We start from the raw sequence: 121,896 nt of genomic DNA, 5'->3' as shown, positions 1-121,896 counted from the left end.
AACTGAAGAGAGTTGTGGTATAGACCTGGTAGAGCATCCACAGGGAAGAAACCCACTGGCTGGTGATGGTCATTTCCAGATATGAATTATTTTCACGTCGGTACGTTTGTTAAGATGCTTCTCAGCAAACCTTTGCTTGAAAGTCAGCGTACCTGAAGGCAAACAAAACTCTTCAGCACCCTGTGTAAGATTGAGATGGTGGAGATGACGGGTGCTAACATACAAGTTATCGAGAACCCTTGTTAGCATAGTCAAATCCTTTAACTAAAATGCAGGTGTGAATACATTTGAAACTGTAAAAAGGAAAATAAAAGGTTGAAACATGAAGGAAGTTATTTGTTCAAAATTTACTGCAGCCCCAAATGAATAAAAATTCAACTGAAGGAAAGTATTAAAGGTAAGAAGAATGGAAGAAGAAAAGGAAAGAGCATTTAAGCAGGCAAATAAACTGAGAAAATATTTGAATGAAACAAACAAATAATCGTTGCAATTGTTTGCATTTACTTCAACAAGAGGGAAAAAAAAAATCAAACAACAACAAACGTTGATTGGGGTTTTTTCCAGTCTTCAGAAGACAAACATCAAAATCCCCCCAAAAATAACTGAAGGTAAAACATTCAGCATTAGTAAAAATTAAGGGGAAAAAACAGCTGCTTTAAATCTATTGAACATCTGTAGTTATAAGCCAGTGATCAATTGGAACACACAAACAGTAAACCTGGAAGGTGATGCTGCTACACTGATAGAAAGAAAAAAATATTTCAAAATTCTCACGCAAACTTTTTTTTTTTTTTTTACATTCATTAGCCTCATGCTCAAAGCCTGGAGGATTAAGAGGGTGGGTAAAAAGTTTGTTGGTGAGGGGGGTGGAAACGCATAAAAACGGTTCTCCATGTTCTCCATGCGGCTCCGCTGGGGCCCTACAGGGGGCGCTCTGAGAACGCCGTGTAGCACTTCACTCGGGCGAAATACAACGGCGTGTACATTTTGTCGAGGTCGAACGCCGTGATGACCGTTTCTCCAGTTGATCTGGAACAAAGGGTTACAAAAAAACAAAAAACAAAACGTGTTTGTGTTGAACAGCTGAATGTTGTTCTATTTATCAGGGTCACGTCATTCAAACTAATATTTCTCTATAATATGATCTCTATTTCAGAGCTCACTATCACGTCGTTCCAGCTTTTATAAATGAGTAACAATGCATGTGTCTGAACTCAGCAGCAGGTTTTTGGGCATCAGATTCACACACCTGTAAGTGATGTGGCAGGAGTGATGGATCCACACGAGCTTGTTAAAACTCTGACGCCCCCCAGAGGATAGCTGCAGCCCCACATGGAAGGAGCGCTCAGACTCAGGGGCCGGGTACCGCCTGCAGAACCGACTCCTCTGGTACTCGGGCAACTTCTGCAATTACAAAAACGTTGTTAATCGATCGCCTGGATATCAGACACACGGTTCGAATTTGGTTGGAGACAGGTAGAGCGATCAGGACGATCGGAAACATGGAGTGGAGTTTATTGGGGCTGCGCACGCTCACCTCGTCTTTCCTTTTAGATACGACCACGTAAACTTTGGTTTGATTGTCCGTATCCTGGGACAGCCGGTAGTGACCGATCATGATGGAGTCCATCCTGAATATATAAATATAAATATATAAAACAACAACAGAGACACAGACAGTTACAGCAGTGTAGTCCAATAATCTCCATCTTCAACACAAGTGAGATCTTCTCAACCTGAATTTTCAGTTTATTGCAAAAATGTTTGACTTTGAAATGTAGTGAGGTTAAAGTTCAAACGGAAATACTTCAATAAAGTACACATACGAGAAGAACCTATCTAAGAACAGTGAATAATTACATTTGTGCACCGATGGCCATGGACGAGGCTGTTTCAGGTGTAGACGTGTATTTGGAGTCAAATCCAGTTTGAACGTTAGATTTAATTCCGATTTTCTTCTCTCCACATTTGCATCAATTCTGCACGCTTTGCATTAAACTGAGTGCAGATCAGGTGGGGACCCATGCAGCCAATCAGAGTTACAGATCCAAATAAACAGGATTAATAATAATAATAATAATAATAAAAACTCTTCGGCATTAAAGGAGTGAAATCCAATCAACAAGCCTTTTTAGAAATTAATGAGCGTGTGCACACTTGTTTTGTACACCGAGTCGTTTTGCACGATTGCGACTTGTGAGCTCACAGGACACGGAGCTCGGCAGGCCGTGATATTGTGTCTGACGATTACATTATCCCAGAGACATTTTGGCAGCTGGCTTGCTTACAGATGTTGCAATCAAGGTTGGTACACATCGATTGAAAATTTCTTCACTAATCGTTTTCTTGCGGTTTTCAGAAATGTGTCCAAAACCTTTGAACTTTGTACACACCTCGGTATTAGCAAAAAAAAAAAAAAAACACATTTATTGGTTTCTCTCATTTACACTACTGAACTTATTTGAACCTTTTTTGTACTGTCGTCTTTTATCGACACTTTTTACAGCAGCGAAAGCGTGTGGACTTTAACCAGTGAAGACGTCCTGCTTAATATTTACCTTCTGGATGCTGCATTAAAAAGGTTTATTTTTGGAAACTACAATAACAATAAAAAGAAAAAAAACGAAATGCAGTCGTGACCTTGCGTTCTTGCAGCGTAGACGTGGAACCGTGGCGAGAGGCTCCTCGGGCGTGGTCAACATCATGACGTAGCCTTCGGGGAAGAAGCGCATGTACCTTGGGGAGACACACACAAAAAGTTGGAACCAGACGTGGTGGTGTACAGCAGACGGAGGTGGAACACTCGGGTTCTCGTTACTCTACTACCTGTAATAGTCCACCTGGTGCCACGCTCTGTAGAAGCCGTCCAGAGATTCCTCTCCCTGCCGGATGTAGGACGTTTTACTGATATAAACGCCTACGAGTGAAGAAGACGAATAAAACGGATTAAAACAAAACAGAACGATGTACATGTGTCCATCTATGAAGGACAGAATACTGGGAAGCGTACAAGGAAAGAAAGATGGATAGATTTTACCGTCAAAGCGGACACGTGGCCGCTCTAAAAACATGTCCCTCCACGAGGTGAACGGCAGCAACTTTGTGCAGCTTCGACCCCAAACCCTCAAACAGGCCGAACGCCAAATCTCAGGGTCCCTTTACATGAAGGTGTAAAGATGAACAATATTACTGGAAGGCCAGATGTTTGTGGAGATTAATTATAAGCTATAAAATTACATGATGAACCTCGGACCTTCTCACCTCAACTTACTATACACATACATAGTGTACTAAAAGTATTGGGAGACCTGACATCCCTAGATAGATTCTTCAGATTCCAGATTCATCCCTTTTACTAAAAGTTGTGTAGGACATCTTTGGATGCTGTAGCATGAAAATTTCCCTTTGCTTAAGCTAGAAGATCCAAACCTTGTTCCAGCATGACAATGCCCCTGTGCATGAAGATATGGTCTCCACTGGTTGGAGTGGAAGATCTTAAATGGCCTGTTATAGAGCTCTGGCTGCGCCCCAGGCCTCCTCACCGTACCTACATCAGTACCTGACTTTACTAAGACCCATGTGGATGAAGAAGATCTCACACAAAATCTAGTGGAACATCTTCCTAGAAGAGTGGAGCTTATTATTAATAGCAAATGAGGACTAAATGTGGAATGAGATGTTCAAAAAGAAGCACCTACAAATTTTCAGATTTCCACAAACTTTTGTCCATAATGTAGAATGTGCTAACATGAACCCTTCAGAGTAAACACGGCCTTCACCTGGCGCAGATGTAGAAACCCCTGCAGACGAGGGAAAGCTGCTCTAACGCACGCATATCCAAATCCGAGCTCACCACCCAGCGGAAGATGTACATCAGCACCTCAAACGGCAAAGCTACACGAGAAAAAAACAGAGTCTCATAACCAGGTTTTCAGTCGACTGCAGCATGTCGGAGTACATTATTATTTTTTTTAACTATTACCTGAAATGTGCACCTGCGATGTCTCCACCTCAGGCTGGCATATCTTCTGGCAGGAATGCTCAACCATCAGCTGCTGTTGGAGGTACGCGAGGAGGTCGTCGATCTCGCCATCGTTTTCGTTCTCCTCCAGGCTGGATGGAAAGACGAGAAAAATTGTTTATGCGCAAGAGCTACTCGTGTCCTCGAATACGCTACACATGAGGACAAACGATGAACCCTTACAAGCTTCCACCCACTCGGTCTGGATCAGGAGATCTGCTGTAGTTGATCTTAAACTCGATGTCAGGCACAAGCTGCATTGCACGCTTGTAGTACTTGATGGCTGCAATGGAGAAAATATCAGTTCCAGGACAGAGAAGAAATTTAAGAAGGATAGTTAATAGATATTTTTGAACCAATCAGAGTCTAGAAATGAACAACGTGGAACATCAAACTGTACCTTCATAAACGGCTCCATTTTGTTCCTCCTCCACAGCCTTTAGGAAGAGCTCTCGAGCCTGACACACAGAAGATAAAATCATGAAATGATCCGATATATTTGAGCTTTAAAATGTGAAACATCCGAAAAATACACATTTTACCACCTACTTTTTCCTCTCTAGCCAACTCCTGTTTCTTCTTCAGATCAGCAGCTTTGAACAGTCCATTCTTCATGGAGCCGGGACGCAGTTCTGACATCCACTGAGCCCTGAAAGCGCTGAGCTCCATCTGAAACAAAAATAGCTGGAGGATTACATACCACTTTCATAAACATTAAATCTCCCCTAAATCAAGGAGGAAAAAACTAATCCACTCATCCCTCCATCCTCTACCATCGCGCCACTCATCCCTCCATCCTCTACCATCGCTCCACTCATCCCTCCATCCTCTACCACTGCTCCACTGATCCCTTCATCCTCCTCCACTGATCCCTTCATCCTCCACCACTGCTCCCTCCATCCTCCACCACTGCTCCACTGATCCCTTCATCCTCCACCACTGCTCCACTGATCCCTTCATCATCTACCACTGATCCCAGCATCTCAAATGGCAAAAATGTTAATCTCTGTAATATGCGCTCACTTACCTGGAGGTTACAGTCCTCAGAATTTTCATCTTCCGCCTCTTCGACGGAACCTGCATCTGCATTTTGGTTGCTTTCAGCCTGAAAAAAATATAAAAATATAATTTATGTTATGCACATCTACAGATCCCTGGAGCTTGGATTTCTCAAAGTCCTCAAAAGATATTATACACTGAAGCATTTACTGATTCTTAATTTATTAAATAAGGAATGAAAAAATCTGACACTGATGTTTGTTTATGGTGACTGTTTACACACTAACACTTTTATAAGTAGACGAATTGGGATGCAGCAACAACTTTCATGAACGCATCACAGCTGCTGGTTAAACAAGAACAAGAAGGTTCCATCAACTCAAAAAATAAATAAATAAAAAAATAAAAAAATTAAAATTAAAATCGCTGATCACTATTTCTTCCTATCAAACGATTATTGATCAATACAATTTCAGAATCACAATACTTGACTGATCCCACAAGAAAATTGTTCAAATTCATGTTTCCATCAATCCATGACAAATCATTATATTTTCCCCATCAACCAATCACAGATCGCTATAGTTTCCCCATCAACCAATCACAGATCGCTATTGTTTTTATTGAACCGATCAATGATCATTCTGAATAGAAATAATAATTTTTTAGGAACACGTCATTTTTTCACGCTGTACCTCTTCCTCATTTCTATACTAAGCGAGTTATTAACTCAAATTGTCTATATTCTAAATAAAAATCTTTCATATTTAGATAAATCTTCCTACCTCGTTTTTTAATTATTAATTCAAAAAATAAGGAGTTTCAACTAATACAAAATTACACAATGCATCTCCACATTATAACAATCAAATAATAAATATAACATAAAAAAGGTAAATAAAAGAATAAACGTTAAGCTACGTGCAATATGCAAATTAACCCGTGACGTCAAATGTTGACGTATTTTTGCGACACCTTTTTGCGCTTGTTTGTTTCTTTCTCTAAAAACACCTGGCGTTTACACTGCTAAATATACAAGCTCAAATTTTAGTTAAAATTTATTCGAATCTTCCTTTATTTCTGAAAAAGGAGCTGAGGATGAAACTTTACAGCAGTTTCGCGAGCAATGGCGCTGCGTGTAAACTAACTAGCCAGACTGACAGCAGTGTTGTTTTTCCCAATCGTTTTCCGGCAGAGCACGCTGATTGGTAAGCACTTGCCCCACCCGTGCGTTTGTAAACGCTGATTGGATGAGGGTGTGGGCGGGGTTTGCCGGAAAACAGGTGCAGAAAAGCGTTAGTCGCAGTAACTAGCATACAGTAGCAAGCTCGATTAGCTTTCTAGCAGGCCTGGTTCGGTTGTGCAGAACTATATTTACCATGCTGACGGAGTTCGGGCGTCTTGTTGTGGCGCGTGAGACCGTGCAATACCGCTGTCTATATATATATATATATATATATATATATATATATATATATATATATATATATATATATTATATATTTGTGTATAGAAATATATATTTACAGATCACGGTCAGAGAAACGGACGACGCAGCGAGAAAACCTCCGAGCGCGCGACACGGCCGCCATCACGTTCACCGTCTCGGAGACGCGGAGCGCGAGCAAGGACGCGTCCAGTTCCGCGTCTAAACCCAGGCACGTGAAGCCGCACGTGAAGGCTGCCATCAGCCATCTACCAACATATGGAGACCAACAACAAGCAAAAGCCTCATAATCAACATTATTTCCACCACCATAATAATAATAATAATAATAATAATAATAATAATAATAATAAAAATAGCATGTAATAATCCATCACTCCAAAACCAAACTTTACCAAAAACACCTTAATCACATGATCGAATTATTCTCTCCTCCAATCCACCTTCTGGTATGTTACACATATTTGGGAGGAAACTCACAAACACAGGGAGTTTATTTATTTATTTATTTATTTTTGTATCCCCCCCATTAAATTGTGTGTCTAATGAGCGACAGATGGCATTGTGTTCTGATGAAATTGATTTTGCACATTTACCTAGTGGAAAAAAAAAGAAAAGAAAAGCTTCATGAAGAGTGCCTGGTTGCAGTCACAGCTCCTGGATCCCCAGGTCATGCTCGGGTTATTGTTTCAGTGCTGTAGTCAAGTCAAGTTTATTTCTATTGCGCTTTTCACAAAAGACATTGTCCCAAAGCAGCTTTACAGAAATCAACAGTTAAGGGGAATGATGTGTGTTTATCCCTGATGAGCAGCCATGGCAACTGTGACCAGGAAAAACTATGAGGAAGAATAGTTTTGAGAGGAACCAGAGTCAAAAGGGGAACCTCATCCTCATTTGGGTGTGATTATAGCTGTACTGAAATTCCTCAAAATGTGCATGAGGGCTTCCTCTCCTCTGGGGTTTTTCCCTCTGGGTTCTTTCTTAACCTTTACTGAATGGCAAATTTAAAAGATAAATAAATGCAAATGTACTAAAGATGATGAAAATAATGAATAGAACATTGCATAATGTACTGAGGATAAAAGGAAGAAAACAAATACATTTGATATTAAATGTATAAATGAGTGCATATGTACTGACGATTACATAAATAATTGAAAGAATGGATAGATGGATGGATGGACAGATATGTGGATGTTGTGAAGATTAATGAATGTGTGTTTAGAAGACCAAGTGGAAAGGGAGTAAGAGCAGGAACATTGGAGGTGTTTAAACTGTTCTATTATGGTGTGGATGGAGAGAGAAATGGTGAAAGGGTGATTCTGAAGGAAGAGTACAGTAAGAGTGTAGTGGAGGTGAAGAGAGTGTCTGATAGGGTGATGAACGTGAAGCTGGAAGTTGAAGAGGTGATGATAAATGTCATTAGTGCTTATGCTCCACAAGTGGGTTGTGAGATGGAGGAGAAGGAAAAATTCTGGAGTGAGTTAGATGAAGTGGTTAGATGGTGTACCTAGGAAAAAACGATTGGTGATTTGGGCAGATTTTAATGGGCATGTTGGTGAAGGGAACAGAGGTGATGGGGAGGTGATGGTAGGTATGGTTTTAAGGAGAGGAATGTGGAAGGGCAAATGGTGGTAGATTTTGCTAAAAGAATGGAAATGGAAGTGGTGAACACGTATTTTAGGAAGAAGGAGGATCATAGGGTGACGTATAAGAGTCCCTAATTTTACAGCAGGAAAAGTAGCCGTGGTGGAATAATCAGGCAGAATTAAATAAACGAGAAAGAAAGTCTTTAATGAAATAGATCTAATTTGAATGGTCGGGTGGTGGCGCTATAAGCATGTGATTATTTTGTCCTAAAAACTGCTTCAACTGGAGCGTTAAATATATTACAAATAACATACAGTACAAACAAATCCATACAATAATGTGAGGTGATTTATGATTAATTAATGATATTTAACACAAATAATGGAAAACCAAACAAAGGCTATTTTACTTTTTGTTTTAAATACAAAGCTACCAAAGGGCCAAAGTTTGGATCTTCTACACCTGTTAACATAAAAAAAATAATAAAATAAAATAAAATACTCAGTATTTCACACAGTGCGTGCGTATGTGTGTGTGTGTGTGTGTGTGTGTGTGTTTGTGTGCGTGTGTGTGTCCACCTTCCACACCAGAAGAAATCCAAGGATGATGCAACACATATACATCACCAGGGGCATTTTTAAGATTATTTGTTTTTAATGCCCCTTTGGGGTAAATTAAACCATCACAATATGGTATGATACAAAATAAAAAAAACCACCTGGTTAGTTTATTTATTTCTCAAAATTATTCGTCAAAAAGGCAAACTATAATGCATTAGGAAATATTATATTAGTTGACTGGTGACTTGTTTTTGACTGCAGCAGTCATTTCTCTGGGTCATGAATGTGTGGTGTGGGCCTAGAAATACAGTTAGTTCACACTTCAGTCATAAAACATGAACCATTTATGTAGGTAAAGTTTTTTTTGGCCAACTGTCCTCACTTTAATTATAAATCCATATTCTTGTCTGGTCATAGTGGAATCCAGAGTTCTGGTGTTTGATGGGACTAATTATTTTGTATGTATGATTTTATTCCAGAGCTTCCAACTGTTTGGTAATTCAGATTTTCTTTAAATAGTATCCTATTAATAAAGTACCAGAGATAATCTTCTTATCACAATTGTGTTTCTTTTTGGGGATTTTTTGGGATTTGGGTAAAAGTGGGAGCAGATAAATGTAACGCTAGACTTTTTTATGGACTTGTATAACTCTAACCCTAAACATATCTTACCCTGAACTCTAGCCTCTTACCCTAACCCCCAACCTAACATCAAACCCTTAACATCAAACCCCAACACTACTCCAAACATCTAACTCAAACTCCTATCATATACCATAGAGCCCAAACTGTAACCCCTAAGCCAAACCCGTTACCCCTTACATCAAACCATAGCCACCAATCCTAATAACCCATACCCTACTCCACAACCCTAACCCCTTACATCCAACCCGAAACCACTAACACACAACCAGAACCCCTACCCCACAACACTAACCCCTCACATCCAACCAGAAACCACTAACACACAACCAGAACCCCTACCCCACAACCCTAACCCCTCACATCCAACCTGAGAACACTAACCACTACCCTTACCCTAAACTACAATTGTAATCCACAACCAGAACCCCTAACCTACAACATGTACCCTAACCCAAAACCCTAACCCCTTACTCAAACCCACAACCTTAACCCATACCTCTACCCTATAACCCACATGCCTACACCTACACCACAACCCTAATCCCTCTTTAAACCCACAACCCAAACCCAAACCCGTACCCCTAACGCACAACCCTACTCAAACCCACAACACTAATCCCACGTCTAACCAGAGCCCCCAGTCCAAATAGCCTAATAATCATAACCCTACCTACTAACCCTAAACCCACCCTAAACATTATATCTTGCCAAGGTCTAAACGTGTGTGTGTGTGTGTGTGTGTGTGTGTATTTGTGAACACTGGCTCTGAGCTTTAAATCCCTGGAGCGCATTAGGAGGAGGAGGAAGCAGCCGCACCTCCGAGCAGCGCACAGCTCATTATTTATATTATTTATTATTTATTATTAATATTTACTGCATTCTTTATTCACAAAATCTCGACTGGAACAGAATAACGCGCACATTTCTCCTGTAATTCGAGCCCCAAACAGCGGTCTCGTTCCGGGGTTAGTGGACTCCCTGCTCGGGCTAAGCGTGAATCATCTTTAGCCTAGCTTCACGGTTAGACCCGGGGATGGCTGGAGGCCTGAGAACCGGCCTGAATTCAGAGCTTTTCTCTTTAGACAGCCGTCATTAGGGTTTTAGGATGGAGGAGATTCTCCGAAAGCTTCAGAAAGACGCCTCCGGGAGCAGATATAGAGGTGTTCGTGATGGCTGCGTCGCTGCGTGTGGTGAGTGGAGCACCTGCTTTCATCCAAACATTTACACACATTCCTGTCTCCATCCAAACATCTACACACATTCCCGTCTCCATCCGGACATCTACACGCATTACTGTCTCCATCCGAACATCTACATACATTCCTGTCTTCATCCAAACATCTACACACATTACTGTCTCCATCCAAACATCTACACACACTCCCGTCTCCATCCAAACATCTACACGCATTCCCGTCTCCATCCGAACATCTACACGCATTCCCGTCTCCATCCGAACATCTACACACATTCCCGTCTCCATCCGAACATCTACACACATTCCCGTCTCCATCCGAACATCTACACACATTCCCGTCTCCATCCGAACATCTACACACATTCCCGTCTCCATCCGAACATCTACACACATTCCCGTCTCCATCCGAACATCTACACACATTCCCGTCTCCATCCGAACATCTACACACATTCCCGTCTCCATCCGAACATCTACACACATTCCCGTCTCCATCCGAACATCTACACACATTCCCGTCTCCATCCGAACATCTACACACATTCCCGTCTCCATCCGAACATCTACACACATTCCCGTCTCCATCCGAACATCTACACACATTCCCGTCTCCATCCGAACATCTACACACATTCCCGTCTCCATCCGAACATCTACACACATTCCCGTCTCCATCCGAACATCTACACACATTCCCGTCTCCATCCGAACATCTACACACATTCCCGTCTCCATCCGAACATCTACACACATTCCCGTCTCCATCCGAACATCTACACACATTCCCGTCTCCATCCGAACATCTACACGCATTCCCGTCTCCATCCGAACATCTACACGCATTCCCGTCTCCATCCGAACATCTACACGCATTACCGTCTCCATCCGAACATCTACACGCATTACCGTCTCCATCCGAACATCTACACGCATTACCGTCTCCATCCGAACATCTACACGCATTACCGTCTCCATCCGAACATCTACACGCATTACCGTCTCCATCCGAACATCTACACGCATTCCTGTCTCCATCCGAACATCTGCACGCATTCCTGTCTCCATCCGAACATCTGCACGCATTCCTGTCTCCATCCGAACATCTGCACGCATTCCTGTCTCCATCCGAACATCTGCACGAATTAATGCCTCCATCCGAACATCTGCACAAATTAATGCCTCCATCCAAACATCTACTACTAATAATAATGATAATAGTAATACTAATAATAATCATTTAAATTTGTTCTTTGGATCGATAAAAAAAACAAACAGAAAAAGTGATGCATGTGCTACAGTTTGATGACTGTATGTTTTCTCTGCTTGCAACAGAAACGCTGGAGGCTCAAAATGGATCTGTTAAGACGTCAGCTTCTAAGGTCAGGTGAGCGTTCAGGATTGGATTTCATTCCTGCTGACTTGCTCGGTCTGCTCTTGAGTGAAAGTCGTTCTTGATGATTATATTTCATGCTAAGCTCAATCCAGCATGCTTTGTGCAGACTAATCGAGCGGCGTCCTGGCGTTTCTGTAGACGAGTTGAGAATGGCAGATGAAGAAGATTTGTGTAGATTTTGGATTTGAATAGCGTTTTATATTTTAAATAAAATATTAATACATTTGTTTAGCGTTAAACTGGTTCTCAGACCTGGTGGATCTCAAGCTAATAGTTCCCAGGAATACTGGGAGCATTGGGGATCACCAGTCCATCACAAAGACACTATGAATATAATTTAGTGTAACCAAACCACTGATCAAGAAGTTGGAAAGGAGATTTAGGCAGACCTATCTGAAACACCTTTGAGGAACGTGGTCACATTGTACATAAATAATCATTATCAGCGTTCCTTAGTATTTAAAGTGGACCAGCTTGTGAACACCTGCTGTAAAGAAATAGTTTGTTGATCAGACATGATTGTATGTTTTTGTTTGGGAAATGCTTCATCAGTTGTGTGCTTTTAGGGAGAGATGCCTCTTCCCTCTTAAGCTTGCACTCGATTCTAAAAACCCGAAGCTGGCCCAGACAGCGCTCCTGGGAATGCAGGTACGGCCATTACTCAGATTTCTATTCATTTTTCTCCTTTCAGAAACATGAACATTTACTCAGTCAGTAAAATGCATGTGATTAGGTAGCAAATGCATTTCTGCCTTTTTTTAGCATATGGTATGTGTTATAACGTGAAGTGTGGTGAGATTTCGAGTTTTGCATAAAATTTGTCAGCTTTAATGTAAAAAAAAAAAAAAAAAAGCGTATCTATAGAGTGTAAATGTAAAAGGTTAGATTTTTTGCATAAACAATGTCCAGAGAACGTTCGATTTAAAAGACTTCTTCATCGCCCCGACATGATGACCTACTACGGCAGAAGATCCTGTGTGAGGATCGCTTTGTCGCTGTGGAACCTGAAGCACCAGAGAAGAAGCTGTTGTATCAGATGCTGGATGCCCTCAGCGTGACCCCCATGCTACATGAAGATCTACAAGTGGAAGTCATGAAGGTCTGCAAGTCATTTTCTTTCACCCTACGCCTTTTAGAGCATTTTTAGCATTGGTTCTGGTCCTGTAGGTCTTTAAAAGCACTTTGGAGGAGTCGCCTGGGGCAGAGAGAGAAATATAGAAACATTCACAGTTCAACAGAAAGGTTAATGTGAATTCACCTGATCAGTTAGTCAGATTGTGGTGTATATTATGGGGGTTCCTCCTTAGTTTCTAGCTAATTGATCCATCTCCTGTGCTACAGAGCATGTGGAGGTAAGCGCTGACTGCACTCTTCTGCATACACAACCTCACGCAGGCCCAGGATTGGCTGAAGCTCCTGTGATTGACAATGAAGTCTCTCCTACATAGCCATGTTTCTATATCAGTTCTCTCAGATCTCTTGTGCAACATATTTTAATGTTAGATGATCGAAAATTTGTTACTAAATCATTTCTATAATTCCAGAAGTTCTTCCAGAAGATTATTTCCTCCACTTTTCTGAGATGTTCCACTAGATTTCTGCTCGTCATTTTGTTCCTAAGGAGCAGATTCTCATCATTAATGGCTGCAGTGAGACAAAGAAACGTGCAAATGTGATTTCTAATTTAAACACCAGTGCAGATTTTTAAGCGAGGATTAATCTATGCAGCACCATGTGAGGTGTTAACATCAAAATGTGGCGTCTAAAATCTCTGCTGGTTTTCTCTTCTGTTTCTGGGTGTAGAGCCGAAAAACCTTCGATGCTGCACGACCTTTAAGATGATGAAAACGCTGTAATTTGTCTGTGTAACGAGAGCAGATTTATTTGATTTGTATCATCACAGGTCTTGCTCTGTATCACGTACTCCTCCAGCTTCGAGTTCAGCAGCAGTAACATCTTGAGGATTGCAGAGGTACGGTATGAAAGTTTTTATTTAATTTCAAACCGGTTGTTCCTCGCTGTTATTTTTTTAGTTGCATAGATGCCATGCCAAAGTACACAGCCTTCTGCCTGTCCTCCCACAACGCCACGTCTGTCGTTCGTCCTCCACCAGACACATCCATTCATATCTTTCTACTACAGCTGGAGGCAGGTTGTCATCAGCATCTCACTAACAGGCTCTGTCTCTCTCTCTCTCTCTCTCTCTCTCTCTCTCTCTCTCTCTCTCTCTCTCTCTCTCTCTCTCTCTCTCTCTCTCTCTCTCTCTCTCTCTCTCTATCTCTCTCAATAAGGATCAGTCACTCTGCCCCTCTTTCTCTTTTTTTCTATCTGTCATTCTCTGACGTCTTTATATGACTCACTGTCTAGCCAGACAAGAACCCATGAAGAACTCAGAATTGACTCATCTCAACCCCGTCCCTTTTTTTTAATTATATTTTCCATGACGGCGCAATGAATCTGAACATAATGCTTTTTTCCAGTCTTTAACATTTTCGCCATTCTGTCGCCACGGTGACCGAGCATCCTCCTCCTCCTCCTCCTCCTCCTCCGAGACGAGATTCATCTACTTCTAAACGGAGAACAGAGCACACAAGGAATATCTGTTTGCTAATCAGAGTCCTGTTCCTTTCAGCATTTATCTGTGTGTGTGTGTGTGTGTGTGTGTGTGTGTGTGTATAAAAAGAATCACAGAGAGGGTGTTAGAACTGTGCCCCATAAATAAATATTTACCCCTTTAACCCCCTTTAATTATGGCACACATTATTCACATTGATAATTGCTTGACATTGGTTGTGGTGGGCTAATTGTGTGTATGTGTGTGTGTGTGTGTGTGTGGCTTTTTCAGGTGTGTATCCAAACCTACATATCGAGTTGCCATCAGCGCAGCATCAACACTGCAGTACGGGCCACGCTCAGTCAGATCCTGGGAGACCTTACTCTTCAACTTCATCACAGACATGACAGCTCGGTGAGATATCTATCAACACACACACACACACACACACACACACACACACACACACACACACACACTCACACACACACTTAGCAAACAGTTTGTAGATAATAATAAGTGGTGAAGACCTTGTGTCCAGTCCAGTCTAGGGTGTCCTCCTGGTTGAGACCCCAGATTGCCTCCAGAAAGAAGCTCCCCCTCATCCTCATCCTCATCTTCTCTGATTTGGCCCTCAGGGAGCAGAAATGTTTCCCTGACCACAACAGTCTATTGTTAGGACGGCTGTGGTGCTTCATTATCTTCCTGCTTTGGTCCAGCACTGCTTGCTGTAGATCAGCACTGAGCAGGTCAGGGATCTCAGTGTGGATGGCACGCTCAGCTGATCTCCTCCCCCCTATAAGAACTCATCCATCCTGCTTGGTTCTGTTCCCAAACCAGGCTGTAAAATGATCTGTCAGGATAAGTTATTTGCGATTGTGTCCAGTCCAGAAAAAAGGAACTCGATATGTTTCTTCTCTTGCTGTTCTCTCCACCTGACTCGCTTCGACATTTTCCATGAGCTGGTTTAAAGTCGTCGCACTAATTATTCGTGTCATCGGGTTCGGTGCTCCTGTCGGTTCTCGGGTTGACGCTCATCATAGGACAAATCACACTGCAGGAAAGAGTCTGAAATTTTCTGCCAAAACTTCATCTGAGAAGAAAATTTTGCAACGAGTATTAATCTGCTGTCAGTGAACAAACCTGTGAATCGCACAGTGTCCACCTGGTTTCATGTGGAATTTGGATGCAGACCTTCTTCACCAGGTTGTTATGGTGGGTTTTGTTTAAGGTCAAAGTTCAAATTATTTCTTTAACGCTTTTCACAATATACATTGTCTCAAAGAATCTCAGAATTTAAGAATTACAGTCAGTGATGAAGACTGGGGTGACCATGGCAAGGAGAAACTCCCTCAGATGTTATGAGGAAGAAACCTTGAGAGGAATCGGATTTAAAAGTGGAATCCATTCTCATTTGGGTGACATCAAGTGTGTGATTAAAGTATTTAAAACAATACAAAATAAACAAAATTGGTGTTCATGATCTTAACAAGCACAAGATGATGATGTGCATGTGATCAGATGTTCTGGAGCACAAGGTTATGATGTGTGTTATGTGTAGGACTCGCATCAGTGAGATTTTTTTGATATTCTTTTTGACGTCTCTGTTTTGTGTCTGTAGGTCGCAGATGAACGTGAGCGTACGGTTCCTACAAGCAAACGCAAAGGTACGTTTTAAGTACGAGTGATCCAAAAGAGTCTCATACAGTCGAATGGAATTTTGCTCTAATTCATTTCTAATTTGAATCAGAATTAAGTATAAATGAATAAATAACTTAATAAATCAATACATAAAAATTTTATTGAACTATTGCATTTTACTATTGCAATAAATTATATATATACATACACATTCACACAAAGTGTGTTTTTGTGCGTTTAGATTTTTCTCCCACCACAGCGGCGCTGTATGAGGACGTGGTGACCGTCCTCACGGTATTCTGTGAAAAACTGGAGTCTGTTTCGAGGTGGGTGTCTGGATGTTAAGAGAAATGTCATTGCCGTTAACTGTGACAGGTGTTCACCTCGAGGCATGCTTTTCATTCATTCTGTCTGCACTTCTGTTTTTTTTTTCCCTATGAGACAGTGAGAACCAGCTGTTGCAGTTGCTGTATCTCGAGTGCATTTTAGCCATGCTCACTAGCTGCCCTCCCACAATGCACCTAAACCGCAACTTCACAGATCTCGTCTGGTAAAATTTCTTATTCGAGACGGTATTTGTGGTAACTTGTGTCATAATGTAAAATTTCCAGCAAATTCAATATCAAAGTGTATACCCTTATTTTATATATATATATAGTACAGACCAAAAGTTTGGACACCCCTTCTCATTCAAAGAGTTTTCTTTATTTTCATGACTATGAAAATTGTAGATTCACACTGAAGGCATCAAAACTGGTCTGTATGTATGTATATATATATATATATATGATATAAAAGTACTTACAGTATGAATAGGGTTGCAAAATTCCAGGAGTTTTCAAGGCTGAAAACTTTTCATGGGAATAAATGGGAATTTACAAACTCTTGCAGGATAATTTTGGTTAAAACAACCAGATTTATTGCAATTTCATTTGAATTTCTACCTGCACATTCATCAGTCACATGCACACACACACACTTACTGCAGGGTCGCGAAGGCCACGCCCCCTACATGCACTGCGCATTCCTCCAAAACATATAACACACATCATTTCTACAATCCTGCACACAAAATGTCAAATAATTTTAATTTTGGCAAATATTCCTGGCAAATGACAAAAATATTGCATCAATTTATGTTTAAACTTCTCACAAATTCCTGTACGTTCCCATAAATTTCCAACTTGGAATATTTCCAAAATTCCCCAGATTAAGTTCCCATGGAACTGCTCCAGAAACTTGCCAAAGTTTTCCGCCCCTTAGCAACCCTACTTATGAACAACATTGTTCCGTTGTGTGTTTCGGACATGCAAACAGGAAGCAGCTATGCCCAGTTCTGGTGGTGATCACGGGCAACCCTGTGAACGACAAAACCATCACCTCTGCTCATGGAGCTCCATCCCAGGAGTTGGTTGCTGCACTGGGGTCAGGTGTTAGCGATCAAGGCCGGGGTTCTGGCTGTTCCTCTTGTGCTCCTGCCATGATTGGACCCGTAATCCGTACCATCTGCTACATCGCAGCCGAGCTTGTGCGGCTAGTGAGCTGTGTAGAATCCATGAAGCCTGTGCTGCAGTCTCTGTACCACCGCATCCTGCTTTACCCGCCTCCACAGCACAGACTGGAGGCCATCAAGATCATGAAGGAGGTGGGGTTTCTTAACTCGGCTGATATGGGACTTTAGAAAAACTTAAAATGTATTAATAATTTGTTTTGTTAGCTGAGAAAGCTAGCTTATGAAAGTCGGTGCTCCTGGTGACTGTGCGTGCTGCCATCTGCTGGCGTGTTACACAACTTGTTTCGAAATTCTTTTGATACCACCTTGTAAAGACATCCAGTCTATTAAGCAAGCTAATTTCTGTGGTCTTCTGCTAGATCCTCGGAAGCCCGCAGCGATTGTTTGATCTGGCTGGCCCATGTGTGATCGAGCCTGAGACCAGGAAGAGATCCTTCTCGAAGAGGAAATCACATCTTGACCTGCTTAAGCTGTAAGTGTCAGGGAGTAGAAGAGCTTGAGCATTACATATTGCAATGTAAACACTTTTTTTATTTTGCTCCTGCAGGGTGATGGACGGCATGACGGAAGCCTGTGTGAAAGGTGGCATTGAGGCGTGCTATTCTTCTGTTTCCTGTGCTTGCACTCTATTGGCTTCCTTGGACGAGCTCAGGCAGGGGCGTGGCCTGCACCCGGATCAGGTACAACTTTTGTTGCGTCGATTGGACGACTTGAAAGAAGGCGCAGAGTTATCGAGGGAATCGGTGGAGCTCAACGAGGCTGATTTCCGATGGCAACGGCACATTCTGTCCTCCGAAAATGGCGCCTGGGAGACCGGCGTTGTTAAACGCAGCCCAGATATCAGCATCAGTGTCACCGCCGACACTGGTCAGGTGACGCTAGATGGAAATTTGGCGCGGACCACCCCGGGGGAGTGCGGAGACAACACGCGATTGCCTTCACCCTCCTCTTGTGGCGGTGCTGCAGGGGAAAGCGGCGCCCCTCCAGATGTAGTTCAGCGCAGCCATGCCCTGGCCTACCCAGACCTCACCAACTTCCTTTCAGTGGAGACTCGCATGGTCTCGCACGGCTCACGCTACAGCGAGAGCAATTTCAGCATGGACGAGCAAGAGCTCTCGCGCACCGAATTCGACTCGTGCGATCAGTTCTCCACAGCTGCCGAGAAGGACTCGGGACGCTCGGATGTTTCGGACGTTGGTTCTGACAATGGCTCGTTGGCAGACGATGAACAGACGCTGCGCCATGTTTCTGCTCAATGTTCACTGCGCACTGCTGCACTTTCTCTCAAGTTGCTGAAGAACCAGGAAGCGGACCAGCAGAGTGCCCGGCTCTTTGTTCAGTCTCTGGTGGCATTGCTGCCACACCTTCTATCCCAGCACAGCTCTACTGATGTGGACGTGGTCCTACAAAACTTTTCTTCAACCTTTTGCTCAGGCTTGCAAGTGGGTACGTAAGCAAATCATTTGTCATGGTTTTTTTCAACAACGGCCATGTTTTTATTATAAACAGTTTTTAAAGTAATAATAATAAAAAAAAATTCTTAATTCTAGGCTCATCCAAGTACCCTGATTTTCTATTCCCTTTCAGGTGGGATTCATTCTCCTGGCTTTAAAGGCAGTGAGAATCTGAGCTGTCAGGCTCTGATGAACGCTGATGGATTGTATTTGGTGTCGTACTATGCCTTGCTCCTCAACTTGAAGCTGAGCACCTGTGGCTACTACCAAAGGAAACCCGCTGCTCCTGTTGTCACTCTGGTAAGAAACTTGCTGCTTGGTATCTGTATATCTCAAAAAGTTTTTTCCCCAAAAACCTCTATGTAGAATTCTGAATCCAATTCTCATTGTTTTGTCTCAACAGAAAGAGTTTGTGCATCAGATCCAGAGCAGTGGTGTTCTCGTGGTGCTCTCTCAAGCCTGGATTGAGGAACTGTACCACCAAGTTCTGGAGAGGAACCTGCTTGGGGAGGCTGGATACTGGGAGTCCACTGAGGAGCACTCACTCCCTCTTATCACCATGCTCACAGGTACAAGAACCTGTTTAAGGGTGGAGATGGGACACGTCAGTATGGTCAGGTATATAAAATTGTGCCATAAATATAAAGCTGCCAGAAACATGGAGCATTTTGGTAGTGCATTTATTTGGCATTTATTGTACTGGATTTCATTTTATTTTTTTTATATAAACACCAGCATTGATCATCTAGAAGGCACCAGTGGTAGGACAGTATAAGATTATGTGAACCTCAGGTCAGGTACAAATATGTAGGGAGAATGTGTTGAACAGTGAGGTGGTAGCTCAGTGGTTAAGGCTCAGGATTACTGGTCAGAAGGTCTGGGGTTTGAGCCCTGGAATCACCAAGTTGCCAACCTTGGGGCCCCTAAACAAGGCCCTCAGCCCTATGTGCTCCAAGGGTGCTGTGACATGGCTGAACCTGCTCTCTGACCCCAGCTACAAAACATATGTGGGATATGCGAAGAAGGAATTTCACTGAGCTGTTTAGTACATGAGACAAGTAAAAAAAAAAAATAAAAAAATAAAAAACTTTTTTTTCCCCTTGTTCTTTCTTTGTTCTTTCATTTTTTCTTTTTATTCTTTGGTTTTCTTTTTCTTTCTTTTTCTGTTTCTTTCTTTGCTTCTTTCTTTCTTTCTTTCTTTCTTTCTTTCTTTCTTTCTTTCTTTCTTTTTTTCTTTCTTTCTTCACCTCAAACTCTCAACCAGTTGTATATTGAAAATAAATGATAGGTCTACATGTAGTTGTGTCTCAACAAATCTGTGGTAGGTAATAAAATCACTAACTATAACAGGAAAAAGACCTAATGAACTATTAGCTTTATACAATATGAGGATTATATTTAGTTTCACATTTGCAGTCTCACTATCGCATATTTCCTCTTTATCTTCTCAGTCTTTTTGTTTTCTCTCATTTCTTTGTAGATATTGATGGACTGGGCAGCAGTGCTATAGGAGGTCAGCTGATCAGAAGAGCGTCCTCACAGTCGTCTTTTACGGGTGATAAGAAAGACAATAGCGCCGTGTTGGCAGGTATGTGGAGTGTGTTTTCCAGCACTTCTGTGTGTTTGTGCATGCCGTTCGAGAGTGTGTACACACACAGGTGGGCGGGGGGGTACCAAGCTAGCTCTGTTACCATGACGCCATCTGTCAACTAAGATAACGTGCTAAGTGCTGGTCAAATAAAGAATGTTCCTGGTTTGGAGAGTGGGTGGGGGTGTTACATGGTGTGCTAGTGGAAGCTGAATAACAGCACTCCACTTGTGTCCTCAGATACACACCGACAAATAGTAATTCCCTGTGGGTGTGGTATTTACATGATCTTGTTTGTATTATGGTGATTAGTCTCATACTTGGGGGAAATTGGAGCTCATTGGTTAGGGCTCTGGGTTACTCATTAGAAGGTTTGGGGTTCAAGCCCATGTATCACCAAGCTGCCACTTTTCGGCCCTTGAGCAAGGCCCTTGATTCTCTCTGCTCAGCTGTGTCATGACTTACCAGCTTCCTAACAAGCTGCTAACACAGTTTCCTAGAGAGTTCAACTGATTCATGTTGATTACTGGAACTATCGGCTATTTGCAAAATAGGGATAGTTTTTCCGGGTTGCGTTATTCAGTACACAAGTGAAGCAAATCACTAATTTTGATCTTGGGGTAACTTGGGGTAACTTTTTCAAATCATTTTCAAGTGTTTCTTTTTTCTTCAGTTTGAATACATCTTTTATTTTCAACAATATTTATTAATAGAATAAATATATAAATTTTCATCTAATTCAGCAAATTTTCATGGTTTAGTTCAGATTTTTTATTTTTGTAATAAAGTCCAGTATGATTTTACATGGAGTGTTATGTTATTTATTCAGTGTCCATTTTAAAAACTATCTGTTGATTAATCGGTAAGTATGATCCAACCTAGCGATCGGTATCGGTAAAATCGGTTGACCTCTACTTTCCTGTTTCTGTAGGTATAGTGTTTGCACGGTATATCCTGATTGGCTGCTGGAAGAATTTGATCGACACCCTGTCTACTCCTCTAACGGGGCGCATGGCGGGCAGCTCGCGGGCTCTGGCCTTTATCCTGGGTGCAGAAGGGGTTAAAGTGCAGAACCAGATGGAGAGAGAAACCATCTGCCTCAGCCTTGATGGCCTACGCAAGGCTGCAGCACTCAGCTGTGTTCTGGGTAAAGAACATAAAACCTCACAGCTGTAGCTGGGTCTATATTTATATCGGAGATGTAGTGGATTTAAATGATCCCTACATCTTACAAAAGTTATTTTAGGATCTCCTATAAAAGTCTGCCAGATGTTTGACCTCTGGATTAATTCTGCCACCCCTAAATAAAATGTGTGAATGTGTGTGCACATAAACGTAGGCGTGGCTGCCAACTGTGCCTCGGCTGTAGCTCAGATGGCAGCAGCTTCCTGTGTTCCAGAGGAAAAAGTGGAGAAGGATCAGGCTGAAGCTGGAGATGCGATCACTCAAGGTATACACATCTTCACCCACACATGGTCTTAGAGCTGTCCAAGAAGATGTACACTGTAATATAGACCATGATTCTACACACCGGGCTTTATGATGGACCACCGCCTTGTTTATGGAAAAATTAGCATTAAAGCTGTAGTGTTTTTGTATGCTAATGTTAGTTAAGCACAGAATGGAGCAGAAACTGGAGCAGATGGGTCGGGGTCAGGGAGTGAAGCTGCACACTGCTCACATGCTCTGCATGGACGCCATCCTCAACGTGGGTCTGGAGATGGGCAGCCATAATCATGATTGTTGGCCGCACGTCTTCAGGTACATGCCGTTGTTCTTCTGGCTTCATATGTTTATAAGAATCTGGTACCTTTTGTTGTATAAGTACTAGTACGAGGAGTGTAACAGTACACAAAATTCACAGTTTGGTACGCAGCTCGTTTTTAGGTCACGGCTCGGTTGATTTTCGGGGCAGTTCGAGGGAAGAAATGCAAAAACATGAAAGTGCTTGACGTTTTTTTATTATTTTATTCAGTACTGATTATTTGTTATCGTTTCAGAGTGGTGGAGTACGTGAGCTCGCTGGAGCACAGTCACTTCAGCGATGGGAGTTCACAGCCTGCTATGACCATCACCCAGACTCCGCAGGCTTCGTCTGTGGTGGGAAATCCGGACCTGAGCGGGGAGTCTGTCTCTGAGCTGGAGCTGAGCCTCAGCCATCCTGTCATCCAGCCCACATCCATTCAGGAGCTGTTGCGTGAAAAGAGCAACACTAAAGGTTTCGACCTGCGTGGTGGAAGTCTCCTGTCAGGCCACAGTGCTGCTAAAGTGGTGTGCACGCTCTCCACGCAGGCGGACAGGTAGGGATCCACCCACCTCCCACCTGGAGGGATTCATCTCTTCTTTTGTCCACATTCACGATTTATGCCGTAGTGATTGAATGACACAAAAACCTTTCTCATGTGCAACTCTTGCTTACTTTCTGAAGACTGTTTGAAGATGCAGTGAGTAAACTCAACCTGGTGGGTCTGGTGGGTTTCCTGCACCAGCTGAGGAAAGCCTCACAATCGCAGCTTTTCAACTCGGTCACAGAAACCGGGGATTACTCCTTAGCCATGCCGGGTACGCCTTTCCAACGTCTACAGTGTTTCTCTCTCAAATCTCTCAAAATTCTTACAGTATTTGGATTGCACTTTGCTTTTCTTTCCAGGAGAGGCTAAGTCAACACAGGACAAGCGCAGTGCTCTCCACCTCTTCAGACTCGGTGAGGCCATGCTTCATATTGTACGGAGTAAGAGCCGGCCACTTCTGCACATGATGAGAGCCTGGAGTGTGGTGGCACCTCATCTGGTTGAGGTAAAAAAAAATGTAAAAAGAAAATGTTAGTGGACTCATTGGGGCTTAATTAATGTTCTATACTGGGGTCTCCAAATGTTTTATCGATACCAATATCTAGTTTGGGCTGATAACCGATTAATTATCCGATAGTTTTTAAAATAGATACTGGTTAAAAAACAAACACTCCACAGTACTATTACAAAAAAAAAAAACTGTACTGTAATATAGCGCTCTCCATGCAGCACGCAGCCTCACTTGTAAAACAAACAGCGTGTAGTGTCATTGATTCGCCTCTAGAGGCCACTCTTGTAATGACAGCGGACCGGAAGTCGGAAAAACTATCGGTATGGATTTTTGCCGATAGCCAAAAGTTCCATTATTCAAATACAGATACTAAATACTAAAACATTTATTTAAAATAATATTTTTTAAATATGTCTCTGGCATTGTTCAGAGGGTCGTTTCTAATGTGGGCGCGGGATGTATTTGGCCTGCGGGCCGTAGTTTGGGGACCCTGTTATAAACTGTATTTTTTGCCAAATGATTCATTCAAACCAGTTTCCCATGGAGACACTTTAGTTTCTCAATAATTGATTTACATATTTGTTCAATGTTAAAACATGTACGTTATTATAGAAGGACTGAACATGACTTTGAGTCACCTGGGTCTCTCCTGCCTCCTCATCATTATTTATCTCTAGGCTGCATGCCATAAAGAACGGCACGTATCCCAGAAGGCCGTGTCATTCATCCATGACGTGTTGTTGGAGGTGCTGAGCAGCTGGGCTGAACTTCCTCACTTCCACTTCAACGAGGCGCTTTTCCGGCCCTTTGAGCACATCATGCAGCTGGAGCTTTGTGACGAGGACGTACAGGACCAGGTAAACAGCATACTGTTGCTTCAGGATTTATTACATTGATCGATACTAATTAATATATAATATAATATAATATCTTATCTCTATTATGTAATATAATATCTATCTATCTATCTATCTATCTATCTATCTATCTATCTATCTATCTATCTATCTATCTATCTATCTATGTATGTATGTATGTATGTATGTGCAAAAATCCATACTGTATACAGACTTTCCGATTTGGCTTATACAGTATTAGAGCCCCCTCTAGAGGTGACACCACGTGTTGTTTATTCGACGCCTTTTTTTGATTCATTTTGTGAATGTTTTTAATTTATTTGGAGTGTTACTTTTTGTTTCAGTTTAAATGCATGCCTCATATTTTCCTCAATATTTGTTAATATAATAATTCTATTCATATTTATTTTATTTATAAACATTTTCATGATTTTTTTTTTTTTTGTAATAAAGTTTAGTACTATTTTACATTGAGTGTTATAGTTGATTGTATTTAATCCAGTAGCCGTTGATTAATCGGTTATCGGCAATTACGATTAAATCTATCTATCGGTACGGGTAGAATTCGCTATTGGCCAACCTCTAATATTTACAGTACAATTTCTAGGGCAGATTCACTTTGTTGACTTTTATTAGGGGTTTAATTGTACCGGAGTTCCTCTTTGTTTATACACTGTTTTTTCCATCATCATGAAGGTGATCACATCCATTGGGGAGCTGGTGGAGTTGTGTTCTCCTCAGATTCAGTCAGGCTGGAGGCCACTCTTCAGTGCTCTACGCACTGTGCATGGAAGCAAGAACGACATGAAGGACTATCTGATTGGAGAATACTCTATGGGTCAGTGAGAATACTGTATGATATACAATATCTGATTGTGTGGATTCTGTTTCTTTACTATAGAACTCGGACTTCTTTTCTAGGCAAATCCCACGCACCCGTCTTTGACGTCTTTGAGGCCTTTATCAACACGGACAACATTCAGGTTTTCGCCAATGCAGCAACTGACTACATCATGTGCCTTATGAAGTTTGTGAAGGGCCTGGGTGAGGTCTCTTTCGAGCTGATATCTGGTTTTATGTACATTTTGAATTTTTTCTGTATGAAAACCTGAAAGAATATTCTCCAGCGAGGTCTGATCAGATGTTGCAGTGTACATCTGATTACTAGTGTAGGTGAACTTAGACTTGTAGGGCTCCAGATGTTTTGGTTGATGTTGTGACCGATTTGATTTGCAGGAGAAGTGGATTATAAGGAGATTGGAGATTGTGTTCATGCGAACGGATACAGCTCTACAGACCTGTGTCTTCCTGCTCTGGATTATCTAAGGAAGTGCTCACAGGTACGGAATAATCCGGTTTAACAGCTACGCAAAACCGCCATCAGCAGAAGCTTTGTAGCTGGTATGATTTTTTTTTACTTGCAATATGGAGTCAGTAAAGACAACCTGATGTTCAGATTATTAAGTTTTTAAAAATGTTCATTTAGAGATACTATACGAGGTATTAAATTATTCTTAAAAACTGATGTTTATGTGAAACAGCTTCTTGCCAAAATCTACAAAATGCCTTCAAAGCCAGTGTTCCTGGGCGCACGGCTCGCCAGCCTGCCCATGAGAGCTCAGGAGCGCTCAGTGAGCAGCGAGGATGGTATGGATAGCGTTCTAGCTGAGTTCGATGATGACACAGGTGAATCCTCACACTCTCTGCTTATCACTTACACTCTATTTTATTTTAGTCAGGTTGTATATAGTCAGATCTGATCATGGAAAGGGTTTTCCCAAACCACTACACATAAAGACGTGGACAGATTTGTTGGAAAGAGTTAAAAACCTGAGACAGCTGGAGCGGTTTGCTCATGAAGAGCAGGTCAGATTACCTGTAGACCAGGTGCACAAGTCTTAATAAGAGCTACAGAAATTGTCTGTAGGTGCCAACAAATGTATCTGCATCTGAACCCAACGAGTAAAAGTGGTTTGATATTACATTTAAGAACGTAAGATGCAAAACATCTGTAAAATAAATGATGGTTTGATGAGAAATGATGTTTTATACAGGTCTGATCCAGGTGTGGATCCTGCTGTTGGAGCAGCTCACTGCAGCCGTATCTAACTGCCCTCGTCAGCACCAGCCACCCACACTGGAACTGCTGTTTGAACTCCTCCGAGAAGTCACGAAAACACCAGGTAATGGGTGAATATCCTGTATGTAAGGAAACAGCATCTAAATTCATCGTGTCTTCCTTGATGATCCATCCATATCCATGTTGTTCTTCATGCAGGTCCAGGGTTTGCCCTTTTCTCAGTCATCCAGCTTCTTCTTCCTGTCATGTCATTGTGGCTCCAGAGGAGTCATGGAGATTATTCGTACTGGGACATCGCAGCTGCAAACTTCAAGCACGCCATCGGGCTGTCGTGCGAGCTGGTGGTGGAGCACGTTCAAAGTTTTATTCATTCGGGTGAGTCAAAGATTTCAGTTATTATAGTTTTTTGGGGTTTTTTTGTTTTTGTTTCGGTGTTGATGCAGAAACGGTTCTGATTTTGTTTTTCGCTTTTGAAAAATTGTTATTTAAATAAATGTATTTAATCATTTATTTAATATATTTATTTAATATCTGTGCAGAATTGAGCTGTTTCTGAAATGTGTCACAGTAACAATTACTATTAAATAAGCCTCAGGTTATTACTTACATACTGCGATCAGGTTTAACATTATAATATTGACATTATGACTTTATGAGTGGTAAAGTGAAGAACACTAATGATCTTCATCATGGCTCCTGTTAGTGATTGGATTTATTTATTAGGCAGCAGGTGAACATTTTGTCCTCAAAGTTGATGTTAGAAGCAGGAAAAATGGGCGTAAGGATTTGAGTGAATTTGACATATTGGGACGTCTAGACGTCTGGATCAGAGCGTCTCCAAAACTGCAGCCCTTGTGGGATGGTTCTGGTCTGCAGTGGTCAGAATCTATCAAAAGTGCTCCAATGAAGGAACAGTGGTGAACCTGCGACATGGTTGTGGGGGACGAGGATCATTGATGCACGTGTGGAGCGAAGGCTGGTCCGTGTGGTTCCGATCCAACAGACGAGCTCCTGTAGCTCAAACTGCTGAAGAAGTTCATGTTGATGCTTGATGGGTCACGACTGTTTTAGCAGCAAAAGGGGGACAAACACAATATTAGGCAGGTGGTCATAATGTTATGGCTAATCAGTGTATGTAATTTGTAGAATCGTACAATTTCTCTGTTAAGTGGAAAAACGCATTCGCTTCACTCTAAACTTCTTAAATACAAATTGATTTCTGGATTCTTCCTCCACAAACGTTTTCTTCCCTGCTGATTACCAAAGATCTACTTTTATTATAAACAAAATCCAAAAACTAATATAGATATGGATGTTTCCTAATGATTTGCTTCTACATGTGAGATTTGAATGAAAGTGTATTAAACTGCGTCTTGTCCTGTAGATATGGGCTACGAGAATCTTATAAACCTGATGCTGAAGGACTTATTTAAGCTGTTGGTGGCTTGTGTGGCTGAACCTGCAGAAACCATCTCCAGAGTCGGCTGTTCCTGTATCAGGTCTGTCTGTCGGGTCTGAAGCGAAGAACGTGTGCTCCTGTGACTCGCAAAAGACGTGAGAATGTTGTGTGTTTTCAGGTATGTTCTGGTGACGGCAGGACCCGTGTTTTCCGAGGAGATGTGGAGGCTGGCATGCTGTGCACTGCAAGATGCTTTCACAGCTACACTTGAACCTGTCAAGGTGAGACAGGCTTTGGGATTTCTAAATACAGCTAAACACCAGATCTATAATGTTTTTACAAAATCCTGGAATTGGAGCCATTAACACATATTTCAGAAGGTCTGGGCAGCACCAAAAACATGAGCAGTATTTACACCTAGCAGAAGATCAGTTACTTTATTGAACACTGCATGCTCATTAAATGCCCTGATTTCTTTTAAAAATAATAAATGTATTATAATTAGGGCTGTCGATCAATTTAAATATTTAAATCATCAGGATACCAAACGGAACTTTTGCTTTGTTTCCACACGGACGGTTTTAATTGTCGGATGTGCGCATCATGGTGGATTTTGGTGCTTGATTTGAGACTTGGCGCATCAGCAAAACTAAATGTTTATTAAAAAATAAAGTAAATATCAGGACACCAATACCAAATCAATACTATGGCAAAAAACAAAACAACAAAAAAAAAAACCCCAGGAAAAATACAAAATAATTAATGGAATTTTGTTTTTATTTATGAATAAACACCCACTGTTTTCTGTCCGCTGACACTAAAACTAAACTAAAATAAATAAATACATTATTTTTCATTATTTTATTTACATTTTAGTTTCATGTCTTCTGTTTTATCACCATAAAAGTTGAGAAAATCTGAGGTAAAAAAAGGGCGCTGTTTACACACTGCCCCCTATTGTCCAAAACTTGCAACTACAGCTGTCACACTTAAAGTACCGGTACTAATAAAGAATCACGTAGTTTTAAAAAGCAGGGTATTGTGATGGCTTTCTATTACCAGTATATCGTGTAACACTATTAGTAAATACCCAGCATGTGAAAACCCCTGCTGTTATTTCTCTTTTATAAAAAAAGAATAAGGAGATTTATATGATGTAGGTCACTATTGTGCACTGTGTTAATTAGTATATTGGTATAAATTGATTATTACATATCTATAATGCCTCCTGATATCCTGTGCCCTCCACTGAACCTGTATATGACCTACATATGAAGTTTTGTTTTCAAAAACCAAAGTACAGTTACTACATACTACAGGCTGTAGATACAAACACTATTACTAATGATAACAATACAAATATATTCCCGTCTTTCTTTTTCTTTCCTTCCTGTAGAATCTGCTTGCTTGTTTCCGGAGTGGTTCCGATACGTTCACGGGGGACGCGTGTGAGGTGAAAGTAGCCGCCCCGACCCACTCAGCTTCTGCCGAGGCTGAGTACTGGAGGATCCGGGCCATGGCCCAGCAGGTGCTCTAGAAAACGCTCCATAATAATCTCATACATATTCAGTTTCCTTTTTATAACACAAATTGTTAATATATTTTGCCTTCATTTTGTCCCTGGATACTTAGACTTCTCTGTAACAGTGAGCTGGAGAAAGAAAAAAGAAAGAATTAAGAAGAAAACCGATACTGAGATACTGGGAGCTGAATATAAAGAAGTTTTTCTTTTGTGCGTTTCAGGTCTTTATGCTGGACACTCAGTGCTCTCCGAAGACTCCCAACAGTAAGGAAGGATTTGAGCATGCTCAGTCATGTGTGCTCATTATTGAACTTCCTGCAGACCAGCAGTCCAATGGGCATGTTCAGAAGAGGTTTGGATCTTGTGTAAAAGAAATACTGACCAATGCATGGTTATTTTTCTGTCAATTCATGTTTGATCATTGGTTAATTATCATCACAAAAAATATTCTAAAGATTGATATTTGTAACTCACCTTTTCCCAGACAGTTAGATGGAACCCAGGACTCAGGACACAGTCCCCGCCCCTTAGTTCACTCTAACCAATCAGGACACAGTTCCTCTCCCTAAACATACACTAACCAATCAGGACACAGTCCCCACCCCCAAGTTCAATCTAACTAATTAGGACACAGTCCTTTTCCCTAAACATACACTAACCAATCAGGACACAGTCCCCACCCCCAAGTTCAATCTAACCAATCAGGACACAGTCCTTCTCCCTAAACATACACTAACCAATCAGGACACAGTACCCGCCCCTAAGTTCACGCTAACCAATCAGGACACAGTCCTTCTCCCTAAACACACACTAACCAATCAGCACACAGTCCCCTCACTTAAACACACACACACACACACACACACACACACACACACACACACACACACACACACACACACACACTAACCAATCAGGCATGGTGATATCTCCTGTTATTTAGTCCTGAGTTCGGTTCCTGCCATGCTGAGTTCTGCGAGTTCTCCCTGTGTGCATGTGTTTCTTCCAGGTATTCTGGTTTTCTCCTATTGTCTAAAACATGCTTGTAGGTGGATCAGCTTTTCTAAATAAATGCCAGATTGTGCATAATATATCTCACATCCTGAGTATCCAAAAAAGATACATGATCAGCAAAAACCCTGACGAGGATAAAGCAGTTAATAGGGATGAATAAATGAGTAAATGGATGAAAGGGTGAAATAAATGCAACCTCTAGAGCTTTTACAAGGACAATCACAGGAGCATCCATCAGCATAATACAGTAAACTGGGTGTTAGTGAGTTCTCATAGAGACGAGAGTAATATTTAACTTTACAACATATTGTATCTTCTTCTTATTTGTTTTTCTTACATGCTGAACTTTGGTGCAGGAAAATTGGGTAAGAGCTGGTAAATTTTACATCATCTATAATCATCTGTGTTGATTTGTAACTAAAGCCCTCAAAGCATATTTATATGAGGTGGTATCAAAAAGTTTGGAGACGAGCTTTGCAAGAAAGTGCTTTATTTATCTACGTCTTCACACTAACACCTTCCAAATAGTCTTGCACAGCAACAGCGCCCCCCAGTGTTCTTCTGGAACGTGTCCTGGAAGTCTTCTTTATGAAGTGTGTCGAGCATCTTCTATCAAAAATGCAGACCTTCAAACTGCATCTTCATTTTCACGAAAAAGTCAAAGTCCATAGGAGCTAAATCTGGCGAATAGGGCATGTGCGTAAGTGAGATCATGTTGTTACCAGCGAGAACCTCACGTGTGAGGAGCTCAGTGACAGGGTGGCACGCGTGGGCAGAATAGCAGACGTGGTAACGCACGTGATCAAAACAGCACCAGTTGCACAGCTCATGATGTGCACAGGACGATGTCTTTTGGCACGTTGACTTATGAAGGTCGGCACTCCCTGTGACTTTGCGTGCAGCCTTGTGCCGCCATCTGCTGGCGTGTTACAGAACCAGCCGTTGAAACTTTTTGATACCACTTCGTTTTATTTGATTATTTATTCTGTTTTATATTGATAGCAAGTTCAGTTGGATTTCTCATTACAGTTTTTATAAGTGAGAGATGAGAAATTCTGAATTTTTTCTTAAAACAGTTTACTGTATATAAACAAACACCATGAAACCGGCCTCATTCGCTCTTCTTTAAAGGATTCCATTCAGGACGATTGTGGTGAGCTTGCTGTCCCACCAGGTTCTCCTGCAGAACCTCTATGATATACTGCTGGAGGAGTTTGTAAAGGGTTCCAGCAGCTCCGAGAGCCAGGATCGCTTAACGCCCGTGTTGGAGCCTAAAGCCTCCGGTTTTCTACGCTACATCTCCATGCAAAATCTGGCCATTATTTTGGACCTCCTGCTCGACTCGTACCGCACGGCGCGGGACTTCGACACACGTCCCGGTCTGAAATATCTACTCATGAAGGTGTCGGGTGTGTGCGGGGCCGCTAACCTGTACCGCCAATCTGCAATGAGCTTCAATATCTACTTCCAGGTACGATATGTTGTACAAAAAGTTGTAATTTCTGATTTTGGGTATGGACTGAATTCCAGAATCGAGAAACAAATCGAAAAAAAAAAAACCCCACTAACAATATTTAATCAGTATACTGGATCTGCTGGTGTTTCCAGGCTCTGTTGTGTGCCATGCTGACTAACCAGGAGCAGATCACCGTGGAACAGGTAAAGAAGATCCTCAGTGAGGAAGAAGACGAGGAGGAGGAAGGCAGCTCAGATTCGTCACAAGGCTGCTCGTCCGAGGACGAGGACATGTTCGAGGAGACGGCACGTGTGAGTCCACCACGCCGGTGGCGTACGCGCCTTCCTGCCCTGAGCATCCAACCTGCCGGTGGTGCGGACTGGGCGTGGCTGCTCAAACGCATGCACAAGCTCTGCATGGACCTCTGCACCAACTACATTCAGATGCACATCGACCTGGAAAGCAGTACCGAGGAACCGCTTCCCACCACCCGTCCTGACAGCATGTTCTTTCTGCCGCTCTTCCCGTCTGAGAACTCCACCCCATCCACAGGCGGCCATTCGGGACGCGGGACGCCCTTAGAGGACAACCCTCGCCTTCACGTACCCCGTACGCCCTCCTCCTCCTCGGAGGACGAGGAGAGGAGGAGGAAGAAGGAGTGGTGGGAGTGCGCCAGCAACAAGCTGTACACCATCGCTACGGACAAGACCATCGCCAAGCTTATGATGGAATACAAGAAGCGCAAGCAGCAGCAGCAGCAGCAGCAGCAGCAGCAGCAGAACCACGGCTCGATGACGAAGAAGGCTGGAGAGAGGATGACCCCAGAATCGCCTGGACCACAAAGACCTCAGCAACTCCTCGATCAGAGAACCATGAGGCACTCTTTTAGCGCCGGACCAGAACTACTACGTCAGGACAAGAGGCCACGCTCGGGTTCCACCGTCAGCTCTCAAAACATCAGCCTCCGAGATTCTGAGGCGCAGATACAAGTAGGATCGAGGGGGCAATTTTTAAACATATTTTTATTATTTTGTAGGTGTCCTAATACAGTTGTCTATAAAGTGTATCTGTTCATGGTGAACTAAATATCTTTTTCTTCTACACTCAGGCATGGACCAACATGGTCCTCACCATCCTGAACCAAATCCAGCTGTTGCCAGATGCCATCTTCGTGGCCTTGCAGCCGGCCATGTTCCCCTGCATTAGTCAGCTGACGTGTCACGTGACTGACCTGCGCGTTCGCCAAGCCGTGCGAGAGTGGCTGGGACGCGTAGGACGCGTTTACGACATTATCCTGTGAAGGAACATCTCGCTGCTTCGACATCTTCGTGAGCCGATCTCATTTATTTTCATTCTCGGGACTGGGATACGGAGGGGTGTTTTTTTTTTTTGTATGCAAACGTATTTATGGTTGTATTTTGTGCTCCCGGTGTTCTGTAAACATCTATAAATCTTCTGTGAACATCTATAAATCTTCTGTGAACATCTATAAATCTTCTGGGAACATCTTTAAATCTTCTGGGAACATCTATAAATCTTCTGGGAACATCTATAAATCTTCTGGGAACATCTTTAAATCTTCTGGGAACATCTATAAATGCTTTGCAAGACATTTCCATTCGTTTGAATCAGATAGTATTCATTACTCCAGTTTGTATTATTCACTGTCGTTGTTTATCGCGTGTCTTTCCATCAGCTTTAAAATGAAGTTCAGCGTGTAGGGAGCGTGTTTTTACTTTATGCACTTTATTTTATTATTACGCTTCATAAGTAACGTGAGTTTAGTGCCACAAAAAAAAACGTGTTTGGTTTTAATTCGTGCTCTGAGTCGCTTAGATTTGCTGAGTTTTCTCGCGACTTCTCGCATCGCTAGTGCTCCATAGCATTTCTTTTAGTTCCGCAACACGACTTTACAGACTCCTGTACCACGTATTTCCAAAACCGTACTGATCATCGACTCTCATTATAACACCACCCTCCATATACACTACATTTCACACACATGCTCAGTGTAGCATATTGAATCCGTCTAATATGCTCTTCTACAGTTTTTATATTCCGCTTTAATATGACTCCGGTGAAGCGTAAAAACACGACGCTTTAAAAAAAACGCTGCTTCGTATCGTCACGCGTTTCCCGAACCCTGCTTATGTGCTCTCAGTCGTGTAATCCGTGTATTTTCATGTTATGTGAATGAGCATCAAGGGAACGTTTTGTCGCTCCTCCGTAGTCCTTTTCTGACCCTTCATCTTCTTTTCGTTCCAAAAGTCAAACACACTGTACGGCCGAAAGTATTCGGACACCCGACCGTCACACCCACGTGTTGCCAAACCTTTTACGCAAAGTTCCACAGGACGTCCTCGTATGCTGTAGAGTTTCCACTTAGTGGAACCAAGAGGTCTGGACCTGTTCCAGCACGGCGGTGCAATCATGCACAAAGAGAGCTCCAAGAAGTCCACGCTCGGAACGGAAGACTTTCGAATGTTCCGAGGAAAAACGGGACCTTCAACAGGTACATGTGAGTAATGCGAAGTTGTAGATCAGTGTTGGACTTCGAATTAAAAAGTTCAAATCCCAGCACCAACAAATGGGAACTTAAGCAAAGCCCTTAACGCTCAAGTGCTCAATTTAATTAAGTGAATGATTGGGTGTCCATAAACTTTTGCCCAACCTGAAGAGAGGTGTTAGAAAGCAGAAGAAGTGGAACTATGCTGAATTTGAATGTAAAACCGTATATCCACATTTCTCCTTGTACTTATTGATGTTTCCTCCTGACCAAAGACCTGCACTGAGATGAGATGATCTGATGATAAGTGCAGAAGAAGCTTCATTTTAATTCTTTTCTTCATAACAATGGCTGCTCTGTACGGACAAAAGTATTAGGACACCTGACATTTCCAGCCATTTGTGGTTCTTCCCCAAACACAAAGTTGGAGGCAGAACAATTAGATATTAATCTTCAGATGCTGTAGCATGAGATCTTTCCTTACCTTGAACTAGGAGACCCAAACCTGTTCCAGCATGACAATGCCCCTGTGCACAATTCCAGCTCCATGAAGATCTGCTTCACATGGGTTGGAAGTGTCTAGAAGATCCTCCCAGGCCTCCTCACCTTCTCACCTACCTGACTTTACTAACACACTTGTGGCTGCATGAATCTTCACAAATCTCCATAGAATTCAGTGGAACATCTTCCCAGAAGAGTGGAGCTCATTATAACTGTGAATGGAGACTCAATGTGGAAAAAAGAGTCACATAACAATCAGGTGTCCCCAAACTTTTATCCGTAAAGTGTTTGAGTTTATTTCAGTTCATTTCACAGAAACCTGAACCTGAGAATTGTGTATATTTTGTGTATTTATTTTCGAAAACGTTTGCAGGAATCGGTTCGAAAATCCGATCTGCGTTCCAAGCCGAGATCTTCGCACGAAGCCTTTAAAATAAAGCAGGAAGTGACGAGAGGTGCGACTTCTCACGTCGTAATATTACACTAATAACCTGTGGCTCGGTGGCGCTCGTGTAACTGTTAATCGCTCCGCTGACGGCACTACGAGGGATTTTTTCTGTTTTTTTTAAAGTGCTTTATGTGACACAACAATCAGATTACTGGAGTAACATGTATGTGCTCGTGCTCAATATACATTTGCTGGATGATGGTTTATGTTGTATGTGTTGTGGAATAAAAAAAAAAAAAAAAAGCAAATGTAATGAATGTGGGTTTTTATTTAATCTGAATCTTATACACTTTATTTCTTTTTCTCATTCAGATCAATTGAAGGTTATAACATTGCTGCGTTTGGCTTTTATTTGGCGTTTTAGACGTAGGATGGAGGTGTAACAGTAAATAAACTGCATGGTTTGGTATGAGGGTTTTTTTTTTATTTATTTTTTTGGCACGGTTCAGTTCAATTCTGGCAAAAATGCAAAATATAAAATTGCTAATTTTTCAGTTTATTATTAATATTTGTGAACATCAGCAGTTGTCCTAAGTGTAAATAAAAAGCCTGCTTTGTTTTAAATCTATATATAAAAGAATGTTTCATTATTATTTTATACAAATATAATATATAAAAATAAACCAAATTAATGCAATATACTTTTTGTTATATTGATCAAACTGGTACAAATTATATTGATACAGATGTTTATAAAAGTGTGTGTTTTATATTTAATATTACATTTTCTAAAAATATGTTCTACTTTTAACTCTTCTATTTATTTCAGTAAACTTTAATAAATGTCGTCATTCCTTCCATCCTTTATTCATTCACTCCCTCGGTATGTGGAATTGTCAGAATTTTTTCCTTTTAAAAGAAATTCTTGAAGCTGGACATAAAAAGCAAAAACAATCCATATCTCGAGTCGTAAAATTCCAGAGTTTTCCAACGCACCACGAACCGTATTTCCAGTACCGAGAGAGGAGCCACAGTGACACTGCGCTAACTCAAGCCATATTCACGATAGTACTTGAAGCACAGAGCAGACTTCAGAAGAACAAGGTAGGTCCAAATTGTTTCTAAATGTCTGTCTGAAACGCTGTATAATTGCTTGACTTGCTACCAAAAGCCACTTAAAGAACTTTCAAGCAATGAGAAACAGGAAATCAGTGCTTTGTGCAGTCCAGACGTGGCTCAGCTATTTCTATTTTTTTTTTTTTTATTATATCATTTTTATCGTCCCAGAACTTCAGATTGGCACCTAGTCTTAGATTCCAACATGAAAATAAAGCTAAACATCTCAGGAAAGATCTGCACACATCCTTCGCACCAACCTGCCGGTGTATTCTGGATTGATGTTTATAGGTTCTCTGTTATTTTCCATCGTATGCAAATGCTGCATTTATCATACAGGTATTACCTACATTTCAAACTTGTCTGTCAAAATTGTTTTTTTTTATCTATTTATTTTTACATTCTTCAGTCGTTGAAATCATTTCACCGCGTCTGGAACTCTGTATGAACGTGTGTGAAACAAATCAAATTTGATATGATTTAAATGGCAGCATCTAAACAGATTCCGCTCTTAAAAACAAGACCAGAAAACATCAGCATGGTGCATTTTAGTTAAAAATACAGAACGATGTACTTCAGGTCAGTGTGTGTGCTTCTCAGGGTCACGGTGTACATCGTCATGGTACCAGAACCTGTCGAAGATCCTGAGAGTAGCAACATATCCGCTCTGGATGCTCTTCTAGAACAATCAACCTGGCAACAGTGCAGATGTCAGCAGATCATGGTGTCACCTTCACACTCCTGCCAGGGTACGAGCGTGCTGAGCACTGAAGGCTTTTTATAGCGAACTGACAACTTTCTTTTCTTCTTCTGCTTAATGAGGAAGAAGCTCTGGAAAGAAAAATTATTCCTAATATCATCAACTGTGGATGTTCATGGAGAGTTTATTATTATTATTATTATTATTATTATTATTATCATCAGTATTTCAGGAACTGCTGGTTTCTCCTGTGGATGAGACCCGAGGGCTTCAGAAACGAAAATAATCCCTCTGTACAACCGTGTTGAGCAGAAAGAGCAGAACACCACATCAGGTTTCTCTCCTTCTTCAACCACCCAGTGCTGTATACATAGTGTGTGTGTACACACACACACACACACACACAATATAGACCAGAATAATGCAGAGAGCCGTTCGTTGTGTTCGTATTAATATATTTCCAGATATATTTTACGCAAAAAGGAATATTACAGTTGTAGAAATCAATCCTGCGTTGTCACTGTTCTCTCTCTTTCCGTGTCGGATCACGATGCGTCCCTTCATAAAGCACTTTATTTTTCAGTCCCTCCTGAATCATCCTCTGCTGTACCCGCAGTCTAGCGTTAATATACCGACAGTAGAACCTAAAAAATATATACACAATAAATAAGATCTTCAGTTTAATGACCATGTTTGTGGAATTGCTTAGAAGTCATGATTTTCTTACTAAAAAATCAAAACAAGTCGGTTAGTTAGTCGGCGTTAGTCAGCGTTCCAATTCACAGTTCAGTAGGTTTGAGGGTCAGAGCTCTACAGCAGGAGATCTTCATAGAGCTGGATTTGTGGCATTGTCATGCATTGACAAGTTTCGGTCTCCTAATTCAAGTGAAGGGAAAATTTCTTACAGATCCAAAGACGTCGTATACAATTGTTTTCCTCCAACATTCCACATATGGGTGGAAAAGTCAGGTGTCCCAATACTTTTGGCCATAATATAAACGCATCATTAAACATGCTGCTGCTCTTTAAATAGGACTACGCACCATGAGGTCAGTGTAGTGAGCATGAACCCGGCCATGCCAACATGGAATGAGCGCTTCACTCGACCTGATAAGAGAAAAAATACAAAAACAAAAAGACGTCCAGTCAAGAACCAGCGCAAAGCCGAGAATCCATCGTTAACAAACTGTAGATCATATGAACACTAATGCAGGAGTATGAAGTCCTGAGTATGAGACTGGTGACACCGGATAATGAAATTATCCTGGAATGGTCTCAGTGAAGGATGTAAATGAAACTGTCAGACCTTGGAGCAGTGTTTTTTGGTGAGACTCACTAGTTGTTAAAAAGTGCAATAGTCCAGCAACAGCAGATCCTCCTGCTCCATGGAGAACAGCTTCTCTGGCACAAGGAGTTTTCCCAACGTCCAGAATCCCCAACAGCTTCACTTCCTGTAGAGAATTTTTTACAAATTTTATATTAATAGTTATTATACATATAGTTGTCTTTTATTATTATTATTAATATATGAAAACCTAATTGGTTCTAACAAGTCATAATCCCTAAGAACCCAAACCTTGAGGGTCTGCTATAAAATAATAATATATTCAGTATATTATTTTATAGATTCTATACATGTGAACATTTTTATTCGGTTCAATACCAGTTCACTTTTAAACACTACTCCATGCAGTTAAAAATGATTACTACACTATAATATTTACATCATTATAAACACCCCCCCCCAAAGAAAAACCCCATCACTCTACCTGATTGTCTCTGTCAGGCTCCTGTTCTGCCATTCTGACACTGATATAATTTTATAAGAAATAAACACGCATTTTTTTTTTTTTATAGTTTATTGTACAAAAGCGTGAATGACATTCGCACGACTGCAGTATTGTGGTCCGTCGATGAATCTTCCTGCCGGAAACGTAGACCAGAAATCGTTAGTTCCGCCTTTTAGCGCTAGTCTTGATTTAGCATGAGTGAAATTATTAAATTGAAAATACTGTGAAAATAATCACATTTTTAATCAAACCAAAAACTGTAATATTGGAGTTTTTTTTATAATTCTCTCTTTTTTTTCTTTCTTTTTTCTTTTTAAGAACTATAGGTACTGAACTGTACTTTCCCAAGTCTCTCAGGTGCTAGCATTAAAGTTTGTAATAATATTAATAATAATAATAATAATAATAATAATAATAATAATACAAATAATAATAATAATAATAATAATAATAATAATAATAATTATTATAATAATAATAATAATAATAATAATAAAATACTTAAATTATAACTATAATTGCTTTGGTAATGATTTCCACCTAACCCTTGAGACCCTTTACTCATAGTATCTAACCAATTTGACCACTTAATACAGAAAAAGAAAGAAAGAAAGAAAGAAAGAAAGAAAGAAAGAAAGAAAGAAAGAAAGAAAGAAAGAAAGAAAGAAAGAAATGTAATATTAAAAGAATGAGATAAAATAGAAGCTCACTAGTACACTGGTAAATAAACCTGCTGATATTCATGCCGAATGAACAAAGGAACTGACTTTATTTTAAAGTAGACTGGAGGATATTATAAGAGCAAAACTTAATTAATCTGAAATAAGATGTTTAACAAGTAGCTCATTAAACTCTTGGAAGGTCACAAGATTAAATCCCAGCACCATCAAGCTGCCACTGCTGGGCCCTCGAGTGAGGCCCTAAACCTGATGGTTAATGACCTGGCAAATGCTGTAAATGTAAATGAATAGGTGTGAAGGCTAACTATCCACAAACCTTTGACTTGATTGATACAGGGTACAGCAGATTACATCACAGCAGCAACTACAAAAAGTCCAGTTTGGTATCTTTAATACAGTGCAGAATGCAGAACGGGTATCTCATGTGTGTTCACTTGGATGACAGAAGGTCCACGTCTGCTTGACTATTTTACTGAACACAGCCATGAATAAAAGAATAAAATATCCAGATAGGAAGCTGATTAATCCTTATGTCTGTAGCAGAGGACGAGATGAACTGCAGGTTTCTAGTGTCATGGCGTACCCTTGAAACAGTAGATGTGATTATGTCAGAGTACTTAACTGTAATTTACTTGAGATTACCGCGATAAGGCCACGTTTGGATTGTGCACACTATATAAACGTGTTCAACTCTTTGCTGGAACAGACAACAGCCTGCTGAGCGATCACAGCACAGTCACGAAAGTAAGACTCCATTCAAATTCATAAATATCACATCCTACAGCACACAGTGGCCTAAGTGTTCTCTGTTGATTAGTTCAGGTATTCGTGATTAGCGTCGTGGATAATTGTGTCAAATTTTGATGTGTTTGTTTACAGGATGTCGCTGCCAGCTTCTTCTTTTCTTCTTCTTTGTTTCTTTGTCGACTTCTTTTCCCCTGCTCAGAGTTACCTTCTGACACACTGCGAGCCTGTTAATGAGACCGTTTCTGTCGAGAAAGATGGCTGCCCGAAATGCCTTGTGTTTCAGACCACGATCTGCAGCGGACACTGTTTCACCAAGGTGAATATATTATGTTTTTTTTTATTAGTTATTCCCAAATTACAGTATATGGATAAAAACACGTATCTGCTTCTATTGAACATCTCATTCCACATTTAGTCCTGATTTTGCTGTTATAATAATCTCCACTCTTCTGGGAAGATGTTCCACTAGATTCTTGTGGAGCTTCATTCATCCACAAGGGTGTTAGTAAAGTCAGCTAGTGATGAAGGTGAGAAGGCACAAGAGTCCTGGGGTGCAGTCAGCGTTCACAATAAATGAGGGTTGGAGCTCTATAGCAGGAGATCTTTCACGCACTTCTTACCCATTGTGGGAATTGTCATGCTGGAACAGGTTTGGATCTCCTAGTTCAAGTGAAGGGAAAATTTCATGCTGCATACAAAGACGTCCGATACAATTGTGTTCCTCCAAGTTTGTGTTAACAGTTTGAGGAAGGACTACATTTGGGTGGAAAAGTCAGATGTTCTCATACTTTTGTTCATAAAATGTATATTTACAAAGATATAAATCTCTCTGACTGATTTCAGAAATGTTTGACACATTTCCACAGGAACCTGTGTACAAGAGCCCGTTCTCCTCTATCTACCAGCACGTGTGCACCTACAGAGATGTTCGTTATGAGACCGTACGCCTGCCCGATTGTCACCCCGGCGTGGATCCCCACGTCACGTATCCTGTCGCCCTGAGCTGCGAGTGCAGCCTGTGCACCATGGACACGTCGGACTGCACCATCGAGAGCCTGAAACCCGACTTCTGTATGACACAGAAAGAGTTCATCCTGGATTACTGAACCTCTTCCAGTGTCCACATCCACATCTAACTACAACGTTTTCTTCACGAGTCTGACCTTGTTCTAAAATCTGCTTGCAAAAACCAATACACAAAACAATTTCAGAATATTTGGGCCATGAATTTCAGATGAACAGGTTAACATTTCCAGTCAATAAGATGCACACAGCACCTAATATTCAGATCATAATTACTGCACATTTCTATTCATCATCCCTCTTTTAAATCCACTGACACGCAGCAATTCACATCATTTTATTAAAACACATTACAGCCATTTTCCTGTCCTGGTTTTGCTGCAGTGATGGTGTATTATTTAGTTTCCTATAAAAGTGTGTGAAACAAAGTGACAGGAACGTCACAGATTTTAATGTGAAATCTGAAGCTGATGAGGAGACATTGCATTTATTTTGGGTGAATGAAGCCTCTCTATTCTAATGATTGTGTCTTCGATGGCCTGATTTGTTCCCCCTGATGCTGCTGAGAAATATCCTTAAAAGTCCCTGGAGTTTTTCTGTACTTGCTGATATTTTTCCGCTTAGATCTGTAGAAGAATTAAATATTTACTTCTGGATTAATGCTTCTGCTGATCTCTTTTGTTGCTGAGTATTCTGTAAACCACATGCAAGTCGCTTATCGTAAGGAGGAAGAAAACTGATGAATAAACAAACCAATAAATAAATATATGTGGTCAAAAAAAGGAAATTTTACTAACATTCTCCACATGTATTTATTTATTTATTTATTTATGCATTTATGCATTCATTCATTTCTACATTTATTTATTTTCTTAATTTTGCCTTTATTTATTACTACATTTATTTATTTATATATTTGCTTAATTCTGCATTTATTTGTGTACGATTTATGTATGTCGCACACCTCTGTAGTGAAAAAAAAAACAATTACTATTGATCAAAGCTTTGCCGCACATAGTCACGTGATTCAGTATCAACCAATCAGGGATAAACAGGAAGTATTACATTTATATAGCTGAGAAGCAGGGATTCATGATGTTATTAATAATAATAATAATAATAATAATAATAATAATAATAATAATAATAATAATAATAATATCACGTATCAATAATTATAATTATTATTATTGTTTTTTTATTATATATATATATATATATATATATATATATATATATATATATATATATATATATATATATATATATATATATATATATATATATATATATTTATATATATATTATATATCTAAACATGAACAAATTCTTAAAAAACTTGAAATATGAATGAATGAAATAAATAAAAATAAATCTGAATTAAATCCTAATGAGGATGAATGGATCCCCAAAGTTCATGTTTTTAATTTTACGTAACTGATGCTGCCTTCATACTGAGTTTAAATCCTGGGGTCAACAGTGCAGAGTAATGGAGAGTGTGTTAGAGAAGTGAAGAAAAGAGTGCAGGCAGGGTGGAGTGGGTGGAGAAGAGTGATAGCAGGAGTGATTTGTGATAGAAGAGTATCTGTGGGAGTGAAAGGGAAAGTTTATAGGACTGTGGTGAGACCTGAGATGATGTATGGATTAGAGACAGTGGCATTGAGTAAAAGACAGAAGGTGCAGCTGGAGGTAGCAGAGCTGAAGATGTTGAGATGGACAGGATTAGAAATGAGTTTATTAGAGGGACTGTGCATGTAGGAGGTTTGAAGAAAAAATGAGAGATTTAGATGGTTTGGCCATGTGCAGAGGATCATGGAGTATGAGAATCGGTAGAAGAATACTGATGATGGAGAAAAAGAGGAAGGCCAAAGAAGATGTTTAATGATGTGGTGAAGAAAGTCATTCAGGTGGAAGAAGAAGAAGATGCTGCCTTTAAACACTGTGATGTGAGTGGATTGAGCTTTACAGTCAATGGGGCTTTGAGATTGAATCTACTTGTGACTTCCTGATGGAATGTTTGTAAGCGATTAATGGTGGATTATATGGAGATTGAAAAAAGATCTGTTTTTAAACACTTGTTAGAACACAGCTGTATGAAAACTTCATCTATCATCCTTCTTCTAAACCTAGTCCACTCGATCTCCACTAAACCAGACACCTGACCTGCTATTACACACTTCAATGGCATTTATACATTATTCAGAGCAACCTTTAGAAGCTGCCTTGGTTCCACCACCACCATCACTACTGCTAAGTGGTGTAACTGTTCCTAACACATTGTTTGAGTCTCATCACCACTAGATGGCAGAAGAGTTCAACAAGCTGCAATACTGTCCCTGTTCAACCAAACCTCATCAATCACACGTTCTTACAGCAGAGAAAAGACCAAAGCCTGCAGTTCCTAGCGTGCTGAATACTACATCTCCTACATCTTCACTACAAGTGTGTGCTGTATACCTTCATAACAGTATGAATACCAATCCTACAGCTCCATCACATCTTTAATGTGCTGCTCTGAACACGTGATCACCATCACTTTTAGCCCTCACTTATTGAGTGTTTGTTTAAAAATGTAATTTCATCATGACCTCATGATTGTATTAATGTTATGATTGTATTAATGTTATGATTGTATTAATGTTAGGCCAGAAGGTTGTGGGTTCGATTTCCAGGGCTGCACAGAGCTGCTGTTTAGAGTTACGGTGAACGAAGATTTCTGATAAATGTTCTGTATAAAGCAAAAATGCAAAGAAACATATGATATTGTATTTAGTGATTGTAAATAAACTGATCTATTATATTAGAACTGGTTATTACTGATAACATTGATGAAATATTTCTCAAAATGAGACTCACTTGTTAATCATCACTAATAAAGTGAATAATACATTTTATGGCATCATATTTTCTCCTCTATGTTTGTGAAATACTTTTCATAGCTATTTGAAGCCATGTGACAAGACATACAGATCCAACCATCGGTGCATCGGCAGAAAAGTTATTTGTATTAATATGCAGCGTTTTTAATATATTTGCATCATTAAAAAACTATTTATTTATATATCATTATTAGTAGATTATTAGTATTATTTAGAAAGTAACCAATCATTTGAGGCCAATATTTGATATTTGTAGATCGATTTCTCGTCTCTAAACGGTTTCTCGAGCACGTTTTCTCATCCTGCTGCTACGTGAATATGCCGTATCACAACACGACGAAGACCGAGGCGTTTCCTGAGTGTCACATAGAATACAGATTTACATGGCAGAGGCAGAGCTGCATCTCCCTGCGGCCACAACAGGGAAAGAACATCTGGTTTTATTAGAATTTTATAGAAGTCAGAAGGCACTTAAGTAAATTGATGATTTTCTGTCTGTCTGAACCAAAAAAAAAAAAAAAAACTATTTGCACCATATTGAAATGCAGAGCATCAGATTTTTTTCATTGCATCGAATTTGAATCGCATCAAATCCTTAGCTGCTTCATATGTATCTTTAATGTACGGTATTGTTGGCTATGCATCGAGATGCGAATCGCATCAGCCTCAGTTATGAAGATGCTCAATGTACACATGTATATATATATATATATATTCTCTTATTTTGTCTTATTGTGGTTGTCTCCATGTTCCAATTGTCAGTTTTATTCTTTTTTGTTTCTTTTGCGCTTCATTTTGTTGTGGCTGATTTGCACTTTTTTGCATTTGTATGAAAGATTTTTGCTTCCTGTCCTTTGCATGATGTAACACAATGTGTAATATGGCTAAAGTACGCATATGTGAGAAGACCAGAACATTCCAAACAAGATAAATGGAATAATATAAACAGTACGTGTGTAAAGATCGAATCAGCAGGTAATAACATCAATCTGAAACAATGAGTCGTGTGATGGTAACTGGAACTGCAATGCCGAACACTTGGGAAGGTTTTTGTGGCTTGGTTGATGAGATGTTTGGCTGAAGGTCACTGGGTAGTACTGCTGGGGGTCGCAGAAGAGGGCAGTGAGTACTGGATTTTTGCAAAAGTCGCATACTAATTTTATGATCAGCTAAATGTTGCTGTTGATAATCAAAAATCTGCAACTTCCCAAGTCACAAAAACACTTAGAATCAGGAGATTAGAAGATGGTGGTGTGGAAGTCCATGTTCCATCACGTCTTGTACAGCAGGAGCGTTTGAACTGTGCATTCATCTTTATCACCGACACTCGTCAGTGTGACCCCAATAGCGGGGGGTTGGGCATAAGATTTCAGGGTGCCCCCGATGCTTTGAATCTAATCTCAGCTTTAAGAAAGGTCAAGGTGGCCTGTATCTGCATCACTGTAGTAGTTTTTGGTGTCTTTCTCACTTTTTCTTTTTCTTTCAAGGAAAACAACAAGCAGCCTTAGAACTGTATGACCTTGTAATGACCTTGCGGCCTTGTGTGTTCACCCAGACGTATTGTACTAAATGAATTCCAAACCACAACCTTCCCATTGCTCATCACAAATGGAAAAAGACGACTCGTGTTTTTTAATCTGGTTAAAGTTATCATACGACTAACATGCATTTAAACGCCCCGGATGTAATACACATCCTATCACATGGTACGGATTTTTCCCAAGTTGCTTCCGTCGTATCCATAAATCCATGTAGTCGACGTAGTAAACACAAACCTAGATATCTCCTGAAGTCCTATTTTTAGGGTGCATTGTTTGTTTTAGTTTTTTTTATGGATGCGCTGCTTTGATTCGCTTTATTTCAGAGCTTCGGCCCTCAGAGCGTATAGTGGTATTTTGAGATCCTGTGGAGGATACTCCTGGCACTGAATGTAAAAGGGAGAATAGAGGGATGAATCACTTTGGAGAGGTAATGTAGGAGACCAGGAGCTAATCTTAGACGAGTGGGTGGAACTGGAGGTGAAAAAAAAGTTCTAGAAGTAAGCAGTTCTTTAAGGAACTCTGAGTGGAGTTCCGCAGAGTTGTGAGTATTTTTATGGCCCACAACATCATGCAGTCGTCACTACACACATCCTGGGCACAGCGTTCGAGAAGGTCAATCAGAGAATCATGTGTCACTGTAGATCTGTAACCAGTCATTATTGGGCTTCATGAACCTGATGTGAAGGTTGATTTCATCTATAATTTTTATTTATACGCATTTTTCTCACATTTACTGTCTGAATGATAGAAATAGGTGAGTATAGTTATAGTTTTACATGCCACACTTATTTAATATAAATATCTTGAGCAATAAATTTAGTGCAATATAATAATAATAATAATAATAATAATAATAATAATAATAATAATAATAATAATAATAATACATTTGTAGAACTGTCTCATTGTAGTCTGACTTTTCTGCCACACGTTTCTTACAGTATATTTTAATAAGATTGGAAATTCACTGATTGTACAGCAGCTACTGTATACTGTTATTGCCAAAAGTTTGCGGACACCTGCTCATAAGTATCTGTGCTTTTTGAGCATCAAATTCCACATTTAGTCCCGATTTGTTCGGAAAATTCACTCTTTTGGGAAGATGTTCCTCTAGATTTTGGAGGAATTTATGAATTTATGGACATTTGTGTTCATCAGCCGCCAGGGTTTAAATAAAGTCAGGCACTGATCTAGGAGGCCTGGGGTGCAGTCAGCGTTCATGACTTGATATGCATATTTTATTTAAAAAACTTTAATCTTTAATTTTATACAACAATTTCCCAATAGAACATTCTAAATCTGAAGCATCATCAATTTTATTTTAATAGTTTAGGAAATTACATTCCACAGCTGATGGTTTGTAATTGGATTTGTAGTGGAACAAATTAGATTTTCTGTCATGGGTTTGGTAGTTCAGAGTCACTGGGAAACACATGTAGCTTTTGATAACTTGCTAAACCATGAGAAAACATTCAGTTGTGTGGTTTAAAACAATGTGTTAATGAATAGAAAGTTTGGCATCTTTTGCTAAATCCTGGCACATGCCGTAAATCCTTCCGTATTCCCAGTGGTGCAGAGACTTGGCGTGGTTTTGGCCCTCGTTAGTGAAGCGCTAACAGGAAACTAGCGGTGTTAAGGCAAGTTGAGGCGATCGCACATATAAAGTGCTTCTGAGGAACATATTTAGAAACAAATGACAGGATTATTTATAAACCTGTGGAACAAAAAAACTCGGGACCAGTGTCCTACACATTTTAGATACAAAACCAAGAAATGAATATGAACAGATTTCGATCTAAAACGTTTGTAAAAAATATATATTTATTGTTTGTTTTTTTCCTGTTCTGACACGTCCCTCAGGGAATTCCTCCCGTTATACTGTAGGTGTGTGCAAAATATTCATGGTTTCGAGAGAGAAGGTAAAAGAAGTGTTGCAGTTTGTGTGTGTGTGTGTGTGTGTGTGTGTGTGTGTGTGTGTGTGTGTGTGTGTGTGTGTTTCAACACAGTACCAGTTGAAAGTAGTTCTTGCTAAAATATGGATTTGTACAGTATTTGTAGTAGCACTAATGGGGATTTTGACTCTGTACTCAGCCTTTTTTCTACACAAGACAACTGATGCTCCACAGCACATTAAAAGGTCGAAATGTCACAAATGAACTGCTGATAAGACACACCTGTGACCTGAAACCCATACCAGTTGACGACCTTATGAACTTTGGACAATCTAAAATATAAAACATTTTCTGGGTTCTTCAACAAGATTTTGTTTACTACATGATTCCATGTGTTCTTTCATAGTTTGGATATTTGAATATTAAAGTACAGTTAATACTAAAGGAGAAGATGTGAGTCCAAACTACTGACTGGCATTATCTATCTATCTATCTATCTATCTATCTATCTATCTATCTATCTATCTATCTATCTATCTATCTATCTATCTATCTATCTATCTATCTATCTATCTATCTATCTATCTATCTATCTATCTAATCACCACTGTTCGATCATGTCACTGGTTCACCACTGTTCCTTCCTTGGAGCACTTTTGATAGATTCTGACCATTGCAGACCAGGAACATCCCACAAGAGCTGCTGTTTTGGAGATACTCTGACCCAGACGTCTAGACGTCCCAATTTGTCAAACTCACTTAAATCCTTACACTCGCCCATTTTTCCTGCTTCTAACATCAACTTTGAGAACAAATGCCTAATATATCCCATATATATATATATATATATATATATATATATATATATATATATATATATATATATATATATATATATATATATATATATATAGTTTGGACACACCTCCTTCAGCATTCTATCTATCTATCTATATATATATATATATATATATATATATATATATATATATATATATATATATATATATATATATATATATATATATATATATATATATATGTGTGTGTGTGTGTGTGTGTGTGTGTGTGTGTGTGTGTGTTTTCTTTCCTGCTCTTGCATTTTTTTTCTCTTTGCGTCATCATGCACTCGGCGGCACGCGCCCGGGCCTATAAAAGGAAAAGTGAGACATAATAATAAAGACTCCTGTTGCTGCTCGAACCTAAGACAACAAACAGCTAACAAACAAACAAAGCATCCTGTGATTCATTTCGCGTGCCAGTGTGAGGGAGGAGCAGGAGCACGAGCTCGAGCGCGCGACAGCGTTTCACTCCAAACTCGAGCCACTTCAGTGCCATGCTGCACCACCTGGATTTGTCCTTCTGCTTCATTTCATCACTCCATGCACTGAAATGCAGGTAATTCAGGAGCAGCGTCACTGGAACACATGACGGATTAAAGCCGGAAACCAAACGAGCACCAGAGGATCAACTCTTATGATCATATCATAAACACGCATTCGATTTTCTGCACGCGCTGCATCCAGACGCGCATCTCCATCACTTCCACTGCGCTGCTCACGGACGAAGCGGAGCGCAGACGAGTTTCGGGCAATTTTTGGATCACGTTTGCGTTTGTTGAAAGGGAAGAGACGAGACAAAAGAAGAACAGAAAAAAAGAAAGGAAGGAAGGAAGAAAGATCATGAAGATGTCTCCTCCAGACCGAAGGAAAAGCATGCGCGAGCTGGCGCTGGAGATCGGAATCCGAGTGCTGCTCTTCGGAGTTTTCGTGTGAGTAGTGTGTTACAGTCTCTTAGCAGGTCGTGCAATGTGAAAAAGATGATATGTGTGTATAAAAAACGAAGAATATTCGACTGAATTTATTTTTTAATATGGAGAGAGTCGTTTATACAAATAAGCGAGGTAACGAGGTCGGCGCGAGCGTTTCAATGTGGCGCTGTTGGTGGACAGAGGCAGGAGGACATTCATAAATCACATCCACCAACCAGGAGGGAGGAAAAGAACAGCAAAATATCCGACAAATACTGCATTTTGCTTCTCAAGACCCTCAAACTCCCTGCAAAAAAATAAGCAGATGCACAGCTTCACGTAATGTCCCCATCAAACATCTAAATAAAAAGAAGGTGGACTCTGTGACCTGTAGCATGCTCGTTGGCTTCTTATGAGTATTTCAGAAACCAGTGATCTCCTGAAAATTTCACACGCAACAGCATCCAGAGTCCTTGAAGAACATATAAAAGATCTGTAGGTTTAAACACATGGTTGATGAGCGAGATCTGAGAAGAACAATCATACTGGAGGAGTATAGCCCTTCTCAAATAATCACTCTGTAGCTAAACATCAAACCTTCAGGTGGAGGGGTTACACCATTAGAAGACCACAACAGGGTTCCACTTCTGTCTGCCAGAAACAGGAATCTGAATAGACCATTAACAGACTCGCTGAATTCGGCAGATGAAAAGACGTGATGTTCAAACTGTAAAAAAAAAATGCCACTCACACTGTTTTTTGTTTTTCGCACCACTCTGTGTAAACTCTAGAGACTGTCCTGTGTGGACAATCTCAGGAGATCAGTCGTTTCTGAAATACTCAAACCAGTCCATTCGCGATCAACAAGTACAGTGATGTACGAGCATCTACATGGTTGCACCTGTGTTTGATCTTCTGTCACCGTGCTCCTTGTGCTTATCTTCACCTTTAACATCGCCATCAATTCAGTTAAAGCATAAAACAATCTATAATAGACCAGTGATCTGTTTTCTAAAAGATCTGGAATGAAAGAATGGCCTGGGAAAATAGAAACAGGTGCAAAATATGTCCAGATGGGGAATCTAACATTTTGAAGATATTTAGATGGATTACAGAAACAGGACTTCCATGTGTCTTCATTGAAGTCTTGCACCATTATTATTTTTTCCCCTGGTGACTGGCTGTGAAAGCATTATCCGCTTTGCGTGCATCTAATACAGGAGTGATTCGTTCATTCATCTTCAGCGGCGCCGGCTGTATTATGATCAGCTGCTTTATTATAATATCAGTGGAAGCCTGTGCACGAGGCAGGAATTCACCCTGAATCAGATGGCAGGCCATCAGAAGACACAGGGGGCAATTTAGTGTAGCTGTAACACCTACCATGCAGGATTTGGGGATGGAGGAGAAATCTGGAGAACTTATCATTTGGGAGGATCTGAGAGGTGGCAATTAGTAGCATAAGTCCTACATTCATCAACATTTCATAATTTATTGTTGTTCTCAGGATTAGAACCTAGTCAGCATGGAGTTAATGGAAATGAGAATATCTTAATTTTTCTTGATGGATTCCACTGGGTACCACTGATACCTCAAACACAACCTGTAATGGATAAAAACAAACCCTCCATAGATACCAAGAGCTCATTAGATATTCACTCGTTTGTGCAACTTTATGTTTTCTTCAAGTTTTACCCCAAATTACCGATTAAAACAAATCCCAAATCCCCCTCCATTTAATCCACTCCTCCAGTTTTTGTTTTTAATCCCCTCCCCAGTTTTACATACATACATACATACAGGATCAAACCCTATGTTGAATCTGAAGATATGAAGTATCTGACACTTAGATTAGTTTAGAAGCTGTTTCTTTATTATAGCAGTAATATGAGTAATGGAAGGGAATCCGGACCTTCACTTCTGAGTAAAGCAACACATGACAAATTTAATTATTTCATCATTTTCATGCAAATCACTTATGACATGGTGAGACAACCAAATAATTGGTTTCAGTTAATTCACTGGACCATTAATACAGCGCTACCGGGCCACTGCCCTCTTCAGTGTCATGTTTATTTAGCCAAAAAAACGAGAAAGTATTGTGTTAAGAGTCAAACCTATAAAGAAGAGATGTGATCATCTTTTTTTTTTTGTTTGTTTTTTTTGACTTGATAAGAACAGCTGGATTTTGCTGCCTGAGATTAATTCTTGATAAATACCGATATATCAAAACTCTAATCCATGAATTGCAAACAAACAATAGGTTATAATATATAATATGGATGAATTGATAAATGCTTTTTAGACCTAGTTGTTTTTTACTCTCGCATTCATTCACACAAGTAGTCAACATCGAATCTGTGAAATTAAACTGCATCCAAATTCAAGTTTTTTAAATAGTATTTTAATTCAGAAATATATTTTCCTGCAGGTAGATGAGATTTGACAGAGGATTTGATCTAATTTGAAGTAGTTTTGCTTGAATAAGTTCAGTCTTTGTGGATTCCTTGACCAGGTAAGAAGTGAAAGAAATATTAAAACTTACTGTATTCACTAAGCGAATGGGGTTAACTGTGAGATTTATGTGTAGACAGCAGCAAAGCAGTAATGTACGATTGAACGATCAATTCTCAATGTTTATTGTGCATTAAAAACAAGTTCAATATAATCCTTGAAACAGAGGTAGTTAAAAATTAATACGCAGGCTCTTAACGTCAGAACCTCAACCAGCAAGGGACTGGAGTAATAGTACACACACACAAAAAAAAAACACTTTAGTGGTTTGTCTTTCTGAAGATACAGGTTTCATGTTGGGATTTGCAGTAAACGCCTGGTTTGCAGCTCATCTGACGTTCAGATTGGTGTGGTTTTGAACATCCTATTCCATATTTTGCTGTTATAATGAGTTCCACATTTCTGGGAAGATGTTTCAATGGATGTTGGAGTGTGCTTGTGAAGATTTGTGGAGATTGATCCAGGGTGTAAGTAAAGTCAAGTACTGATTAATAGGGTTAGAGCTCTATGGAAACCCATGGAAAGCAGATCTTCATGGAGCTGGCTTTGTGCACATGGGCATTGTCATGCTGGAACAGGTTTGGGTCTCCTAATTCTAGTAAAGGGAAAATGTCATGCTTGAACATTTGAGTGCCTCCATGTTGGTGCAACAGTTTGTAGAAGAACCTCATATGACAGGAAAAGTCAGGTGCCCCAATATGTTTGTTCATACAGTGTAAATGCATACTGTTGCTCATGAGGCACTTTGTGGCGTATGAGTTTTACAGGAGTGTCCAGCGAATGCACTCCGACAAAACACACCAGGAAGAGTCTTTGTGGAATCCTGATCCTGTGCCAAGAGTTTGAGGAATAGTGTTTGACAGACCAGTTGCAGTCGGAGGACAGACGGAGATCTGCAAAGTGCTAAGGAGCAGACAGGCAGGGAAAAGTCTTGACTCAGTTCATCATTTTCCACTTCCATCAGCTCAGTGTGTGAAGCTGATCAGTCGCTTAATTCTCACTACAGTGGCGGGATTCAGCAGATGCAATAAGGAGGCGATTTTTAGTAAAAACAAGGAAGATATTTACAGTTTATACCATTTGAGTAACTGATAAGGACTTACGCTATAGTGTTTATTTAAATTAGAACTTTTCTTTATAATATTATAATATAAATATAAATAAATATACATATATTTTATTGTTGACCTGTACAAAGGCATGTTTAAATAGTTGTACTTTGTGAATAGTGTTCTGCATTATGATGTTACATTGCAGAAATTTGTGTTCTGCAGAGGTTCTGTAGATAATAAAAATATATTTGGTGTCCTAAATGTCTATGCTCAGATCCCATTCTGTTTTTATACAGTTTTTAGCTAAAATCTCAAAAAACGACCAAAACTACAAACGAAGGTTTTTTGGTTATCTTCATAAAAGCATTTCAATTAACCTGAATAAGACAATCCACCACTTGTCTGAAAACGAGTATATTCATTTATTTTTCTATTGAACGTTATTATATTTGTGGAATAGGCTTGATGATCAGGTTCATCTCCTTGATGGTTTTTTATTTTGAATTCTCAAACGTTCTCCTTTGAAATGCATTATCTACTTCACAACGTTTACTTTTCTGAAGCGGCAGTTTCTCTTTTGCAACTTCTTGAGTCTGACCTTCCTGAGAATTTCTTCTTTGTGGGCTGAATTTTAAGTAGCTGAGTTGGTTGGAATAAATTGCTCGTTCGATTTTCATTGGCTAAAATGCAGAGTGGGAAAAAGACATGGCCTGAAAACTTCCATTCATCTTGACACACACACACACAAAAAAAAGAAAGTTTGAATTCAAGGCCACGGTTTTCTGAGCCAGTGTTAAATAGAAATCTATTAGGAGACATGGTATTTAAATGAATTATGAAGGTTTCTCTGATAGAATCTGCTGCCCATTTTGATTGATTTAGTTTTTTAGACATATTGGATTAATTGGATACACGGGGCCCAAACATGTCCTTGTGAACAAAACAGGACGGAACTCAAATGATCTGCAAAGAGACCATTAAAGACATCTGGGAGGAACTGAAATTCCAAATACACACCAGGCTTCATCTGTAGCAAAAACTGACTTTAGTCTGCTCTTGTGGCTGAAATGCACTGTAAGACCTTCTCAGAAATGCTGGTGTGATGAAACAGGAGGCTCAGTAAACACACATGAATGTGATTTGTTAGTTTTCCACATGCATTTGATCAATATATCGGTGTAAGTACAAGAAAACCCAAACGTGGTCATTTATAGCAACCCAGTAATATTTTTTTCCTTGTCCTCATATGTTTAGAACTTTATGCCAGATATGAATCTTGGTTTAACTTGACCTCTTTTTCCCAGTCAAGCCCTTGAAAAAAAAACACACTTCATCTTTAGTTGAATTAATATCCTCTTGACTGTCCAATCTAATGAAGTGCATCGGTTACATTTTAAGATAAGAGTTCTTGAGGAAAGAATGACATTCTGACAACTAACCTTTTGATAAAGAAGCCTGAAACCTGAGAAGTAATACAAGAGTAAAATTAGCTTTCGACCTAGAAGCAATTAAACTTTTTTTTGTGTCAAAATAAAAGGCTCACAGGCACTATTTACTAAATAAATCCATATTTTTAAGGAGTCTTTTTTCAGTATAGAACCAAAATGCGTTAGGCGGTTATTAAAAAGCGGCAAGAAATAAAGACATTCTTTGTGCTGATTCGTTGATTAATAAGTGATGTGCTATTAAATTCGCCATGATTTTTACTACACTGTTTTGTTTCTATCTATATTTCTTTCTAATAAACCAAGAGCACCAAACATTCAGGGGTCACTATTTGCCAAAAAGTACTAAAGTACATACAGAGTCCTAACCCAAAATAAAATCTAGAACATAAGAGCTCCAAAACCCAGAGTTACATACACTGAAACAAGTCTTGGCTTATAGTCTGAGATTTACACAAACAGCACTAATAATTCACATTTGTCATTTCTTCTTCTTCTTTTTTCGGCTCCTCTTCACGTCTTTTGTTTCACTTACTTATGAATGTCGGGTGCTCCCCGTGACTGTGCGTGCAGCCTTGTGCTGCCACCTGTTGGAGTGTTAAAAAACTGGCTTTAAGGCACATTTTTTTGTAACTGACAAAATATAAAGCAAGATGTGAATATACGAGCGACACACGAGGACTCTGTTGTCCGAACCTCGGCTGCTTCTGTGGTTCATTTGCAAATTTTGGTATACACTTTTATTTCAATGTAACCGCCAGTCATCCAATTTCACTGTTACTGTACCAGCGTAGCTCGAAAACATTAATAAGTGTAAGTGTTATGATACTGTTGGGATTTTTGACATTTAAGGGCAAATTCTTCACTCTTTGTCCTTGTTGTATGGCGCTTAATAGAATATGTCCGAATATGTTTAAAGGCCATGTTGAGCACATCGCTTTGCACTTGAAAATTTAAAATCTGGCGGCTTTGACAGTAGTTGCAAGCTACAAGGCAAAGCTCAAGGTTGCATTAATGCACTTTCTTTTATACAGTAACAGGTAATTCATATGGACACTTATGACACTTAAATTGAAGAAAATACTTTACTTTACTTTAGGCCACATTACAGCATCCTGTTTATCGAAAAAAAGAATTAATTTGAGTGACTTGGACCTGCTACTAAGCCACTTTGACTGTCGTATATTTGTAGGCGCCAGACAAGTATTTGAGAAACTGGGACGTTTACACACAATACGTAGAATTGACATGGAATTATGCAAAATACAAAAAAGAAAAATCTAGTGGGCAGAAATTTTTAGGTTGAAATGTCATGTTGAAGGCTACAGTAACTCATATAACTGCTGAACACAACACAGATCCTCAAATCTCATGAGCTACAACAGAGAAGAAAAGATGATTCCGCCTGTGCTAGACAAAAATAACAAATCTAATCTATTAAAACTTTTCATAATACAACCAGTAAGCCAATAAAATTGAAAAGAAACATCCAAAACCCCTTTCCTCTCGAACGAATGAAAGAGGATGAAAGAAAAAAATAGTAAATGAACAAAAGGAAAAAAGAAAAGATATACCTCTACTGGTGAATCTTTCCCTGTTTCCTGTTTTTTTTGTCTAATTTTAAATATATTTATGTGCCTTTAAGCCACTGAGATACACTGAGATGTTTGTGCTCTGGAGGATTTCCAAAAAAAGCATCACACAGCATCTGGCTATTAAAGATTAAGTCTTTAATTGCTTTCTGATGTACTGAGGAAAATCCATTGGCACAAACATACTGCAACAAACATCAGTTTTAATTTTATAATTTTTTTTAGTGCAGTTATGATCATAAAATTGTTACACCAGAATCTATGTAGTATTGGATGAAGGAAAACCAAGTGACATAATACCGAGATAATATTTGTTCAGATCAACTTTTGAACAATGTACAATTGTAAATTGAAATTGAGTTTGGCACAAGGTTTTGTTTTGAGCTTGTACGTGTTTCTCCCTCCCATCACATTCCCATCACATTCCCATCAAATTCCCATCCAATTCACCCTCCCATGCTGTCTAATTCTTTCAGTAGTTCACTTGGATAAGTTCACTATACATTTTGACATTAGGCACTTTTTCAGTCTTTATGTTTCAATGTTATAAAAAATAAACTTTTTACGAAACACAGGAATGTATTGAAAAGCAAAAATGTAGCTGTCATTTATCCTAAAGCTTGTTCTTAGTGATATTAACTTTATACCCGAAAAGTGTTCCAACACTGAAATAATGACAAGGACAATAGGTCATGGATCTGAGACTTCACAAATAGAAATGCAGGAGCAGATAAAGGGGAGAGACGGCACATTTGTTGAGTAGGATGGTTTTATCTGAAATAATTAACTGGACATTATTAGTATGGGATGATGTTTGTGGATATAAAGCTGAATCCAAGTCCAAAAAATTGTATTTCTTGTTATTTATTTAAACCTACAGTAAAACTTTGTCTTCACTACTTGTGCGATGGTTTGAATTGAAGCAAAGGTTATTTACAAGTTGAGTTTATTTACCTTTTTAGTTTTCTAAGTTTAACCAAATTACAGAAAAGAAACAAACCTTTTACCAAAGTGCAGATTTTTCCGAGTCCATCACTTCGGGGCAGTCCTGACCTTTGTTATTTTGCCTGGCTGTATTTACACATATATTTTGCTTAATGAGGCATCGAGATATTTATTATCCATTGTTTCTATATTATTGATACTCTGATGTAAAAAGATTTATTTTGGTCGTGCTCAATGGGAATTCTGTAAAAACATTATCGATTATTCTCAGGTCACGGGCGTATTTGCTGGAGGGTTTTTCTGCAGGATGTGGTGTGAAGCAGCTCGACATCTCGGCTGCCGTGCCAACGGTCGGCCTGCCTAATTTCCATATTCATAATAAGAACTACACGAGTGCAGGAGCAAGCATTTAGCTTTATTAGTGGTCATAAATTGTTATTTCTAACAGACAGTTATTGAAGTGGCACATAAAGGTGAAGTAGGACAAAGTGAACTGGGAACAATGGATACATTATCCAAACGCTGTCTACTTCCGTATCCAGTCCCTTTCATTATTAGTGAGAAATGTGCCGTGCATTGACATTTTCATAATGACAAAATGATTAAATACACATTTTCACATTGACATTTTCATTGCAGAGATGACCAGCAGGCAGACTTGACTTACAGTAGATGTATTTGCTGCCTTCTCAGACACTTACAGATTTAATTTTCATAATTTAGTTCAGAGTCACAAACGCAAAAGACTTGGGTACAAGAGTTCTGCCCAAAAAGGCAGAGATTTAAAGATAAATCGGTGTAATACCGAGACAAATGCACGAATGATAAATAGGCCGAGGAAAAGAAATAGACAGAATGATAGTGAAGACTCGAGTTCAGTCGCCGTCTGTACACTTTACTTCATGTCTGCAAACCTGATGATAAAAAAATAAAAAAATGTGATGTCTAATTTTACTTAATTATTTACGTAATAATAATAATAATAATAATAATAATAGAAAAGAAGGGCTTTATTGTGATTGCACAAGTGCAACAAAACGGTTCGGCAGTAATAGTAACAGCTCAGATCTACAAAACGGCAAAAAAAAAAACCCCAGAAGAACAGCAGAACAGTAGATACAGAGTCTTCATTTATAACACACTGTTTTGCTGACACTGTTTTGAAGCACAACCCCTTTGATATGACGGTGACAGGAAACAGTTTGTTGTCCAGATGAAAGATTCACAGTACAAAGTACAAAAGTAGGAAAGTTCTAGAAACAGTGTATGTCTCAGGAGAAGGAGGTGAAAATACAAAGCAAATCAATAAACGTTTTCCAGACAATCAGCATATACTGCAGGCAAAAGGCTGGACAAAGAGAAGGAAAGAATAACAGTGCACAGAAATAATATAATTTCTTACGTTTGTGCTTCTTCTAGTTGTGTCTGTATATGTTCTATTTCTTTTTAATCAAATTTGAGCCGTCACATCACGTGTTGCCGGGGTCAAAAATATCGGCGTTGGAGTATGAACACTGCGGGCGCTTGAAGCTTACAGTTCATGTTGCTTGTAAGATGTTGCTTTAGCCAATCAGAGTTGTAGTCACACAGGCCCTCTAGAAGGCGTCCAATAACATCAGCGTTTGATTGGATGGACAGAGAGCGCTCTAGTCAGAACTCAGAAACCGCATCTGTAACAAACTGCACAAATTCAAATGTTTGGATTCAATGAATGTTGATGCTTTTAGGTGGATGCAGTTGTGGCTACAGTGAAAGGAGACATGTTGAATTGTGTTTATCAGTAATAACATTCATTCTCCCTGTATGAGACTCCTGTCTGTGGTGCAGCGCTCTGTTCTACTGAGCTTCTCTATAACATTAATAGTTTCTATAACCATTGAATCATAATTGTAGTCCATGGATGCTATATTTGCTAAAAGGTTTTTTGTAGATGTGAACCTCAGTGTTAGTGTACAGCTTGTTGGTGTCACAGGGCAGCTTTGGGTCAACTTTATTTCGCTCCACTTTTACAGGCACTTCCAACGTTAAGTTCACATGCTGCAATTTGTACTCCATTTAACGCTAATTATCTACAGAACGAAGTCGATGTCAGGATTAATTTGGAGATTAAACTTCAAGACGGAAGAATTACAGCCTGAGAATCAGCCTATAACCGATAAAGTGTGTGTTCAGTTGTTGGTATTGAATCAGGTGATAAATGGGGAAAAATGCAGGACGTTCATGATGGACATTTCTTGAAAGAAATATGTAGAAGTATACTTAAAGTAGAAACAATTCGCAAATGTAAAACCCTGTATTTAATTGGAAGCTGTACAAGGTATCAAACGCTGAAGCTAGGACAGGTGATTGTTTTGTGAAAAATATATGCTCATTTTGAATCTGATGCCATCAACATGTTTAGAAAGAAATTGTTACGTGAGCATGTTTACCACAGTGTTGCATCATTTCATCTTTTAACAACAACGTTCGGGAACTGAGGAGAACGTTTGGTGTAATTTTGAAGGTAAAAAGTCTTCTGAAATTTTAGCTGCTCGAATCCTTCTTTGTTGTAATTTCCAATATTTTCAGTGGGTGACTGGTCTGGAGTTTAGCACCTGGCCTCCTTCACTACAAAGCCATGTGAAATACGAGCAGAATGTGGTTTCGCTTTGTCTAGCTGAAGTGTAAGACCTTCTATGAAATAGATGTCGTCTGGATGCCAGCATATGTCGCTCTAAAACCTGTATAGTGTTGTGCAGTAATGGTGCCTTCACATGTGCAAATGACCCGTACCATGTTCACTAATGCACCTCCATGCCATCATGAATGCCGGCTTTTGAACTGCACGCCGATAACAAGCTGGACAGTCGGTCTCTCGACATCTGTGATTTCTCAAAAGAATTTTTCAGACAACAGAAAAGTTCACCTTTTCACGCCAGTCCTTCTTAAACGAACTCCCACAGTGATTTTCTAGTATAAATCATGTCGGTTTTTTGACGCAGTGACGCCCAAGGTCCCGAACATCATCACCATTCTGCAATAATGTTCAGCTCTTCTGTTCTTTGTTTATGGAGTCTTTGAAAACTTTTAAAGCTCCTAAGTACCGTAGATGATTTTTCACATCCACTTTTAAGTCTAAGGGCAAAGAGGAGTAAAATGTGAAGGATGTTTGATAGCATCTGGAAGGAAGGACATAAACAAGACCAAGCAGTCATTTTTTTTTTACTCTTTTTCTTTCCAAATGTTAAAATACAATGAAGAGAAATAGTGAAGAAAGACTATATATGATAATATACACTTCCTACAAAACAAAACAACATGCCTTTGCTTGTCACATCTCGCGTTTCCATGCCTCAAAGCCCCACCTTTCATGGGCCATCTTCATCGCTAATTGGAGCAGCAGGTCCAAGGGACATGACCACTGGTGGAACCTGCACCTGAACGGGAGAAGTTGGGATGAAGAACAAAATGATGAAACTCCAAATCGCAAATCTTTTGAAAATTGATATTGAGAAATATTTGTTTTTTAATTTGTTGAACTCTCCAGGATTCACTTTTTTACAACCAGTCATGGTTCTGACCTGCTGCATAGTGAACCTACTGAGATGTTCCATCAGGTGTTATTTTTCCACTCATCTCACTTTAAAAAAAAAAAAATTTCTGGCATCACAATCAAATTGGACATATATGACTTAGTTTATTGCCTTACTTTTAACATTTGGTATGTGGTCTGTAACTGTTTATTGCACTTGCAAAAACTTTCACAAACATTTTTTCATTTTCATGCAATCAATACAGATCTTATGTCAAATAAAGAATTATTTTCATTTGATTGTATTTTTGGAAGGTTTTATTTATAAACTAATACAAATAGATGAGAGCAGAGGCTGATCTGCCCTTCTATGGGTGCAATCTGAAAATCTTCCTCTCAATATAGTCTGGGTGCAAATCTAAATATACCCACGTTACAGCACAAAATAGAAAGCGGCAATAGAAGCTGCTCATTTAACCGCTTCTCAACAAAAATAAAAAAGCCTGAGCATCTCACTATATTAGAGCACAAATGAAGGTTTTAAAGAAACTGAAGCAGCGAGAGGAAAATTCAGGAAAATAAATGAATGATAGATTTGAATGAACTTTATTGTGTTTATTCTACAACAGGAAAATGGATCAGCTGATTACATCTGAACACTGGAATATGAGTAGATCATAAGCATAGAGAGAATTGGAGAAAAAACATTTGTTTTAATACATTGGTGATGTAGTTTATTCTAGTAGTCTACATTAGCTCATAGTTTCTGGTGATCGTTACTAATGATTACTTCTGGTCATGGTTGCTGGTGGTGGTTATAGTCGGAAAATACTCTGGAGTGTTGTTTTGCAGGAGTAGTGTGTTTTGTGTGTTCTGACCATAAAGCAATCCTTAAAGACCTTTTTTTTTTTTTGCAGCTTTGCGGCTAAGACACAATTTTTGAAAGTGTGTGTGATATAAAGAGCTGAATCCATGTTGGTCCAGAGATGGCTTTTCAGTTGTACTGTACCTTCTTTTTTTTCTTTCGGCTTCTCCCATTAGGGGGCGCCACAGCGGATCATCCGTCTCCATACCAACCTGTCCTCTACATCTGCCTCAGACCAACTACCTGCATGTCTTCCCTCACCACATCCATAAACCTCCTCCTTGTTCTTCCTCTTTTCCTCCTTCCTGGTGTCTCCATCCTCAGCATTCTCCTACTGATATACCCCATGTCCCTCCTCTGCACATGTCCAAACCATCTCAATCTCACCTCCCTCACTTTGTCTCCAAAACGTCCTACATGCGCTGTCCTACATGTATGCATTTCAAAATTTTGATCATAGAATATGTAGTGGAGGACACTTCATGGAAAAATAAGTGGTGAAGAAAATGAATAATAAATGAGTAGTTAGAGTGAACTCTTATAAAAAAAAAAATTTATTCCAGTTTAGTGAGCTGGAGAGGTTTCTGCCTATGTGCATAAACACATGGTGAAGAGCTTTGACTTGACAAAATCATTTTGTTCTTACCTTTCATTACACTCAGGTTTCACCTGCCAGCCAATTCTGCACTCGCATAAATCAATGTCACTGATGGTTTTATATGTTTATTTATATAATATTTTTTTTTTGCCACTTTGAGTGTCAGAATTTATTAGCAGAACTGTAATGTGTGCAATCAAGAAAGGATAGCTGACTGTAGTATTATTCAGTGCTTCGTGTCTTTTTATTCCGCACTCATTTAGTCAGCGGAAGGCCGATTACATACTTAAGTGCTTTCTAAATGATGTTCCTTTTCTCCCATAAATTTGGAGTTAAAATGAGAGTTAACGGAATGGCCTGGAATCCATGATTTATAAGGAAAATCTCTAGACTTGACGTTCATTCGCACACCATCGTCAGGCTAATATTAAATCAGGTGGAGTGATTACTTTTACCATTTTCAAGTAGTATATATTAGAGGTCGACCGATTAATCAGTTTTGACGGAACTATTAGCTATTGCCAAAAAATTCATACTGATAGTTTTTCCGGCTTCCAGTCAGCTGTCAGTACAAGAGCGGCCTCTAGTGGTGAATCACTGACGACATATGCTGAATGTTTTTACATGCGAGACGGCGCGCTGCACGGAGAGCGCTATATATCATTTATTCGAACTGTTTGTTTTTTTGTATCAAAGTTCACGTTTGTTTGTTTTTATCCGGTATTCATTTTAAAAAGCTATTGGTTGATTATTCGGTTATTGGCGAGCTATCTGAATTCGTAAAATCCACTATCGATCAAATTCCTGTTCCGAATGGATTTTAAAGATTTGTGATACTTTTATTTGATGCTGCGAATGTATCAATATTTTAATTAAGCATCAAAGACTATATTGTATATGTGAGATTTCTGATCAGTTCATATCTATTACACATTTTGCTTAGTTGTGGTCAGTTATATGGTCAGGAAATACAGAGTTCTCATATCAGTATTTTTGAATAATGAGAAATTTATTATGTTTGTCAGAATGTCGGTGCTTTTTTAACACTTCTGTTACCTAAATTTTTTAAAATCTTTATTATATTGACATTCGAGCTCAACAAATAATTGGTGAACCTGTAGTGGCCCTCGTTGCGTTGTTAAAAAGAAACAGTATACATTGTATACAGTACAAACGGGTGACAAATGAAGGGAAAACCGTTACTGCGACGCCGATATTATTGGCTTAGAGACGATCGGGGAAGGTCAGACCCGTCCTGCTTGAAATATTCCCTGTGGCTAAAAACCCTTTGAGTATAAACGACTTAAGTGTGCACTTGGTTGTTGCTGCTGTGTTTTATTGACCTTTCCCAAAAGTGGGCAGAGATGCTGGCAGAGATAAACTGATTTTATGCTTGGCAAACTAAATTCACTGATGAGGCACTTATCACTTGCAGCACAGAGCTTCCCGCAGTCGTTAAAAACACCACACAAAGCCATGTGACTTTACTTGAATGTGTTTCTCTTAAGGTTCCTTTTTAATACAATACATGGGCAAAGGTTTGTGGTCACCTGACATTCTTTTTGTGCTTTTTGAACATCTGATTTAGTTAAAAAAATTAAGTCCCAATTTACTGTTATAATAAACTCCACTATCCTGGGAAGATGTTCCAGGAGATTTTGGTCTGTACATTCAGCAACAAGGGTGTTAGTAATGTCGGGTACTGATGTAGGTGATGTGAAGGTTGGAGCTCTATAGCAGGAGATATTCCACCGAATCCAACCCATGTAAAGCAGATCTTCATGGAGCTGGCTTTGTCTACAGGGGCAAGTTTGGGTCTCATAGTTCAGGTGAAGAGCAAATGTATTCAGTGATGTCCTGTACAATTACGTGTCTCTAACTTCATGAGAACAGTTTAGGAAGAACCGGGAACAGTCAGGTGACCCAATAGTTTTGCCCATATAATGTGCATTGCTGATATTATCCATCTTATATTTTCATTTTCATCTCCCCGACTCTGTAATATGTCCTACAATTAAAAAATAATTCTGTGTTGTATAGAAACACAACACTTAGACTATAACTTTTTACTGGAAATGAGTTTGCTTTAATTCCAGAAGGTTGCTATTAAACAAGATCTTGGCAGCTGCAGGGTCTTTAGAAAGCAGCCCACACGGGCAGCCAGGCCTCCAGACCATCCCTATACTTTGTGTACTTTGTGTACTCTCTATTGTTTTACAACAGCTTTAGGTTTATTGCTCAGTTTGATCAGATTGCACTGCTATAACATCAACAGTCGGGTGCATTTGGATTGTTCTGATTATAGATTTCATATCATACTGAAATCTATTAATATTAAACATCTGTAATGCAACTCTGAATGTGCTGCTCAATGGCTCTGGTTGCCTGACCTTCAAATCTGTTCTTTATAGTGTTTATTTTTCTATATTTTTTGTGATGTTAGAGTTGGTTAGGTGTGTGTATGAAGTGTGTGATGATTACAGTTTGAGCATTGCCTCTAGACTATAATCAACTGAAAAGTAGCTTGTAAAGTGCAGATGTGTTTCTTCAGGTGTGTGTTTGTGGTTTGAACCCACATTTAGAGGTTTTCTCCTTTACATGATCTTGAGCTCTAAGAAATAAATAAAAACTCCTGAATGTAGGTTAAAAAAGGTGTGTGTGTGTGTGTGTGTGTGTGTGTGTGTTAGAGGTTGACCTACTGGTGAATTTTACCGATATCTAGGTTGGATCGTACTTGCCGATTTAAAATGGATACTGGATAAAAAACAGTACTGAGGGAAGTAAATATGAATATATTTATTAATAAATATAATTCTATAATGAACACATTTTAAATAAAAAATATAATATAGGTTCTTCGGGCAGCATGCAATTTCACGTGAAAATGACCTGCACCTGGTGTCAGGGATTCGCCTCTAGAGGCCGCTCTTGTAATGAAAGTTTCCTTCTCAGCCTCTCCAGCAACTGATCCAACCCGGAAAAACTATCAGTATGGATTTTGCTGATAGTTTCAGCAATCGAATAGTCAAACTCCAGTGTGTGTGTTGCTGTGCTCAGGTTTAAGTTTTGTCCATCAAAATTGATGTTAAATCCGGCAGTGTAAAAATTGGTTCTGAGATTTACTGCCACTCCTTTTTGTTTATCATGGTACAGATTTGTTAAACTGTTAAAAAACAAAACATTGGTGAGACTTACTCAGAAGCTGATATGCTGACAATCTCTTGGAGGAGGAGTAAAAAGAACTTAAAAATTTTAAATGCCCACATAATCTTTGAAATTTTTTTATACACATTAAAAAAAAATTAGGATCATGAACATACTTTGAAATTAGCCATTGAGGCTGCGAGCAACAGCTTCTCTTCTGTTTATCTTTCATTTTAACTCCTTAAACTACAGAAAGTAGAATTTCTGATAAAAAAAAAAAAAGAACTTGAGCCAGGACATGGAGCATGATTGACAACCCAACAAAATTATAGATCTTAACCCTCTGAGCCACCAGCTACATTACGCTACCTGCTTTTTGTGCTTTTTGGTCACCATGGTGAAAAGGAGTACTGGAAAGTAGAATAATTGACTGATTGTTGGAAAAAAAGAATGATTTGTGAGATAAATTTGGATACAAATTCAATAGTTTGATATTTTTAAAGAAGAAATAAATTGGTGAATTGCATTACCAAGCACTTCAGAGGTTGCTGGTTTGAACTCCAGACAGGTGATATGTTGTTTATAAAGAAAGACACTTACAGCACTTTTTCCAGGACTGACACCTTCACAAAGGTCCTAGCCCTAACCCACTAAGCTAGGCAGGGTTTAGCTTTGATCATACACCACCTGCTGATGGATTTAACACAAGGACATGTCTTGAACCCACAGCTACACATCACCACTCTCATACCAGCCCACTGATTTACCAAGACTTTCAGGATTATGACTTTTTAGAAGTTTTATCAGACATTTGAGCGTTATTGAACTTTCCGGATGCTGACAGTGTGTAAAGCTGTTCTTCATGCTAAGGGAGGATTTTTTTAATGCAATTAAATTGAAACATCAGGATATTTATAGATTTTGGTTTGGTTTAAAAGCAATTCTTCATACTATAACATTAGAGTTTGTTGTAAGAGAAACAAAAGGAACATACACGTGTCTCAAAAACCATAAAAGACTCCACACTTTTCAGGCACGGTATTTATCTTTCATTTTCTAGATAGTGTGAGAAAATTGCGAAGCCGTAATCTTATATTAAGGTTTTTTAATTCTGCACTCACAGTTTTGATCACAGTTCCGAATTGCTTATAAGGGAAACAAGTTTGGAAAGTCCAAATCCGTTTTCCTGGTATAGACGTTCAGTCTGATCATTTGGATTCATCTGATAATTACACGTCTTTGCATGTTCTCACAGATTTCTGTAATTACGTCTTGTTTTTTTTTTTTTTTTTTTTTTTTTTCCAGCAGAGCGAGTGTTCAGTTCCTCTATAATTAGCAATCTCTAACGACACCAACGTCCACTACTATACTATAAGACCTCATAACTCCATGCCACACAGTACAAAGTAGTAGTTTTCTAAAGTGCAATAATTATATTTCTACATAAACGGCAGCTGTGGAGAAAATGTAAGGTTTTTACAGCAGGGATGAAGGATTGCAGTAATGAACACAGCTTGTGAATATACACTGAAATTGAGTTTTAGTGATAATTAAAATTCTTTAAAATAAAGAATTATTTTAAATATAATCAAATATAATATGATCAAATTAATAGTTTCACAACCTGTACTGATGTTTTTACCCTACAATGTGTTACTGATAATCTGTTTAGAATATTCATCCAAGTTCCTGCTAATTGTAAATGTTTTATTAGATACCTTCAATTTGGAACATTTTGATTCTGCAAAATGTTCTGCAAAAAAGCATGATGGTGCTACCACCATCATGCTTCACCATACTGTAGGTATGGTGTTTTTTTAGTGCTACTTTTTGTAATAATAATTACTACATATTTTAAAATTGGTCTTAGAAGACATCACACATGGTTTACATGTGATTTAGTTAAACTAGGAAGCTTAGAAGCTTGGTAATGGCTTCCATCCAGCCACCGTACCCCATAGGCGAGACATAAAAAGAATGTGAGAGACTGTTATAGAGAGTAATCTGTATTTATCAGACGTTCCTGCAGTTTCTTTGACGCCGCTGTAAGTCTCTTGGCAGCCTCCCTGGGAAGTTTTTGTCCTTTTATACCGTAAGTCTTGGAGGGATCCTGCTGTGAGTGATGACACTATGCTCCATTTTTGCATTTTGTTGGTGATCGCTGTGATTTACGGCGTTCCCTCGTACATCCGATGGTTTGGAAATTCCCTATCCTGATCAAGACCTGAGGGTGAAAAGAAAATCAGACATTATTAATCAAATTTTTTTAGCATCACAAAATCAAAAAAAGGTTTTGGAGTGGACTTTTTCCTATATATATTGAATGAGCTTTCATTTGGCCTGTTCTGATTAACAAGTAGAGATAATGCCATTGGGCCTATCAGGAGACAGGACCAATTATGCTTTCATGGACTTTCATGGACTCTTGGGACAATCAGGAATCAAATCTGTCTGATGAGGGGACGAATGCGCAGAGATCCCAGTCGCTCTGATTGTCAAGTACGTCGCATGACCTACTGGAACTCTGTAGCACAATAAAAATAAGCACTAATGAAGAGAAGATAACTGCATCAGAGACTGATATAAATGTATCAATCAATTCATTGGTTAATTAATAAATTAATTGAGTAGGCATAGGGTAAGCAAGAAGCACTGCATCACTTACTCACTGCACATGTCTCTTCCCCTTCCTGTTTTTTGTTCATATTGTATTGGATAATATGTCAATTTAGATTAATATCTTAGTCTTCTCTATAAAGGATATTAGTGGGTTTTTTTTTTCATTTTGCCAAAGAATCAAATTCATTCTCAGTTCTTGAATATACCCACATTTAAAATCTGGTACATTTTCTGAAACTGATGATACAGTCCTCAAAATGATCCGGGCATTATATCAGTTTAATCTGTTCCACACTGTTCACACGAAATGTTTAATTCATGATTCAAGATTAAATAAATCTATCAATGAATGCAATCAGTGCCTCTGAAATGCAATTACCATTATTATAGCTAAAACTGAGACTAGGACTGTCATAAAGCTAAAGAATAGTGCTAATATACCAGAACTCTACACTACGTCCTCAGTGCAGATCTAATGGCACTCGAACGCTGATGTCAACACGAAATATATTCTATTTATTGCACTTGTTCACTCTTTCCAGTAATGTGGAGCAGACAATACAACAGCATTTATGCAAATTTGAATTTAATAGAACTAAACAGGACCCAAGAGAACATTAAATTAAATGGGAACAGGACAGGAAATGAAATTGCCTGTGCAATCACCATTACTTTTCACTCCAGTGTGGTTTTTTGGTCAATTGTGTAATTCTTATACAAAATGACATATTATTTATTTATCTATTTAAAATAATAATAATAATAAACATTTTATATATATGTATATATGAACTCTTCACCTCCATGCTAAAGAGAAGCTGTGTTTGATTATAACTGCCTACATTTGGGAAATGATCTTTGTGCACAAAAAGAAGATCTCTATAAAAAAGCTGGAAGCCTGATGAGACCCGACACTTTCAAAGTGACTTAGTGACGTTTGCTGTATCATCCATGTCTTTTGGCTGCCAGAAAATGTTTAAATCAGCAAAAATATAATTGCAGTTAAAAACATTTGCGTTAATAAACCTCATAAACAAATAGTAAAGACTGCAACTAACAATTACTTCAATAATTGATTAATCGGACGATTATTTCCCTCCTTCGATTAATTGGACACAAAATCAATTTTAATAATTTCATGTTTTGTTGCTTAAAAATGCAAAAGCCACATATTGAGCTTAACTATCTTTAATTTAGACAGTTTAAAGCGTATAGTAGCTGCTTGTTGAGGACTAAAATGGGGGATTTCTCCTTCGAATATATTCACTCATGCTGGTTGTTTCTTTCTGTTTGTGTAAATCTACATTTATATTGTATATTGCCGATGGCATTTTGACAACCGTGCTTAAAATAATCAATATAAAATACAATACAACATTGTTTTGACAATTTTTGCTTAAAAAATACACCCATTTTCTTTATTTGTGAAGATACAGGCATCTAGAATATATCATTAATTTAATTATGTATAATAATTAAATGCTATAGTAAACAAATTCTATAACGAGGAAGCGGAGAAATTCAGCAAGCTAACAGGCTTCATTAAAAGAAAGAAAGAAATATATACATTCGTGTACAAATGCATAATCATTCGCTGAAAACCACAACAGTGACTAAACAATGTGATCGTTTACTGCTGCTGTTATTTGCTGATTTTAGATTTAGTGTTTGTTCACACTGTTTTTATTGAATATAGAGTTTTACCCACCGTGCTGATGTTTCACCTTCATCCGTGACACCGGTGTTTTTTCTTTTCGCGTGCTCGTGCATCACTGTGGAACTTCCATCTCACAAAAGCTCCACTTTGCCTAACTTCCAGGTACAGTTTTCTTTGTTGCGTTTAATATAAAATGCTCCCATGCCTTGGATGACTTGGATGACACACTTGTTAAAGCTGTCAGTTGACTCTTCCATTTTCGCAGGCGGCTGTTATCTTAACGTCACGCTAAAAGTAAACTTGAACAGCCCAACTAATCGCTAACACCATTCGCTGACAACAAATTTCATTATCGATTTGATTATCACCCTAACCCGATTTTTATGTATTAGTTGTTGCAGCACTGGTTAAGAGTCATCAGGCAAAAATTCACCTCTTTAGCATGAAAACCGAACGTGTTTTCGTGCCATTGCTAATGAATGTATTTAACTGAAGTCATGAAATGTTTTGGTGGACTTCATTTCGTTTTAATGAAATAAAAAAGCAAGAGCACTTGAATCTTCAGGTGGATCCATCAGACCACCTGCATTACTGCGTAACAAAAATAAATCTTCTGGAATAAGCTGTTAAAACGTGTGCAGAAGAAGCATATAAATAAATATATTGTGTCCACTGTAATAAAAAAAGTTTAACTGCCTTCTCATTTAACTGCCTGCTAACACGCCATGGTGAGGAGCTTATTAACTCAGTGGGGAATTTTGCTCGTACAGCTTGGCATGCTAGGGTGGATTTCTTTTCATCGCGTTTTCATTTATAACCTCATAAGATTAATAAAAATCAGTTAATTAGAGAGAAATATATAGTAACTGGGCTACTTTTTTTTATCTGATCTTTGTAAATGATGATGATCTCATCCACAGTTAAGTGTCAAAACTCTACAAGTCTTGGGGTGAGCAGGAACATGGTTCTGGTAGTTTCTGTTGTTTGGCAGAAGAACATCAAAGCGTTTAGAACTGAAAATCAGCAAACACAGCACCAAGAATCTTTGAAATCAAATGATAAACAATTTAACAAAAGATAAAATAAGGCCATGTTTGCACTTAATGTGTGTCTACATCTTGCGTAAAAAGTCTGCATGCACACTTATCCAGGAAGGATAGATCAGAAAGTGTGTAAAGAGAGCCCTGGACTGCAGCGATCCATCATCAGTCAGAGGGAACTCAATTGAAATGTTCTTTTTTGTGTGTGTGGCTGCTGGAAGGCATCCAGCTCACATCTTAGGAGCTAGCATAAGCTGACAGATTGCCAATGGCTGTGTGTATTGTGCCAGTTGTTCTCTCTTTGATTGTTCATTTTCAGTGTGACTCTATTTAGTGCCCATAGATAGATAGATAGATAGATAGATAGATAGATAGATAGATAGATAGATAGATAGATAGATAGATAGATAGATACATGCATACATACATACAAGGGCACAATATTAGGAGATTGTATCCAAAAGATTTGAGTTTTGTAACATGCCAGCAGATGGCAGCACAAGGCTACACGCACAGTCACAGGGAGCACCGACCTTGTTGAGTCAGTGTGTCAAAAGACTTTGGTCCTGTGTACACTGGAAGCTGTGCTGATCTCCTCACACGTTAGATTCTCGACATGATCTCATTTCCGTACCCACTCCCCCTCTTCCCGAAGATGAAGATGCAGGTCCAAGGCTGCCGGTTTGATGCCGTTGCAGTAAACAGAGCGAGTCTCAAGACCTTTTGATACCACCTCATATGAATTATTATTACCCTGCTCATAAAATCATAAAAAAAAGTACTTTGTAATTTGACTGATCTGGTGTTTAGTCTTTTTAAAAGCCTGGCACTGTGCATCTTCCTGCTTTATCACACAGAGAAATGTAACAGTACGTCATCCATCCACTTGTAAACTGTGTAAATGTTCACATTATGAATTTGCTTTGTAATATTTCACTCATTAATAATGATATTGTTCTGTGGTGACTAAAAACAATCTGCTGAGCAGTAGGAAGAGGGAGGACGTGTGTAACACGCCATGAAGCTTGTGTTGTTTTCATGTCAATAATGTGACAGTGAAATCTTGGGTATAAAATGTATAATTTGCGCAGCGTGAAATTACTAGTGTCCGCATTACAGGATTGTGAATTGATAACCACGTTAAAGAAAAGCTAATAGTAATAAAACGGAAGAGCTTAAAGCAAAAATCATGCTACAAGGTGATCTAATGTCCCTTCCAGCCACACACACACACACACACACACAGACACACACACACACACACACACACACACACACACACACACACACACACACACACACACACACACACACACACAAGTGGATCCCCAACCACTTTTTGTGATCATAGTGGTACTAATTAATTCATTCTTTAGTTGATTAATGAATCAATATAAAGAGCACTGCAGCATTGCTAATTTCCTGGGCTAATGACACATCATCTGCTGCTGATTAGTTAGCGGGACATGAGGGTTAATAAGCCATTGTCAGATCTTCTCACTGGAAAACTTGAGTCGAAATATCAACTTGAATTTCTCAGTGTTATTCAGAACAGCTAATGGTTTTTGATATTCTTTGGAGAAAGCTTGCCAGAACTAAAGTGTATATCAGCAGGATGATCTCTCAGAACTCAAGCCTAAAAAAAACCTCATAATTTCCTTTGGACCTGAAAAGGTGGACAGAAATGGAGCTAATAAGATACAATAAATTGCACAATTCAGTTACACATGCTCACGCATTCATCCTTAGTAACTGCCTGGTCAGGACCATTAGGTTCCTAGTTTATATAGAAAATATACAGAATGTGTTAAAAAGAATATTGTGGGAAAACAAATATAATAACAAACAAAAAATAAAGTCTGCAAACATCTCTAGTTGGCAGCAATTGTGAACTTGAGTGATGTAGCTGAGGTTGAGGAATTGTCGGAGGTGGAATTCACAGACTTTGCTGACAGCCCTGGCATTTCTACCTCGGGTTTATCCCGGTCTGTTTCCGTGGGAGGAGTGGCCCAAAATATTTCAATGTATAAGTCATAAAGAAAGTAGGAAAGCAAAAACACTATTTTGTTTACTTCCTCGTCTTCCCAGTTTGTCTTCTTTAATTCATAAAAGCCAACCAATGCGTGTTTTTTAAAGCGAGGATAAATTTCATCTGGACACATCCTTCACATGGAATAAGTCATGTGTGATTGGGGGCTGTCACCGCTGACATTTGCTGTGTGAATAATGAGAGTGCCAACAGTGATAAATGTCAGTGGGTAAGTGCGTATGCCTCGGCCCGGCATGGCGGTAAAATCGTCCTTTTCTCCGGTTTTGTCCACTTTAGAATTGAAGGAACGAGCGTGCTAGAGGAAAGGCAGAGCATTTTTGCAGTAGTAAGTGCACAACTTGAAAGGCATTGAGAAAACCGCAAAAAAAACAAACTCACAATAATGAATGTAAACCTGCGAAAGCGTGTCACAGAACTTTAATTCTAGTTCCTCTAGAACACTGCCCAGAGGACGCTGGAAGGCTGTATTGCTGTGCAAGAGGAATATTTTGAAGATGATAGTTTGGAAAAGTGGAAAGATAAAGTACTTGTAAACAGGGCGAGTCTCCAAACTTTTTGCTACCACCTTGTATAAAAATCAGCCGAACAATAGTCACAAGGCGATTTTAGAGAAATCCTAAATGAACCAGAAAAAAACGACTCAAAACAAAACCCATCCTAGGAGTTGTGCATGGTGCAGCAGATAGACAGGAAGTGGTCTGCCTGTCTGTCGAGAGAGAGCGAGTTGGAAACCTTTGTGATGCCACTCCCATTTTATTTCTGGGACACAGGGGCATTGTCATCAGGAGATGCTGAGAAGGCCTGGGACGAATTGAGGGACTCTCTATTTCCTAATCATGTCAGAGGTGTGTGTTTATGTATGTGGAAGAGGGCAGACTGCATGTGCTCTTTTTCATTTTTTGTTGTAACATCGCTGAGAGTTTAGCTATATAAGGAATTTTCAAACAGAAAACTAGTGAGATAGAAACTTAATGTTCTCCCAAATATTTCTATGTAGCTGATTTGAAGTTAGGGAGCTTTACAGAATACAAATACTTTATTAGGTAGAATGGGATCTTACAGCATTCATTTACTGATTTGTTTATATTTGGGGAAACGGAGCCTGAAATTTATTCATTAGAATTTATCACAAACAAGTACAAACAAAAATCTAAACTGTGTGAACCAAATAAATGTTTGTGTCCATCACTGCCCAGATTTAAATGTTAATGTGTCATAATGAAATGGACTGCTGTAATTAAAGTAATATTAATCAGTGTTAAAAAAGCAAAGGAGTATAGTAGATTTGTCACAGTGGCTTTTTTCACGTGAGGTTGGGTGGTAGAATGGGGAATGTACGATGGATGCCAAGGACACAAACTTCTCCTAAATAGAGTAGTTGGCGTTGCTAAATTTTTTTCTAATAGCAAGTTCTTCCTAATGTTCTGGTTCATTAACACAGAAGAATATACATTATAGTCCAAATACACATTCTATTTGATACCTTACAGCGAAACATATTGCAAATCATAGCTGCCTGTCTGTAGTACTGAGACTCAAATTCCTGACTCAGCGAGTAATGACATCCAGTTCAGCTAAACACCTACTTTTCAGGTTTAGATATATTGAGTAAATTTGAGCAGGAAAAGCAGTTACTGTGTTGGACTCTGACACTTTAGGGCTGTAGTTAAGAAACCTTTATTTAGATTACACTTAGTATACACTGTAAATGTGCAAAGGATGAGTCCTCCTGAAAGGCATCTGCCAGCTGGTCTTGTTTGCCTGAGAATGTATATATTAATATGTGTGTGTGTGTGTGTGTGTGTGTGTGTGTGTGTGTGTGTGTGTGTGTGTGTGTGTGTGGTGGCTTCATATGAATTGCAGAAAAAAATCCTATGGAATAAAACTGTACTGTCATTCTACAGTACCTGTAAATAATATTTTAAAACTGGGTTCTTACTGAGAATCTGGTTGTCACATCTTGTACTCCTGTAATGTATTATCTTCTGATGCCAAATAAACCTTTTACCAATCAATCAACCTGAGTTTTGAAACCAGCTTGTGTGAACGTAATCTCTTCCTGTTTATGTACCATTAAAATGTGTGTGGGTTATCATTAAAGTCGAAGTGTGTATTAGTTTGGGATGGGGGTGTGGGTGGTTGGTCATTCACATTCAATTGTCAGCTTTTTAATAATGACCTGGTCAGGCACCAGTAAAGCCAACCAATAGCATATGCAACTTGCTGTTAATTTTATCCACATCGAACGAGCAAATTTTTTAGCTGCTTGCCCAGGCACTTGGAGTCCAGTCACATAAATGTATATTGATTACTCAAAGAGCAAAGGGTGGCTCACACCTTGGTCTCATAAAAAGGTAATAAAAGTTGTAAATGGAAGCAAAAGAAATCCAATGACCATTTGCAACTTACCATCCAATTTACCGCCGCAGAGTATCAATAATTATTCGACCCAGATGCAAATTCATCATACAAAAACAACACACTGCCAGACACAACAAATTCTGTTTATTAAATCAGTTATATAAGAACCTACAGTACGAGATACAGCACTGACCACAGGGATCACTGTTTTCAATTGTCAGCGGATTTAGGACTGGATATAAAGTATTGGCAGTTTGCTTTAGGGTATATTGTGTAGTGCTGATACATAGGAAAGTTTAGAAAATCAAGCAGGAGAGTCTTAGTCCTTCATTTTACATGTATTTTCACATCTATTTGATTATTTATTTATTTTTCACTTGTAATGTCAGGGAAATTCTGATCCCAATGTGAGACTTGATGAAAAAGTGTCAGACAACCTCTTGACTCTCCCCACGGCTCATAAAGAATAAGGAATAAATGTCAGACAAACGATAGCCGCATATACAGTACAGTAGGTGATCTTTCAAACGCAATAAAGATCATTTTGTCAATTCAGATCGTGGTTAAATGTACGTGAGGACCTGGAGCAGTTCCATCATTTGCAGGTGCTCCTCTGTGATTTAATTTCTGCCTGGATTGCCGTGTCTCTGTGTTACTCCCCCCCCTCCTCATCCTTCTCGTCCTCTGAGAAAATTATGGATCAAATTATGTACTGTTTTTTGGACCGCTGTGTCCTTGTTTAATCCCATCAATTCAGAGACTCCTGTGGATTTGCAGGCAGATGCTGCTTTTTGCATTGGAAAGGGAAAAGTAGGTTTGTAGTGGTGTAGTTGGTGTAAAAAATAATTTTTGTAAATCAGGTAAATGTGATTCTGCAGGCTAATTAAAGAGGATGTCAGCTACTGGAATGAAGCCACTTTATATATTTTTTTAAAGTCGCAGTATCTTACAAAGTTTCATGCTATAGAAAGTTTATCATGTCTTACCTGCGATCTGGACACAAATTTGATCCTGGATAGGAATGTAAAAAAGTATTACACCCAGTGAAACTAATCTCGTACAAATATGACTGAATTTTTATATATGTATTATTTTAGTAAAATACCTTATGAAACAAGAGTTTACCAGGTCGACATTAGATAAAGAAAACATTATAGAGTTGTGTAAATTAGTGAAGGCAATGTCCGATGCTGTAATATGCTCTGGTTTCCTCCCAGTGCGGCGTGGCAATGTAGCAGGTTATATTCACTGAACTGCTGGATGTCCAAATGGTGCTCCAAAAATGGCATGGGCTTCATTTTTGAGGGCAAGGCTGATCGGCTTGTTAGGGCGGGATGGTATCCATCCCACTCATGAAGGTACTTCTCTCATTTCTGGAAAGTATAGGTCATGGTCTCAGAACAGCACTAGTGACTGTGACTGTCCAGAGCCAAGGCCAGGGAGCAGACAGACAGGCTAAACCAACCGTCTGCTAGCCATCACTCAGGAGCCGACTCTGATTTTCTCGTAGAATTTGCAGATTTCATCACAAATCCAGCTACTTCTTTAGACAAAGCATCAATTGTTGGTCACTTTAATATTTATTTTAATAATCAGGAGGACAACAGCAGTTGTGTCCATTCTAGATTCAGTAGGAATTAATAAGAAGGTTATAGGACCCACTCATAGTGGTGACACACACCTGATTCTTTGGATTCAATATAAACAAATATAGTCCCAATTCCACAGGCTGAATCTATTTCAGATTATTACCTAATTTCTTTTCAAATCTGCCTCAGTCATAGCATTAGTACTGCGCCACGGGTCAAGGTCAGGTTTCCGAATTGGGGGTTGATAACTGGGTACATAACCAATGCTAATGGAAGAGTTTATTATTTTAGAACAGGTTCAGTTACTTCTGAAATTATATGTTTGAAGAAACTTGTAGGCAAGGGATCGAGAATACAGGTGGATGATTTTGATTAAATAAATTAATTTAAGTCATTTTTGGCTTGCTCATTAGAGACAAACTTACACTTATAAAGAACAATCTTATTTATTCTTTTTTACCATATTATCTGTGTAAAGCTGCTTTGACACAATGTCTGTTGTTAAAAGTGCTATACAAATAAAATGAATTGAATTCTATTGAAGGCCATGCTGCCAGCATGCTTTTATATTTTGGTGTCAATCCATCTAAAGTCTCTGCAGATATTTTGAGGCTATTTTTCAAATATCTGTCTGTAGGCATATATCCAGCAGACATGGTTAAAAATGATAAGCAACCCAAATGGGCAAACTAAAGATTAAATCCTAAAATGCTAGAAACTAATGATCTGTGAATGAAAACGTCCAAAGCATATTAAAATCCGAGCTTTAAATTGGTGTCGCAATTGCGTATATAAGCAGTGCTGATGTGTGGATGGTGCATGAGTGTTTAAAGAAGTACATAGAACAATTGGAGTCTACAAAGGGCCTGTGGAATATTAATACCAAAGGTTATAGACAATACAAAAAAGTTTTCAAACAATACGAACACAGAATCGTATGGGACGTTTTTTGGATGCTGTAGAAGTACATTTTCCCTTCACATTAACTAGAAGACCCAAACGAAGGAATCTTGGTCAGATGTCATCAAACTTTTGTCCATATAATGTACTTTAAGAGCCATCATTTTAAATAATTGCTTTATTTGTCTATAGACAAATAAAGGCAGGAAGAAACAAAATGAATGTTTTTACACAAATATATCAAGGTGTTTAATTAAACACGCACTATAAAATGGCAGAATCGATATTACTGGATGAGTTGGCACATGATGCCCCTGGTAGGCAGCTGATATTTAGAATACAGGTTTGATTTTTCTTTTCAGAGGATGATAAGTTGATTCAACTTGCCATGGCATCTGCTCAAATTTAAAAAGCTTTGTCATTTGCCTCCTAAAGTAGCGTGAAATTATTAGCAGTCATGTATTTATTTATTTTTTTTTTACTAATCTTTTTGCCATTCTTTTGCATTCACCTGCATAATTTCTCTCCACAGTTTGGCCTTTTCAGATGCTTCGCCAAATAAGCTGCTAAATCGTTACATTTTTTTGCTCATAGACGTACTTTAGCTTTTGTCTTAGATAAATTCTTCGTTTCTTTCACCATTCAGAAGCCATTTTGCAGTTGCTGCTCTGTTCGGGTGATCGCTATTTAGTGAAGAAGCGTTTGCAAAATGTTAAATGGGTACACACCTGACAGGCGATAAAGCTAGTTTATCAGGTAAAAAACAGCATGATGATATGTTTTTAAGCGAACCGACAGACTTGTCACGATCCGGCAGTGCACTTCAGGGAAATGACTGATGTTTTCCCAGTCTCCTGGATTCCCTCTTACAGCTTTCTCTGTTTCTTTTATTCTTTGCTGATGTTCTGGCCTTGCTAAAGCCACCCAAGAGAAATGTGTGACCTGCTGCTCATTTATTCACATCCAGTCTTCTCGTACCTACTTGCCTGGGGGACTCGTATTACCACACATCGATTACTGAAAGGGCATCGGGGTGATGCACACCTTGGGCACTTGAAAGAAAAGAAAGCATTAAATGCAGTAATGGAATCAGTGCAAATCTTCAGCTGGAGAAGTCACGGATTGGTATTCCGATATGCACAGCGGTGTGGGGATGTGTTCAGACAAGCGTGGCTTTGAAAAGATAGCTACTCTATACACTAGATCACGGGTCCCCAAACTTTTTCTGTGAGGGCCACATCATTTTTCTTTTCTTTAATGGGAGTCGGTCTGTAACAGAAAATGCCACGGGCCGGAGTGACTACCAGTGTTATTGTGGAGGTTTTATTATGGTTTCAATCTATTTATTATGCCTTATAATGCAGGATTAGTTTATTATTTTGTTCTGCACTGTACAGACAAATGAGCGTCACTTTTCAGGAAATATATCACTTATTAAAAGATCATTATGACTATCATATTTAGATTTTTGATATTCATTGCTATTGAAATTAAAACATTTGCCGTTTTCTGCTTTTGCCCTGTGTTTCTTCATTAAACTGCATTTACTGCACTTCGGTTTCCAGCACGTTCTTCCGCCTGACAATGTAAAATAGTACTGAACTTTACTATAGAAAAAAAAGTACTGAATCAGGAAAATGTGCTAAAGGAAATGAATGTGAATGCTGACTGCACCCCAGACCTCCTCATCTCACCTACATCACTACCTGACTTTACTAACACGCTTGTGGCTGAACAAATCTCCACAAATCTAGATAAAATTTAGTGCAACATCATCCCAGAAGAGTGGAGATTATTATAACAGCAGATGGAGAATAAATGTGATGCTCAAAAAGAGGCACATACAGTACCAATAAATCACAGAACTTTTTTTTAAGTGTGTTATTGACCACAGGCTGAAGAAGTGGGTGGTTTGCATATACGTGTTTAATTAGATAGATGTGAAGCAGGGAAGACAGCAGTCATAGATAAACGAAAGACAAAGAAAACAGCAAACCGTGAGCAGTAAGTGCTAATTAGAAACAGGTGACTAGTTCATTGAGATGCAGTGGTTCAGGAAACGTCGTTCCTGTCTCTGAAGCACTGCTGCTTTAAAGCCTGCATATAAAATAAATATCTTTAACCTTCTAGAAATGTTGCATAAAGGCAACAGGAACTCAGTAATACGATGCCGACTATACAAAGTGGTATCAAAATGTTTGGAGACTTTCTCTGTTTACAAGAAAGTATTTTATTTATCTACATTTCCACACCATTACCTTCAAAACAGTCCCCTTGCACAGCAATACAGTGCCCCAGCCTTCTTCTGGAACGCTTCTTTTCGAGGCGTGTCAAACACTTTCTGCATTTCGCACCGGATCTCTGCAACTGTGTAAAAAAACGGCGAGCTGCATCTTCATCTTCGGGAAGAAGGCGAAGTCTGCAGGCCAAATCTGGCGAGTAGGGTGGGTGCTTAAGTGAGATCATGTAGATAGTTCTCCCATGATCATCATGCACGAGTTGCTGAATGGTTTTGGGGGTTCAGCACGTAGACTCTTTTCCTGATCTCTCATTTCCTTCCGGCGATGTTCTTTCGCTCTTGAAGCGCGCATGCCGCTTAAAACATCTCGGATGACTCGTCGCGGCATGACGTCGCCGTATGTCAAACGTACGTCATGTCAAACGTCTCTGTGGCAGATTTGCTCAGGTTTCACACAAGTCAAGTCAAGTCAAGTCAAGTTTATTTGTATAGCGCTTTTCACAACAAACATTGTCTCAAAGCAGCTTTACAGAAAACAACAGTGAAGGTGAATGGTGTGCGTTTGTCCCTGATGAGCAAGCCGTGGCGACAGTGGCAAGGAAAAACTCCCTTAGATGATATGAGGAAGAAACCTTGAGAGGAACCAGACTCAAAGGGGAACCCATCCTCATATGGGTGACATCAAATCATATGGGTGACATCAAAATTCACACAGAATTTCACGTTTGCTCTTTCTTTTAATTTGCTGTCCGTGATGAGTGATTCCACCTCATATCTTATTGGGTATGTGAGATGTAAACTTACATGCTTTTTTTGGAGCGGATGCTGGTCAGCTTTGTGGGTTTGGCGAGCTTGTATGCAGAAGTTCTTCGATATTGTGTCTGCCTCTCTGGGAGGCGTGTGTTTCAGGGCGAAAAGACACTTTTCCATATGTCTGATAAAGAGTGCCAAATCCAGCGTGTGTTGACACCTAGCAGGATTGATGCTATTTTCAGCCTGTGTTTTTGTGTGTGTGTGTGTGTGTGTGTGTGTGTGTGTGTGTGTGTATGTGTATATACTCCCAGCCTGGCTGTTACTTAGACATCAGAGCCACCAGTAACCTGGCAGTAGATCAGCTCGCAGAAAAATGGCAGGGCTTCAGGAAAACAGATGAGAGATAAATTCTCATTTGAGAGTTTTTTCAGAAGCTTCCGGTTTGTTTGTTTGTTTATTTATTTACTTAATTAACTGATTTCTTCCCCAAAATTTCCTGGGCTCTGTCCTCACCTTGCATTTAACCTATTATTTTGTCTAAATTCCAACAAAAATTCTTCCTGGCTTATGAATAATAAATAAAATTAAGAGGTAATTAAGTTAAATGGAACCAAACAGTGTTTGCCGAAGTAGTCAGGATTAAGGTATCTCAAACTTTTATTATATAAAAAATAATTATAAAAAAATCTGAGTCAGAGGGATGTTATAGCACTTAGCTTAATTAAGTTTAGTCTGTTATGTAGATAAAATAAGGTATATGCTTTTTTTTTTTTATTGGCCGAACAATTCCCAGTAAATTCTAACTTCCAGCCCTCTGATAATCCACCCTGGAATCTCCTTCGAGCATAACAAAAGCTACAAGGCATAAACTGGCCACCGAGTCTGCTCTAAACCCAAAATCTTGTTCTCGCTTGTAAATGAATAGATGAAACATAATAGTTTTAGCCTTTAAGTGGAAAAAAGACATCATTCTGAGCTTAGCGTGAACTCCTTCAGATCCCCGTTGGGCTTTACGAGCTAAACCCGGAGCAAAGTCGAACCCTTGTCACAGATGCATGTGTTTATTGCTGCACTGAGCCACTGATCGTATCATGCCAACAAATACACTACTGCAATGACACTTTGTGTCTGCATTGCTCAGCTTTATCCACGACTGCATCTTTGCACCATCCATAACTTATGTTTATCATTGCACACTGTATATTCCACACATATTCATCCTGTATATACTGTATCATACAAACATTTATATATGTACATATATATCATGTTATTTGAGCATGTTATCTTCTTGACATGTCTTATACTTTTTGCAGTTATACTGTATATTACTATATGCACTATTTCTTACTGTATTACCTACTGCACCTTCTGTACATTAATCACTCTCACCCCTGTACATATGGACCCCAAACTCTCATTTAACGTACTACTATTTATTGAAAATAGGCCACTTATGCACTTGTGGTTAGATGCTCTGCAGCTTTACTACAGGCTGAGGAAATGTCTGTGACTAAGCTTGTATTCGGTACGGAGAATGCCGGACTCAAACACACATCTAGTGCTACAGAGAGCTACACAACACTGACTGCACAATAAAAAAAGCTTTGAGAATCATATTAGTGAAAGCAAGCCATACGATAGAGTGGAGGGAGTAAAGTTTTGAGCATGTAGTGCTCAGTGCTCACTGAACTGAAGTGTTCATATGCTAAACTTACTGCTAAATGCTCATGAATGCCTTTATATCAGTGTAACTCATGGTATCTTGTGTTCATCACTTTCACAATGTGTGTTTTTAGTAGAGGATAGAGGAATCAGCACCGATAGTTTTTCCGGGTTCCCATCCGATGTCATTACGAGAGCAGCCTCTAGAGGCAAATCACTGATGCCACATGCTGTTTGTGCTGCATGGTGTGCCCTATATTAATTAGATAATAATATTTATTATTAAATTCTTTTCATTCCATTTAATTTAGTACATTGATTTAGTACTGTTTCAAAAAAATTAAATAAATCAGTACTATTTTACATTGTTAGTTTTTTTTATCAATTGATTAATCTGTTAACGGCAAGTACGATCCTACCTTGGTATTGGTATCGGTAAAATCCACTATCGCTCGACCTCTAGTTTTTAGTTAGAAGAATGAGAGAATTTTCTGGTCACAGGAATTCGAGCACTTTCTCATACAGTCTTGTAGTTACAATTACCTTCTTTCAGTTTTTTGCTATAGAACTGGAGTAGACTCAAAGCTTTGTCTTTATATTTAAAAAAGAATCGAAAATATTTACTTTCAAATGCACAGTTTTGATTCATTATGATGATAAGTATCTGAATAGAGCGTGCAGATGTCATTAAGTGTCAGTTGTAGTACTTTAATGTTTTTTTTCGTAGTTTTGCTGTATTGAAAATGCATTCGTTTCGAGACAATACAATATTTACATTTTCTGTACCTATATCTTGTAATATTTGCTTCTAAAAGGGATCTGTACCTGCAAAAAAATTGAGCGATCTGACTGTTGATGCGGCGTTACTGCTGCTTCGCCCTGAATTATTAGTAATAGCTGCAAAAAATAAATAAATAAATTGAAAGCACTGTATCTAGCTTTTTTTTCCACTAAGGCTCCAGAGTATGTGAGTGTTTCCAACCGGGACTCGTGCTACTATTATTCCTTTTATCTGCACTTCAAAGAGGGCTTGGAAATACGATCATTTTGGCTGCTGTTCGTGTTGTTTGCGGATGCATTAGTGTTTTCGGAAAAACGTGCCCACGTCAGAACAAGGGCAAGACGGAGAGATTAGACCCTGAGGCAAAAGCAATGGCAGGGGATTAAAAGTTAAAATTTCTGCTGTGCCTTCGCCAGTTATGGATAGTTCTTCAGATTTACTCGTGTATATAGAGGAGGGCAGGACTGTGTGATGCATGGGCAGCAGTTTGATGTAAAAAACACAACGTGATCATATCCATGCTACTTAGAAGTAAAAAACGAGGCTGGGTTTATCCAGATTTACCCCAAACTTCAGTAATGAACATTATGATCAATAGTAATTTAATTATGACTGCCGCAATTCAATTATCATCTTTAACATCAATTCATCGATCAAAATAATGTTTTATCAGGTTAATAATATTGTTGGAAACATGTCATAGTCGCTTCTTCTGACTATTAAAGTTTTTATGGTTTGCGATCATTAACGCATGGTATTGGGTAACCAAGCACTAAAGGTGCACATTTATTAATTGTGAAATATGTTTTCTTTTAAATAATAAACAGTATTGGACAGATCAGTATTATTATCAATGCATAATCACTCCTAATAATCATAATTAAAATAATATAGAATTAAGACCTTATAACATCCTGTAATTCTACAAAGCCCCAAAACATTTATTTGGGTAATAAAAAAACTCTCCTTCACGCACAGAACTTCACTCATGTATGTTTTTTAATGAAGTCACCATGGGGATAAGTCACTTTTATCTCTGGCTGACATTTTGAGCACAGAGTCGAGTTGTTACAAAGTAGGACGCGCAAAAAAAAAATCGGCTGCAACCAAACTTAATTACGTGTTGCTAAAAAAAATGTATATCTCTGGGGTTATTGCACTTGCTATTGAACTGCACAAGGCAGTGGTGTGCATGACAGATTAATTAAACCCAGTCTTTACTAACGAGCACTTTTTAATTAATGTTGCATAAATAACACTTACTGCTGTAAATGCGCCTGGTACGGAGGAATCGCTTCTAAAATGATCAAATGTTGTGGAAGGAAAATATAAAAATGTATGTCTTTCTATCCTATTTTGTAAGAGCTGGACAAAATTAAAACAAATAGTCCTCTTAAGAAGCCCCATATAATTAGGAGGGATGGGTTTGGTGTTTCTGAGCTGCACTGATGCTGACGTGTTCGCAGAGGAATCAGCAGTGTCAGAAGACCCGAGATCGTGTAAAGCGTGGATGAAAGAGAATCGCCCGAGACTGATGCTGGATGAGACAAAGTTAGCCACTTGAGCCACTTTCTATTTATCCACGCTTTCATCTCGTCTACAGTTGAAAGCACAACGGCAGAAGATTGTTTACCTCGACTGATGGAAGATAATGCCCTGACACAAGTTTATGGGTAATTATGCTTGATGAATACGCTTGGAGGTGTAGAGACGGCGCCGGAAACACGGATACAGCGATGTGGCAGCTCGATGCAACAAACCTGTAATTTGGGACTCTCAAATGACTCTGCATTATTGTGAAAAACAGTCACTGCCTTGTTATAAAGCGCACAAGTCTCGCAATAACATGGAGCGTGTTTTTACCGTATTTTGACGATAATAGCGTTTTTTTGTTTTTTTTCTATTTACAACCAAATTGAACAAATGACCTCGTTACTTTTCCATTAAGAAGCGATTAGACGGATATTTGTAATGCTCTTACATGTACAGTTTTCGTTTAATGCGGGAAAATCAGACATTTTGCAAGGCGTGCTATAACTACGTCATTACTATTTTTCAGTGGGATGTTTCTGTAAAGAGGTATGAACTCTTTTAAGATCACATTTTGCTCCATTTTACCCCCGTTAGATACATCGCTGGCTTGCAAATCCTTTCTCTTTGACTTTAAGCTGAATCATGTGACCTAAAAACCCTAATAATTAGTGCTGCGTTTATACGAATCCAGATACATTTAAAAATGGCGTCTTTTGTCTAAAAATAGTTTTCCAAAATTTGCTTCGACCCGCAGCAATTTCCGCCCGGCGTTTATTTACTTTCCGGCTCTTTGAAATGTCGCGGCAACATCTAAAAACGCGGCTTCGTTTCCGAAACCCTCCGTGTTCTGAATGACCACCGGGGTAAAAGGGAGTGCACGTAGCCATACGGCTAAAGTAAAGTCGTCACAAACAAGCGCAAAAAGCCATGAATTGCATCATTACACAAAAGTTTGCTCAGTGCTCGCTGAGTTGAAGTGCTCACGTGCTAACTTCTTTACACCACGCTCGTGAAACGCATGGTATTAAATGACTTTACCACCACGTGCTTGTATTTCTAGAAGGAAAACCCTTTGAGGAACCTAAAATATTTTCCTTTGAAGGAATCAGGGAACTTTCTGTTACAGTACAAGAACCTTTATTTATTTATTTATTTTTATTCGGTTCTTGTTACCGACTTGGAATCGACCCAAAGCATGAAATTACACTTGCTTTTAAAAAGAAAGCAGGGTTTCTTGAATCTGAGTGTATTGTAAATGCATTGCTCGGCACAAGCCTAAGAGCACTTATGTTGCAGACAGAATAAGTTTTATTTTCAGAAATACATTTTCATGACTTTTCTTTGAAGTTTGTCCAGCGTTAGAGATTTCTTGCTGGTGGGGGGAGATGCTTCTGCAATTTACTAAAATTATGTGTGCAGTAAAAATACTGACAGGAAGAATATGAAGTAGGGTTTTTTTTTTTTGTTCTAATACTTTTGCAAGCCACTATAGGTGTAAATTATTGCACGAGACGAGACTAATGTGCAAAAAACCCTGTGTATTAAAAAGCACTAGAAATTGAAAAGAACTAAATATTTTCCCCTTTCAGTCAGCGTTCACATTCATCCCAAAGATGTTCAGTAGTGTTGGAGCTCTATAGCAGGAGATCTTCCACATTTTACAACCCATATAAAGCAGATCTTCATGGAGCTGGATTTGTGCAAAGGGGCATTGTCATGCTGGAGCAGGTTTGGTTCTCCTAGTTTAAGTGAAGGGAAAATTTCATGTCAACACATCCATGAACATCTGATGACTTTCTGCTCCACCATCTTTGTGCTAAAAATGTAGTAAAGACGCACATATGACTGGAAAGGTCGGCTGTTTCAATACTTTTGGTCATACAGCGGATATTAGATCGCAGTATCGTGGAATCTGTGCAAAGTTTGAGGTTACTGTCATGTAGAAATATATTTTTTGGTGTTTTAATAATTATTCATTAATAAAAATGTTTATTTTGGGATTACAGTTTTACTCTACAACTGCAGAAAATAGAAGATCACCTCAGAAAGGCAACCAGACAGCCTGAGTCGTATTAATGGAGATGAATAACATTCTCTTTCTCTCTCGCTCTCTCTCTTTCTTGTCCTCTCTCTCTGCCTCTCTCAGGTTCACCGAGTTCCTGGAGCCATTTGAAAGAGTTATTCAGCCTGAAGAGCTGTGGCTCTACAAGAACCCTCTGGTGGAATCAGATCTAATCCCCAAGAGAGTGATGTTTGTAAGTCATGGTTTTTTTGGATGTGCTCGAGAGTGGCTGCATTGGTCAGAGAGCAGGGAGTTCACGGTCATGTACTAATTACAAGAAACACAGACAAGACGCAAAAGCAGAAATCAAAGAAAATAGGACTGAAAGAAAACCGGACTTGATGGCATCAGCATGTGCAATCAGACTTTATATTGATACTGTAGGACCCCTGGGAGACCGGAGAGGAAGATTCGGGAAAAACAGTCACGATTTTAACTGAGCTCTGAGCTCGTGTTTGTTCGTTCGGAACCACATGTAAACCGGTCCACCGAGGACTCGCAGCAATCGCTCCGTCAAGCTCAAATTCACGCTTTGTGACTGTAGTGCTGCTCGATTAACCAGCACATCCACTCAAACTCTGTGGTCACTGTAAGCATTGGGGGTGTAAGAAAATATCGATACACCAAACTGGCGATATTTTGTCTGGCGATACTGTATCGATTCTCAAAAAAACAATAATATCGATATTAAATCATTAAAGATGATTTAGTTTTGAGTTCATATTTTGGCCGATATATGCAGTAGCAGTCTTCTTATCTGTGAACTTCAGTAGCAGGAAGTACTAGCATAAGGGCAGACCCCTAATATTAGCGTTAAAATCCACCTGTTTACTGAGGGCGCTCTGTACAAGTTACCCGTCTTTCCACCTGCTTTCTCTCTGTCCACGCTCGACTGCGCTCTCACCACCACGGAAACAAATAAACTAACTCAATACCGACTCGAATACAGGTTTATACGATAACCACGATAACGCCACACGCTGAGTACGAATTACATGACAAACGTGTATATATTTTATTACAGTCCTGAGGACACTGTGTGTGAATATAACGTCCGAATGAAACAAGACGCAGCGTGAACGCTCTGTGTCACGGGAAATTCCCAAAAAAAGGTCACGTCATGCGACAAATGTTTTAATATTACCCACAATAAAACGATTACAGCTCTCTCAGGACCACACGACATAATGCGATGTCATTTTTGCCTCGATTTAAGTCATTTGATGCTCTTTCAGGACGTCATCTGTGCGTAATCGGGGTGATATTCAGGGATGGGATTTATTTTAGATCATTTCTGAAATGTCAATGTTTTTAGTGCTTTAGAAGTTCAGATCTTTATCTGCGTTTGGATTAAACCCTAAAGTTGACATGGAATAAACTCGAAGGTTTTTTAACTAAATTTTTTTATATAAATGCACAAATCTGTCCCTCAGCTCAATCAGTTGATTTGTTTGTACGGTTGCAACATTCTGTAATGAAATTAGTTTGCGCTATTGCCTAAACTATGGACCTAAATGAATAAGCAATCTAAATTAAACCAGCATGACCGGGCAGATACTAAGGATGAAGAAACCACCCCTTATGAATACCTCAAACTTCAGTGAGCTCCTATTTGTATTTTTATTTGTTAATATATCTACATGTTATACTACATAAATATCTATACTGTACAAGTAGCAAAAGTAGAGATCTGCATTTTCCCCTGATTGTGAAGGAAAAAGTCTGCATATTTGTAATAACTAACTTTATAGAGACCAGTTCATGCTCTTTACAACCAAATCCTGGGCTCACATCCAACAAACTGAGTGCTTGTCCACTGCTATTAATTACTATTCGCTTTTATTTATTTATTTATTTATTTACATGAGGTCCAGAACCTGGATCAGTCTGAGCTATTTACTGAAAGAGCCGGTGATGGAAGAGCGCATCTAACAAACGTAGCTTTTAAAATAATTACAAAATATCATTTTGTAATTGAATGTTTAAACCATATTAATTGCTATTAAAGCAAAAAAATTAAATCAATAAAGAACATTATGACAAAAACCACTAGAAATGACTCAAAAGCAAGATTTGCCAGGACTGTGCAGGTTGCCAGATCTGATCTGCACGAAATCATGCAGATTTACAAGTAACGTGTCAGTAGGTATTTTAGTGTGGGTGGCAGGAGGACAGAATTTTAGGGGACACACCTTGAAAGGATTGGAAACAAGAGGGAGAGACCCACTAAAAATGCAAAAGGTTCATGTTAAGGTTTAGTCTGACTTTTTATTTAACAGAGGGATAAAAAACAACATGCAACATAGCAAAAAAAATTAAAATGTTGTAAGTAATATGATAATAAACGACATGCAGGCGATTAAAATAAACATCTAATAATAGTTTTCTAATACACTAGAAATACATCCACACTGGAAGCATAAAGGATTCTAGTGGAACTGATCATAAATTACGCGAGAATAAAATAGCACTTGATCCAAAGTGCTGAAACTGAAAAAAAAACTCACAAAAGAAAAACAATTATTCTGTTCATCGAATTCTTACATTTTACTTCCATTCTGTTGCTATGTAATAAAAAAACATTGTAATAAATGACATGATTTATAATTAGTACATAACTGAGACACTTATATGTTCTAATTAATCATGCAGTACAGAATCAGTCCCTTTTTACTGTTATAATCATCTCCACTCTTCTGAGAAGGCTTTCCACTAGAGTTTGTGGTGTGGTTCAATACTGGGAACTATTGAGATTGATGTTGAGGAGGTAAGAAAGTCTGGGGTACAATCAGTGTTCCACTTCATCCCTGAGATGTTCGGTAGGGTTGAGAAGGTCAGAACTCCGTGCAGGACACTCATGACACCAGGTCTTCATGGACCCTGTCATTCTGGAACAATGTTTGTGCCTCTTAGTTCCAGCTTGCTGTAGCTGAAGATGATTTCACACAAGTAGCCTGAGATCCCTAAAGATCCCTGAGATTACTGGAGAAGGTTCCACTCAAGAACCATGAAGATGGATTGAATTAATATAATCATGTTTGTGCCTGGTTTAGAGCTACGCTTTGCCATGAACAGGTTTGCACTCGAGTCTCCTTCAGTGAACAGATGAACCTTAACATTGATGGAACTTTATTGAATGGACATCTGGTTCCAGAATGAAGATCGGTTCCCTTTTTATAGTCTAATTCTGCTCACGGTTTCTCCCTTATATCATCTAATATAGCTTTTCCCCCTCACTACCATCACCAAAGGCTCTTTTATTCAGGAGAAACTTATAGGGACTAATTTATGAATTTTAAATGTATATATTGTGACGATGTTTATTGCTAAACACTGTAAATAAATAACATTAAAGTGAATGGAATAATTGGTTTGGAAATGAAATTCACTCGTTCACTGCATCTCCACGAATGGATCTCGACTCTGTGTCTCACTGAGATTGTTATATTGAGCCGTACACAATCTCATTGGCCTTTGGCAACTTTAGTCACACATTTCGCTTTTCCCCATATGGTACTTTATTATTTTTCCAAGGCCAGTGTCTCTTTTTTCTTTTTCCTTTTATCCTCCTGTCACATGCACAATAAAGGGAATCAAGTGCATTGCGTTTACTGAGAGAAAAATCATTCCACAACAATACAAGCAGGAATTCAAGAAACTAGAAGATTGAAAGATGCTATACTGCGGGATTCTATAAAGAGACAAGGGTACAAGCTTGAGAAAAGATGAAAAGATGACAAGAATAAACGAGACTTTGTGAGAAATAAACTAATCCTGTTAGAAAAGAGAAGGCATGGACGTTAATGTGAGACCTCCAAGCCATCTGTGCTATTAAATTAAGATTAGCCATGTCAATTATGGTTATTGGATTTTATAAAAAAAAAAAAAAATCTCCAGTATACTGCGAGTCTCTTCTTTCCAAAGCCTTCAGCCCACTACACATTCATTACAGCAGCTAAAGGTCACGCTGGTGCCGAGCAAAAAGGGAAAATAATGAACAAATCTGCAGGTTGGTAGTAATTACTCAGGCATTGGGTTGGGAAAAAAAGCCTTGGTCTTCTGTTAAGTGTAAGTGGATGAGAACTGCGAGTCTGTCACTGCTGTGTAGGAGGAATAATGGCGCTACAAAACCCTCAGACCAACAACAACCCCGAATCAACATTTCCCTTTGTTCTTTGTAAATATGTGATGCACTGCTGAGAGGATCTCTGAGAACGTGCATATAGAAAAACACTAATCATGAAAACTTTCAAAATCCTACCGGAATTAGTTTTTTAGTGGGAAAATCGTGTCTAATATATAGTAATTGAGATCCATGTGCTCTAAATCGCGGCGCAAATAAAATAATGTTTTATTTCACACATAGGCAGATAAGTCCAAATCAGCAGGCGTGAGCATAAGGTCATGCAGATGTAACATGAGCAAAACAGAAGCGTGAACGTGAAATAAAACGAGATAAAACACCAGGGAAATGGGAAAAAAATTAACCAGGCTGGTTGTACAGTAGTGAGCGAACCGTCACACTCAGTGGGTTAATGGGCACAAAGCAGTGTGTTTACAGAGACAGAAGTAAACAGGGAATTTAGATGATCTGTGCATGAAACAATACGTGAACATGAGGACCAGTGACCAGACATAGTGATAAGATGCATTAAAACAAAAAGGGCGTGGCCACACAAACAAACAACATGCACCGATATATTTCATTATTTATACCATTTTATATTATTCATTCATGTGTCATTATTTATTTATGTATATATTTTACACTGCTTCCTGGACACTTCTGGTTAGATCCTAACTATATTTCATTACCGTAAAGTTGAATCGTATTTAATATGTATACATCTCTATAATACATGCTATAAATAGGTTTTAATAGATTTTTGGAATTCTGTGTTCAGCAGCTCACAAGAAGAAAGAACAAGGTTTTATTTTCAGTATTTATTATTAAAATCTGAAATGGTTATAATACATATAATGTAAAAAAGCTCATAATTGTAAAATGGGATCTACACCCATGAGGGCTGCTATAGATAATAAAATATATTTAACATAGGATAGGAATTTATATATCCTTATATGTAGTAAACATCATTTCAAAATATTATTATATAGCATTTATTATATATTACGACTCAATAGAACAATTCTTGGATTATAAGCATTCATGATGCATCATAAACATGAGCTTAAGGTCATTTGATCGTACATTTATGTATTTATTTCATTGCTTCCTACCCTGTTTGGAATATAAGCTTCAGCAGATGGTTCTTAAAGAAACATTGAGTTCATGACTTAAACTCTACAACATGTTCAGCAATGGATTCTCATGGAATGACGGCTCTTTGCATTTCCTCCTGCAGGCGATTTCGTTCCTCACGCCGCTGGCTGTGATCTTTGTGGTGAAGATCATACGACGAACAGATAAGACCGAAATCAAAGAGGCATGCTTGGGTAAGTCCAGGAGAAAGATCTTTTCTACCACTGATGGTTTTCTTTGGAACTGGTGAAGTAGTAATGTTTATATGTTCCTTTGCTGAGAACTCATAGCTTTTTAACCTTGGCTCTCTGGTAAAAGGTCACCACTGTTACGCTCTTCTTTATCAAACACTTGAGGAGGCGGAGTAACGCACAGCATGATGGTGCTAATTGAGTTTTATTATTATAACTATTTTCATGATGGTAAGATGTGACCTCTACATTATATGGACAAAATAATGTGGACACCTGAGCGTAAGATTAGTTTGTCTTTTTCCATAGATTCCTTTTTGCTGTTATAATAAGCTGCACTCTTCTAGAAAGATTTCACATTCATCGCAAACAGGTGTTCAAAAGGTTCGAAGCTCTTTAGCAGGAGATCTTCATGGAGCTGGATTTGTGCACAGGAGTTTGTAGGGTTTGTATGCGAATGTGGTATTATGAATGGAGGCTACATGGACCAGTCAGCGCGATAGAGAGAGGATGAGGAGCTTTTTACGCTACCCAATGGAGTGATGACTTTAAATCGGTAATCAAAGAGAACAAGTCCACTGATGGTCATCTACTAAGTCTAAGAGCTGCAGTTATTTTTGGATTTGTCCAGCGGTTAGTAGGAATTCAACAGGAGCCAAGACACGCTCTCGCCATTTCATTTGTCACATGATTGCGTTCACAGTAAAGGTCGAACGACGAATCGGTTTTGGTGATTAATCAGCACAGATAGTTTATTGCTGGATCTCCAAAAATCCATACCTATAGTTTTTTTCCGATTACAAGAGCGGCCTCTAGAGGTGAATCAGTGACACCACATGCTGTTTGTTTTTACATGTGAGACTGCGTGCAGCACGGAGAGCGTTGTATTATATCTATGATTTATAATGTACTAATTGCATAATTATAATTAATTAATATATCCATATTTATTTCATTTAGCACATTTTTATGATTTAGTACTGTTTTTTCTTTTTACATTTTATTGTTGTAATAAAGATCAGAACTATTTTACATGGACTGTTATGTTCGTTTTTTTATCCAGTTTCCATTTAAAAAACTATTAATCAGGTTTTCGGCAGATACGATCCAACCCAAGCTATCGATATTGGTCATATATTAAGTCATTAATACGTCTCCCAGAGTTCGATCTGTCCTCTTCATGCTCGTTACTCTTAAGGAAACCAGACATTCACAGCAGTGTAGCTTTGAGGCTTTTGTTTAAATTCCATAAAAAAAATAAAAAAAAGGGAATGCGATATTTTCTGGGCTCCGTCCCGTATGCTGTTTGATTTACTTTGTTTGTACCAAAGCTCATAGGAGCCTGAAGCACGACAGAAACCATTAGGAGAGAAAGCTGAACGCAAATCCAATTAAACCGAGCCATAGAAGAACAAAACTATGGTTTAGTATCTCAGAGATTTAAATCTTATTTAGTGTTAAATATTACAATTATAGAGTCAGGAAAGCATAAAAACGCATTCTACTAAAGCAGCAGAGCAGCAGCGCAGCAGCAGAGCTGAACTATTTGTGGTGGTGAAGTCAGGATGGTGAAGTGGCAACATGATAAAAGGGGTGAAGTTGTTCGGTCTGGAATGTGAGTTGTACGGCATCTTTATAACAACCTGCTGTTGGGTTTTTTCAGTATTAATATATCTCAGGGTTAAAGTGTGTTCGGGTGATGGTGTTGTAGCGATGCAGAGTCCTGAGAGGGAGTTATTAATAGTGCATAAGCTTACTAGTGATAAAAATAAATCTGTACAGAATTTACGTACAGAAAAAAACAGTAAAGCACAAGAATATGGTTCTGATGAGCTCATTTTATCCGTATCTCACCTTCTTCTCAAGAGCATCCACACGGTTGCAAAATTCCAGGAATATTCAAGACTGCAAACGTTCCATGGGAATTAACAGGAATTTATGGGAATAAACTGGGAATTTACACAAATGCAGGTGACCTTTAATGTGGTATCATACAGGATCATTTGAGTTAAAACAACCAGAGTGAATTTCATTTTCAGTTAAATTTCTACCTGCACATTCAACAATCACATGCACACACACACACACACACACACACACACACACACACACACACACACACACACACACACACTGTGGAAGTTAATAAATATTATAACATTTTATAATAAAATAAAACTCAGTTAAACTGCAGGATTTGATGCTTTTCCTTTTGAACAATTATACACAAGTTCTGTTGTAACGCAGAGCAAAAAGCTGATGTAAACGTGACGAGGAAAATCACAACAGCCTTACAAACATGGCTTTCATGATGTTGCGTGAAATTAAGTGCCTGCTCATACCTGCACGGCGCCAATGTGAAAAACGAGTGGCGTGCTGAGGGGAGGAAGGAGATGATTTGTATTGCACAGGAGTTTTTAAAAAAAGGAAATTGAAGAATAACAACAGTAAGTTGCTTTTCTGAAAAATAAAAAAAGAGCAAGAACTGATACTGAAAAACTGGGTGGGCAAAAATAAGTACACCCTTCTAATTCTAATGTAGGGAGCTGAGAACGAATGAATTCCCTCAATCGCAAATGAACTCAAAGATGAAAAATTTAATCAAAACAATGTGAGAAATAAATATTTTATTTATTATTTTTGTGCTTCCACCTGTTGTTTTCTATCTGGATTCTGAATGAAGGTATAGTCCATCATGGGGGGGTGGGACCATCTAGTGAAACATCTTCCCGGAGAAGTGGAGCTCATTATAACAGCAAATAGGGACTGATGTTGGATGTCCAAAAAATGTCTTATAATCAGGTGTCTACAAACTTTTCTCCATTTAATGCAATTAACAGTAAAAACAATACTTAGAAATGCACTGAACTGGTTTGATTGTGAATTCACACTCACTTCTGGATCAGTACCGGAATCCAGATGTGACACTGAACAAAGCAAAGCAGAATTTCAACCCAGAAGTCATGATTCCAATAACAGCATGCGATAAATATTTGTCCTGTGCAGAGCGTTTAACAGTAATCATAGTCACAAAGCAGAAAACAAACAGCCAGGATTAGAAAAGGCAAGAAAACGTTCCTCCGAGACGTCGCGAAGAAGAAAACGTGCGAGGAAAATAACACGTAAACTACGTATAAACCTGCAGGCTGATTTACTAACGGAGGACTAATGCGTCTTTAATGCAAACATAAGAAGTCGCCTGTTCGATGTCTCTCGTTTGTTTTATTGTTGTATTTATTTTATGTGTAAAATCTAATCTGTGTTCTATTCTACAGCGGTGTCTCTGTCGTTAGCGCTGAACGGCGTCTTCACAAACACCGTTAAGTTGATAGTCGGCAGGTAAAACACGCTTTGTATTTATTATGTACTTCACAGTTATAGAAATGTTGACATTTATTTTTAAACACATCAATTACTAGTAAATACTTTACGTTGAGGGTGTTTGGCAGCTGCTCCCCCACAGATCGACTTACATGTATGTTATTTGTACAGCTGCGCAGTTTAGGGTTAAGGGCCTTACTCAGGGGGCCAGCAGTGGGTGTTGGGATTTGAACTCACAACCTTATGATTTAAATTCTTTAACATTTGCCTATGAATGTCAGAAGAGATAAGTTTTTGTGTGTCTATTGTTTTTCTTTATTTACCTATTTGAATGATTGGTATTTATAAAGAAGCCCAAGTCCAACATGTTTGATTTCACTGCCGCAATTAATCATTTAATTCATTTTGTCTGTTCACTGCAGCACATCTTTCTCTACACTAGTTTAGAGAAGTAAACAGCGTTAAATAAACAGATTTTTATTTATTTATTTGTATAAAATCCATCTAATTAAATAGATTTCATTGCAAAACCCTGAATGGTTGTTATTGTTCACTTGGGGACTCGAATGCTTTCAAGCTTATTTTTACGTTTTAGGCCAAGACCAGATTATTTCCACCGCTGCTTCCCAGACGGTCAGGTGAACGCGAAAATGCTGTGCACAGGAGAACCGGGTTTGGTGTCAGAGGGCCGAAAGAGTTTTCCCAGCAGCCACTCCTCCTGTAAGTGGAATATCTCTATTAAACACCTTGGAGACTGTATTGTGCTGATCCACGCTGCATTTATTCCTCCTCAGTTGCATCCGGGGTCCAAATATTTTCTTAGCCCCCGACTTTCCCATCCAGTCAGTAACTGAAGTAAAAGTCGTTTGAGCTTTAAAAAGATGTTTTGAAGTTCAGCATAGCAAGAGGTTGATTTCATAGCAAATTACGATCCTGGATGAGCAGCACACCGAGAAGCCCGATGCCCCATAAAGTCCACTTTCTTGTATAATGCGGTGAAAAGGAGTAAATTTCCACAGCTTTTACTGCAGCTGAATATTTGAAAAGAAAAAAGGGAATGTTTGGGAAAAGCTGGATTTATTGGATGTGAGATACTTTATTGCTATACGGCATTAACATTTTTCTTGGATAAATTTCCATGCAATATTTTTTGCAGTGATTTTTTTCCCCTTCTGGTGTTATGCATGAACTAACCTTTGTACCAGAGGTAAGAAAAAATGACTAGAACATTTCTTATTGGGAACCACATCAAAAACCTCACGTCTTTTCAAACCATGTCACGTCATGGCTGCAACTTTTCCATGAAGTTTTCCACAATCGATATGAACAGAATTCCTTGCAGTATGTGTACATTTATACCTGCTTTTCGAACATCTCATTCCCTCAATTTGTTGATTATAACTTTCACCATCTACACTATTGCACTATTTTGGAAAGCTCATGGATGCAATAGTCCGCTCTCTAAATGAATATAAATAGACGCTGCATTTAAAGTAAAAATCTGCAAATGATGGCTTTTGTGCACAATCCAGGAAGTGAAGCCACGATGCAGAAACATCACAGAAGGTTACTCGTGCATCAAATAATCCAGACTGCTTTTATACCCGCTAAAGAGAAGGCACAGTTCAAGGCACAAAGTCGTTCTTAATACGAGCACAGAGGTTATACAGCGGTTTTTAAAGATTTATAAACATCATACAGCATCAGGATTAATGCAGTTTTGTGACTTTACTCTAAAGCACACGCCACTTTTACTCCACATCTTCCATTGGCTGATATGATGCTTATACACTGTACAGCAGCAGGTCTATAACACATCACTGTATTTAGACAATATTTTGGATTGATCATGTGCTTCCAGAAGGTCAGTCAGTGTCTCTGCAGGCAATCCTGCAACCTACATGTCTAAGGTAAACCACAGTCTAAGTGGCGCAGAATTCCAAATTATTCCGATTTTTTGATTTTCACTGTATGTTGTATTGCAGTTTACATCATATGTCAAGATAAAAAAAAAACAACAATAAAAAAAAGTCAGGGGTTGTTGTTTAAGCAGTATTAGAATTTGGAGAAAAGTTGGCCATTTCCAGGTTTCTACAAGGAACATTAAACGAGTAATCATTCTTTCTGCCAAGTATCTAGAGGCTGGAATATGCATTACGGAAGCACTGGAAGCTAAATAAAAAATTTAATAAAATAAATTTCCTGTTAGCATGCAGATGCCATCTGTAGCCACAGGTTTTATAAAAAAAAAAAAAAAAAGAACTACACCAGTGCCAAAGCATAAATGATGACAAATTTGTTTTTTTGGATTATGAACAACTTTCTTTGTGTTGAGGAAATAAGAATTTGTCATCTGATGAAACACGAATAATCTGCTGAGTCGTTTCTTTTTTCATCAACCACTTCAGCAGTAAGATTTTTTTTCCCTCTAAAATACCCTTTATTCCAGAATACATGCTTTTTTTTTTTCTTCTACTTGTCTTGAAGATGTTTTTTTTCATTTATTCTTCAATTTTTTTCTTTTCTTTTCTTTTATCTTTCTCTAAATGACGACCCAAATATCAATAAATGAAAGAATAAATAAATAAATAATTAAGAACATGCATTAATAAAATAATTTACACATTTACAAAAAAAAAAAAGAAGCATAAACGCATAAATAAATAAATAAATAAATAAATAAGAACATGCATTAATAAAATAATTTACACATTTACAAAAAAAAAAAAAAAAGCATAAACGCATAAATAAATAAATAAATAAATAAATAAGAACATGCATTAATAAAATAATTTACACATTTACAAAAAAAAAGCATAAACGCATAAATAAATAAATAAATAAGAACATGCATTAATAAAATAATTTACACATTTACAAAAAAAAAAAAAGCATAAACGCATAAATAAATAAATAAGAACATGCATTAATAAAATAATTTACACATTTACAAAAAAAAAAAAAAAAGCATAAACGCATAAATAAATAAATAAGAACATGCATTAATAAAATAATTTACACATTTACAAAAAAAAAAAAAGCATAAACGCATAAATAAATAAATAAATAAGAACATGCATTAATAAAATAATTTACACATTTACAAAAAAAAAAAAGCATAAACGCATAAACGCATAAACGCATAAATAAATAAATAAATAAGAACATGCATTAATAAAATAATTTACACATTTACAAAAAAAAAAAAGCATAAACGCATAAATAAATAAATAAATAAGAACATGCATTAATAAAATAATTTACACATTTACAAAAAAAAAAAGCATAAACGCATAAACGCATAAATAAATAAATAAATAAATAAGAACATGCATTAATAAAATCATTTACACATTTACAAAAAAAAAGCATAAACGCATAAATAAATAAATAAATAAGAACATGCATTAATAAAATAATTTACACATTTACAAAAAAAAAAAAAAAGCATAAACGCATAAATAAATAAATAAGAACATGCATTAATAAAATAATTTACACATTTACAAAAAAAAAAAGCATAAACGCATAAACGCATAAACGCATAAATAAATAAATAAGAACATGCATTAATAAAATAATTTACACATTTACAAAAAAAAAAAAGCATAAACGCATAAATAAATAAATAAATAAGAACATGCATTAATAAAATAATTTACACATTTACAAAAAAAAAAAGCATAAACGCATAAACGCATAAATAAATAAATAAATAAATAAGAACATGCATTAATAAAATCATTTACACATTTACAAAAAAAAGCATAAACGCATAAATAAATAAATAAATAAATAGAAAAGAAAAATACAGACATTAGCAAATAAATAAATGTGAACGTAGAGAAATAAATAAAAGCTGGTGTAAATAAACAGAGATCCATGTGCAAAATAAATAAATAAATAAATAAATAAATAAATAAATAAATGTAGAGTGTAAATATGTAGAATTTTCTAAATAAAATTTGATGTATAACTAAAAGACATTATTTATTATAAACATGCCCTTAAACTGTATTATTTTGTTTGTTGGTTGATTTTATTTCTGCATTTATTTGTTAATTTGTTTATTTATTTATTAGATTGTTTATAATTAACAAATTTTTAATCCTCTGTGTGATTCATTAAAAGGTACTGAAGAAATTGTGGGTGTTAGACATTAAGATGTTGTACACCTTCTCTTCCTCCTCCTCCTCCTCCTCCTCCTCCTCCTCCTCCTCCTTTTCCTCTTCAGCGCCTGTCAGGGAAAATAGAATGCGTTATCTGAATATTATCATCATTTTTCTGAACTTCCCACACGAATGCAGCGGCAGCAGCAGGAGGAGGATCTGTGAGATGTGTGTGTAAGCACCAGGTGGGCTTTGCGGAATGAAAATTGCCTGTATATTATTAATGCGTGCATCAGCACTTTGAAATAAAATGCATTCGTAGCTTGTCTAAACTTTTTCAACCTTCAAATCTTTTCCCAGCTTCGGGTCGAACAAATAAACGACTTCACACAAATGGGATGCAAAAGTCACCATTGTGATACAAACCGTGATCTCCTACAAACTCCAACAGATCTCTAGAAGTCCAGCGTTATTTCTCTGCTCATTTGATATTCCCTTTATTTTCTTCCTGTCGTGATATGGACAGAAATATCCAGAGAGAAATCTCATGACCTGACATTTTAAATTAGTGAACACACTCTCAGTACTCAGTATCAGTATTGTACTTCTTGTTTAAATGATGATGATGATGATGATGATGATGATGATTGCAGACTGGGCATCCAGTCATCCAGAAACCCTCCAACATGCTTTAATTCATTATAGGATCTCCAACAAACAGCAGTAATTCTTCTCAGTATCAATATTTGGAAAATCACAATACACAATAAATAACAGTTTTACACAGCAATCAGGCATAACATTATAACATTATAACACTGAGTGGTGAAGTGAAGAACTGATGATCTCTTCATCATGGCACCTGTTAGTGGGTGGATTTATTTTATTATTCAGTAAGTAAACAGTTTGTGCAGAAAAGTTGATGTTTGAAGCAGAAAAAATGGGCGTAAGGATTTGAGCGAATTTGACAAATTGTGACGTCTAGACGTCTGGGTCAGATCGTCTCCAAAACTGCAGCTCTTGTGGGATGTTCCTGGTCTGCAGTGGTGAGTATCTAACAGAAGTGCTCCAAGGAAGGAACAGTGGTGAACCGGCGGCTGAGGATCATTGATGCACGTGTGGAGCGAAGGCTGGTCCGTGTGGTTCCGATCCAACAGACGAGCTCCTGTAGCTCAAACTGCTGAAGAAGTACATGCTGATGCTCGACGGGTCACGACTGTTTTAGCAGCAAAAGAGGACCAACACAATATTAGGCAGGTGGTTATAATGTCATGCCTGATTGGTCGGTGTGTATATATATATATATATATGTGTGTGTGTGTGTATATAATAATTTTTTTTTATGCCCTGTTACTGGGTCATGGGGGTTCGGGATCCCTAAAGTGTTTACAGCCAAAACCTGAATGAATGTGCTTTATTTTGTCAAAGAAGAAGAAAGTAGTCGGATAATGGAACATGTTCGTTGGCTAAAGAGTCTTTTCCTTTTTAATTGCCCATATGGTTTTTAAGTTTCTTTGAAAAATGTGTTTGCAGACAATATTTTAATGAGCTAGATAAATGTGTCTGGGGAAAAAAACAACGAATCAATCTAAAGTGCTTGAGTCACAATTTTCACATTTAATGTACACATGATGGTGCAGAGGTTTTTTTTATTATTTAAGGATATTTAAGCTCAGTACCTGGTTGTATCTGGCAGGAGGCTAGTGAGTTGGTTGGAGAGCTTACAGTGAGATGATGAGGCGATCAAGCATACAGTACAAAAATCAATATTCATCACTGATCATCTCAGAGACTAAAAGGATGTGTGTTCTGAGATTTATCTACAAATGTTTCCACTTGTATACATCATTACTGTAGGAGACTCGATCTGGGTGTGAGGGTGCAATAATCTCCTGTTTTGCAGAAATTCGTTGTCTTTGTGTTTGAGCTCAGAATGTGTTTTATTCTTTATTATGGGTTAAACAATGTTCATGTATTTTTATAAAGAGTACCAACACTTCTAAAGAGCACAGTAAATCTATTAACTCTTAAAGGACATTAAATTGTGAAAGATTCTGCAACATTCAGTTCCTTTTACAACAGTTTTATAGAATTGCTTGTCCTTTTATTGTTGTGATACAATCTAAACAGTAATAACGTCACCCCAAAAAAACAGAAAAGTAGAGTCCTGGATGTGGAAAAGAAGCAGGATGTGGATCAGATAGACATTACACCAGAGATGCACAGACCAGGACCCACGAGACACAGAGAGCCCCTGGTGACTTTAGGTTTGGCCCACCATGCCACGTATGAGAAGAGGATAAAAGAAAATTAAAGGTCATTGGCACAGATCTTTTTTGTTTTATTTGAAAGCTGCAAAAACCTCTGTGAGCCTGAAACCGTCAATAAATCAGCTGCAGCCCAGTTAAAAAAAACTAACAAAAAATAAAGAGCAGCTTCACGTCTCTCATTAAAGGTCACTAATATTACAAGTGTATTACATATAGATTAGAATATCTCAATATTAGACATTGGACTCTTTTGTACTATAAATGAAAATGGAATGATGTTTTCATTGTACTATAAGTTTCAATGAACTAGAGAACAATTAATTATTAATTTAAATAAATTAATTTAATTATCAGTTTATAATATAATCCAGTTTACTACAATGCAGTATTTATTTTTGAAATAATATTAATTATCAGGCCACAGGGTCTCAATCAAGTTCACATATACACATGTATTTATATTAGGAGGGTGAAACAGACATGGCGTCTGTCTGTCTGTCTGTCTGTCTGTCTGTCTGTCTGTCTGTCTGTCTGTCTGTCTGTCTGTCTGTCTGTCTGTCTGTCTGTCTGTCTATACTAAATATTTAGATGTTAGTCTCAGTGATGACTTCATTTTCTGCTCAGCTTTTGCTTTTATTGGCTTTTTTTTTTTTTTTTTTAGAGCTGTGAATCTGCATTTGACACTTGGACAATATTTATTAAAAGTATTATGTAAAAGTGGATATTAACAGTGTAAAAGATGTAAAGAATTTAATGAAGGCGTCGTGAACAGGATGTAGAGGCTCTTATCGCAAAATACAAACCGTTTCTCTGAAAATTAACAAACTTCAACTAGATGCATTTTTTATTAATGATTGGATTTTTTAAAAATACGTCTTGAAAAAAACCAAGAAAAAACCCATCTATTATGTAGTTCTGTACTTCTTTATTATGTGCAGCCCATTTTTTTAAATATCAAAATGTAATATGTTTCTCCTCATGAGCCCAGATTCCAAACCTGAATAACAAAATTATAATTTTATGACTTCTTTTTGTAAAGACACTCAGAGAATCACTGCTTTATATGAAATGGACAAATGATTTTTTGAGCTCTCAATGAGACGTCTGCAGGTGTCTACAGGTAGTCTGGCTCACTCACTCTTCATGAGTCGGGTTTGAAGGACTGCCTTCTGTTTCAGCTCTCTCTATAGATGATGGATAGGATTCAGATCAGGGTTTATAGAAGGACAGAATAATCCAGTGTTTTTTTCTTGGCCATTCTCAGGTGCTTTTAACTGTATGTTTTGGCTCCTTATTCTGTCCAAGGATCCACGAGCTGCGCCTGAGACTGAGCTTCCTGATACTGGGCAGAAGGTTTTACTACAGAATAGCTTGTTAGGCCTGAGATTTCATTGTTCCCTGCACAGATTCACGGTACACGGCAAAACAATTCTCCATGTTTCACACTAAAGATCCTATCAAATTCTTTCAAAGATTGATTTTTGCATCTATGAACATACAGCTGATGCGCCTTGCCAAAGAAATGCTCCAGTTTTGACCCATTTGTCCAAAGAGCATTCTTCCACAACCATTGCTGGTCAATATGCATTTCAGCAAATTCAAAACATCTATAATTCTTGTCTTTTCTAGACGCACCAACAAACACGTCTGTATCTGTTTAGAGAAAAGCGGTAAAACCAATCGAAATGTCCCTTGAAGCCGTTGCTCAGTCACACCGTATGCTTCAGTTTCATCAAATACGACTCCTCATATTACACTCGTCTACACTCGTCTTCTCTCCAGTGGGTTTTATATCCTCCGTTTTGTTCTTCGCAACACAACAGTCACTGTCGCAGACGCTCTCGTTATACACTGAATTGTACCTCACTTGAACACAGTTATGAGCCTCGTTTCTTGGTTGTATTATTTCTGCGATATTGCCTGTGCTCTTGAAGAGCGTTAATTATTCCGGATGTCTTTATCAGTGAGACGGTGGAAAGGGAACTGAGGGGGGAAGCGTTTTACAAAATAGAACCATATTTTCTTTTCTACACTGTTGTTCCGAGTGTGTGTGTGTGTGTGTGTGTGTGTGTGTGTGTGTGTGTGTGTGTATACGTGTGAAAGGATGAGACTCGAACACTCTTAACTAAAGTCTTATTAAAATACGAATATCAGAACATTCCTATACGGCGCTGAGCTAATCCTAAATGATCCTAATTAATTGGCATTTTTTTCATGTCTCTGCCCCCTGCCTGTCACTGGTTAATTGCCCTATTGTTCATTACTGTCTCTAATGTAGTTTTTGCATCATTTTATCTTAAATTTCCTCATTTATATCCCTGTGTGTCGCAGTTTCTGCGTGATATTATCAGATCACTCCCGTACGCAAAATCCATTTCACATTAAACATTGCAGCCTTTGAAAACATGGCCGCCCTGGACTCCAACTCCCATCATGCACCTGCATGTTCACAATCACAATTTAAAAGTGTGATTCTTTCAGGTCAATGCGAGATATACGCTCAGTTACTTTAGTCTCCAAATATTACCAAACTCTTAAATCCTGTTTTCCACTTTTTTATCCACTTTTGATTTTGTTTTGTATTTGGTACTTGTTTGTAGTTTGAGCTCCTGTGTGTCACACTGTGAGTTCTTTACTTATAAATTTGGCTTGTCTACTAATTCTGAGTCTTTTCCTTGTCCTATTTCTCTACTTCTGCATTTGCATCCATCCAGCATTCATTACATGACAGGCATCTTATTTCCTTGATTTTCGAGTTCGTGATTATGGATTCTCTTTCTGCATCGTAAATAAAGTGAATGCTTTTCTCACGTAATTGCACAGACCTGCATGTTACAAAGTGCACCAAGCTGTTGTTATTTCATTACTCAGTACACGTGATGCTACCAGGAGACAGGCTTGGGCAGGAAAGGTAATATTTATTTCTTGCTCGATTGAGAAATAATATTCTCACTCTGGAATTTGTAAGATCTCACATGTATTTGAAGTCACAAATGATTTTTTTGTATTTTTTTAACGACTATTAATAGACCTAAATTGTGAAAATATGCTAGGATAAAAGACCATTTTAGGCCTTCGTCTTAATGCAATCTTCGTAAATGTTCTATAATTATACAGTGGTGGGGAAGAGGACAAAATGCACTACCTTCAAAATCTATTATTATTATTATTACTTTATGAATGACTTTATGTCTAAAACTGTCTGGATAAATAACACAGCCGCATGCTTTTGGGGATTCAGTAGCTTATGTTTGTTGGCCTAGCGAGTTCAGGTTCATACACATTGAACCTTAGACATCTTAGACAGAGTTTTCATACGGTAGAAAGTCTGGCCTGCTGTGAGAAATGTGATATCTCCCTAGGATCCATTGTACATCTACCTCCACTGTCTCAGACATTGCTGCTGAGTGTAGAGTCTCAGCAAAGTTATTTTGATCTTCATTTAGGAGCCAAGGTTGAATTCTTTCACACATACTGTTTTTTTAAATTAGTTTTCAGTCTTAAAGTGTGTTGAACATAATTTACCCTTAAAAAACTAAAAAAATAAAAACATCGAAAAAAAGAGCCATTACCTTCTCCAGCGCTGTAATACGTTTGTATAATTTGATATTTTTCCCTTTTAAAATGTGACACCATGTAAAGTTTATTGTTACACAAATAATGCATTACGTCCCGTCCGTTCCACCGCCAACTGCTTTTACTAGTGGGGATAATTGATCTATCCAGGCCTCTCCATTAGACCTGAGTGGCTCCAGTTATTTACAGATATTTGCAGAACCAAAATAGGACAAGCATAATTATACTTCATACATATTTATAGCGATTAAAGAATTCCTGCAGAACATAAACAGCAGGCTAATGAGAGCACCGGGTCATTAAACCGGAATGTGATTTGCTCAGGCGGGGTTAGAGGAGCAGGGAAGTGGAGCTTCTATACAATGGCTTTTTAATCTGTGCGTTTTTCTGGAAGACGACGACGAGACAAAAGAAATTGGAAGTGCAGCTGTAAGCATTTTCATACAAGTTGTATATCTTGTTTTTTTTTTTTTTTTTATCTTTTAGATGCTTTGTATTGGTTCCGACCCGACAACCAAAACGAATCGGTCTTTTGAATATCAACGAGTTTCTGAAAAAGTGCGTGCTGCGATTGAAAGTGTGACGTGCCACAGGAACCTCGTTCTGAGCGTCAGATTTTGAGCTGTGGGACGTGTCAAACCTTTAAAAAGGGAGCAGGACAGAAAACCACAGTATGAACACACCACAACTCTAAACACAGACAAATGTGTTGGCACCCTGGGAAAATAATTGGATTGTAGCCTAAGTGTTTCCTCTCAAATATGCTGAAACACACATTGCTTCTGTGTCTTATGGACAGAGCAGACAAAACTGGAGTTTCTTTTTTTTTTTTTTTTTTTTGCACGGCTCATCAGCTAAATGTTTACAGACATAAAAAATGAAGCTTTGAAAGAGAAGACTAGAATTGATCTGCTGTGTCTGAAACAGGGAGCCATGAATCTGTGAAGAACACAATGAAATCTCAAGACAGTCAATCCTTTCTGGAGTAAAACGTTCTGCATCAGAGAGCTCTATTAAAACTGATCCTTAAAAAAAAAAAAAGAAACTTTCCTGAATTGGCCTTCTATGAGCCCTAATCTGAATCATGCAACATCTAGGAGATGAAACATGCCGTCTGGAGAAGGCGACCTTCAAACCTGAGTGTTCTGCTGCAGTTTGCATATGAAGATTGGACCAGGCTGCCAGGTGGACAGCTGGAGGAGTCTCACACTCGTATGCTGGAACTTTTCCAGCACCAGATTTTTAATTTGGGATCAAAAACGAGAGTTCATCTTTCCTGATCTTCTGAAGCAACATGCTGAAAAGTACATGAGCAAGAATCTTGGGAAATCTACGCTTTAAAATGTTTTATCTTCCTCGGGGTGCATCATGTTCATGTGTGAAGAAGTTTAAAACACTTTTATCAGTTTTTGTTATTTTGGGTTCATATTTCAAAGTCGAATTGTTGGAGGAACATGAGGAATATTTAGAGAAGGAAACCAAAAGTAGAATCTTTTTACCCAGGAATGGAAAAGGTTCATCACCTGGCCAGGGCTCTTTATCTCTTGGTGTTTCTTTCTGTTAACTTTCAACCTCATTTTGTCTGTTTCTCTGTAAACTCTCTCTCTCTCTCTCTCTCTCTCTCTCTCTCTCTCTCTCTCTCTCTCTCTCTCTCTCTCTCTCTCTCTCTCTCACACAGTTGCTTTCTCTGGCTTGGGCTTCACCTCCTTCTACTTAGCAGGGAAGCTGCACTGTTTCACTGAGAATGGGCGTGGACGCAGCTGGCGACTCTGTGCCATGATTCTGCCTCTCTACAGCGCAATGATGATCGCTCTGTCCCGCACCTGTGACTACAAACATCACTGGCAAGGTACGACCCTGAACAGCACCAGACGACACATCATTATTAGTTTCTACTAACAGGTGAAGTCAAGGAGTTTAACATAGTATGACTACATCTATATCTATATTCCGATTAAAGCTCTTTATTACGGCTTATTTTGTAATAATTCTCTATAAACCTGAACACTAGGAAACACTGATGAAATAATCAGAAGTGGCCATGCAGCACTCTTAACAGTTCCTCAACCTCAGCTACATCACTTGTTTATAATTGGTCCAGATTTATGATCTGGATTGTTTTAAGGTAATGCTTTTTGTCTGCAACAAATCTAGCTAGGTTCTAGCTAGTCGTGTAAACTGGACATCTATCTGGTTAGATTGAAACGTTTCAATACTCATCATCATCAACTTCTTCAAACCCAATGGGTCTCGCACATGCAGCTGCTTGGATGAGTAGTGAAATATTTCGATCGAACCAGACAGCAGTTGATGTGATTCAACGTCCAGAGAACTGCAACTGGATGACTGCGAATCTTCACAGACACTGACCAGGCTGCTACTAAGGAGGAACAATGTTAACGAACATTGTCTTTCTTTTGTTTAACGAGTGTCAGATGTGAGAGCTTGGTCATTGTCCACATGTCTGTATGTTGGGTTCTTTTCAGAGGACAGTAAATCTGTACTGCTTTTACAAGCTGTAAATCTTAAAAGTTACATTTCTACAGTATTGTCCCTTGAGAAGATTCTCAAATGCTTGCTGAAATTTGAGGTGTGCACTCTCACCATTTTTTCGATCTTATGATGTTGCAATACAGCAATATTGAATAAAAAATTTCATGTGGCAGGTAAACGTAGCATATTATGGCGCTCGTCCACACCCACGCAGCTGCATACATATATACTGTATATACATAATATATTTTTCATGGTCATTCTGAATAATGCATCTGCTGTGGCTGTAGTATGCTGATGTTAATGTTCATTTCATGCAAATAAAAAAGAACAATAAAAATATTTCAGATTTCAGGCACATGGTGCTGAAAAATTCATTGTGCTGCAGCTGCTTCGTCCTGATCAGGGTTGTGGTGGATTGTTTCTTTCTAATGCTTCCCTCCGTTCTCAGATAAACCTGTTTATAATGAAGCCATATTTCCCACATTGTTTTTTTATAGGTAACATCTGCTTGGTAGTGAATTTTGTTTTCCTGCATTACACCCAACCACCTACACGCATAAAATATCAGCTCAATGTTCAGACCACTAGGATTCGTTTTCCGCAGTCTGATTGTTCCATAATCAGGAAGGGTTTGTTTTATTCTTCTTTTGATGCCATGCCAGTGTCAGTGACTATTCTTTTGGCAGGATCATGTTAAGATGAGATCAGGAACATCAGGAAGTCAAAACAGAAGGTGGGTAGAGGTGACCTACCAGTGCTGACGTTCATCATGTTCATCTCCATGACACCTTCACTTAACTATTTCAATTCTTTTAAGATGTTTTTTTTCCACCGTAATCCTACGGAGCCAGGGCGTCACCATCACCGCACTGTCAGGATGCCGAGAATTTAACGAAACACCGATGATGAGCGTTTATTTAACGATCTGAGACCTTCACCCGTGCTCACCTTCACCTTCCGTCACAGACTTGAGCGAGAGAAAAGAGATGCGAGTTTGCCGGATTTTACACTCTTGACAGGAGCTTTAACACATTGTCTGTTTAAGGAGGATCTAATAAGCTTCTAAACTTATTAGAAAGATCAGTGTTTATTAAGAGGCTGATGTTTGCTAAAGAAACTCTGACACACCCGATATTCATTGTTCAGAGTGAGAATAAATAAAAAAAAGCTTTTGCGATGATCTTCAAAATCTTCAAACTTTATTTATTTAAATGCATTACAATAAAAACACAACTAAACTTTCATTGATTCCAGCTTGTGCTCCTCGTTATGCAGAACCAACACCTGGAAAAATCATTTCAGCTGTCGGCATATACAAGTCCTTCAGACTTTTTGAAACATCAGTACATATGTTCTCAGTACGTGAATAGAATGAATGAAACCCCCCCGCTCCCCTCGCCCCCGCCCCCCCCGAAGGGTCTCCTAATTCCACACAGGAGATGAACAGAGCATGACAGTGTGTATCTACTGTTCTTTCCTTTGAGTGGGATCTGATCCAGTTCACTGGCTGTTTCTGTGTTCAGTCAGGTAAAAGATTTCTGAGCTCTGGAGAGATGATCTTTACCTATTAGTGAGACTGACAGAGACTGAAGAGATGTGTTGTACAAATTTTCCACTAAATTTACAGTGGCGGAGAAAGGAAGCGGTATATCTCAGTGTTTTTCGACAGGCTCGCTGTAGAGCTGTCGGATCCTCGTAACCCCAGTGTTTCGACTTCTGCATAATTTGCTGATAGAACTGTGACATTTCAGGAAGTTACTGCTGGTAGGCAGAAAACACTGCATTCACATTCACACACAAACTGCTAGTTAGTCTAATAGGGCTCGCTCTTCAGGGGAAGATACACTACACTGCCAAAGGTTTGCAGACACCTGACCTTTCCTGCCATATGTGGTTCTTCTCCAAACTGTTACCACAAAGCCGGAGCCACACAATTGTACAGGATGCGATATAATAACATTTTGTGTTCACTTGAACTTGATCCAGCATGCCAATGATCCTGTGCAGAAAGCTAGCTCCATGAAGATCTGCTTTACATGTTTTGGAGTGGAAGATCTCCTGCTAAAGCGCTCCGAAACCCAACCCTATTGAACACCTTTAGAATGAATGTGAATGTTGACTCCACCCAAGGCCTTCTCACCTCACCTACATCAGTACCTGACTTTACTCACAACCTTGTGGCTGACAAACACAAATGTCTACAAGCTCACTCCAAAATCCAGTGGAACATCTTTCCAGAAGAGTGGAGTGAAGAGCGAATTGGAACTAAATTAAAAAGCACATACTATACTTATGAGCAGGTGTCCACAAACTTTTGGCAATATAGTGTATCTGTAATGTAGTACAATATTAGTTCCAATTATAAGATTAAAAAAAATTCCCAGGATTTAAATGTGTTGTGACGGCGACCATGTTATTTGATATCAGTGGACTTGTGTTTGATATCAGTGGGTTAATAGAGTGTTTTCTTCACCCTGGAGAGTCCGGACTGGACCTCGCGCCATGACGGTGCACCTGCACACACTGACTTGCTTTTTCCAGAATTCACCAGGTTTTACTCTTTAATTTGTTCCAGAAAATAAAAAAATCAACAAGAAAAATATTCAGGTGCTTTAGACATGATGGCAAAAGATGAATACGGGAAATGTTTCCAGGAAAGCAGAGAAAGTAGTGTATTCTTTTACTATGAACATTTTTTATTTTATTTTTTATGAAAAAGATTAATGGAGAAATAATTCAAGGGTGATTAAGGACAGATTTGTATGCAGGGCGTGTCAAAATCCTTTAATGTCCATCATCACGTTCATCTCCCACAGTTAAAGCTGTGTAATAACACAATAAGCTTGTGGTGATCTTTTTCCTTTTTCTCCTCCAAACAGGCTTCTGCTTAATGTAGCTCAGTTTTTGTTAATGTTTGTTATTGGTCCATGTGAGTATGAAGGTGCTGTTAAAAGAGCAAAGGATTTCTTTGCATTACATGGCAACCTCTGGACACTGACAGCTGTGTTCCAGAAACCTCCAGATCATCACAGACCCCCTTTTTTGGTTTGCCATTGCCCATCCTGAGCCAAGTCAAATATCTTATTTTTTACTACAACTACGAAATCAGTCGTTCCTTTTTATTAATGAGGATAAAAACGTAACTGGTGAAACACGCAGCGAGTCACCAATCAGGATCGAGCGCACGCTCTGTTTTACACGTGTTCTGATCGGCGCTTTGTGAATCTACTGATCACCAACATACAGTTCAGCATCAGTTCAACATCAAGCAGAACATTTAGAGAGGAATAAATGATGAAGAAACTCCAGACTCGAACTCACCACAACACACGTGACCTCGTTTACGTGATTTTTTGTAGTTAAAAAGATGATTTATAATAGAAATTAATCAGTGTTTGAGTCGTGTGATAAAAATGATTATAGAAACATTATAGCTGTAATTAATCATAGTACTTTGGATACTTAAGTACATTTAAAAGGAAATACGTATGTACTTTTACTCGAGTTGCGCTGAACGCGTGTAATCGCAAAAATCACCTCTCTCCTCCGTTTCAGACGCTTTTGTTGGCGGTGTGATCGGCCTGCTGTTTGCCTACATCTGCTACCGGCAGCACTACCCACCGTTCCTGCACACAGACTGCCACCTGCCTTACGCCAGCATGGCGCTGAGCACCGCCCGGCATGCACCTGTCTCCCAGGAGGTGTCTCAGGTGACGGACAATGCCACCAGCCTGCCTCTGGAGGGCATCACCGAGGGGCCCGTATGACTAACGGAGCCCCTTTCTTTCACCGCTCGCTTGGTATGACCCACACAGACTGGCTGACTCTTGTACATTCCAGTGGGTTGTGCAGTTCCTGTTCATTTTCTCTTCTCCTCGTTTATTTTGTGTTGGTTATCGATCGACCAGACTTGTTTTTTTGGATACATTTTACACACTCACTACACCCGATGATGTCGAACGTACACCGTATCTGTGTCGCAGGAATGATAGATCAGAGGAACAGAGAGAAATGACCTGATTAGATCACAGTGTAACTGGAGAAGATTGCCGAGCACAAAAAAATTCCAGATGTTTAGTCACAGAGGTGCAGGTTTTTTTAATAGACACTATATTCTGTTTTTTTTTTTTTTTTATTTCTTCAGTTTTGATTTGTTTGACATTCTGGGCAAGAATTTTTTTTTTTCCTATTTTTCCTTTTCAGCTATAAAAACTCGCTCCATTCTTTTCCTTTCTGACAGATCGACCTCCCATGACCCGGTTGCTTCACCTCCACTGTTTATTTTTCTTCTATTCCACCATATACGTCTGTCTTAACAGTCAGTACTTCTTCCTTTCTTTATTTGCTTTCCTCCCCACCCCACCTTCAGAGTCTCTATCTCTCTATTCTTCACAATTTCTTGTTGGTGACGGTTCCACAACGTCTCCTTCTCTCTGCCTCGTCCTTATTCTCTCCTGATCTTCCGTTTTCTCTTCATTCACCACCAAATTTTCTTTTATTTGTCATTTCGGGGTTGCATCGAAATTTGAATGCAAATGACAGCTGTAACACTGTATAGTCGATAGTAAGTGGGTGGTGTGTGTGTGTGTGTGTGTGTGTGTGTGTGTGTGTGTGTGTGTGTGTGTGTGTGTGTTGGAGGAGGGAGGAAACCTCGATATGAACCTGCATTCATTTCCATTATGTGAAGAGAAGCTGCGAGTGTTAATCAGCACATTAGAGCAGAATGGAAGAAGGAAGCTTCTCGGTTCCCTGGGTCTGCTGTGACCTGCCACAATCAAACCCCTAATGGGATTATTCATTACAATGCTACTAAGTGCTTGTGTCTTGATAGGGCAGACGGTGATGACTAAACCGAATAGAGAGCTACAGTAGTTGAACCTGGTGTGTGAGAGGTGAGATAAAACCTGCATTTCTTTTTTTTTTTTTGCACATAAAGTTGTCTCACCTATTGTTCATTACGCTCTACTTCCTGGTTAAGGGTTAGGAAGAAGTGTTGAAGTATTTTTTTACATTTTTAGTCTCATAAAGAGGAAAATAAAGTGACTCATGGACATAAACATCATAAAGCAAGAAATCCTATTTTTTCCCCACAAACACCTGGTGGTTCCTGTCAAAACATCATTTCTTTTGGCTATTGAACAGAAGAGCAAACGGTGTTTTTAAAGCAGCAGGTCAGATTTTGTTGTGAGTAGCGTATTTAATTTATTTTGCTGTCTTTTGAATGAAGAAGTGCTATTGTTGATCATATTAGAATTATTTTGGTGCATCTTGAATGAAAGTATTGAAGATTGATTTTGCTCTGGATTTGAAGAAGAATCGCAGAGAACTACTTGAACTGGTGAAATCGTGTGTGTGTGTGTGTGTGTGTGTGTGTGTGTGTGTGTGTGTGTGTGTGTGTGTGTATATAAACATTCTTTGCTTCAAAAAGTATTACACAGTTTTTGTACTATAGTACAGGAGTACAATTCTATTACTTCTCTGACTTCAAGAACAATTGGGTTCTCTAATATAATATAATATTAATAGAAACAAATTAAAATATAAAACAGAACGTACACTATATTGTAAAAAGAATTGGGACACCTGAACTTTCCCACCATCTTTGGTTCAATGCCCCTGTGCACAAAGCTTTACTATGAAGATCTGCTTTACATGATTTGGAGAGGAAGATCTCCTGCTACAGAGCTCCTCTAAACACCTTTAGGATGAATGTGAAACTGACTGCACTCCAGACCTCCTCACCTCACCTACATCAGTACCTGACTTTACTAACACCCTTGTGACTAATGAACACAAATGTCCACAAGCTCACTCCAAAACCTAGAGGAACATCTTCTCAGAAGAGTGAAGGGAAGAGCAAATTGGGACTAAATGTGAATGCGATGCTTAAAAGCACATATTATACTTATGACCAGGTGTCCACAAACTTTTGGCAATATAGTGTGTAGAGTATAACATCGCCAAACAATTGCCCATTGTTTATTTCATGCCGTTTTCATGTTAATCTTTTACTAAACGTTTGTACATTTGCACTGTAAGTTCTGCACAACTTATTCATTCGTTCCTGCTGTGATGTTTAAAAACAGGATCAGGTGAAGGAGGAGAAGGGGAAGGAGCAGGAGGAAGAGAAGCAGGAGGAGGAACAGGAGGAGTAGAAGCAGGAGGAGGAACAGGAGGAGCAGAAGCAGGAGGAGGAGTAGAAGCAGGAGGAGCAGAAGCAGGAGGAGGAGCAGAAGCAGGAGGAGGAGGAGGAGCAGAAGCAGGAGGAGGAGGAGCAGAAGCAGGAGGAGGAGTAAAAGGAGGAGGAGGAGTAGAAGCAGGAGGAGGAGCAGAAGCAGGAGAAGGAGGAGCAGAAGCAGGAGGAGGAGTAAAAGGAGGAGGCGGAGTAGAAGCAGGAGGAGGAGGAGCAGGAGGAGTAGAAGGAGGAGGAGGAGAAGCAGGAGGAGGAGTAGAAGCAGGAGGAGGAGGAGCAGGAGGAGTAGAAGGAGGAGGAGGAGAAGCAGGAGAAGGAGTAGGAGCAGGAGGAGGAGCAGGAGAAGGAGCATGAGGAGGAGCAGGGAAAAGAGGAGAAGCAGGGGAGGGAGGAGCAGGAGGAGGAGCAGGGAAAAGAGGAGAAGCAGGGGAGGGAGGAGCAGGAGAAGGAGCAGGAGAAGGAGCAGGGAAAAGAGGAGAAGCAGGAGTGGAAGGAGGAGGAAGGTGGGCGGGGCTTAACTATATATACAGACTCATTTAAAATGCCAGCCTACTGATAAGTGATTGCAGATTTATCTGCAAAAAGGCTGTAAGCTTTAGGGACATTACCTGTAACGGCTTTTTGGCTGCACGCATTTGCTCCATTTATTTCTCTTTGATAAATGAAAATATGCAAACAACAGACGATGCTACGCACCACAACTTTCTTAACATATAGACACACAGCCCTCTGTCTGGCAGGCGTCTGTAGGGGTGCAAGGAATTTAATTACTACTGCTGTCAGATTAAAAAAGAGAAATGGTGTTAAAAAAAAGCCCTGTGAGAGAAAGAAATACGTGTTAAAGGAGTATAGCTTGATTGATTCAGCTCTAAAGCAGTGCTCATCTCTGCACTCTTTCACTCTCAGCTCTTTTAAAGTACCAGATCTTGCATCAGTTTCTACAAACTGGAGAAGATAAAGCTGTAAAGTGAGCCGCTAGTGTGAGATTCCACTCCTCGCCCCTGGGCCATTTGTAACTTTTCATACAAGTGCAGTCGAGCGTGAGCAAAGTCACATTGGCTTTATTCATATTCATGACTGGACTATTCCCCGAGGAAAAATCCCAGTTGTGTCACCGCTGAAAGCGAAACCCTTCAGCACAAGTCCGCTGGCAAGTGTGTGTTTCAGCATGACTTCTGATTACATCATTGCTCTTCGGTACGATCCTCAGACGAGCCACATGCTGGCGGCTGCAGTCTCTCAGTCACAGGCGTTGCTTGTTCAAGAGCTTCTTCTGATTCTTCTGTGTCTTGATGCTTTAAATAATGCGGAGGGATTTTATTCGCCTTAAGAAACGGCTCTGTAATAGTTCTGAGCCTTGTTTCTGATTAGAACCAAGTATGTATGATGGAATATATAAATATATAACCAAAGGTGGTCCATTGAAGGACAATTGATGGTGCTATGTACAGCAGTTCATTCAAAACATGTCTAAAGCATCGCTAAAACAGACAAACGGCAGCTTTTTCGACCTTCAAAAACATTTGCTGGTTAGAGCGAAACCTTGCACAAGTAGTGATTACAATGGATACACACCTGGAGAACATCTGCGCTGAGTGCTGCAGGAAAGCAGATCGTTTTTTTTATCCTCATTCCCGTTCAGATGATTTTGCAAAGTGGTAGATTTAATAGATTTTTGTTTGTTTGTTACTAATTAATTAATCAAGTAATTAATTAATTAATTAATTATTTTAATCTTTAGTGCCGTTTTGAAATTATTTTACAAAATAAATTTTTTACTTCACGCAGTCAACCAATGTCAATATGTACTTGCCAATAATTTCTGGACACCTGACCACTACACCTGGTGACATTTTTTGTATAGAATGTCAGTGCAAGATGTAGCTGTACAATTTCCTCTCACTGCGCCTAGGAGACGCAGAACTGTTCCAGCATGACAATGACCCAGTGCACAAAGCCAGCTCCATGTAGACATGGTGTTCCACCTGCAGATCTTTTCAGGACCTTACTGAACACCTTAAAGATAAACTAGAGCACCTACTCAACCAAGAAATCCCTAATTTTTGACATAAATGCCTGATCTCACTAATGCTTTTGTTAATGATTGTCCAGAAATCTGCAAAGATAGAGGTTTTTGAATGTTAATATGGGTGTGAAGGATAGTTGATAATTATAAACTTAATTAAATTTCAAAGAAAAGAAACATCTTGATTTGAGATGGGAAGATTTCAAATGTACAAGGTGTTATCAAAAAGTTTAAAGACTGGTTTTTTAAAATGCCAACAGATGGCAGCACAATGCTGCACGCACGGTCACAGGAAGCACCAACCATTATAATTTAAAGCAACTGGTGCTATTCTGATCACGTGCGTTACCACGTCTGCTATTTGATCATGAACAACAAGTTAGAACGAAGAGCAATGCTAGGTTGTAGTGTGTAAACATATATAAAGTATTTTCTTGTAAACAAAGCGAGTCTCGAAACCTTTTAAATACCACCTCGTAAGCTATGAGAAAGGGGCGGTGCTTTGGGGAAGGGCGGGGCTTTAGGGGGTATGATATTCAAAGCATGCATCTGCACAACTGTCAATCATTCAAGATCCAGATCAGAAACTTTATTGTGGTGTTTTAACATACAGAAGTCTTCATGTTCTCAGAGCAGCTGGTTATAGAAGCTGAACACGTAAAGCTTGGCGGCTCTGAGCTTCACCTGTAGGAGATTTTCCATGAGATCGAGCTTTTTTTACTTACCCTTTTTAATATTTGATGGTCCTGGTGATACCACTGCAGAAAGCAGGTATTAAATCACTGACCGGGAAATATTTATTGTCCTGGCTTGGCAAGGTTTTGAGTAAAATATAGCGTTTTGATCTTGTGCATGGAATTCGACTTCATATAAGTGTGTGGGTGGATTTTACGTTGGATGTTCTGTTGCTCTCTATAATTTTTCTATGATCTTAAAGAAAAGAAAAGCTTTACATCATTACTTCGGCAGATACATCCATGATCTAGCTCGTCATGAATCCATTCTTGTTTCATTTTTCATTCATTTTTTCATTCCTGATTTAAGAGTCATTGGGAACAATGTAGAAAAGAAAATATACCTGTGTTTGTATATGTTTCTCTTGATTGCTGATCCTTCCTGATATGTTCCAGAAAAAAACGTGTAACAGCAGTGTTACGGGAGAGGAAGGGTTTACGTGTTCGCTCGTGTCAAACGGCATGCCGGATTTAATTGTTCATAAGAAACTATTTTGTATGGAGACGCATGTTCTGGCCTTGAAAGCATTTCGAGTCGTGTTTTATTTTTTCCCGTTTGTTATATCGTGTATGTACGAATAGTCGACCTGTACACCGTGTACGGGGAAAATACTTTACTTATGATTGATTGTAGAAAAGAATGTATTTTGCACTGATTTCCTTGAGCTGCTACTGCACATTAATTCGATCCTGTAAATTTTGTGGGGTTTATTTGAAATCCTGTGATAAAAATGGCATACGTATGTGTCCTATAACTTATTCCGAAAAGAAAAACATTTATATATAGTGACTGTTTTGTTGTCATTTTGCTTTGTGTGTTAATTTCTGAGATGTTCAGTTTCACTGGATGTCGTGTATGTTGTACAGGACATCCCTGTGTGTGTGTGTGTGTGTGTGTGTGTGTGTGTGTGCTACTGCTTGTGCTTGGTGGAGCAGTGTGTTGTGTTGTTATGCATCATCCTGCACTTATATGAGAAAGCGTTTTCAATAAAAAAAAAGGACTGTATGCTAAATATCCACTCTGGTCTGGTTCTTATGGAACATGATGACAATAAAAAAAAATCTGAATGAAATATGACACACTTTATAAACAAAGCTGAAGGCACACAATTGTATTGGAATTCAGGAGCATGAAATTCCACATGAACTCGGAGACCCAAACCCGTTACAACATGACAATACCCCTGTGCACAAAGCCATCTCCATGAAGATCTGAAGTCCACGGGATGGAAGTGTGTGGAAGACACACTGCTATAGAGCTCCACCCCTTGTAACCACTGACTGCACCCCAGGCCTCCTCACCTTCTCATCTACATCAGTGCCTGTCTTTAATAACATCCTTGTAGCTGAATGAGCACAAATCTACACGACATTTAGTGGAACATCTTTCCAGAAGAGTGGAGGGAATTATGAGAGCAAATTATGACTAAATGTATGTACACTATATTGCCAAAAGTTTGTGGACACCAGACCATCACACTTACATGTTTCCACAAAGCTGTGCTAACGTTGGAGTAGAAGAACCGGAGTGTTCTGCACAGAGCCCTGACATTCTCAAACCTCAACATCTTTGAGAGCTCATGTGTCCGAAAGAGCACAAACTTTCCCCACAGCTTTCCAGGAAAGTGAAGTTTATTATAGCAGCGTATTTAAGCTATAAATAAATATATCCGGACGGTTCAAAAAACGCGAACAGTATAGATGCAATAATCGGGTGTCCACAAACTTTTGACCTAATAGCATACACATAATTGTACACAAACAAACATTACAAATGTCATTTCACATAATATATAACTAACTATATAACTAATATAACGTTCCTCTTTTCTGTAAAGTATTTCTGATTCTGAAATCTTATAATAGATTTAGAAAATATTTTTTGCTTCCAAACGCATCGTTTTAGCACGTCAGCGTCTTTTTCCTCTCGCGATCGTGTGAGCAAACAGTTAATAACTGAGAGCAATGAGGCTCCGTGGACTCCACACACGCAATTTTCATGAAGAACCCTTTTATAAAAAACTCTAAATGATATTTTAATGTTTTTACCCAAGGCAGTATTTATTTTGAATAGTTATTTCATGCTTCTTTGGAAGGAAGAAAAAAAAACAAAAACTAATTGGATGTCAGCAGCAGTTTCTGCATTTCCTTGAAAAGCTTCTTCACACACACTTATCCTTGATATTTCTGCACTGAGTAGAGTTTAAATCACGCTAGAGATTAAAACAAAAATGCTCCAGAAGGGTCATCAAGTGTAAGGTTTTATTGGAAAAAAAAAGATATTTAAATGAAGTGAAAGTGCAGAAGGGAAGAAGTGATGACTCTTGAATGGCTCTAGATTTTGTGGAGATTTGATCCAGCTACAAGGGTGTTAGGTAAGTCTGATGTAGGTGAGAAGGTGAGGAGGCCTGGGGTGCAGTCAGCATTCACATTCATCCCAAAGGTGTTCAGAGGTTTTAAGCAGGATTCAAATTCAACCCATGGAAAGCAGATCTTCATGGAGTTTGCTTTGTGCACAGGGACATTGTCATGCTGAAACAGGTTTGGGTCTCCACGCTCAGGTGAAGGGAAAATCTTCATGCTTTTGCATCCAAAGACGTTTGATACAATTGTGTGCCTCCAACTTTGTGTTACAGTTTGTGGAAGAACCACATCTGGCTGAAAAAAAAAACTGCTTGGGATCAAATATACAAATAAATGAAGGTGAAATAAATTGATCTCAGTGTTCTTCAGGTCTGATGATAGAATCAAACGCTGTTATTGACCTTGAAGCCAATGGCGAGGTGTAATTAATAATCCGTATACATTTATTATTTAATGCTGGAAATAAAGGGAACAATAATTGAACATTTAAAATATTCTAAATAATAAATAAATAAATGAAATGTAAATCCCAACTATTTCATATTCACAATTTCTATCTAAACATGAAGTTCTGCAACTCGTAAGGTTTTATCCGATCTCACGCGTCTGCTCCAGCTCGAGCGCATGCTGTCGTTAAAGCCAAAATATTCACTATCAAGAAACATCTAAAATTCAGGTCAATATTTCTAAGATTCGACTTTTCACTTGAGTTCTTGCTGATAAAATCATTAGTCATGAAAACCTCTGCATTTGATCAAAATGGAATTCCATACAGGAGCCTTTTACTACAGTGTTAATAGTAGAGAAGCTCGTAGGAAATGAAAGATTGGAGTGTGTTTAAGTCACAAAAGGTGTGTTGGTGTTGGTTAAAACGTACCTTTAAAAATGGACCAAAAATTGGCCCAGGTGCTATTTTCTTTATTCAGGCTGGTTTAAAAAGCTACCCTGATCGCATTCTAATGCCAAGCAGGAGCTTTGAAGTTCTCACATTTAACACAGCTGAGAGCATGAACAATACTGGATCGCTGCAAAGATTTACGGACATCTGAAGGTCCCTGGACCTTACTTTTATAGCCAGAGATGATTTGGAGTCATATCCATCGATCCTCTTGAGACCTCCTGCAAATGTCTTGGCATTTACATGTACAACAGACACTTCAGTGTACAAAGATCATGATGAGGAGAACGTTTTAATCTGACAGGAAGACTACAGTAAACCTTAGTCCACTCTTTATAACCACAGAAAAGCAGAAAAGCATCTCAGGATGCACAGCACGTGACCTCATGAGGTTCTGAGGACACAGTAAGTTACCAGGCACAAAGCAAAGTAAGAACTTGTGAATTTTCTGTAATCCAGAGCCTACTGACTTTTCATCCTTCTCGGTAGGAAGAAAAGAATCAAATAGAACATGATAAAGGAATAATTTCCTCTTATCACTTGCATGCCAATGTAATCGTTCTGATATGGTTGATATATGATGCCATTGTGCCTTAAATGGATTAAAATAAATTCATGCCTTAATCACTGCTCTTAATACTGTGAAACACTTTTCAGTTAAATTGTAGACATCGACATTCATCTTTTCCTCACACCACACTACGGAACTGAATTACGCAGTAGGTCACTCCCTGAATCTTTTACAGACACAAGCCTGACTTTTATCACCAACATTGCAGGCAGCCATTGATTTTTAATCAGCATGGTGAGGTCTCAGGCCACACGTGTTCCACGCTACACATCTGCTCCCAATTGCAGACTGTGTGAAAATGAGTGGTAGTTACTACAAGCCAGTTCACCATCATCATTTCCAGGTTCTTGTGGACTGGATAGAAGGAGGCAGCGAGCTGTGTTTGGCCCGAGGGCTTCGAGTTGGAGGCGTTTTGCTGACAGACACTCCCAGCATGCCCTGCAGGCACTGGTGCAAGGCAGATGGCGAGTTGCGGTGTACGAGTACCTTGAGACAGCTTTTGAATGGTTTGTGGTATTTAAATCGCCATGCTGTCATGGTTCTGTTCAGCGCTGGAACTTATTTGCATGCGCAGACCATAAACAAGCCAAAATCACTGAGCTCGGGAGAAGGTTCTGGCCTCAAAACACACTGGTTTAGGATGCAGGATATATGTGTGTGTGTGTGTGTGTGTGTGTGAGTGTGTATATACAGTATATTTAAGATTCACCGCTATTACAATGTGGTGCGATCCGATTTTAGTTCGATTCAACAAATTCTTAGGATTCAATACGGTACTGATTTATTATGTATCCACAGACAGACGTTTTAGATTTTTTTATGTTTTTGCGAGGACAGTGATAAATTCACATCTTCAGATTTTTTATTTATTCCTTCTAACCCAAAACACTTGTTGCAAAAGAAAAGAAAATATTACATACATATCTTTAATATGTATAATCAGGGTCGGGGGCAGCAGTGGGCAGGGGTGAGCTGAGCCCACACAAATGTGTGTCTTGCCCATCCGATCAAAGGTAGACTTTTTTATTTTATAAAGGAAAAATAACAGAACATTTCAGTCTTATATTTAACTTTTGATTGGGTGGAACCTTCAGCCAAGGATCAATGATCGTTCTGCATCACTCCTACACAAATATATTTCACATTTTGTTAATATTAGTTATGGGAAGAACTGGATCAGGTGACTGGATCTAGAACCGGCCCTGTGTATAACATATAATAAAAATATACACATAATATGTCTAGATGTCTATAACAGAAATCCTGGTCTTAATCAACATTTATGTATAAATAGTTGAAACATTTTTTTTCACTTCCTGCTCTTTTATTAATATCGACTTCCTGAGTTATTATCTAAACACAGATTATGGGAAGACCAATTATTTTTTCCTCCTGTTAATTTCTGTTTCAGAAAGTGCTGAAGTGCTAAAATAAGTCCGCTTGCTTCTGATGCTCATCTGTTCGCCACGTATTCATGCAGCGCTGCTCATTCCCCTGGTGCTGCTGCTGTCTGTGGGTGAATAACCTCGCTTTTAAAAGCTAATTATTTGTGATTGTATCCCTGCTTGTGTGAAAAAAAAAAAAAAAAAGGGAAAAAAAGGTAATTATTTGTGATTAGACACTAGGGACACGGCAGTTAATGCTACTGCACTTTCATGCTACTTCTAAATTAAGAAAGAAAGAAGTCTCACTGACTCGTATTCTTCGCTTCACTGCAAAAACA

General features: G+C 38.7%; 5 protein-coding genes across 6 annotated transcripts; 3 read left to right on the top strand and 2 right to left on the bottom strand.

The window, feature by feature from the left end:
• Nucleotides 1-481: 481 nt before the first annotated feature.
• Nucleotides 482-6,664, bottom strand: fbxo9 (F-box protein 9). Its single transcript, XM_083540648.1, has 14 exons — nucleotides 6,505-6,664; nucleotides 6,399-6,461; nucleotides 5,049-5,126; nucleotides 4,571-4,690; nucleotides 4,422-4,479; nucleotides 4,205-4,304; nucleotides 3,983-4,113; nucleotides 3,780-3,894; nucleotides 3,038-3,156; nucleotides 2,827-2,917; nucleotides 2,641-2,736; nucleotides 1,538-1,631; nucleotides 1,250-1,404; nucleotides 482-1,029 (listed from the first exon to the last, which is right to left on the bottom strand). Exons 2-14 carry the CDS (start codon nucleotides 6,399-6,401, stop codon nucleotides 921-923), a joined length of 1,269 nt encoding a protein of 422 aa, XP_083396774.1. The 5' UTR covers nucleotides 6,402-6,461; nucleotides 6,505-6,664; the 3' UTR covers nucleotides 482-920.
• A 3,318-nt stretch (nucleotides 6,665-9,982) lies between these two features.
• Nucleotides 9,983-33,177, top strand: arfgef3 (ARFGEF family member 3). Of its 2 annotated transcripts, none has more exons than XM_083539555.1 (35): nucleotides 9,983-10,452; nucleotides 11,793-11,844; nucleotides 12,420-12,501; nucleotides 12,821-12,952; nucleotides 13,757-13,825; nucleotides 14,699-14,821; nucleotides 16,029-16,074; nucleotides 16,290-16,374; nucleotides 16,494-16,598; nucleotides 17,366-17,693; nucleotides 17,921-18,033; nucleotides 18,109-19,007; nucleotides 19,149-19,315; nucleotides 19,419-19,584; nucleotides 20,496-20,603; nucleotides 21,535-21,750; nucleotides 21,943-22,053; nucleotides 22,214-22,364; nucleotides 22,604-22,903; nucleotides 23,032-23,165; nucleotides 23,254-23,399; nucleotides 24,083-24,262; nucleotides 24,959-25,100; nucleotides 25,184-25,306; nucleotides 25,499-25,602; nucleotides 25,804-25,948; nucleotides 26,317-26,445; nucleotides 26,541-26,717; nucleotides 27,727-27,841; nucleotides 27,920-28,022; nucleotides 29,138-29,269; nucleotides 29,485-29,615; nucleotides 31,409-31,748; nucleotides 31,886-32,722; nucleotides 32,842-33,177. In XM_083539555.1, the coding sequence occupies exons 1-35, from the start codon at nucleotides 10,368-10,370 to the stop codon at nucleotides 33,031-33,033; spliced, it is 6,468 nt and encodes a 2,155-aa protein (XP_083395681.1). In that variant the 5' UTR covers nucleotides 9,983-10,367; the 3' UTR covers nucleotides 33,034-33,177. The 2 variants fall into 2 exon arrangements, with proteins under 2 accessions (XP_083395681.1, XP_083395682.1); XM_083539556.1 differs by having other exon boundaries at nucleotides 10,221-10,452; nucleotides 12,824-12,952.
• A 4,205-nt stretch (nucleotides 33,178-37,382) lies between these two features.
• On the bottom strand, nucleotides 37,383-38,885 carry cox20 (cytochrome c oxidase assembly factor COX20). Its single transcript, XM_083538994.1, has 4 exons — nucleotides 38,714-38,885; nucleotides 38,281-38,395; nucleotides 37,988-38,051; nucleotides 37,383-37,588 (listed from the first exon to the last, which is right to left on the bottom strand). Exons 1-4 carry the CDS (start codon nucleotides 38,744-38,746, stop codon nucleotides 37,462-37,464), a joined length of 339 nt encoding a protein of 112 aa, XP_083395120.1. The 5' UTR covers nucleotides 38,747-38,885; the 3' UTR covers nucleotides 37,383-37,461.
• Nucleotides 38,886-40,082: 1,197 nt separating this feature from the next.
• On the top strand, nucleotides 40,083-41,386 carry lhb (luteinizing hormone subunit beta). Its single transcript, XM_083539721.1, has 3 exons — nucleotides 40,083-40,158; nucleotides 40,294-40,477; nucleotides 41,028-41,386. The coding sequence occupies exons 2-3, from the start codon at nucleotides 40,295-40,297 to the stop codon at nucleotides 41,265-41,267; spliced, it is 423 nt and encodes a 140-aa protein (XP_083395847.1). The 5' UTR covers nucleotides 40,083-40,158; nucleotide 40,294; the 3' UTR covers nucleotides 41,268-41,386.
• A 7,211-nt stretch (nucleotides 41,387-48,597) lies between these two features.
• plpp4 (phospholipid phosphatase 4) lies at nucleotides 48,598-115,923 on the top strand. Its single transcript, XM_083539160.1, has 8 exons — nucleotides 48,598-49,267; nucleotides 86,246-86,354; nucleotides 91,528-91,618; nucleotides 94,891-94,954; nucleotides 95,532-95,656; nucleotides 106,570-106,740; nucleotides 110,943-113,679; nucleotides 114,047-115,923. Exons 1-7 carry the CDS (start codon nucleotides 49,179-49,181, stop codon nucleotides 111,152-111,154), a joined length of 861 nt encoding a protein of 286 aa, XP_083395286.1. The 5' UTR covers nucleotides 48,598-49,178; the 3' UTR covers nucleotides 111,155-113,679; nucleotides 114,047-115,923.
• Nucleotides 115,924-121,896: the final 5,973 nt, after the last annotated feature.

The sequence above is a fragment of the Silurus aristotelis genome (assembly GCF_946808225.1).
Source record: "Silurus aristotelis genome assembly, chromosome: 4".
NCBI lineage: Eukaryota > Metazoa > Chordata > Actinopteri > Siluriformes > Siluridae > Silurus > Silurus aristotelis.
Note: the sequence above shows the minus strand (reverse complement) of the source record. Positions and strands in the feature narration are given on the sequence as shown.

Bases quoted from the DNA above. Each gene is read 5' to 3' on its own strand.
- fbxo9 (XM_083540648.1), bottom strand. The intron at 4,480-4,570 runs GTAGGTGGTAAA...TCTGTGTGTCAG, and splicing joins AGTTGGCTAGAGAGGAAAAA to GCTCGAGAGCTCTTCCTAAA. The intron at 4,114-4,204 runs GTAAGGGTTCAT...CTTTCCATCCAG, and splicing joins GACCGAGTGGGTGGAAGCTT to CCTGGAGGAGAACGAAAACG.
- arfgef3 (XM_083539555.1), top strand. From the start codon at position 10,368: ATGGAGGAGATTCTCCGAAAGCTTCAGAAAGACGCCTCCGGGAGCAGA. The intron at 22,365-22,603 runs GTACATGCCGTT...TTATCGTTTCAG, and splicing joins TGTTGGCCGCACGTCTTCAG to AGTGGTGGAGTACGTGAGCT. The intron at 27,842-27,919 runs GTCTGTCTGTCG...GTGTGTTTTCAG, and splicing joins GTCGGCTGTTCCTGTATCAG to GTATGTTCTGGTGACGGCAG.
- cox20 (XM_083538994.1), bottom strand. From the start codon at position 38,746: ATGGCAGAACAGGAGCCTGACAGAGACAATCAG. The intron at 38,396-38,713 runs GTAGAGTGATGG...AATTCTCTACAG, and splicing joins AGCCTGACAGAGACAATCAG to GAAGTGAAGCTGTTGGGGAT. The intron at 38,052-38,280 runs GTGAGTCTCACC...TTCTCTTATCAG, and splicing joins ATTGCACTTTTTAACAACTA to GTCGAGTGAAGCGCTCATTC.
- lhb (XM_083539721.1), top strand. From the start codon at position 40,295: ATGTCGCTGCCAGCTTCTTCTTTTCTTCTTCTTTGTTTCTTTGTCGAC. The intron at 40,478-41,027 runs GTGAATATATTA...ACATTTCCACAG, and splicing joins GCGGACACTGTTTCACCAAG to GAACCTGTGTACAAGAGCCC.
- plpp4 (XM_083539160.1), top strand. From the start codon at position 49,179: ATGAAGATGTCTCCTCCAGACCGAAGGAAAAGCATGCGCGAGCTGGCG. The intron at 86,355-91,527 runs GTAAGTCATGGT...TTCCTCCTGCAG, and splicing joins TCCCCAAGAGAGTGATGTTT to GCGATTTCGTTCCTCACGCC. The intron at 91,619-94,890 runs GTAAGTCCAGGA...TCTATTCTACAG, and splicing joins AATCAAAGAGGCATGCTTGG to CGGTGTCTCTGTCGTTAGCG.